This window comes from Pseudopipra pipra, chromosome 1 (assembly GCF_036250125.1).
Source record: "Pseudopipra pipra isolate bDixPip1 chromosome 1, bDixPip1.hap1, whole genome shotgun sequence".
In the NCBI taxonomy this organism is placed as follows: Eukaryota; Metazoa; Chordata; class Aves; order Passeriformes; family Pipridae; genus Pseudopipra; species Pseudopipra pipra.
The window spans coordinates 82277760-82421938 of NC_087549.1; the positions used below are offsets into that span (position 1 = coordinate 82277760).

The 144179-nt window shown below is 36.0% G+C and overlaps 1 long non-coding RNA gene across 4 annotated transcripts; it reads left to right on the top strand.

Annotated features, from left to right (window-relative positions):
* The first annotated feature begins 47935 nt into the window (after positions 1-47935).
* LOC135417764 (uncharacterized) lies at positions 47936-95501 on the top strand. 4 transcript variants are annotated; one of them, XR_010432203.1, is made up of 5 exons: positions 47936-48272; positions 84684-84750; positions 88817-88914; positions 89842-89999; positions 95303-95501. It is a non-coding gene; the product is annotated as an uncharacterized LOC135417764 (long non-coding RNA). The 4 variants fall into 4 exon arrangements; XR_010432201.1 differs by lacking the exons at positions 47936-48272; positions 88817-88914 and adding exons at positions 58490-58618; positions 60218-60375; XR_010432200.1 differs by lacking the exon at positions 88817-88914 and having other exon boundaries at positions 47940-48272.
* The last annotated feature ends 48678 nt before the right edge of the window (positions 95502-144179 follow it).

Genomic DNA, 144179 nt, shown 5'->3' on the forward strand with positions numbered 1-144179 from the left:
TAATGTGAGTGGTTCAGATACTGTCACGAGCAGAGCCTTAAATTCACAGAAAAGAACCTTAGTCAACCCTAATGTAAATATGACATATATATGTAAGTTATCTGATGTAACAAAGCATTCTGGCCAGTAGAACACTTTGGTTTTAGTGTAGAAGTTAAGCAAGTGACACATGAGAGCGAAAATGGCACATGACTCTGGCAACAACATGTGGAGAGTGGATTGAACATTTCAATGTCTTTCCAGGCTGAATGAATATACCAAACAAAAGTGAGAGATATGTTGTCTTTCTTTTCTCACGACATGCCCTCATTGAGTTGCGTAACAGGAGGGAGAATCTCCCATAGACAAATTTACTGTAAGACCTTTCTGGTTTTGCACTTTGTGACTAGTTGCCAGTAGCAGCAAAAAACTATCTCCTTGTCTCCCACATTGATGCATGTGTTGACTTTGTTTCTCAAGATACTAGAGTCTGCATTATCAACTAGATTGAGATAAACACACTGCTCTAGCATTACTTTAGCCTCATTCTTCTATTGTAATGTAAAGTACATTTCAAGCCTGCAATTATTAAAAAAATTAGGAACATCCCTTCAACATAATGATGTTAAGGATGTAGTCTTGAATCTCTGCAGAATTAGAGTGATGGTGTTTGATGTATATTTGCTTTTTTATTTGGAAGTTCTGTTTTTATTTGCTGTAGGAGATGGATGACTGGAGGTTACAAGTGGTGACTTTCCTTTTCCCTCCTCTGGATCCACCTTTGGGAAACACTAAATTTATATTTAGTGTGGTGACTGAGAGTTTTTGTTATTTAAGACTGGAAAAAAATTACTTATTTTTGTAGGTAAGATATTAAGACAAGAACGGACACAATTTCTATTTAATTTCTTTTTTGTTGTTGTTGTTATTGATGGTGGGATTTTTGTTTTGTTTTGTTTTGTGGGTTTTTTTATATTTTTGTGGGTTTAGGGGTCACAAATCTAGATAGGGCATCAAAAGAGATAAAGGAGTCTTTACTGTTGTCCTAATCTAATTATTTTTCTTTTCAGATAGAGCAATTTTCAGACCCCTTCTTTTAAGGACATTAAACGCAGGATGACTCTTTACATCCTAGATTTCTCCATTTTGTTTGAAATTAGGAAGTCATTACCTTTGAATGCTTTTGTTTGTCTTCAATGTGTGACATTTAAGCATCTGTATCTTACTATTTTAAAACCTTCAATATGTATAGCCTATTGCTGCCGCTAGTCCAGTTCTCTTTGTGTTTGGCTTATAGCCACTTTAAGTCCATTTCCTAGTTAGGCTCAGAGACTGGACTTTCAGTGACATCTAACTCAGCAGCATAAGTTCTGCTGAACAGCTCGAGAATTTCCTCCCCTAAATTCATTAGATATACCTACAAATAATATCTTATATACTAAGGAGGAGTTTGGGATTGTTGCTTTATTCCTTGGAGAAATCATAAAGGGAAATAGGGAGATTTTCATGTCTTTGTAAATGAAAAGAATATATGATACTGCTTTATCTTATAGAAATAAACTTTTCTGTCGCTGGTCTTGGAAATAAAGGACTCAAGTATACATCCCAAAGACACATTTTGTACACATTCTTTAATCCATATTTTATAAATTGTCTCACATTATCTATAGTAAATTGTTATTTAGATTTGTCAGTAAATAATAATTTTAATAATTAAAATAAAGCTTAAATGAGTGACTTACTCATCTTGCAGCAAATGAATCACCCTACCTTAACTCTTTTTTTATTTTCTCATAAGTCCATGCCCTGTTACTCAGAAACTTTCTTATGTTTGAAATTCCAAGTTACCTTCTGTATGAAGTTATCAAGTGTGCTTTTCAGCAGCAGATTTTAAGTCAGAGAAGACTTGAACCTCTATACTGTAAACATTTATAATTTGCAACAGTTTATAATCTATTGGTTGCAATAATTTATTCTGCATAATAAGGTAAATCTATGCACCTCATGACAGTCCATTTGGAATACAGATTCACCATTCAGTGCATTTATTTGAGTGTGCAGTTTATAGTCAAAGGTGATTTTGTGAATGTTCAGGGAAAAAACAAGGTAAAACAGTGAAATTTGGAACTTTTAGATAGTTCAAGGAACTGTTTGAGTGTTTATATCAACCCATATTGTAAAGAAGTCTAGACATACTAGATTTCTGCTTGAATCCATTCTAGATACCTCCATATATATGCATGACATTGTGAACTATAACTTACCACTTAGTTGAATGCTTGGTGATCAAAGAAAAATTTGTTCTCAATACAAGGGTGAAAGCTAAATTGAGCATTTTACTTCAATATGTTGAGTCAGAGATGATACTATATTTTCTGTACTGCGTATGACGCCAGTTTCTGCTTTCTGATCCTGCATTCTCACAGGGTGTTCTGTAACAGACTGACTAATCCTAATTGGGCTCACTGTCTTCTCAGTCTATCAGGAACCATAGGTTAGTTAGAGCCCATTCAGGAAAAGAGAAGCTTGAACACTGGATGATGAAACCTCCTTGGGGGACATGTCAAGCAGGAAAGACCAATAGGGGCACGTAAATGGGTCACATGCTTGTCTTTGTTCTTCTGTAATCCAAAGTGACTCTGTGGTTGTCAATAGATAATATTTTCTAAGAAAAAATTGTCTTAACTCCAATATGTGAGCTCTATAGAGATCATTAACCGTAACAGATCTTCATTATACATTACAGTAAGGTGCATTAGTGAGTAATATCAGAACTGATAATTCCTGTACTAATTAGTGATTTTGTATTAGTAAGTATTGAATTAAGTAACCATTGACTTGCTTCTATCCAAAAACTTTTGCTTTAATCATAAATCTCAATTTTGAGCTCTGCTTTTTCACAATAACCTAATTGTCTCTCCAGACTCTTCCTGAAAGATTTACATCAGTTATTGTCCTCTTTTGGGGCATGATGTGTTAAATCCCAGTATCTACAGGGTACTTGGAATATGTGATCACAGAAAGCATTTCAATACTTTGAAGATTCATAGCTAAGACTCTTTCCAAAAGGCGTATATTATATAAATAGTAAACATTAAGGAATGCATCCTAAAAAAAGCAACTTACTAAATTGAATCAATGCAGTGAAATTCTGCCCCTGGTAAAGTTATTATAAAATCTCAACTCTTCTCTCAATTAGGTTATGAATTTCTTTAGATTTTTTTTCTGCATCCTTTCTCCACTTGTAAGAATAATGACCACATCTACAGCCTAGTTTGCAGCATTGCTTTCTACCTGTCAATGTATAACCCTTTCTTTTTTGAGTTTAGTCATTGTAAATACATAAAAGGCTTTTAAAAAGTCTTAAATTTTCCATGTAACAAAGAAAAAAGACAGAAATATAAAAAGACACTACAATCAATTACTGAACACTGACACACTTTATTGATAATTACTATGGAATTTAAAATCACTTCTTAAGGGATGTATTCCATAGATATTTTCAGTTTGAATCCTGTTTAAGTGCTGCTTGACATTAAAAGTGTTATAGAAGCTGTGGATGATTCAGTAATTCTCTGAAAGAACACTAGACCTTCCAGTTCTGTACTGGTTTATTGACTACATTTCAATTTCCTTCTAAAAGGTTCTGAAAGTGCAGGAGTTATCTTGATTAACAGTTGTCAGCATGATAGGTTATGCAACTGACCCCACCTTATAAACATTTCTGCTTCTATGTGTCCATGAAATCAAAGGATAAGCTAAATATTTCATTATAAGCCCAATAGGCAGACAATGTCATATTTTCTAATAATCAAAAAATAATAACATAGTGAATCTCCTTATAATAGGTACTAATGTCTTTATTTTGAAACATTTTGTCTGTTCCAGTCATAATTAATATGCTGATTCATAATATTTGGATTCCTTTCTAAAAATGCACTGAAAAAGCTATTTCATTACACTAATGGTTTTCTCTTGATGAAAATAATTATCATAAGTTTAATTTAAAAAGATAAACTTAGTTACATTTAATGTAATTCATTGGGGTTTTTAATTAAAACAAATCTTCTTTTTTTTTGTTTTCTTTGCTGTTCCGTGTTCTGTATCTGCTTTTTGTTTAAAACCAGTTTTGCTAACTGCTACCACTTTTTGCTCTTCTGAAAACATGTACAGCAGCACAAACAGAAATTTTATTCGTAACAACTCTTTCACATCTAATTGATGAAAATTATAATTCCAAACTTTGTGGTCTTCCAAATTTTTGATTGTCTTTGGACTTTAAGATATGAGAAAGACAACATGTTCATTTAGAATAAAAAATAAAATAAAGAATAAATATCAAGTAACACTTGAGTTTTAAAATTCTCTGCTGAAAAGACTCTCCCTGTGAGAAATAATACCCCTCTCAGATGTAACTTATTAAAAGTTGCATATTGAAAGATTTCTAACTTTTATATAAGTGTGGGGTCAGCATTTGAGAAACAGCCACCTCCGGAAGAAGGTAACTCAACAGCAACCTAGCACAGAATAGGACAAAATGTAAAGAACAATTACAGCTACAAGAAGAAAGATTTATTGCAAGCATATATTTATGGAAAAACTCTTGTCTAAAAAGAGCAGAAAAGAGCTAAATCAGCAAGAAATACTTCATAATCCTGTATTTAAAAAATTCTAATCTGAAAGTTGACATGTCACACTGTAGGATAATGAAATTTGATAGGATTACAGCATAAAAAATGGAGGTGGTAGAGTGGTAGGGAAAGGATGAATACTTCAGAAGCTCAAGACACTGACAAGAAATCCATGAACTAATGAATAAGTATATGATTAGAAGTCACAAGCCCAGATTCTGTGACTGATTCATGTGATGTTACATGAGCTGCTTAATATGCTTGGTCTTTGCTTGCTTGTGTTCAAAATGGAAATAAATGCTTGCCTGTCTTTCTAAAGCACTTCCAGCCTCGAGATGACATTATTTGCATTTGCATACTGTTGCTAAAGCTGGAGTGTTTTATCAGCTATATTGCTATCAATGGGTGTAATGTACAAAACAGTAATAACTTTTCTTTTTCCTTTGGCACAGGAAATGAAGTGGTATATTAGAGTATGTTTTTATAGTTTATATGCCGAGTAGTGCTGCATTCCTCATTTCTCAGAGATGGCACATGAAATGCCAAATGGAAAGAATAGTAACAGACATATAATTGTTCACTCATAGTTGTACTTGAAGCAATATATTCACTTGGCTTTGCGGAGTCCTAAGTAGTAATTTTTTTTTGTGATTTCAAATTCAGTGCTTAACATCTAAAAGTTATTACGTTTTTATGCTTCTAAAATACATGAAGCAAGCAAGCAAACAACATTAAAACAGTAACTGTCTCTGTCCTCTCTCTCGGAGATGGGGTGAAAGGAAAACCCTCCCCCATCACTTCTGTAAACTTTTAGTTTGCAGAATTACCCAGCTACTAATGTAAAAGGAGGAAACTGGAAATACGTCTTCACTTTCACCAAGGGGAATCATCAAATTATTTGAATAATCCATATTAAAAAAAAATTACACTCATTTCTGTTGTCACTCACCCATCTATTTTCAATGTCCATAGGTTCTCCAAGTAAATGTATATATATATATACACTGCATAAAGACATGCAAACACATACTACCTAATACAAAACAGAAAATCAATCTTTACATTCAAAAGTCAGGAAGTGATTTGAAACAGCAACTCCTCTTATAAGTGAGATTAGAGCATTCTCTGTGCTGATAGATATAACTTTTCTTGAAAATATATTACTCTGGAGGTTTACATGGAAAAGTAGAACCTTGACCAATGCTAACTTCCACAGCCAATGGAGCTGTGAAAGTTTCAACCACACACACAAAAAAAATCTCCTAATGGACTCCCTTACAGAAAGGGAGCCTTTTTTTTTCTTTCTTTGTTTGTTTGTTTGTTTTCCTTCTTATTTCATATTAATGGTTTTCTTCCTTTTATTTTTGAAACAGGACCAGGTAAAAGTAGCAGAAGAACATTTGAGTTTCACTGTGGGAGAAGGTAAACCTCTGCACCATGGAGTAATTTTTAGATGTTATGACAGATTTCAAATCCAAAATAAAAGCAAGCCTTGACTTCTGGTGACTACAAATTAGGTAATTAAAGTAAAACATAGTCTTAACTACCTTCAGTCATCCTAAAATATCAAAAGTATGAAGACTTAGTAAAAATACATAAAAATATTTACTAGCGTTTAAAGGCCAAGGTTATAAATATAGAGTTCAATCCAGAGGTAGTAGTTAACCTACTTTTTAATACATTACTATGTTTTGCCCTACTCATGCCCTTTTTATCCCAATTTCCTAAAAAAATTATAAAGAAATTGTATGTAATTCTGTGTGTTCAGTTGGTTTGTTACATCTATACACACCTCTAACTTCTCGTTGATAAGAACTTGTATAGATAATTCCAGGTTCTGTAGTTGTGCCAGCAGCTGCCAGAAGGACAGTATTTTCAGTGATGTTGGTGAGATGTGACACATTCTCTGTTTTCCATCTGGAAAGGAGTTTATCCAATCAGTCATTTTTCATTCAGCTCTCTTTTTATGTTAAGTGTCTTTATCAGTGTGATCTTTGTCTGTCCACTGTCTTAAACTACTGTGCCTCTTCCTAACTAGCACTCCACTGTGACTACTTGGGACAACTGCCTTTCCCAGCAGAGATCCCTCATGTTAACTATGGCAGAGAATTGCGCTGTAACCTCTGTGGCCTTTGTAATGACAAGCTGATTAGCGCACAGCTTCTGTCAAGGAGCGAGTGTTCAGCCTGTTGGAAGACAGATTTCAACAGAAAGGGTAGACAGCTGATTTCTAGAGGTTTAGCAGAGCACAGCATGCAAGAGCTGAAATGTACATGAAGCATGTTGAATAATAAATATCCGTATTTCCATATGAATGTTGGTGAGCTGCAGATCAGATGAATTTACTCCATATTCACAGCCTCCAGAAAAGACTTGTAAAAATAATTATGTATACATAGTAATAATAACTCTGCAGTCCAGTAAATATTAAATCTTTCCTCTAAACATGAAAAGCTCATCTGCCTTTTAATGGACTTTTATTATAATAATAAAAAAATGTTCCTATTCCACTGTTGTGAAAATCAGGTAAAGATTATTTTTTTTACAGACATAGGGATTGAGACATGAATCTTATGATCTGCAAAATCTAGGGAAACAATTAATAGCATAATTTAATTTAATTGGCATCTATATACATAATATTGAGGCAATAAAAAAGAAATACAAGTTGATTTTCAGAGGGAATTAAAAAATAATATTTCACAATGTCAGTCACATTTTTAAGCATAGAGAACAAATTCAGTGTTTTGCTTCACTGAATTATAATTTTTTTTCTTCAGTTTTTCTGTTTACATGCACTTTTCTTGGCTTATGAAGTATTTAGTTAAGTACTATGTGGCATTCTGATTAAAAACAATGAACATAATCACCATAAAATGATATATATGCTTAATAGTTATTTTCTAATATAATAAATATATCTGAAAATAGAAACATGTTGGGAATCATCATTCAGCCAGAGCATCCTGGCAGGGTAATCAAAAATCCATTTTCAGCATGTTATTTTTGTTAATAGTTTAGAAGTACAAATAAATTATTGCCAGTAGAAGTTACAGATGACAAAAATTGGTAGGATTCTAAATCTGCACAGAAATCTTGCTTAAAAACCTTGCTCACTTTTAATCTTCATAAATTCCAGATTATTATTCAGAGTTTACTGAAAACCAGTGAAAATTCCTTACTGTTGCCTAGGAAAAGGACAGCGAGATAAAGGAGAGAAAAATGGTGGGTTTAAAAGGGCTGTGGTGTCCTTAATTGTATTGTACTAGATAACTTAGGAAATGAGTAAATGTGATCCTTGATGTGAAGACAAAGTAAAAGGTGACAATGGTATTGCAACTTCAGTGGCATTATTATTGCAATTTTAGTTCTGGTTGAATATGAACCAGCAATGTGCCCAGGTGGCCAAGAAGACCAATGGCATCCTGGCTTGTATCAGAAATAGTGTAACCAGCAGGACTTAGGCAGTAATTGTCCCCCTGTACTCGGCAGAGGTGAAGCTGCACCTCGAATTCTGTTTCCAGTTTTAGGCCTTTCACTGCAAGAAGGACATTGAGGTGGTGGAGCATGTCCAGAGAAGGGCAACAGGGCTAGTGAAGGGTCCGGAGCATAAGTCTGATGAGGAGAGGTTGAGGGAGCTGAAGTTGTTTAGCCTGGAGAAAAGGAGGCTCAGGGGGATCTTATACCTCTTTACAACTGCCTCAAGGAGATTGTAGCAAGGTGGAGATCAGTCTTTTTTCTGAGGTAACAAGTGACAGGACAAGAGAAAATGGACACAAGTCACACCAAGGGAGGTTTAGATTGGATATTAGGAAAAATTTCTTCACAGAAAGGGTTGTCAAGCATTGGAACAGGTTGCTCAGGGAAGTTGTGAAGTCACCATCCCTAGAGGTAAAAGATGTGTAGATGTGGCACTTAGGGACATAGCTTAGTGCTGGACTTGACAGTGCTGGGTTTATGTATGGACTCAATGATGTTCTTTTTGAACCCAAACAATTCTATGAATACAATGTAGGTTTCTGCACAGGAAGTTCAGTTTTATTGGCCACCTTCTAAAAAGGATACTTGACAAATAATCAGTGTTTTCAAGGTTAATAAATAAATAAATAAATTATCATATGGTTTTGTTTTTAAAATCGGATTTCTTACAGACTTTCTAGAATCACAAATAATGATTAGTCAGTAGTCAGAGAACTTGAAATGTGCTGATCTTCTTACACCTCATTTCAGATCTACCAACAGTCTAAATATTTGGTATAGGTAAAAAATAAGAAAAAAAACCCCACAACACCTAAGTTGGGAACTAGCATGTATTTAAGAGTTTTGTAAGTCAGCTCACTTTACATGGCAAACCAGGTTCTAAGAGCTACCTTATTTTGTGTACATTTTTCCTGGAAATTTCTTTGTTTGACTTCATAGCACAGAAATGGAATGAGGACCTCATCCTTCTAGGGCGTATAAACTCGACAAGCCTGTTTGAAAGATTGACGGTAATGCAAATATAGAATACTTACATCTGGGAAGAAAAACCCAGAAAATAATTTTGTAGTTGAAGGTTGGAAGTTCTTAAGCAACTTGGATTGATATGTCTTTGGGTGTCTGGCCATGGAAAGTTTTCTTAAATGAATGTGGCATCTTAATAGGACAGCATTACTGTCTGGTTTTTTTGTAACTTGTCAGTAAAGCATAAAATACCCAGTGCAGAATTAAGTATTATTCAGAACTAAAATTTTACATCTTGAAAAACTGAATGATAACAATGACACAATTCACAGGTAGCTGGAATCTTAAATCTGGATAATGTTGTTTGGTTATCATGGAGTGGGGTTCCATCCCATTACAACCCAACTATTGATATGAAAATAATGTTTTTTGTTATAAAATATGATTCTCAGAATGGCACATCCTATGCCAAATGGGTATCTGCTCATGATTTCTATGAACATGTGAATTATGTGTATGCTGACCTTCTGTTCTTTACTCTTAGTGGCAATTTAAAAACAAAATGTATTTTACATATTTAAGGTTTCACTTACCATCCTGCACCTCACCTACCTTCTCCATTAAACTCCTTCCTGTAACTATAAGAAGGAAGAGAGGTAAGACTGTTACTAGCACAGCAGAATTAAGATGCACAAAGGATAGTTGATTCCTTTAATTGCCCCATTATTCACTGTTTACTTCTTGAATCAATTTAAAAGGTCTTAGCTTGGGGAATCCTTGGGATGATAGACTTAATAAATACAGCAAAAAAACCCCTTGTCTTGTTTCAACCAGTCTACTGTTGACCCATATTTTCAGTCATAAAACTGCGAAACAGTATGAAAGTTTTCCCTGCACCAATTTTTACAGATTCAGAACAATAAACAGTTTTTCTGGAGTAAAATTGCTCCATGTACATGCTTAGTTCCCCTTTGTCAATGCTGTAATTGAAGTGAAGGATTTCTTATAGTTTCATAGGATTTATCTTTGCCACTGTTTCTCAGTGATCTCAGCTATTTTAAATAGCTAGTAATAATTTATATTTTCACTGTCTGAATGTGCGTAATATGCTGTACCAGATCAAAGGCTCATCCAGCTCTGTATCCTCTCTCCATCAGTTAGATGGAGTGCTTCTCTGCTCACTGGAAGATGATAGAGAAAAGAGCACAAGAAAGTGAACAAATAGAGCATTTTAGGAACTATTAATGTACAGACAGAAAACAAAACAGAACATAGTATTATTTGTTCATATCTTGAAAATTTTTGGTAATTCTGATTTCTTCCCTATCTGAAAAAAAAAAAAAAACCCTAAACAAACCCACTATCAAAAAAACTCAGGGGAAAAAAAGAAAAAGAAAGAAAATAACACAAAATCAAAGAAATAATAAAAAAAAACCCTAAACCAACCAACCAAATCAATTCAATGAAACCCCCAAAACTAAAACATTTCAAAAATGGAGGATTCAGGGCTCTGAGATAAGGAGATACTTGAAGATAATTACTATTTTCCTAATCAGTTAGGATAAAGTCGGTTAAGACACTCCAGTCTGAGTGTTCGTGGGGTTAGAAAGAAGCCATATGGTACACAACTATGAAAATAAGTGTTAGTGGGATGGTAAGCAAGGATTATGTTGGTTTAGTTGTTTTACTGTCTCTTTTAGTGCATGTAGGTTATATCAAATTAAGTGATCAAAGGAAGGTCAAAGGAAATATCTTCTTTTATATACATTCTCCCTCTCATTCATGACTTTGGAGACCTACGTCATTCCTTTTCCAATCCCTTTTCTAAAAAATTTCAAAGTTTATTTACTCTTTCCTTATATGGATTTATTCCACATTTCTCACTGTACTTTTTGTCTTTAGTTCTTTTTCTTCTGTTTGCTTCCTTTTCCTATAGAGGTCATAATTCTCATAGTATTCAAAACAAAGCGTTATTAGTGCTCTATGTGATGGTATCCCATATTTTCCTTATTTTTCCTGCCAAATCTTTACACCTCACTTAAATTTTTTAATTTCACAGAACTATAATACATGAACTTACACCTTCTCTAACAGTTGCATAATTTATTCAGCAGAGCAATGGAGCAGAGGGATGGAGTTTTTAATGATATAATTATGTATTTTTAACTGTGCAAGCTCGACTATATAGCAGTTGAAAGCAATCTTGAACAGTTACAAGATATTTACATACTCAATCACTTTAGAAAGCGTTCTGGTCCGTTGCCTTTTTTTCAATGAACAATTTCAGCAGTAATTTCATGCATATACTGTGCTGCTGTGTGTATCCATGTGTGCATCTTTATACTTGATTAATACATTAACAGGCAGAGATAAAGAGATAGAGAGATAGCTTGGCAACTACCTCTTTTAATATAAATATATATATAATAGAAATAATATGAAAGCATTATTGTGCCATAGATTTCTATGTTTCAAAATCTTAGTATATTTTTGTTGCTGTAGACAGTGCAGTAGCTTGAACTTATTGCTTGGCTATTGATATCTATCCCATAGCAGTGAAGTAGTTACTTTTTAAAACTTGGTAAATTGCAAGTAAACTGTTTGAGAGCACTGCAAGTGTAAAATAAAACCAACTGTGAGATTATGTTTTACACATGAATCAAAACAGAAGCTTATGGATGTTGTAAGCTGTGTCTAAGGTAATGATGTTGTGTAGCAGAAAAAAAAAATACAGATAAGACTATGTGGTATTTATAGAAAGTATACTGATGGTAAAGTTAATTAATTACCAAACTAACCAAGAATAACTTGGCTTCTAAATGAGTTGACCAATAAATAAATCAAACTGCATTGCATAAACAGCTTCTTGACAGTTTGTAATTAACTTTCCCTTAAGAAGTTTTGGAATGATCATGCCTATAATTCTTTTCAGATTTTAAACCCTCCATGACGTCAAAGGTTCCACTTGAACCTTTTTTATTAATAGGAACTTGTAATGACCAAAGAGAGTGATGATACGGTGTAGATGATATAGCTAGAAATTCAGTGTTATAGAAAAGAGATTTGTGACAATGAAAAAGAAAAAAAAGCAAATGGCAATTAAAATGTGTTTGTAAATATCTGTGTCATAATTGCTTCTTTGACTTCTACAAGTGCGAGATGGAAATCAAAAACTTTTGATTCATTACAAAAAAAATGATGGGTCAAAATGAATTATTTTTCTGAGGCAACATCTAAAATTGTTAATATTTTCTGTCAAAAAAAATTTGAAACAAAATTATTTCTTTATTATTTAGTATATTAATTTTGGGACCTTCGTTAAAGGATTTCGAAGAGATTTTTGACTGTTGAGTTTTTTATTCCCTCCATTATAATTTAGTTTACAATATTGCTTTGACTTTTAAAGTTTTGATTGATCTAGAGAAAAAAACAACTATGTTGTATTTCCAATATTAGAATTACAAAATTTCCTATGAAATTATTTTTTTTTTTGCTTCCGAACAGTGTTACAGATTATTCCTACAGCAAAGAGGTATATCAGATATATAGCTTAAACATTGAGAAGATCCCAAGGAAAGTATAGTGAAGAAAGAAATTATCATCTATTCTATGATTCTGTAGTCTATTACCACCATTTTTCATCTATCACCACTGTGAGAAAGGAATTAGGATTATGTAGGTGAGGTCAGCAAGAGCATAGGACTCACACTAGAGAAGAATCTTTCCAAGATGTATTTAATTTTGTTTTAAGATAAGGGGAATGGGTTGTTATTATTTTTATTCACAGGGACTCAAGCATTGCAAAAACAGGATGACATCCATGGCATCAGGTACCATGCAAGATGAGAATGCTCTGCTTCTTCACAAATTTATATGAGGGACAGTGAAGACTTTCATTCCCAACTCAATTAAAGAATAAGTGACATGGCCTGAGAGAGAGGTGTGCACAAAAACTGTCACGTTTCAGGCAGAAAGTCATGAAAAAAATAGAAACCTGAGGACCTGTTTGGCATCCTAAAGAAAGCTTTTCCTGCAAATCCATTTCCTCTGACTGCCACATTTATGGGAACTAGAAATGTTGTTTTGGCTTGGCCAGATATCTATTCATCATTAATAAAAATGTTGTATATATTTTTTAACATGAAATATTTGGTTAATTCCAGGTAGAATATTTTGCTACAGAAAAGCTTTTAAGGTTTTTTCCTCATTCCTCATTTCAGAACACCTCTTTTAAAAGGCTGGCTTCCATCTGCTCTGAACAGTTGGTTCCAAGTAGATAACAATTAGACTGGTTTTTAGTTTCTTTTCATTTTGGCGATGCAGTGTTTTTAATTTCATTTTCAAGTAAACAAGCATTAAAGTACAATTGTGTTTAGGAAAAAATTATTATTACGGGTAATTACTTCTAGCACCACATTCCAGATTTTAAAGCCATCTTTTTGCAAATGTCAGTCATAAATCTGACCTTTTGCAAATTTAGGTAGATCAAGATTGCTTCTCTTCACTTTCTTTGATAATAGTTTAATTCCCCAGTGCACAAGAATATTAAAATAATAATTCCAAACAATGAATGTCACCTTATTTTTTCTTACCTGCTGCTCTGGGGTTTGGTTTGGTTTGGTTTATTTTTTGTTTCAGCACCAGGAGATAATTATTCTCTATCACACAGCATGGATGTCACTCAATCAGACATCCTATCAAACCACAACTATCAAGTTGTGGTTTTACAGCTGTTTCTGGCAGCTCTGTCTTTCAACTATTTCGTAGGTCTAGTTTTGATCTTTTAAGTCCATCAAAACAGATATCTGAAAATTCTCGACTGCAAGTTTTCAAAAATCAACATCTTTGTTCTTCTGTTCTTTCCCCACGGTTTATTCACCTTTCTCATCCCTCTGCAAAGTTCTATCACATTTCTCTAAGAGGTTCTGGATACTAACAATTACCTCAAAAATCAGCCAAAAGGAGAAATAGAAGCCCCATCAACTCCAAAAGATACTGTTTGTTTGACAAGTTTTCAAAAAATAAAATAGATTATGGATTTTTCTCTATAGTGAAGCAGTGTTATTCACTGATTTTATGTCTGCCTAGAGGATTAATTATAGAGTAGTCAAGCCTCATATAGAGAAAAACCTCTGGAATTACAAGATTTTCCTCACACTCTTTGTATGCTCAAAACAAAGAGATATTATACACTACACAAGAAAACCCCCGTATGTATCTTGTTAACATAAATGAGACTGAGCAGCCTGGTCCAAATTCAGAAGTAGTACATAATAACATGAACTAAGCTCACATTTGCTAGTATTTCCTTCACAATTCTCTCTACTTCATAGCTTTGACTCTAAGTTCACTTAATATATGTGCTAAAAGCAACATGGTACTAAATCTGTCATAGCTTGACTGCTAGTGACTTTGGTATTGCATATTTACCTTCAGTTTTATAGGATGAGTGCAGTAGCATGTATGCAGCCAGGAAGCATGGGTCAGTGATTTGAATGCTGCAAATAGATCTAAAATTCAGGTTTTGCACAGTAGGAAAAAAATATTAGCAATAATTATCAACTATCTAATTCACTGTAGGAACAGAGGAGGGAATAGGCTATTCTATTTTCTTACTATGAGTTCATCTAGAACAAAAACCATCTTTTTAGTCATTGTTCTATTTGGTAGACAGTCTCTACTCGGACAGTTGCCAATATCTTAGCTCTTCTCTGAAGCAACTGAAGTATCAGTTGCTTTGCTTTCCACTTTTTCTATGGTAGGAATTAACAATAAGTTTAAATGCATTAGGAACATCAGTTGCATCTTAAAAAAAATGGATAGAAATAAGTATAAAAGCAATCACACTTCCACTAGGTTATAAAATAGTTTTTTCCTTCAATACCCAGATATTTGGAAAATAAATTCCTAAATTACAATTCCTAAATTACAAGACCTCCATTTCTATTAGACATCCTAGTATCATCAAGTGTGACTTTGGCATATCCAGAAATAGTTTCAGATCAGTTCTGACCAGTTAAAGGAAGAGACAGGTTATTCTGCTTAAGGTGAGCTTTAAAGTGTATGGGATTTCACCTAAGCTAGTTAAAATTCTCCTTGCTGGTGCAGGACTAGTACAGCATTGGGAATTTACTCTTCCTGGGACTCAGTAATGAAATGATACTTTTGAATTTCCTGGGAAACAAATTAGAAATTTAGATAGTGTGATTTATGGTGAACATGGAAAGGTCTATTGGGCTCAGAGCACTGAAGCAAGGGAGTGAAAATCTAGTGTTCTAAAGTCTGAGAGGGTAGAAACAGAGAAGAAAAAAGTAAAAATAATTCAAAAAAAGAAAGAAAGAAAATTAAATAAGATACAAAAATGTAATAGGGTTCTCATACAGGCTTCATGAGTTTTAAATAAATGTCATAACAACTTAAAAATTCATACAGCTCTAATCCAATGTAAGTTAGACTTGTGAAGCTGTGAACTGAATCAGACATAGACCATTAACAGGAACCCACAAAAAATGTTCTCTTCCTTATTCGCTAAGCTTCTGATATAAAAAACTGAACAAATTTCTTGAGAGACTATATGTCCAACTCAACAATCAAACACTGGATATGCCATGCTTTTGGTAAATACATTGTGTGTATTTACTGTGTCTTTTGCAAAGCATGTATTGAAAAAAAAAGGAGCAAACCAAGGAAACTGCCTTGTTTTTGCAACATGTTTATTGCCATGTTAATGTAAGATGATATTTTTTATTGCTTGCTTTTTTGAGAATATAGCTTATACTGCCTCTTGTTCTTGAAAACAGTATATTTGGATGAATATTTTATACAATGGTCCTGATCCAGTTTACAGCTACATCCATGTAGCACTTACTGCAGAATTATGAATCAAGTATTGTATGGAGGTCATAAAAATAATATTGTTATAATTTAGATAATTTCCTCTGTAAATATATAAATAAATGAAAGATACTGGTTTGAACACAGAAAATATTCTGAAGGACAGACTGTTGATTTCACTTGTAAAAAAAAAGGATTATGCATGTTAAAATATAAACTAGGGGACAACTTAAAAGCAAACTTTGTTTTGCAAACTGCAGGTTTTCAAGAAGAACTAGGGCATTACAACCACTTGGTTTTTTCCTTTATTTCCTCTTCTCCCTCCAAACGACCAAAACAATCTTGCTCGGAAAAAACAACAACAACAATAAGAAGCAGTCTCCCTCCCCCTTCTCCTGCAAACTCCCAACTTTGATTGATAAGCAGAGATGTTACAAGATATGGGGCCAGCATACATCTTCAGAAGAGTTTTGGTCAGTTATCCCGTAGCATTTTCCTTCTAGCTTTTGAACATAGGTTTGCTCATGAACCTGTTTTTGCACTGCCATAAAAATATATTGCTTTCTCAAAGGATAAAGTACTGTAGAAAAATGTGTATACAACAAAGAGCTTACATATTCAGTCACTCAGATCTCAAATTAACTCTTTGATTATTTTGCAGCATGAGAATTTTTTTCATGTTGCACATTGTGTAAAGTAGTCTTCAAAACGGTAGGAATTTCAGTTCAAATATCACTTTGAGAACAAGATGATTATCCAGACTAACTACACTTCTTGATGTGGAATTTAAATCTCGCAAGAACAGAGAGGTTAATGAAATTTCTGGGTCTTTTTTCTCAGAAGTCAGAGATACCACTGTAACACTCTATCATTATATTTGATATTTCTATTCCACTTGGATTGGAAATTACAGAGGAAAATACAAATTAAATCTTATGCAAAAGGAAAAAGCAAAAATGACCCTAGCTTTTTGTAGCATCAAAGAAATTCTGGTCAAGTTCAGGTAATTCTCATTTTTATTGGAGCTGTTTAATTATTTTTTCTCAAACAGAGCATTACAATTTCTTACACTCTGTAATAACTTATGACATGTTTTAGGAACTGTAAAACATTATATCAGAAACTTTGAAAAATGTTTGCAAAGAAGTTGCCTGACAAGTCGTTTCTTGAAATATCAGAAAATTTTCAGGTAATGAGATGCCTTGAAAAAGAAGAAATTATGTTACATCAAAATTTCTACAACTTACAGAAACTTACAAAAAAAAATCGACATGAAAAGAGAATGATGAAGCATCCTGAAAAATTGAATTTGGCACCTGTGAAAGGTAAATTTTATGAAAATTTAAATAAAGTATAAATTTTGGGATTTCAAAACTTGTCTTTGTTTTAAATAAGAACAGAAAACATTAATGTGTCTCTATTTCCTGTCATGTGGGAAAAAATGTAATATTAGATCAACCAAAATTTATTGTTTTTCTTATCTTAATCTTTTCATTACTCTTACTTTAAAATAGCTTGATACAAACTTACAGGAAAACGATAAAAAAGATAATTCTTCTAGCTCTGAAAATATAATTGATTCTATGTTTTCAGAATTTTCTTCATGTCCAAAAGACTCTTAGAGAAGCCAATTTATCAATATATTTTAATACTGATAGAATTAGAGTTTTGGATGAAAAATAGTTTAGTCATATCATTTCTGGTACAACTGCATATGACTCTTCTGATGTGTTAAACTTATTAATTCTAACAGAAAAAACTCAGTGTTGCAAATAGCTTTTGAATTATTTTTGAACTTTCAGATGAAGTCTGGTAGAAGTCATATCGAACCAAAATTTTGAAAGATTATATTGTTAACTTAAAATAGTATCCTTACTTCTATGGCATTTGGCTTTTCCTGATATTTTCCTTTAGTTAGTAAAACCCAAACTGATGTGTCCTATATTTTTTAAAGACACTTAAGTTATTTGGTGAAGCAGTCAGAAGCAGAAATGAATTGGCTTTATCTCTTTGAAAATTCTTGGTTTCATTTGTGACTCTTAGTTACTTACAACCTTCCAACTGCCACCTTGGCTGTACTGAGTTATTTAATCACATACTTGACTGACAAGCAGTGGGATGAGGGAAGGTGCCTGACTGTATGCTTAAGGACTTGGTGGATTGAGGTCTAGTTTACGTTGAAAATATACAATCAAATGTCATTGTTACACCCAGACTGTGTTCTTACAACAAAACAAAAATGTTTAGTCTACTAACCGCATTCTACATGGGAACAATCCTCTAGCTCCTCTTTTAAAAAGAAATGCTGATTGTCAAGTTAGAAACTGCAGTCAGATATCTCCAGTTGGAGTTTAATATAGTTTTGAAGGCAAGTCAGTGTAAGCTGAATTAAAGAGTAAAGAAAAAAGTGAGCATGAGAAATCGACAGGAAAAATCTAAGGGGCAATGACATACTTACACGGACAGTGTTTTGTTCCTTTTCTTGAAACATCTAGTCTTGCTTCAGGAAGGTGTGATTCATTAAAAGCGGAGAGTATTTCACTGAATATACGATAGCACTGTGTCTTTTAGGGTCTTTAAGAAACAGAAATCTGTTAGTGAGTTTCTTATTATCCTCTACTATGACAGACAAGTGCATCAGATCTAGTTCTGAAGATGGACAGAAAGTGAATAGAGATAATAAAAATAAGTAAGTTTTTTTTCCATTTTCATTAGACATAGAATGTAAGTAGCTGTACAGAGAATAAGACAAAATTAGATAGCTGTATTTGCATTCCAACTACTCCACAAATGTATCGTGTATCTTTCAAGGGAAAAAATAATCGCATGGAAATATAATGTGTTTATTTTTCAAAATGATTAATGATAAGCTTTAAACAGCTGAATCTACAGACAAAATTTATTTCTATTGTTTTAAATGTAAGTAAACATGTACTTTAAAATTGCACACATTATGAAATGCAGTATGTATATTCATTTATTATTTATTTAATTTACTTAAGAAAAAATATTTACTCTGAGCTCTAATCTTTAGATTAAAGATCAAAAATGTTGAAAGTGAGTATGTTGAGAAAGTACCTAGAAAAGTCAACCTTAAAAGGAAAACTGGCCATGTTAAGAGTTTCCTGTTAGTAGTGGGCATTTTATTAGTTCTTTCTCACTCCATTTTATACTCTCTCCCTTGCTATTTTCTAATTAATTATCTATAAATCATCCATTTGCCCTTTAAGAAAGAGACATTAATTTTCACATTCTTCCTAAAGCACAGCTGGTAGCTAGTTTTCTTTCACTTAACTTACATCCTAAATACCTCTGTTGTAATTGAGGATGGTGCTGTAACAGACATCTCATGATAATATTTACACAAAGAGAACAAATATATTTCAAGGCAAAAGACGTAATTATAATCATTTATTGAATATCTTACTTCCAGATTGATTGCCTTAGTAAACCACATAAAAGGCTTGTAGTAGTACATATGAAGGATAAAAATGTTTGATCAGTTAAAAATACTCTGTGGTGTCAAACTTTCAAGAAAATGATCGTCCACTTATAGAATAGAATCATAGACTATGCTGAGTTGGAAAGGACCCACCAGGATCATCGAGCCCAACTCCTGGCCCTACACAGGACACCTTGAGTCACATCATGTACCTTAGAGAGTTGTCCAAATGCTTCTTGAACTCTGTGAGGCTTGGTGTTGTGATCTCTTCCCTAGGGAGCCTGTTCCAGTGCTCAACCACCCTCTGGATGAAAAACCTTTTCCTAATATCCAACCTAAACCTCCCCTGACACAACTTGATGCCGCTTCCTTGAGTCCTGTCACTGGTCACAAGAATGAAGAGACCTGTAACTGCCCCTCTGCTTCTCCTCATTAGAATGCTGAAGATTAAACTCTAACAGTAATATATAGCTGGTAAAAAGAAAAAAAAAGGAATTGTTACATGACATTATGTTTAAGAAAACAGTGGTGTATTGCTGTGGTAATTGTTAACATTTTGAGGATTCAGTTGCTATTTAACATATCCATAAATTTCTGTAATCGTTAAGTTTTAGTCATTTATAAACTTGTGGTTCTGTTTATATTTTCCATTTCAGCTGGGCTACACTTCTTTGTACAGCTGTAGATCCAGGACGCTAACAGTGTTATGTTGTTTTATCTGGTGGATGATATAAGATGAAACGTTGTTTCTGTAATCTTGTGATTGTCAGGGCAAGGCCAAGCAGCTGCAGCTAGTAATAGAATCTGTCTGGTATGTAAATTAATGTTTTTGAAGATCTAGTTGACCATGCTATTTTAAATAAGATTCACTCTTTCACCTTGCCTTTATTTGTCATTTTCTGCTGAAATGGTCCAAATATATAGGAATTAATATAATTTTGTTCCTTTTAATATTAGTGAATAGGGTCTGCAGCTTGGGGGCAGAAGTATAACATGGATGGTCCAGACAGCCAGTCTGAACTATATCATTCTTTTAGGTTGAGCTAGTGAATTGACACAACCTCATACCTTTTTAGTGTTATATGACATGGGACCACCCACGGTACCTATGCTACATAAGGATTTACGGAGAAACCCTTCCAGCTGTATACACAATTCCTTTATCAGGGAGTCCTCCTTAACTTACAGCAGAAAACTGCATGTTGCTCTCGTCCTTTGGTCAAAGTTAACTGTTCTGGGGTTGAAGCCTCATCCCTCAGATTGAACACAGGTTTACAAATTCTTTACTGGAGAGATATTCTTTCCATTGTATTTTAGCCTCTACATACTGACATAGATATTAACTGAGCTTTTTTTCACAGCACATAATGTTAAACAAATGTATAAATGTTTTAAGATTCAGTGTTGAAAATATTTCAAAAGATAATAATAATACACCTATATAAAATACTGCAGAAGTTGGCAAACAGAATGTGAGATGGGGAAAGAAAAGGAGTTATTTGAATCCATTAGTCTTCTTTTTAAACAGCTGATGTCGCGCTTCCTGGGCTAATAGAGTTGGTGAATTTTTCCCCTAGTATATCTGATTGTTACATGATTACAAGCATACATTCACAAAATATAGTTATGCCTTGTATTTTCTTTGGTGATAAAATTGGATAAAAAAATTCTTTAAAGAAGAAGAGAATTCCTACCCTGACTGACTCAGGACTGCTCTTTCCTTCCACATTTACTGTTTGCCATCCCTCTGTTTTTTCACTCTGTAGCTGTTTGTGGGGCTGTGCTGCTAAGATCACTAAAATGAACCAAGTTAAAAGGAAATCCACAAGATGTTTTTGATAGTATGTTTGTGTTTGTGTGTGTATGTGTGTGTGCAAGCTGCACAAAATTATTTCAGTGACAGTGTTTGAAGAGTGCTCTACAAGCTGCTGTGTTGGGAAAACTGTGTGGGTGACATTCTGGAGTGCAGAGAGAAGTGACGGAGTGTTGGCAAAGACAGCTTAAGGAAGTTCCACTGAAGAAAATATATACCTGTTCCACTGGTTTTGGGCATGAAATGTGGACTTGCTGGTGTCTGTCTCTCATATTCTATTTGCACTTCTACTCATATTACAATTTTTCAAAATATATCTCCTAGAATTTACCCTTAGTTTGCAGCCACATTAACTGTATGTTTATCCATCTGACTGTCCAGCATTTTCAGTTTTATGATGCTCAGTTTAATAAAACATTTTTCTAGGCTCAGTCTAATTTGAACATATCATTAAAATAATGTATATGATCTTATAAATCTCCATATAAATGTGAATTACATGGGGGAAAAATAATTTACATTTGAATCAATCTGCTTTGATTCATCTGCAGAATGTCAATGGTTAAGATACTGAATTAACGTGGGTGCTCGTTGTTGTTTTGCTTTTCCATTCTTAAACATCATTAGGAGGATTTAATGGATAGTGCTTCATTCCTTAGTCATTTTAATTAATCCACTGTTCCTCAACTTAGCAAGTGCTGACAGTCAGTTCTTCCTGTCTTGTACGATGTCTGGGACCTTGTTACGGTGATGCTTCATCCTGTCTGATAATGATTGATGGGTTATTGCACCTGATTGCTACCAGTCTGGTATTGTATGACACTGTCCTTTGGATCCATGCTGCTGACTGTGACTTAGCCATCCTGATCCTCCTCAGATCCTGCACTTCTTGCCTCCTACACTTGTCACCCCACGTACAGGACAGATGAACTGTGATACACTTCCAGCATAGCGAGTCAGCACAATCACACATACAACGTACACCTGTGGTGTCGCTGCTGTGTCCTGATCTGGTCTGCTTCATTAGAAGTGAGTGCCTAATATTATTAGATAATATTTGCTCTCATTGGATAGCAGATATATGTGTATTAATATACATATCAATAGCATGTATGTGCACATTGTTTAATACTAGAAAAAGATAGAGCAAGGAGGTGTGGGGAACAGTACTGAGCCCTAACAGCAGTGACATGACTCTTTCAGTCTATTCCTCTTTAAGCTGAGAGTTGATTTGGTCCCAGATTCAACTACCTTTTTTATCTGATATAACTAATATACTTTCTCTAAAGATTTTCTGTCTTTGTAACATTCAGCATATTTCACTAAAAGCTATAATACCATACTGCACGAAAAAGGTAATCTAATTTTGTTGAAAAAACAGTTTTATAATCCTTTTAAAACCTGGCAAGACCCACAAACATACAGAATTATTTCAAAGATTGTAATAATCCATTCTATAGTATACTTTGGGGTATAGCAAAATATTTAATTTGCACAACACAGAAATGAGAGCTTATGTTGACATTTTATATGTTGCAGTCAGAATTTCTCCCCCCCAAATCTACACACAAATACGCTATATTTTTTTTTTCATTCCTACACAATTTGTACCTTTCATCACAAAATATCAACTTTAGCTTTCCATGGAGTCATTTCTCTGCTGTGACAGCACAGAGGAAAGAGCAAAGGGGTAGACAGCTAGGGAAATCTCTGACACCAGTCAACTGTCTCAATAGAGTTCTGCCTGCAGACTGCGCTGAAGGAGATGAATTGTTTGCACAGAAGGAATGGATAGAGAAGGTCAGAGAAGCTGCAGAAAAACTTACTACGCTTTATCCTCTCAAAACGAGGTGGAAAGTTGCTATGCAGATCTTTCAGGAAACAAATCTGTAGGGTACCACTGCAACAGCCTTCAGAAGCAGGCTAAGCCGTCATTTTTACAGGACCCCTTATCTATTTAATACTAGGGAAGGAAAAAAGCATGTGTGTGCTATGGAAGAAGTGTGTAAGGTCTGGTGCGTACTCTCAGAATTCTGATTTTTAAACTGCCCAAGAAAACACAGCACCTCTGGATATTTCTCTTTGCAAAGCGAAGTTCTACTCTATAGGACCAATAGTAATGTGCAACGCAAGTAAAATAATTTCATAGGATAAAAAGCTGGAATAGTATAGAGGGAGGTATCATTACCATTTCATAGGCAGCACTCCAGACGTTTTTGTGACTTCTTTTTGTTAAAAATGTTTTATCTAGAAAATGCTGCATCAAGTGAAAACTGGGCAGCATAATAGGGGGATAGGGGGTTGTTTTTAAATTCCATCTGAGGAAATTGAGATAAAAAAACAATTAAGTACATATTTCTGTTCGACAGAACAGATATAACTCAACTATCTGGGGGAAAAAAGAATTCAAGAAACCGTATGAAAATGTCTATTGTTGCAATTAGTATTGGATAAAATTTGCACATTTGATTGATTTGCACATCAATCAAAACTCTTTGATATTTTATTTTTTTCTTGTCCTCCTTACTTGGAGAAATCCTTAGAAATATTTTATCATAAAACAGAGCTTTGTCTAAAATAACTGTTGTATTTTCAAAACAGTTACTTGCCAGTGGAAGGGGTAGATATAAATACTCTTTAGGTTTCACGTACATTAGATCTCAAATATTCATTTTTGAGAAGCATGATAGGCAATTGAGGGGTTTTGATTGTTGAACTATTGGTGGAAAATGTCCATTGCAAACTTGAAACTTTTCTTGATGGATGTTCAGTTAAAAATTAAATCGTCTTGAAAAACTTTTTGCTCAGAATGACTAGTAATTTATAAAAGAAAATTTTGATGATACTATCTTAGCCAGCTCTCACTGTAACATATTACGGATTTTTTGGGTTTCTTCTTGGAAACTAAAAATTTCTGTTTAGTGCCTTGTCTTATGAATTTTTGATTTTTTTATTCTGCCTTTTTTTTTTTCCTGGTACTTTTTAACTAGATCTTGGTCTCTATACTGCACAGTAATATATAAGATTTTGAAACAGATGGAGTTTCTTAATATATATTCATTGCTGTAACCTTAGAAGCTTCATCAGCAACACTAGCTTTTATACAGAATTATGACTTTAAACTTGCAGATTTAATGTCTGATTTGCTGCTTTATTTTGATCTTTTAGTAGACTCATCTATTATATATCCTTCAGCAGTATTTTTTCATAATAAGATCTAAAAAGGGCAAAACAATTATTTTCTTATCTAAATAGTTCACAGATATTACATTAATTGTAAATGAAATTAAACTGATGAACATGAGGAATAACTTCAAAATGCCCTGAAACTGAATAGCATCCATCTTGCGAGTATCATAGCATTAATATCTCTTCAAGAAGTTTATAAATATACTCATTGAAATATAAGATCTTTCTTCTGCTCTTTTATCTATTGATATTATTAAATAAATTTAGATCATATAAAATAAGTGAGGATGGAGACAATGGGATAAAGATCTAGAGAGATATGCCTGCTTTTAATGAACATTCATATTTAATGAGTAGCTTTGTGTAGTTTCTTGCTGTAAACAACACTGTATAACACTTGGGTTACTAATCCTTTATTTCTAAGCAAACCAGAAAATAACCTTTCATTTTGGGTTGGGTGAGGAAGGCTCTCAGTGTTCCTAAGGGAATGCCTGTTCTGCTAGAAGCAAAGAAGGTTGTGTGTCTGTTTGAAGCAACATTTCAAGCAGCCAGGACACAAACTGGCAGGGTACCTAATATTGCTTGGCATAGCCTGAACATGGAGATCGCTCATCCTTTGCTATGTCTGTATGGGCAAATACACTCTGCAGATCTTGTACACCTGCTTGCTTCTTTGTTAGAAGTAACAGCTACCACCTCGAAGCTTCCTTAAGGTTAAAGATGCCAAAATAATCATTCTCAATAACTCAGACACCCTAAGTCAATAATAAGGAAGAGATTTAATCATTTGTTAAGCTAAGTACAATATTTAACAATATTAACTACCTTCATGTAGTATTTAAATAAACCTTTGTTTGTTTTACATTTGACTATATTATTCACCTCACTCTTCATTGCTTTTGAAACATTTTTTATTTCTTCTCTGTGGTTTCAGTAACAGTAATAGTAGTGACCTTGAATTGTATCTTCTTGGTTATTACAGAAAACTGCAAGTGCAAGCCAGTTAACAGGGATCGGTGCAGCCGCTGTCAGGGTGTTTCAGATGTCGGGTTACCATGATATGGATTAACCCAGCAATCAGCATTCAACAATGTGCAGTAAGTACCGTAACAATGCTGGCAAATTACCTTTGAAAACAAAATGTAGCACACTAATGTGATTATTAATCAGAAGTTTCTAGGCACATTTTGCGTGTTATAATTCCTGAAGGTCTTTTATGTGTGGCTGTTTCCATAAGGCAGTTTGTCATACTTCAACACATTCTAAGCGAATGCAGATCTGGTGCCAAATACTAGAAGAATAGAAAATTATGCTTCTCCCTTGCTTAAAAATGTATTTCCTGACTCTCAGAGCATATTCCCATTGAACTTTCCTTTGCTTTATATGCAGCATCTTATCACTCAATGACTGGCAGATGCTATTTACAATCCCTGCTAGTTTTGTATTTAAGAACCTGGTCATTAAAGAGACATGTACTGATAAGCTGGTTTGCTAAGGAAGTAGGTTGCCTTCAAAGGTATGCAAGAAAATTTCTGAGGCAAAAGCAGAACAGACCTGCAGCTGATATATCACAGTAAATAGGATAAAAGTGGGAAGTTTAGTGAATTTCAGTGGGTTCTAGTCTACACTTAGTGACTGCTACAGAAGTAGTGACCCTACTTATGTCTAAGCAACATTGTCTTGCAGTAAATTCTGTTTCAGTTTTTGGGTTCCAGTTTTAACACACAAACACTCCACGCTTGGGAAACAAAACCAGCATTTACCGCAGCCACATACAGATGTGCAACTATCATTCTGGGCCAACTGAGTGCCTTCCTCAGGCTCCAGTCCACATGTGTTCCCCCAAGATTCTGCAGGCTGAAATATTAATTTTTATTATATTTATTTTTAGTGTTAATGTTTTAGCATTTGCCTACTTTTTGATACCAGCAATTATTACTACATAGCTAATGATACTTGTAGGGATATGACATTTACCATCAACCACAGAGGCCTGTTAGTTACCATCACACTTTTAGGATTCTGTTTCCACATTTTTTTTCTCTGTATTCTGTACTGGTCTCATATCTTGGTATTCTAGCACTTGGTACTTTCCACACCCTCATGGTCCCCCCCTCAGCTTAATATTTCTTTGTATGTGCATCATCTTGGAACATTTGTTCCTATTTTGTGTCATTTAACTTGGGCATGTGTATTTCTTCTGCTGCTGCTTTAGAAATTAATTTTTAGATCAAACCTACACAGGTTATGTGGAGTTGCAACAGAAACCTTTGTTTAAAAGTAGACCTGTTCATTTTGACTCTTTAAAAACTGATTTTCCATATTAATTATGTAATTTAGGTTTTGATATAAGAATGTTTAATAAGTCTACAGTATAATGTAAGGTTTTCCAGCCTTGTTCCAGCTTCAGTTTCTCAGTTATTAATTAATCAGTAAATAACTCTATAAGAATGTATTATTTTTCCATAAGAGGGTCACAAATATTTCTGCATTTTTGTTTCTGGTAATAAAGTCTTATTCTTATTTACTATGGTTCTATTTTTTTTAACTTTTTTCCTTTTTTGTTTTTCATTTTTTAGTCTGCGTGATCTTCTAAGAACAGCATGACAGTTACAGCTCTCATGCTATTGAAGTGATTTTATTGGGTGCGTGCAGCATTTCCATTTTTTTTCCCTGCTGTTTGATCCATTTCTGTGTGTTGTTAGCCTTTCCTTAATCTTTGCTTTAATTTGAAAATGAGTGTTACAACAGTAGCAGACATAGCTTTTTCTCAAATGATTACCTCAAAGTGATAGGATTATAGCCTCAAAGGATTTTATAATGGGATTAGAGGGTATGTACCTGGACATTTACGATACAGCATCTGCTTTGTACTTGCTGTATTTGATGTGTGTCTTAGCCCTAGGCCTAGCCTTAAGTGAATAGTGAAGGGGACACTCCTGTGGGAGGTGAGAGGTATGAATTTCAGCTCATTTTCAATGAGGAGGGCATTGACTTTGGTTTCCTTAGAAACTGCTGTAATCTCTGGTCTATTTTAACACTCGTTTCTCCTCCTCCTCCTTTGACAGACACGTTTAAGTGAAAAGAGTGAACCAATTTTCAATAATCAAAGGAGTTTAAGTGCAGGTGGGATTCCAGGTTCTGAATCCCCCTTTCACATAAGCACATAATTTGAGCTGTAGTTAGGCACTTAAAAGAGGGAGGGAACATTGTGGATCATCATCCATGAATTTTTTGTGGCTTGTCTATGCATTTCACTGTTTAGGAAGCTAATTACTGTGAATTCTACTGCTGGGCACCCATATCTCTGTTCATATTACATTGTACTGTGGCATCCAGCTCTGGTTCATGAACTCCCTTCACAGGTCTGGAATAAAAAAATAATTTCCTTTAGAGGATCTGAAAGTTTTGCCTTGGCTTCTTAGAATTGCAGAGAGGACTTAATATGTTTATATTTAGGTTATAACTGTCCCTGATCAAATTAAGAATCATAGTACACTGAAAATCTCAGTTAGTGTCCAATCACTTTCTGCAGTCCATGCATTGGGAACTCTGTCCTTATTTAAAAGAGATTTTAGGCTTCTAGTTACCAACGCGGTAGTTGCTTAAAAAAGAGCATTGGCATTTTCAAAACACTTAAACACTTCCAGAATTAAATTAAAATTAGTTGCTTTAGAAAACATAAATTTTATTTTTCTCCAAAATTAACTTTTCCTTCTTCCTATTTTTAAAATTCTCTCTTTTTAGGAGCTGATAGGATACTTCCTCAAAAATGTTTCTTTTGACAACTGCTTCCAAGTAATGGCAGTATTTGTGGATAATTTCTAGATAATTTCTATTTGCTATCTGACTTGATGGAGCTCCTCTACATTACCTGTTATGCTGCATAATGATCTGTTGTGATAGAGGGTAAGTGAAGATTAATTTCATTCTCTTGACTTCTGAAATTTATCCAAGTTGGCTTTCTTAAAGACCTCTTTTATAGCTATACTTACCTATTATTAAATTACAATTTCCCTCAAATTTTGAAGTCTCCACGAAAGTCTTGTTGCAAACTTGCCTCCTGTTCACCTAGAGTTCTTGTCACACAAGGGTAATACCCTTATTTTAATTCCCCATACATAAGGATATTTTAAATCCGACCCCTTCTTCCTACTGTGACCCAGTTCACAATCAGCAGGGAAATACTTAGTAATCTTGCTCTCTGAAGTAAAATAGAAAAATCCAACCACCGTATTAATAAAATCTCAACATTTGGGAAACAAATCACAGTGAATAATTTTTCCCCTGTATTTTGCTGTTTCCTCATTTGCAACCGCAGGTAAATTTTTCTTAAGCACTTCAGTAATTTAGGCATCTAAATCACACTTTTCAGCATATAGTAAGCAGTTAACCTCTGCTCCTTCAATCCTTAAGCATATAAGAGAGAGCAGAATTCTTCCTCCATTTATCTACTTCTTTGATAGTCTTTGGATTCTGATTTTTGCCATGTATTTATAAGTATTTGGCATAACAGTGAATGGACTTTAGTTGGAGCCTGAGGTACTATTGTAGTATCGGTAATAAGCAAAAATTATAGTAACAGATGTTGCCAGCTTTTAATTCCATTCTCAGACATTCACACTCTTTTATCTGACAATGCAACTCTTCAGCAGGGGGTTTTATTTGCGTAACTCTAATAGGCATTTGGCTCCTTTTTAGAAGCAGATATTACCTGTCCTAGTTAGGACAGCTGAGACCAGTTCATCATGGTATGGGTGTAACCCAAAACTGTGTATTCTATAGCCTTCCATGCCATTTCCCAGAAACTGTTGTCAATAGACTATTTGCACCCTCTGCCCATAGAGCCTGGCTCCTCAGGCTATAAACTAGGTGTTAAGAGGCCTGTGAGATAGGAGGATGCTCTTGTCCTCACACCCTTTGTGGAACTCCCCGCCCTGAGGGAAGTACTGAGCATTCCTGCCTGAACTGGAGGATATATAATCTTGGAGTCTTGGAACATTTTTAACCACTCGTGGGATCCAGAGGAAGACTGCAGCTCATTGCTCTCAACCAGACTTAGACCACCCTCAACTGGACTGCGATCACCACTTTTGGCCAGACTGCAACAGCTCTCCCACCAGCAGGTTCTTCCCCTCTCCCTTTACTTTGGACTCAAGCGGGGCCCAAGGAACACCACTTTGTTCATGCCCCAGGGTACTGGGTTATACATTTGGGTTTTGTGGGTTAAGACCAATTGTTTGTTTGTATGATTGTACTCACTGTATTATTTTAATAAATTGTTATTCTGACTTATAATCTCTCCTTTGAGTTGAGTTCATTTCCCCTGCTGGTTAACTCTTAAACCAGCACATTACCCTACATGATTTGTATTCTCTTAATGTTCCAATCAGATTGCATTACCTTTTATGTCACTTTACATTTTTCACAAGTTTCTAAATATGTCTCCTTACAAGAAGTGCCACCCTCATTACCTTCACCCTAGCATGTTCTCAGAACTTTATTTTCTCCCTCTTGTGATCCTTCTATGTCTGAAAGATGTAGCAATACTAAATCCTTTGAAAATATCCACCAATTAACTGTACTTATCTATAAAATAGATTCAGTAATTTCATTGACTTCCTAAGACTTATTTTTCAAATTCTATTGAAATCATCTGGCTTCCTCTTTGAATTTTGCTAAACCAGTTCTTTAACGTTACACGAATTAATTTAATTTCTCATAATGCCCCACCTTTTTGGATACATATTCCATGCTGATATTAAAGCTTTGGCATTCTGGCCTGCCTTGTAAATGTGTTATTTCTCAGTTTAACTTCAACTTCTCATTGCATTTGCTTCTGTTTTTTCTTATATTTGATTCTTGACCCTCAATGGCTACTTGCAGCAGATGAGTAGGAGAGCGAAAAAAATCAAAAATCTTTTACTGTAGGTTGGATGTAGTTTCCTGTACTCCAAGTTTTCCCACAGATATACAACAGGATACTGCAACAGGAATTTCAAAACAGTTACTGAGGAGCAAATTTGGCAGTTATGGTGGATATGACATTTAACACCTGCTTCCGGAAATAGTTGTGCACAAGAGAATAAGCATTTAAATATTATCACATGTGGTCTCAAATAAGTTCATGGGGTTTTTTCTGCCTGCCTTTGCTTTTGTTTCAGAAAGAATGAGGAAATATTTAATTTTCCTCTCCAGTGGTTCATTTTTGCATGGGACATTATGTATATAGATTCCAGTTAGCTGAGAAAATAAATGGTGGTGTTAAAAATAATGTAAGGAAGACTGTTAGGACAGTTAACAGTAGAAAACTACAGAAGTCAAATGAATAGATATTCTTGTTAGCCTAAACTTTCAGATTTTTTTTTGTGGAGGTATGCAGTGTGTAAAATGTAACTCTTGGATCACTGCATTGTAATTTCAAAAACATTTATTTATTAAGATACTTCCAAGTACCTTGGAAGCTCTTGAACAAGTAATAAGTAGAGACAAGAAGTGTAGAAGTAGAAGTGTTGGGCAAGAAATAAGCTTGACTAAATTAAAAATTCTAATGAAGAAAAACAGAATTTTAGCTATATCTATGGAATTACAACTTCATATTCAACCCATTGGTCATGTGCATTTGTCTTTAAATAGAAGACTATAACTCTTTTTGCTAACTTAGGGAGAACAGTTTTAAAAGATACTCTATTATGTTTAGGTAGAATGTTGCACATCTAATGATTTGACCTAAAACAACTTTCAATCATAAGAATTCACCACAGAATCAGTGTTGGAGCAAAATAGATATCAGGCTTCAAAAAATATTACATCCTTTATAAAATACTAGAGCTAACATTTGTGGTTATTTTATTTTTGCTTTCAGTAATTCTGTGATTAATTGCTTTCTGATTTCTCAGTCTTTTTAGTAACTTCTTAGCGTTCTCTAACCAGCATATGCCACTCACTCAATTCATGGAAGAAGAACACCATTGGCTGGCAAGGCAGACGCAGAAGTTTAAATCTGAAAGTATACACTAGAACAGATTTTCTTAGCTTAAAAAGCATGATAGAATAGCACTAGCTAAAAAACGTATGCATCCAGCAAAAAAACCCCAAACACACAGCAACTAGATTCACAGATTTTGATCTTACTATATACAAAGAATGCATCTTCATTATTCTTTTTTTAGACTGTCATTCCAAGGAAAGATTTTTCTCATTAAAAAAATGAAAGTAGAAATCAAGAATTGGACATCAGGAAGAATTTCTTCACTGCCAAAGGACTGTCAAACACTGGAATAGACTGACAAGGGAAGTGGCGAAGTCACCATCTTTACTATTCACTAACTTCACATTAAGTGAAGTTAGTCCTTGACTAATACTATATTAAGTAAAAAGGGAATTCTAAATAGTTCTTCATTTCTGAAAACTTTCAGTTTCATAAAAATGCCACCTAACAGACTTCTGAGTTCTTTATCTCTCACGTGTACTTAGCTTCTCTTTTTGCTGCCATATACTTTCTTAACAAAAGTCACAAGAATTGCTTTCTTCCATGCTTACCTTCTATCCAACTTGGATGACAATTTGTTACTAACCCCTCTCCCTTTTTCTAGTACATCATGCTGTATCTCGTAAGCACACATTCTTTCTGGGACCTTCTGGAGTTTTGCAGATTCACAAAAAGGAGCAGGCTATGTGTAGTTTATCCCAGAGGACCAGCACATTCTGTTGTGAGGAGCTCAAGACAAAACTCTTAAATTGAATTGTCCAGATTTTTAAAAATCATCTTTCCCTACACTCCTATGCATTTTTTTGTTTTGTCTTGGTTTTTTTTGTTTGAGTTTTTGTTTGTTTGTTTTGTTTGTTTGTTTGTTTTTTAATATACTCAAACCTGATTACCACTAATAGTCAAAATCAAGTTTTCAAAACTGGAATTCCTCTGAATTTTGAAGCCTGAGAATTTCTTTGTATTATACCTTTCAATAAGTAAATCTTTACCTTCTAGGCATAGTTAATTCCTGTTTATTATAATGAGAAGGGTAGATACATGAGAAATTCATAAAGATCATGATGATCCAACTATACTAGTTTGAAAGCACTTACTTAAAAACAATAAGTAAATGGAAGAAGTAGAATTGGAAAATTATTTTAATCCAGTTATCTGTTCCTTTTCACATACTGGGTAAAATATGTAGCTAGTGTATATTGCAACCCAAGGTATTTATTCACATACAGCCTAGAGAGGCAGATGAAAATAAGTGTGGCAGAGCAGTTTTAACACACAGAGGAAAACTACTCTCCTCACAAAAGAGAGCTACAATGTGCTTTTGATTTGGCTGTGGTTCTTTCACTTCTATTTGTGGTTTATGCTTGCTTTGAATCTGACATGCAGTCTAATTCACTCAAGTCATTATGTTCATAAATAGCAAAAGTTATGAATCCATTCCTGTTCTAAATGAGTTAGATAAATTTATTCCCAATTGTACTTTGACTTACTGGCTATAGCAACCTGTAAAATTCTCAGAAGAGTGGGTGACATCATATGATGTATGTGTCATAGCAAACAACTCCAGGTTGAGTTTTTGAGTTTATTTCTTTTTTGCTTCTTGTACAGTGGTTGATAAAAATACTAAGATCCAGTATGTCACGGTAATTGACTGGGTTGAACTCTTGAGCTTGTCCAAGTTCAGGGATGTTTTTCATGTGTGCAGTATGAAATATAACTACGGAATTATTATAAATCTTTGAGCTTCCCATGAATCTCTAGGTGTTTTGTACTGTGTGTAATCCTTGGCTTACCAGAGGCGAGTCTGTTGGGCATAGCTATTCTTCATGTTTAAAGAATTTAATTCAGGATAGATGGAAGAAAGCACTTTGTGAATAATATATTGAGAAACTATAGTATGAAGTTCCTAGGTATCCTGAAGAACATAGAGATGACAGCACAGAGCTGTTTGCTTTGTAATTGACTCTGTTTACCAGAATGTTTACATTTATATCACTATATTAATGGAAAATTCCTGCACTTATTTTTCTAAGTTGAGGTTGAGAACAGGACATTGATACAGCTTTTTGAGTTTCCTATGAACTGGGTAATTTTGGGAACGCAAGAAAACTTCAGGAGAACCTCTGTTCTTGGTATCACCATTTGGAGAGAAGCGTAAGAAAAAGATTACCATTGCTCTCTGTCTAAGTGTTTCATTTACTAATTTAAGGCCCATTCTCCATGCTATCTTGACAGTGGTTCCCAGTTGGAAGCACTGAGGATCTCCTCCTCCTTCCCCCTCACCCCTGCCTTGATGTCAGCTTCTTTTTCAGGCTTCTTTGGTAAAAAGGATGTTCATTGATAAAAGAAAGTAAAGGTTGAGTGATTGGTGCTGCCTGATTTGCTTGTACCCTCCTTCCTTCCCTTCTTATTTTTCCACTAACTTAATACTGAATATTGATTCTTAGCAAAAGACAAAAGAGAAAATGCTCTCAATCCCAAGTTGTGAGAAAGATGGATGGTCTATATGGATGTTCTGAATACTGGAGCTAAGATGGAGTATCTATAAGAGCTAATTTACTTGAGAAAAGGTCACCTCTGAGTTCCTCTAGAAGAGGATAATATAAGACCTCTAAAACAGGGCTCTAGGATTTGTTATTTGTGGTAGGGATGGCATTTTAATGGATAAATACTACCTCTGTTTGACAAAATGAAATTACTCTAATGGTATAGAAACTTTCATTCTTCTTCTAGTAATTTCTTGCTCAATGCAGCCAAAAACACTGTTTGTATCATGTGCATCTTTAAGACAAAATCTCCACTACAGTTATATCACTGAAGATGAACAAGACTGGACACACACTGTCCTTGTCTTTCCCCATTCCTTGGCAGCCTTTATTAATTTAGAAAGTATTGGGTGGATAGATGATTAAAGTTAAAAATACTGTACAAACTATGAAATTGGAGGGAGACAAATAAAACCATCAGACTTCAAATGAAATATATGTTACCACGAGTAAAAACTCCTAGACTCCAGGCAGCTTGAAAGATGTTTATGTTCAGATTATAGATTTATGACTTACTCTTTCCAATATTCATGAATGCAGAAACTATTTGCCTTAGGCATGTTATAGTAGCAAAGTCTTGAAACTGGCAATAATTGCTTAACACTCTGAACAACATAATTATATGTTTTTGAGCATTTTAGCAATTGATTTAAGGGTATATATGTACATTTAAAAAAGTAAGTATGAACTTTTAGAGAAGTAAAACTGCTCTTTCGTCATTTTTCATTTGAAAGCTGGTTTGTCTCCAGACAAATCACATTGCTTTCATTTTACATGCACAGACATTTTACAAGCCTTATCATTAGTGAGCCCCACTCAGTATGGGCTTAAAAGTTTAATCAAACTAAAAACCATGATCCACCAATGTTGTATAGACCTGCTGGGTTTAGAACTGTTACAAGAAGAAATGTTCCCTTTGCATCTGCCGAAAGTCAAATGAATTACCACACAGTGATTCCTTCTGAAGAACAGAATTACTTGGGCAGAGTTTAAATATAAAATATTATATCTGCTTTGGAATGCAGATATAATATCTGCATTGGAAGATTTTTGTTTTGTTTTGGTTTGGTTTGGTTTTTTGTTTTGTTTTGTTAACTGTCATTGTTTGGTTTTCTTTATCAGGATTCTACAGAGAGTATTTAATTAAAAAAAATACTTAATTATTTCATTTAGTATTCAAAGATGGATATTTGTGTAAATTAAAAATACTTCAGATTTTGGTGTGAACACAACTTATATTTATATATTTTTAATTAATAGCAAATGTTCATGGAAAGATTTAAAAATATTTTACATTAATAGACCATGTTTAAGAATTTTTTTTAACTATTTGATCTATATTATTGATGATTCTGTTCTTGCTCACCAAAAAGGAGCATGAGATAAAACGTAGATATTAAGTGTGGTTCTCATAGTATCTAAATATTTGGGGTAGAATATTATGGTGCATGTTAACAAAAAAAAGGAAGAAAGGAGGACCCTACACCATACTAATGTATCTAATATAGGAATATTAAAAATACTTGTAACTATTTAATTTATATTTTTTCTTTATTTTTTTTAAAAAAATCAGAAATAAAATATTTAGGAATAATAGAAGAGGGTAATAGTTGTGTCTGTCATTTTCTGAGAGGGTTATTTACTGCTGTAAATAGGTGGGCATGAGCAAAAAGAATGAGACTTCACTTCTGGATTATGTAGGCAGGGAAGGGTTCACTTTTCTTTCTTGTAACTTATCAATATCTGTAACCTTAGCATCTCCAGAACTAGTGAATTGCTGTATGGGTTCCTGCTTAGTCTGACTGATATCCTCCAACCACTTACACACAGACACAGACACACACACATGTGCACACAGGCACATAATATCAGGGACTTCAAAAACCCTATCCCTGTCCTCCATCTTTTTAAAGATTTATGTGTGCATAATGAATGAATCCATTCATGTGGAGGGCATCCGTAAATACATAGGGGAAAAAAAACTGAAGCAGAAATAAATTACGTTTTTCAGTAATGAAAATATACTACTTTAAATAACTTGAAAGAATTACATGAAATGGGATATTTCCTTCAAACCCTCTGCAAGCTGATAGACGTGAAAATATCCCATTTTAAACTGGTTGCATCTTTAAAATGTTTATTAAACCTAAGTAGTATAGCTTATGTATCGCGTTGCCATCTTGACAAACTCTCAGTGCTAAAGGGTTTAATAATAATGTAGATTTTAACAGCTGCTACACTCAGTGGTCTTTCCAACTTCAGATGATTTATTTTTGAAGTTTTATTTCTAAAGGCTTCTAGTTAATTGCTATGTGCTTTAATTGGACTTCAGTACGCTCATCTTTTGATGCATATAGCAGTAATTCATATTTGGATAAATCATGAGGGTGTCTGTGACTCTGTCATTCCTCGATCACACAGGATGCAGATTCACTTGTTAGGACAGTGCAAACTGTAAGCAAATCACAGAACCTAACAGTGTTAGTAGTAAGTCTATGCTGTGTCATAGTATAAGCATGACTTTAAAGACATGGAAAGGAGTAATGACACCACTGCCCTGACAGTATTTAGTCATTAGTTCCCTAGGAAAAACTGCAGCTGAGAAGAAATGGTATTGAAGTTAATTTGCATTCTTGAGGTGTTTCATAAGAGGATTATATCCAGGCTTCAAAATTCAGATGGATCTCTGCTCATATGCCTGTTTCCGAACTCAGGTAAAAGTGGGAAATTGCTTGCATCTCCCAGCTTGCAATAATAATAAATCTTCACAGACTTGAGAGGTAGGCCCATGTGAGACTCATGAAGCTCAAGATGAAGTGCAATGTTCTGTACATGGGCTGGGGTGTTCCTGAGCACAAATAAAACCTGGTGGAAAATGGATTGAGAGCTGACCTGAGGAAAAGCACCTGGGGGTCTTACTGGACAGGAAGCTTGACACGACCAGCCAGCAATGTGCACTTGCAGCTCAGAAAGCCCACTGTATTGAAGGAACTGCACTGAAAGAACCATGCCATGGCCAACAGGTCAAGGGAGGTGATTCTCCTCTTCATATACTCAGTTCTCATGAGAGCTCACTTGGAGTACTGCATCCAGCCCTGGGGCCCCTAAACTTAAGAAGAACATGGACTAGTTGGATTGACTCTAGAGGAGGGCCAGGAAGATGATCAGAGGAGAGCTAGAGCATCTCTCTTGTGAAGACAAGCTGAAAGACATGAGGTTGTTCAGCCTGGAGAAAAGCTCCTTCCAGTACCTAAAGGGGGCCTACAAGAGAGCTGGACAGGAACTTTTTACGAAGGCATGTAGTGAAAGGACAAGGGGGAATGGCTGTAAACTGAAAGAGGGTAGGTATAGATTAGATAGGAAGAAATTGTTTACTGTGAGAGTGGTGAGACCCTGGAGCAGCTTGCCCGGAGAAGCTGTGGATACTCCACTCTTGGCAGTGTTCAAGGCCATGTTGGATAGGGCTTTGAGCACCTTGGTCTAGTGGAAGGTGTCCCTGACAATGGGGGGCATTGGAACTAGTTAGACTTTAAGGTCCCTTCCAACCAAAACACCCTTAGAGTTATACTTGTTCATTTTCTTATTATTATTCACTATATTAACATGTTAGTGTCCTTACCATTGAAATGAACTCCATGTAACTGAATGTGAGGGTTTTTTTCTGAAAAAAAAAAAAAAAAGTACAGCTTGCTATGTACTTTTGAAAATCAGAATCACCAAATATCACATTTTATAGAAGAGTTATAGAAAAGTTTGCCAGTAGAATACTGTTTTCTAAACTGTACGTATAGAAAACCTTCAGCAGAAAGACCAAGGAGGGAAAAGCTTCATGTCCACTCAAGGAAACTTTTGTTGCCAAGAAAAAGCTTTAACATGAGAAGAAATTCAACTCTCATGCAGAGTTCTGTGATGTTCTCTTTATCTGCTGCCCAGAGGTAACTCCCTTTACAAGTGATAAAATTCTCACAAACATGCCTAGAGGCCCCTACGAGGGGGCCAGGCAGGCCATAAAGTACAAGGGCAAGAACATGGCCTTTGGTTGTTTATTGCACAAGGAAAAGGTGTTGTTATAAAAGCACCAGTACAGGTTTCTGATTTTGCCTTATTGGACAGCTGTGTTGCTGTGTTCTTGACTGTTAAAATAAATTTTCTGTAAAGCTTTGGCCACAGCCTGTGGAGTTATCTGCGTGCATCTAACCCTTACATAAAAGCGTACAAGAGTCTTGCCCTGATGGTCTTCTTATATACCATAACTGTGATTATTTGGATCATATAAATATCTCGTCTTTTCTTATTTTTAATTTATTTCACCAATTAGTCAGTCTAAGTGTAACATATATGGCAAGGATTATTACTGTTTATTTGTGATATCAAAGAGATTTCTTTCGTTAGTTGTAAATCTGACTCTTTGGTTTTAGCTCCTTGTGCTGGAATTACAAGAAAAGGGAAGCACTGATCATTGTTGAGCTTTTACTCTCTTTTATTATGGTACACTCTCTTTTTTGTTACCTTCCATTTGTGTTCCTCCTACGATCTTACAGTCCTTCACTCCACTGGGATGACCTTATGTGTTTAATTATTTTTGTTACCACTACTTGAAGGTTCTATTTCTGTCACTTTTTTGACATTTTTTTTTTCTGTTTTGGCAAAAGTATTTTAGTTAAGTGTATATGCATGTATATCAAGACACATGTATATAAACAAAATATAAATAGCTATGATTATTTATAGAAATATTAAAAATTAGCATTAACATACTTATGTGCATATATAAAACATGTATATATTTATAGTTATATGTTTACACACACGTAGCTGTAAATGCATATATACAAATATAAATGTATATTATATATATTTAAAATAAATAAAAATATATGTGATTCTATGCATTGTAATACTGTAGACATTGGGGTTTTATCCTTTTTTCTTATACAGAAATGTTTTTCTCCCTTAACTTCTTTTTCTTGAAATGCCGCTCCTTCATAAGAAAAATCTAAGTATCACAGGAAATAACATATTCATACAATAGATAATATTTCTAGGATTTCTAGAGAATACATAGTTTAATCACATGCAGCTTATTTTATAGAATAACCAGGAGTTTATTTATCCTTTTCAGAAAATAAAGGTACTGATGAGTTTAATTAAATATTAAGTTTATGAAGATTAAGTATGACGTATACCAAAGACAAGTGCCAGATCCTGCATCTGGGATGGGACAAACCCGGATGTAAGTACAGACTGGGGAGTGAGAAGCTGGAGAGCAGCCCTGTGCAAACAGGCAGCTCAGTGAGTATTTGAAGCCATAGACACTTTTCCTGGAATCTTTATCTACTTTTGCTTTTTTCTGCTACTATGTTTGTGGTTTTTTTTTTTAATTCCTTGTTAGATATTTCAATGAAGAAAAGCTTCATATCCAAGTTTTCTTTTAAATCTCCAAATTCAGCCAAAATTCTGCTGCCTGTAGCTGCAGCCCCGTCACCTTCTCTTAACCTTGCCCACAGCTTTGGGTTTCTTCATTTCTGTCTTTGTGTAACCAGCATAAATAAATTCCATTTGGATAATAAGTTTAAAATTGGCATAAAGGATTAGTCTAATTTTTATTCCATTATTTAGCAGTTAAAAATACTTGCAAAATTACTTTAATGAATAAAGGTTCCTTTAGATTTGTTTGAACTAAAAGATTGTCCTTTATAAAATAGAAAGCCACATTGCTTTCCCATAGAAAGGAGTCTACCCTGAAATCAGTAGTACCAGTCACTTTATTGTTGGGACCTAAGGTTTTCATAGTTTGTAAAAAGATCCTAAATTGAGCATTAGATCTCAGTTTTATAATATCCTGTTCAGAAGAATATGCACCATACTTGTTTATACGTAAACCTTGGAATTTAATGCTAAACTCAGAACTGAGCTACATTTTGGCTTTAGTGGAGATAAAAGACACACTTGTCAAGACATAGATTTCTGGTTTGTTTATGAGCTAAATAACTTTCTTCTAAGAGTAACATTAGGGAAAAATACCTGTCAATGTACCAAAGAATGGATCTCCCATCATGTACCTTTATCTCAAAAGTGGTTAATTTTGTAAAGTAATTTCTTTGGTAAATTACAGATATGGTCAAGCCAAACACCAGCCTCATCTTATAATGCACAAAGAAGCAGACTGCACAGAGTGGAGTATTGTCAATATGCAATGGGAAGGAACGAGAGCCTTAGCCCTGTTCCGTTTGTTAAGAAATTGAAACAGCTGGAGCTCAGTCCAGACAAAGTTTTTGAACATCTGTTCACAACCTCCTCATGACTTACCAGTGTAATATTCAGAACAATTACAACGATTCATCTTCCTGCATATACATTCTGTATGGTCCATATGAAAGAGTCATTCGTTTTTTGTTGCTTGCCTCTTATCTGACATTACAAATATAAGAAAGTCAATTAGTACATGTCTTAGTGGTGGTTCTTGCCATTTTGATAAATGTCATTATAAATGAAAAATGACTAATTGTAACCTTACATGTAGCTTGCAAAATTAAACTCATGCCCCATATGAAATTGAGTAAAGAAAAGTTATATGAAAACATGCTGCTGGTAATTAATCTAGCATGTCAGTGGCTTGAACATCTCCTGTATGAGCGATGGGAAAAAGAGTCCAATACCTAAGCTGTTTCCATTTATTTCAGTTCCACCCAAGGAACAGCCTTACCTCTCTCTTTGGGACAGATGCCAGAAACTACCTTCTCACACTCAGATTGTGGTGTATATACAAAATGTGTTTATTTCAGCTCCTGCTTCTGTGTTGTTCTGCTCCCTTTTGTACTACAACACCTCCCTGGAAAATGGGACATTTTTGCTACACCATACGTCACTGGGCAAAATGTCTGCATGTCAAGCCTGGGGTATACAGAGGTTGATAGGAGAAATAATCTAGGATCATACTGACAGCATGAAAATTGCTGCAGGTTCACTGAGGAAATGAAGTTAGATTATACTAGAGCACAACCATCTACCTGGTACCAGATACATTGTCTCCCCTCTGAGACCGTCTCACTGGCATCAGGTCTTCTCTTCATTACCTCAAACTGAAGTGGCTTATGTTTCCTCAAGCTCTAATATTTTTTTTACCCTTAAAAAATACCTAAATTACTGTTCAGCATTTTTTCATCTGTCTTTTGCTCTTTCTATTTTTCCCCTCTTCCTTTTTTTTTCCTCCATTGGAAGAAATGGTTGCTAAAACTCCTTGTGGTGATTGATACAGTGTGTTTCCAAATGCTGGAAACATATCTAGTAATTACATTGTTCAGACATGAAGATTGTATTACCTCAAATTGCCTGGAATGATGTCAATTTATCAAACTTCCTGTGAGAAGTTCATCTCTGCTGTAAAGTGATCACTCCTCTCTCTGTTAGCTTGCTTTATCTAATACAGAGGGTCCAGAGGGGATTCATTCACTCTCTTTTTCAACCTCATCCTCTTTTGGATTCCACTAGACCAATGGGGAAAAAAATGAGAGTCTGTTTTGTGACTGCCTTGTTTATTTTATCGTCTTTCTGTGCAGTAGAGGGAGAGGATGCATAATTTGATTTGAAAGCCCAAGACAGTTAAGCAACAGGACTTCGACAGAGCAGCAGTAATCATGTCTGCTTACTGAGGTAAAACATGGCCTGTTTGTATTCCAGACAGAAGATTTCAATTAGGCTTGTTTAAGACTAACAGATTAAAAAGCATAAAGATTCATTTCCTATTAAGCGCTCTCTTCGTGAGTCCTTTAATGCAAGTATCAAAGTGCACTTCCTGGACATTTTACTATCTGTTTAATGCTGCCAGAAGGAAGACATCATGTTTGTAACATTTGTCTGCCCGTTAACAATCAAACAATGTCCTGTAAAATGATTTTTTCTGTTTAGACTCTCAGCAACAAAATAATTAACTTACATTTAGGGGTGCAAATGTAGTGTTCTTTGCTTTTTTTTTTTAAGGTATCATCCCAGTGCTTTCAGATTCGCTGACCTAAAAATAAAAGTAAGGTTAAAAGGAGATTTGTCTTATTTGGAGGACAGTTATTCAGTGGCAATCTGGACTATTACCACTCAAAGACTAAAATGAGTCCTGATTTCTTAATAATCTGAATTCATATTTTGTCACATGTTTGCTTTGAGTCCTCTGATAAGGACATAGATTTTTATATGATTCCCCTGCATGATTAAGATCTATGATCTATCTATTCTGAAATTGGTGATTTCCCAGTGTAGACTGTTTGTCATAGAAATGTGACCCAAAACCTGAACCTTTGGTTTTAATTTCTGTTTGTTCCCTAGTGCTGAATAAGTACTAAACAGTTCTATGAATGCCATGGTCACAGTGGCAGTAAGTGTTAACTAAAAACTACTTTTGGAATTTCTCATCTGTTTGCACTTGTTAGCCAAAAGAATACACAGATAGAAGTCACCACCTATAGTCCCTTAACACACCTTAACCTTCAAAGCAGCAGCATAAACAGGACTGCTTCAGTGGCTCCACAGCCCTCTATTTCCCCCTCTCATGAATAGAACCAAACTGTCTTTAATATTTGGAGCTTATCTAGACTCATTTGCTTCTAACGTTTCAGCTCAAGGAGAAACTTCCAGCTGGGAGACTAAAAAAGCCTTTTGTGACTTTATTAACTACTTAAAATAAAAGGAATGCTTCTTGTCGTTTAAAAAGACACCAAGGCACTTTAATCCTTGAGGTGGAACGTCCCCGTGATTCAACTAATTAGGCAACCCCAGTGATGTACCACTGAGTAAGTCTGGCAAAATCTCCTACCCTGGATGTGTAGTGCAGAGCACCAGTGAAATAACTCGGTAAGTACGTTCATCAAAGGTCCTGTTAACAAGGAAAAAAATAGGTACTAAATAAAATCCAAGCCAGGTTTAGCAACCTCTGATAATGCTTCATCTTGTACTTTTCATACTGCATTGCTGCTACTTTTATATCCTACACGCCCCACATTTTTGATACTGTCAGGCTTAATTTCTTGATATGAGTGATTTTTATATTCATACCATTTTTTCAAGGAGTAACTCAGGGGATAACTCAAGGTGTTACAGAATTATTTACAAAATTAAGATCCTTAATTCCAAGTTTGATTTAAGCACTCTGGTTAGCACATATGTTCTCAAAGCTGTTTCTCGGAAAGCACTATTATTGATGCAGACTACAATCTTAGAACTGCTTGCAACAATGAACAATCTTTTTATTATATTTACATGGGTAATTACAATGATTTCATGTCCATGGCTCTCAGGAATCTCTTTAATGATGCAAGTCTACAATGTTACCTGTTGCTTCCATTCTCACTAACCAGTTTAAAGACTATTCCATAATTTGATGTCTGGATTTTTTTAAATATGTTTTTACTCATTCTTTTTAATGACCTAATGGACTGGTTCAGACATCCCCACTACAAGCTGTCTTTTATTGTCTTATGCCAGAGAGAAAACCTGCTGTTACTGTGGCTGCTGTCGCTATTAGATTACATAGCATAAAAATCACTGTCCACTGAGGAAGATCATGTTGTCAGCACTGTCTGCCAAAGAGACATTGAACAATTTAGGTCCTATCTCCTACTGTGCTGTACTCTGGGAAGGCATTCAAGGAAAATAAACTGACCATAGCTTGCTGTCAGGCTTAAGAATGTGTTCTGTAAAATATGCCATGAATAATTCTCTTCTTCACCATTTCTTTACAATTCTAAGTCTCCCAGGGAAAGATGTGCATAATTTGACAGTATTTTGCTATTGCAAAGTAGGAATTTTAACTCTATTGTCAAATTGTGTGCATGAATATCTGTTAATGTATCCCTTTTTTTAAGTAAGTGTAGAAAAACTCTGAGTCCCTAGTGAAGGAAAAAAAATATTTAATACAGAACAAAGTCTTTCCTGTACATAACATCTGCCTATCCACTGCTATTTGCAACTTATATTGCTTTCTAACCTTGTACAATTAAGGAGTATAGACCTGTATTTGGACATGATAAAGATGCTAATCTTGCAAAAAAAGGAACATGGGCATTTCACTTTATTCATACAGCAGGAGTCAAGCCATTAGTGAGACTTCTGGTATCCTATTAAGTCATAATGTAATGAGAAATATATCCCAAACTATTTTTAAATATACACATCTCTAAGGAAGGTACAACTTTTAGTTTTCTTTTTATAGTTGCTGCTGATATTGTTTATTAAATTTTTACAGTGTGGATTGGTGGATTGGCTTTTAATGTACTTGGATTGAATCTTACAGTGCATTTCAGACTGAAGCTTTTTCAGTCTTTAGATTCCTAAGAGAGTTTTTTCAAGGGGCAAGTGTCATTGCAAGGTAGATTTGATGCAGCAGTTGGAAACATGACACTGCTGTCTTGTGGGAATTCTTTTTCTTCTTTATTCCATGTTGTGTCACTTCTCCACTTCCCAATTTCAGTTAGAATTCAGCTCAAAGAGGAAAAATCTCTCTGCATGTACAGATTCCTAACAGGCAAAGAACTTGGGGTGCATTCAGTTCCTTAATAGTACAAACAGATTTGCATGGAAGTGGTTTTGATTTTGATCAAATACTACTTATGGCTGTTTTCTTGCTTTTTCAGCATAGCATAATTCATACTCCTTTTAACACATACACAGAGATGTTTATACAACATTCCAGAATTCAGATTAGTGAGGCAAAATGCAAGCTCATAGCCTAGGGAGGGCAGGAAATGGGGAAAATAATAATAATATGATCCTTCTTGCACTGACAATATGTGATGGTAGCAGCAAAATTTTTCTACCTTAAACACAGGATTTAAAGTCCTCTCTCCATGGCAGATCCCTAAAGAGACAGCTCAAGTCATTCAGCAGTATGTATAAAATCAATTTAATAGCAGTGGTATAGAGTAGTAAGGAAGTGAGAGGAGATTTTCAGGCTAGTAGGTTAAGGGGATGAGTAGTTGAGAAAAATCAGGAGAAAACTTTTTTTTTTTGTTATTCCCTCACCCTCTGCTTCCTAGCCTCCTAATAGAGCTTGCAATTCCTTCACTGATCTGAATTTGAAGGGCTAATTCAAAGCTGTACCTCAGGGTTGTCCTCTTTTCCCTTCTGTTCCTGACTGCAGCTTGTTCAGGTATCTGAAGCTCCCATGCTGCTTCTGTGTGGGAGGGATGGAGGGAGGGGGTGGATGACAATGAAGACAAGAAAGAGGAAAGGGTTGTATGAGTGAGAATTCATAAATGTAAAAAGGTAGTGACTGCTGCTCTAGGAAAAGGTTTTCTTCTCTCATCACAATCCCAGCTATAGCATGGTCTAGGGCAGTAAATGTTTGAAACCTATGGACAAATGTAATGTGATTCTAACTTTCAAAACTCTTGACAAATTGGTAAACAGACAAGCAAACAAGAGGGAAATCTCCCTGTTGTGGCTTTCCCACCAAACATTTGCAGAATATATGCAGAAAAAAGGGAGGCACAAGAGGGAGAAGGATTTTTTTATTGTTGTCCTTTCTCTTCTTTAGCATAAAACTCAACATTGAAGAACTTGGAAAAGTCTTCGCAGCGTGTAAACATTTGACGAGGAGAGAAAAAATTATTTTTAACAGTAAGGTTCGACAGTTATAACCACCTGGCATCATCACTTGCTTAGTACATGACATACAGCAAGACCTGCTAACAGGTAAATAGCTCCTGGGAAAGGAGGGGGAAGCAAGAGCGAGCAGGAGGAAATCAATGAACAGACATCTTTGTGGTGACAATCTCATCGTATGAGCTGGAAAATGGAAGCTTGAAATGGTCTTTGCACCTTGAGTCATCAATAATTTTCAAGCATCATCCTTAATAAAAGATGTGGGCCTGATGGATGGTGATGGAGTGCTGATTTTAAGTCTCCTCTTGGCTAAATTGCTTGTTGGCGCTGGTATAAAAAAAAAAAAAAGAAATTAAATGTCCTCTGCACCCCTACCCCATTTTTTTTAACCAGCAAGTATTGCAGAATGAAGCTTTTAAATATTTTATATCTAAAGTGCCTTTTTCATTAAGAGTACACTTTTATTTCTTGACATTGAGAAAATGGATCAGGATCATCACTTTAAAAAATTTTGTTTAAATGCAGATTTTGAATGGCTGCCAGGACTGGATAAAGAATCCCTGCAGAACAAACACTATAAAAATCAATAGTGTTCTTTCCAGGGAGGTATATTTATCTGGTCATGTCTCCTTGCATTTCACTGTAGTACTTTTTGTGGTTTTAAGCCTTTTTTCTTTCATAAAAGCAATGCCTTGGACCTGGTTAAACTAAAAAGAGCTGTTACTCCATGGGTCTCAAATAAATAACTGATCATCATAATTAAACACAAAATTAAACAGACACTTCTTAAGGATTTTTCTTATTTCTCATTTTCACTATCGCAATGAGGAATTCCAAATTACCCTTAAATATGTTCTTTAACATATTATTGGTTTATATATATATATATATATATGTATATATGAATAGAACAACTTGTGCACAACCTCAGATTTCTCTATATTTCCTTGATTCTCCTGTTGGTTTTTTGAGTGACAGAGAACTAGCTAAAATAAAGAACTGATTTTGGACGAGAGGCTTGATGACGAGTTGTTTTCTAGCTGTGACTCCTGGACTGATTTCTGCATCCAACCAGACCTAATCTTATTCTGCTCCTTGTGACTGTCAGTTCAGTCCTTTCAGCTGAGATGCTGTTCTGAACACTTGTTAACTTGTTTAAGATGGAACGACCTACAGTTCAAGCATTTTAAACTAGCTCAACGCATTTTAAATGGGGTGGGTTAATAAACACGTATTCAAGTTCTCAGGAGGTAGCATCTAGCAGCAGGACAGCGAAGAGCAAGGGGCTGCATAGGAGTAACTACTCAACTTGGTATATCTGTAGTGAAAATACGTCAAAAAGTTCTTTAAAAGTTTATACGCATGGACTGTACACATTGATGTTTCCAAAATTTCAAACCTCATGTCCAAGGTATGTATAAATGTCAGAAATTAAAAAAAAAAAAAAAAAAGCAATGTAAATTCTATATGAAAAGGAAACAAGAAAAAAAAGCCTCATTCTGCATCGGTTCAGCAAATCCATAGTTAGATAAACAGACTTCACAACATATCAATAAGAGATTCCTTACATGCAAGTAAAGACTTTGCAACAGTAATCTCCTAGTCTTCTGACCACTGCAGAGTCTTTGCGGAGAGGAAAGGAGTGGTTTTGTGGCAGAGGATGTACTGGATTGAGAACACTGGGGTGTTCTTTAATTCCTGAGTAAGTGAAGAACAAAATACACAAGTTATAATTTCCATCATAGCAGTTTGTTGTCTAAATGAAAAAGTTGCAATGGCAGAGATAAATACAGTAGAATTCCTATCTACTACTAAGACATCCTGTCATGCAACTTACAGTGCTCTGTTGGGTTTTATAAATGATGTACCTTTGCCAGCTCAGATGCAGCCTGGGAGTTTTGCCTCTTATGAAATTTTGCCAAAACACTTTAAAGTGCTGCAAGTATTTTCTGTATCAAATGGTGACATATTTTAAAGTCAAGGACTGAATTCATCTGTCTTCTTTTTTTTTTTTTTTTTCAGTTCTTATCAAGTAAATGCAAACTGTTGGATGATTCTTAAGCATTACAAATTTGGGTTCAAAGTAATATTGCCAATATCAAATGTTAGAAAAGATGGTAGGCTTTATTATTTTTGTTATTAATCATATTTCCACTCCTATTTTGTCCTCTAGACTTAGTCAAATACTTTTATACGTGGGATCCAGATAGTAAAAGAAAAGCTTTGAATATATTTGAGCATTCTGATTGTGAATGTTATTTCAGTCAAATTAGATTGCCAGAGCATGACAGCAATGTCATTAGTTTATTATGTTTTGAAGTCCTTCCCAGACACATTTCAATTATTCTGTTTTGTTTGTTTTTCCTTTCCTCTTTTTTTTTTTTTTCTTTTCCAAATCTATGCTTCCTGGAAATATTCTTTGTTTTGAGTTGGATAAAATTCATGCTGCACTGTGACCAGTGTCCCTCTGAGGCTTTGTGCAAATGACCAAATGTTTACAGCCCCTAGACAAAACCAAAAATAAAGGGATGCAGAGCTATCACATAAAAGGGTAGCAAGTCAGAATTTGGAGGGCTCTATGACATTAGAGCAAATTCTGCTGCAGCATGTATCTTTCCTAATTCAACTGCAATCAACCCACAACCAGAGGTAGATACAGATTGTGGTCCATAACTTACAGCAAAATGCCCCTTTTGTACATTAAATTCTAAATTATCCTAATACATACTATAAAGTACATTAAAGTAAAATGGTGACAGACTGAATAGTGAATGCATCCTTCAGGCATGAGAGAAAGAAATGTCTCAGGGAAAAGGTAAGTTAAAGAGCTTCTGACACCTCTGCTATGTGAATGCTTATTGGATAGGCAGCAGACTGGAGCAATGAACCAACATTAAGAATAACCTAAGTTATTCTTAACAAAGAATAACTTATTTTGCAGATCCCCAAAGGTGTGGTGGCACATTCAAGGCAAAGTAATAAACAGATGCTCTGACTGAAGTGACTTAAAGAATTAGGGACCAAATAGAAACTAAAAAATGTCCAGTATGTAACAGGGTTTTTTTCCCACTGTTTAATGTCTCTGGCGGCAAGTAAAATCTTTTGCTAATGCTGAGCTGTGAGGCTACATTATCAAGGAAAATTAAAGTTTCTGACTTGCTCAGATGAACTGGAGTTGCATTCCAACTTGAACACACTACGCAGATGAATATTCAAGTCTAGTCAAAATAAATTGCAGAGATCTTTGTTGTTGAACCTTTCATATTTTTAGAGATGCTTAAACCTGAATATTCTAGTCATTTACATGTCAGTCTTTTGAAGAATAATTTTCACTAGCCAAGATAATATTTCTGCTTATAAAAGCACCTGCTTACATTTCAATGACTTCAGAGAGATGTAAGTATGTAAGAAAACAATACAGCTCATACTTAAATAGTTTTTTTTCTCAAGTGAGAAATTCAATTAATTAGTGTTAGATATGTTCAAGAATACAATTAGACATGTTTCTAAATTTTTAACAAACAAGTTAATTGTTCTTTGATATAGGAAAATGATGCATCACTGAAACTCATCCCTTGAGAACTTTGAAGATTTGTATTTTAGCGTTTCATAATACCAGAGCATTCTGAATACTGAATATGGTTTATTCAGCATTTTTCCTTTTATTACTAGAAAGTGTTTATGTTAATTTGAAAAAAAAATCCAATGCTCAAATGATCTTCCTATCAAATCATTCATAAACAAAAAGAATAAAATTATCTTTTCTTTTTTCAAAGGACAATGAAATTTAGGAAAAAAATCATACTTTCTGCTTTTGATAATACAGAACGTCTGAGCAAAAGCTGCTTTATGTTATACTCAAAGCCGTGAAGACGGCATACAAGGTAAACAATTGTCGCGATCCCAAACAGAAAAAGGGGTTCTCCACTCTCAGGATGTGTGTGGAAAATGGCACCTTATTAAGGGAGCTCTGGCTTTATATAGAGTAGTGATGGAAACTGCTAGAAGGGAAGGTGGGACTAGGGAGGAGCATGCAAATAACAACCAAAAAAGGAAGGTATGGGTTGGCATTACCCATAAATGGAATCATAACCATAAAAGGAATTGCTGCAATGCAGCAAGCAGGAGCCAATCAGGAACAGGGGTTATAAGGGATACAGAACTGAGGGATTTTTCATAAAAACCATTTTGGGGTACAGCAAAGGTAAATAACAATAAATCCCAAAGTGCAGGATGGTTGAACATCTCAGTAACTTCAAAAGGGGCTTTCATTATCAGGGGTGCCACAGGTCTCCTGGCAGATCTCCTGTTCTCTCTTCCATTTCTCATAGTTTTCTTCATCCACAACCCTGACAGACAATAATGCTTATTTGCCTTATTTTATATTCAGGCACACAGTATGGATTTCACCATTAAACCAAAAAACTGTATTGCTGATGTTTTATTGTGAAACTGTCTTTATAGCTGCATGAAGTTCAATGACATAATTTGAACTTCTCTGAATACTTGCTGTCTTGTAATTACTTATTCTTTTTCATCAAATAAAACAAAAATAATCCCTCTAAGTTCCAGTGCTTTTAAAATTATCAAATCAATGAAACATTTTTATTGAGATGCTTGTTCTTAGAGATTAAGATTTACGTGTTTCAGCACTAGCTCTAGAAAGAAAACCTACCCTGTAGTTCAGCATGTGTGTTTTTATGCTCATTTATAATCATGCAGAAACGTCAGCCTGCAAAACAGTTTTCTTTAAGGCTTTAGTCAAACAACCAAAACCCATGCTTTTTTCTGTGTGTTTTTCTCCAGAAAACACACTAAGCTAAAAATGAAAGAAAACACATGCAAGCAATCCATTGATTTTTGGAAACATTATTTTCTAGTAACAGAGAAACAAAAAGTGTGAAAGTAGTCCATCTTTTTTCTTTTGAGGAGACAGGAGGGAATTTTCAAAAACATTATTTCTTTTGGTAGGATACGTCGGCCATTCTAAAATGGCCATTTCTACGCATACATGTGGGTTTCAGATATGTATTGTTTTACTAATACTATCATACCTATTGTTAAGAAGGAACTTGACAGCTCAAAAGTGCTAAAGAAATAATTTTGAAGTGTATAAGACTTCAGTTAAATGTAATGAAAGAATAAACTAAAAATATCAAGACAGATCAATATAATTGAAAATACAAATGAGTAAGCAGTGAATCTGTCAACTTCTCTTTGTATACTATATGACTGCAGATGAACGAAAACACATTTAAATTAAGAGAATAGTAGCTGATTTACACCTGTGGCTGCACTTCACAATTCATAACAGTAAAGCTTACTGCTTCAGATAATAAATTAATTGGGATCTGGGATCAAGAGGAAATTACTGTCCATGAAACATCACATTTAAAAGCATTTTGTGGAGGTTATGCTTTATGGTGTTACATACTACAAGAAATACTGTACTTGATTAGGTAGCCCACTTTTTTGTTACAGTCTAGAAATCCCAATTGCCTTGGTAATGGTTACCACAGCCATGATGCTTAGCACCACTATTAGAAAAAGTGTGATAATGGCTTCTTTGCTCTCTTTTCTCTACTCTACCGCTCTGATATATAAACTGTGGAAAAGTGTGACTCTTGAAGAAACTTCTTAATGCAGTAATCAAACCAGTAGCTTTTTTGGCTCCCAGAATCACTTAATATTTTGTGTAGGCATCTATGACTCCTGGTTTTCTTTTTTTTTTTCTTTCACTGAAGTTGTTTCATGGCAAGTAAAGTGCCTTCTAAGGTCTCTACTGAAAGATATTCCTGCTTTAGAATACAACTTTCCTATCTTTCTCAAAAACAAAGGACAAAAAGTCTTTGAACTCTTAAGAGACCGATGTATATACTTACTCTGTAAGTAATGTGGATATTAATGAGGTGAAAAAATTTAAACCAATCATGTTCCAGTTGAAACAGGAACCTAAGTAATGAGAAATTAGGAGGCCATTGAAAAACAGGCTAATACATATAGCACTCAGAATCAACAAACAAGTAAGAGAAAAAAAATCTATAAAAAGAAAATCATAAATCCAAACTACAGTCTCCCAACAGCTGCATCTTGCTGCAGTCTCAGATATCAAAACTATCATCCTTTAAACAACTGCCACTCCTCAGTGTCCTTCAGTTTATACTAAAGATGCAAGCATTGAAGGCTGAAACTGGGAAAACAGAAAATAAGACCTTTAAATGTCAGACTATTGGGTTTGGAATACTTTACTCTTCTGGTCTCAGTTACTCTACAATTTTTTGTTAGTTTTTGTTAAGCTTCTACACCCTGGTATAATCCTGTTAGGCAGACCATGGTTATAAGGATACTCATATATCTGTCTGGGATACAAGTTTCTGGTCATTTCTAACACAGGATAAAGTTGATGAGAACCACAGTCCCAATCAAAATTTGAAATCACTACTAATTTGTCATTTGAATATAGATTTATTTAGACATTTCTATTGCAAAAAAAGGGCTTTTTGTAAAAAGAAAAAAAAAAAAGAGAAATAATAAAAAGAAGGGAGGACTCCCTTATGACAGGCTTTTTAAAGAAAGAACATCTTGAAAGCATCTCTGACAGCTCCAGTAATAATCCTAACTCTGCCAACATAGTAGAGATGAATCCTTGTGTTCTCACCAAGAGTTTCTTTTCAGACATGCTGTCATGGGAATTGGCATTGTTAAACTGCAGGTGTTGTGGTGGCACTTTTTCTCCTCTAACTGTCACACTTCATCCTTATATAAAAGCAAACTCAATGGTTCTGGACAATTACTAAAGCTGAAGAGATACTGATGGCTGTTAATCTATGCTTTCTGTGTGTGGGAGTCTAACCTGAGCTCAAGCCCGGTTATATACACTGGAAAAGCAGTGAATGTTTCTGAAACAAATGCTTTGTGAGTTTGTTTCCCGTTACCCTCTGAGGTCATGTTTGTGATTCATGATTTTGAAAGTGAAGGAAACCCAGGCTTGTTTGCATGCCATAAATTAAAGCCATCAGTATACAATCCATCACTCCAGTTTCACAGTGGAAAAAAAGGATGCTGTCATTGTTACTGTCCTTTGCAGACTAAGGTTGATGCGTAACAGCAGGTGCCTTTGAAAGAAATGTTGTTGGCGCTTGTAAAGGCAGACTGCCCAAAACTGCATCTTTTTTTATTTAGGGAAAGGCCATTGTTTCTTTTGTTGCCACTCTGTCAGGGGAAATCTTTGTAGAAGAGCTCAGGCAGATTAAATGGTACAAAAGGTTTAAGAAACATGACCATGCTTGAGTTCATGGACATTACAGGTCAGCGGTCATATTTAAATATACTCATACTTGAATACTGTCCCCATTATTATCTATATCTAGCAATCCTGAAACTGTAAGATAAGCTTCAGCTTTAATATTGTTTTAGTTGATGTTTGAGTTTTTGGGTTTTTTTTAAATTATTATTTCTTTCATGTTTCAATGCATAGGAGTATTAAAAACTTTTAATATTTTTTATGCAGTCTTAGTAACAGTTACTAGTCATGGTGAAGCAGATGAAAAAGAAGAAAGTAACCTGAAAGAGTTAGCTCTAGGAATCTCTAGTGCCAGATATTACAGAGGCTCTTTTTGGTTTTATCTTGAAATTTTGGAAACAAGGTAATGTACATGTCTAGTTACAGTATCTATGATTATGTAACACTGATAGTTCTCAAATTTTGGAAACAGATTAAAAACCTGTGACACTTCATATGAAGCTGAATTATATCCTCTCATACACTAGAATTTCAATGTACCATTTTGTGGAGATTTGGGGTTTACTCCTGTGTTGAAGCTGATGTCTCTAAGCAAGATTCATGGTAATTATTACTTCTTCATGCTAAATCTGCAAATAGCAGTATTCAGTCTTCTAAGTGGCATCAATTAGAATAAAGTCTGCATGTATTATTTGAAAACACTAATAGTAAGAAAATACTGTTGTTGGTATTTTTTACTTGTGTCACAGCACTTTGTCCCAATAAAATCCTTCTTCACAACCTTTCCAATATGCTAAAATATCACATTTAATTTAAATTATAATCAAATGTAAAACATCAAATTTATACAAGTACAATTAAATATTTCAGTCACATGAAAATGAAATGTTGTAATAGCTATATAAAATGAGAGATGTTAGATTTTTTTCATTGCTGGTTTTTTATCTAAAATTATCACATTTAATAGGGTCTTCCGGCAACACTGGAACACTAGAACACAGAAGAATTTTTATGTTTATAATTTGTAGCTTGTCATCTAGGTTATGTAAGTATCTTTGGTGCTAGGTTTTTCAAGTTAAGAGTCTCAGTTTTTATCCTTTTGACTGTACCTTCTGTCCACCATTCCTTTCTGATCTCTCTACATCTTAAATTGTGTTGAAGTAACACACCAAGTATGAATGACACTTCTGATAAACAAAATGTTTAAAGTCAAATCATGGCAGAGGACTGTCTCGTTATATTGGAAGGAGAGTGCAAAACTTAGACCAATTTTTTCTGGATTCTTCTGAATGGATTGGGAGACAGTTTTAGCACTCAGGCTTTGTGGAATGTTTTATTCCTTATGCACTGCTGCTGAGCTGCCTCTAACACAAAACTGAAAAAAGAATCCTCACGTTTTCCATAATTAGGAGGAAAGTCAAATGTTCAGGCAGAGGGTGAAATATTTACTGGAAATGAAATTGTCAAAATTTTTTGACATCTCTATTTGAACAACACTTAAGTGACTTGGGAGACCACTTCAGAAAGAAGAATACTTTGTTGAAGAAAAAAGAAAAAAAAAAGAAAAAAACCAAAAAGCTCTAATCTAAATTAAACCCTTCTTTGCCTCCCCCCTACATTTGAATATTGAAAGGAGGGATAATTGCAAGATATATTCAATTTGCATTTGATTTGTTTGACTGGCTCCAACCTGCACTATTAAGTGCTTTGTGCTTTCATTCAATATTTCAGCTGTCAGCAGATGTTCAAAGGGAACTGAAGTTCCCTGTACATTGTACTTGACATCAGGGAGTATGTTCATAGCTATGTATAATAATATCAAACGAGAAAGTGATATACAGTGATCGCAAGATGCCCATCATTGCATAACATCAGGCTTTGGGAGACACTGCATTTGCTTGCTGATATATTATACTTCTCTAAATAAGATGATAAACTGTGAGAATTAGGTTGCCTAGTATATGCTAGGGCAAAAAAAAATAGTGAGTGGGGAGGCATTCAGATATCCTTCTTTCTCTACTAGAGCTAGAAGGGCATTTAAGATTCTTTTTAACACAAGCCTTTTGTTAGTCAGAATAAAACATTTTCTAAAGCTAACTTTTTTCCTGAAAAGCACGTTCCTAGTTGGAATGCTGTTTTTCCTTGTGTAACAACTGCTCACATGTTGTGGCACTTTCCATAATCAGAACTGGACAACAGATTGCCATAATTTTAAACCAAATTCATGGAATAGCTGTACTTTATATCTGAAAGTGTAAAAGGAGCAGTGCAATGAGTCATTGGAACTGCAAAAGCATAGAGCAGTCTGTGAGGTTCTGTAATCCAGCTCAGACCACCCTGACCTCACATTTATACTGTGTTGTTTTGTGTTATATAACACATTATAATCAAACAGAAGATCCGATTTTGTACTTGATATTCCTGCAGTCAAGGAAGACATTCTGCTGAAACAAAAGTTGGAAGAAATTTTGATCTGATATTTTAAGGATATGGAAGTTGACAGCCCCCTGGAATCCACCCTGATGTGCTTAGCACAGGAGGAGTGCTCCTGCTGCATGCACCACTACCCAGCACCTTGACAGGGCAATGACTGAGGCAAACAAACATGGAGGAATTGGCTAAACAGTATTGCACATGTAGACACAGATAAATGAAAACATACAAAACGTTTTGACACATACTTCAGGATGATCTTAGGTCGCAGCAGCAGAGAGCCCAATCAAATTACTGAAATGAGGGACTGAGATGTTTAATCTGTTTCTGAGTTCAGTCTCAGCTTTGGTTACACGTCTTGTCTTCAGGTACTCAACAGGTTGTGGTGTAGCCCCCATCACACAGTGACTTTGCAGGCGAATATTGAAGAAAGTCCTGGCTTACAGTTAGGATAGAACCCTGTGCTGTAGAGATAGACACATTCTTTTTCCCCAGTAACCTCCCAGACTGGGTCTAGTCTTGACTCTGAGGACCTTTGTTGTCTGGCTATTTCAATTTAAAGAAAAGATGGTGAGAAATACAATTTCATGTGTAGCCAATTAATGAAATCCAAGGCTTTTTGTGAATAGTGCTAAACTGTGACAAACTTGAGTTAAAAAACTTACCCATATAAAACAAAGCTCTGTTTACCACTGTCACTACTGGAAAATTGGAGGTAGTGCCTGTTACATAGTTTTCACTTCCAGATCTAAATTATAAAATAACTTTTTATAGTATGTGAGGTAGTATGAAAATATGCATATTGGAAATGTATACATTCTTATGCCTTCTAATGGTTGATGAAGATAAGACACCTACAAAGTATATACCAGACCACTAAGAGATAAATGAAGAAAGAGGAAGGGTGAAGACAAAGTACTTCCATATGCATTGACTACTATAAATATATTCTCTCAGATTACTATTGTGTCACCTTGTTATGGCAAGTAAGTGTAACCCAATGTAAAAATTAAGTGGAAAAGTATAGTTTATTTATAAAATAAGTATATTTAAATATGGAAAATACTACAGAGACCTATACACAGAAATAAAGAGAGAGACTCTTGTCTTACTCCTTCTTAAAAACTAGGATGCTGTTCATTGTATGTACTATCCAAAAGACATTCCTTCTGTGGCTTTTAATATATCTACATTAGCGATTTAATTTTTACATATGCATCACAAATGTCAATGTTCTGGCATTGAAGGGATCACTGCTTTAGGCATACATATAATCACTTATACTGAATAGAAGGTGAGTTTTACTCAGATTAAAACAACAACTTCACCTAATTGTTAGAACACCTTTGTTATTCCTAATTTCATTGACTTCATAAAACCCATTCTCATATTAACTCTGTAGTATATTACTAATCTATTGGAACCTGATGAGCTATTTTGAGACAAATTAATACTTTTTTTTCCTGCATTGTACTGTGCTTTTGTACAGTTGTACTGAACCTTACACTTCTTTTGAAATGTAGCCTGATCAACCTTTATTCAGCCATGTAAATTGGATTCATACACACAGTTTATTAATTACATATCAGCCAAAACCAGAGGAATTAGATGTTGATCAGTTTGGACAGATGAGAAATTTAGGATAACTGCTTTGTAAAACAGCCATTGAGAGATGATATCATGACGATGTTGGTAATTTTTTTTTTACAAAAAAATTTTTTTCTGAATAATCAGATACAGTGGTGTTCTTAGTCCCACAAAAAGAAAGTAAAACCAAAGAATCTGTTCTCAAATGAAAATTCTGCAGTATGCTATTAAAGAACAACAACCTCAAATAAAAGGCCATGCTAAATTACCATATTTTATTAGAGAATGTAACAGTCACATTTTTTCAGAGTCAATTCAATATTTTTGTTCAAGTTTAAACTGATTACTCAGAAAATGAATGAAAAACGTTTTGTAAATTGAATTTCAAGACAGCTGGCTGCTTAACAGGAAAGCTGAGTATCAGACTAGTATTGCTTGAGAGGTTCTCCAGAATCTCGAAAGCATCCAAAAGTATGATGATTATAAATTTCTACAAGTTTTATGTAATTATGCATGACATTTAATAGAAATCTTCCAAAGTGGCTACATGAAGCTTATCTGAACTCAAGTGAAATTAACTGTTAAGAGTACACTTCAAAATTAAATCCTCCTTGTTTTGCACATTTGATATTACAACAGTAATTTTGACAAAGACAGTCAAACTGTAACTTAAACAAACTGTGCAATAGAAGCTATTTTTTAATTACTTATTTGGAAGTTTGGTTTAGTTGTATTTTTTTAATCCTCATTTTGTGTTGCTGGAATCTTAGTCTTTAATGTAGGTATGTGTTTCGATGACATTCTCTTGATGCTTTCCTTTCCAAGCCTTTGATAAAATAAAACACGTTGGTCTAATTGGATCATTTTTTTTAAAAAAGAGTTGTTTTATCAGTCTTTGTTTTTGTTGTCTGAATGACAATGGACAAGAACAAGAGTCTACAGAAATAAGTTTTACATTCAATATGATTAGATAACAGAACCAGAACTCTATTTTTTCATGCACATTTTGTTCCTGCCAAAATCCCACCCGGTGTTTTAAAACAGAACTTCCTCTATCATAAAAAGAAATCATTTAACCTCAGGCAGGGCCTACCATTTAATGACACATAGATGCTGCATAAATTTAGACAATGCTGAAAACACAAATAGATGAGAACTTCTCACTGACATCATTCTCTAATTAGATTGAAGCAGAGATTATGTACAAAAAACACTAGCCTGCATGGAGTACATTTGTGAAGATTCTGCATAATCTTCTGTTCTGTTACAATGGAACAAGCTAAACTATTGGAAGTGTTTCTATCCTCTTTTATCTAATATTTCCATAGCAAATTCTAAACCTAATTACACAATGTAACCTGCTTATTAACGCTATCGATATTTCTCGCATTTGAAAAGAAAAAAAATCAATGAGAAAGTTAAATAATCTGACTTCTCTCTTCTATTAGACAGTTTATTACCTTTGTCTCTTTAATATCAGCAGTAAAGCTAAAGTCAGCAGATGGAAAACAAAGGAGTATTAATACTGGAAGAGGTTTGAAGGTCCACAGATTGGTTTACTGAAGAAAATCAGAGGAGATTTTATTAAATTGTGACTAGGAATGGACTATGGAAAATATTACTGCTAAATGCTTTGACGTGAGTCATTAATAGAAGGGATTTTTGGTAATTATGTATCTGCACTACAGAGGAGCGCAACTGTGCAATTAGAACAGTTCTTACATGCATAATCATTTTTTTTCCTTAGCCCTACTAATAGTAATTCATTGACAGCTACCCAGCTAAATTTCCAAGTGTAGTGGTGAGGCAACCTCTGCTTGTGAGCGCACTTATGCCCTACACATATGTCCAACTTGAGGAATTGGAAGAATACACACCAAACGTCATAGGACTACAGGGTAAGACTGTTTGCAGAACCCTCCTGTTTCTCTTGTTTCTTTTTCACCCTATTCTTCCATAAACTTTGGTGGAGCTCTGTTATTCTGGATATTTTGTCCATCTAACATGAGAATATGTTGCAAATTACAGTTGTGATTCCTACATCTTAAGGCTCTTGTGCTGTAATTTGCTGTAGCAGCAACCACACCTAAGAACAGAAGTTTGTTTGGGGCCTGTAAAAGGGAGTGACTCACAGTTTCATCAAGAAGTCTAGAAGCCACATAGAAAACACTATTCATTTCCAATTCAGCATTATCTTGTCTTCTCAGTCCATTCTCATTGAAGTAAAGCATATTGGGAATAGGGCTATTTTCTTCTTTCAAAAAATTGTTCTTCTAGACTTTGAGGTGTTGAGCCATAAGGACCTGTGAGTGTCAGTTGTTACATTGACCTCCATCAGCATTATCTGCAAGCCTGAATAAGTTTCTTTCAAATTCCAGCTCAGGACTTTGGAGACAATAAAAAAGTGCTTCTGAAACAGTTCATCCAAGGTTCTTTAACACCTTGTGCAAATTCAAGAACAAAGTCTTGAGAGATTAATCAGTGCAACACATATACTAAAGCAGCACAATTCACAAGGATATCACTTGAAGATTTGTAACCTTAATTTAAGGTACCACAAATTATTCAAATTTATCAGCTGCTGTTAGTAAATACTATGCAATCTCACTTAAATTCTCCCTAAAATACATTGACACAACTCCCATCTATTTTATTTGAGCCAGGTCTATGTTGTGGTGAAGATTAGCCTTCTAGCTGAACATCCCGGATATCATCCACCTCTCCAGCTGGCAAATGTTTTGGTTGGTGTGTGTTTTTCCAGAAGTCAAACATTTTAAGTTAATGTAATGTTATACTTTCACACTGTAAATTCCTTCCTTGGGGAAACTATTATTCCTTTGAAATAATACATGCAAAGCTAAAATCTAAAATGAGTTTCATATTTTACAGTCACGTTTACTTACTTTATGTGGAGACTATACAGTCATGTTTACCTACTTTGTACTTTGTGTAGACTTAAGACTGGAGGAAGACACTGAATAAAGAAAACAGTGGTGACATTTTAATGCCAGCTGTTATGCTGTGTGGTAGTGCTAACTCCAGTTGGAAAATGCAGCACTTACCCTGTGTCGAGTCAAATGTAAAATTGAAAGCTTTATAAATGTCAAAATTTAAAATTTAAAACTACAAGGCAGCCTAGTGTCTGTCTGCACACTAATAGTGTGTGTATGACAGCGTGGGAGAGGGGGCAACATATGTGCAAAGAGGGGTTTGAAAACAGAAATCTCAAATTCTGTAAGGAAGACCACTTTCCTATTAAAAACATGCTTCCCTCCGTCCTCCTGTGTTACTGAAATGTATTCTATTTTCTGCCCTAAATATATTAATTTTGTTATTTTGAATGAATGAGTGAATGAATGAATGAACTGAATTAATATATCCCATCACAGTATGAGATTTTCTAGGTTAATTGACCCAGGATCTTTTAGGGTCCCCTTGCAAGAGAAGCTCTCTACTCTAGTGATCATCAGTGTGGCTCTTCTCTGCTCCCATTCCAGGTTGTGCTTATGCAGTGTTTTACAAACAGTGACTGCATTTAACAACACTTCAGTTAGATCATCTCCATAGAGGGAAAAGAGCAGGAGGAGAGTGGGAATAACTGATTCAACCTCATAGCTCATATCAGTGTCCTCTGACTGAAGACTTCCCAGTAGTGGTAAGTAGGCTTGCTAGCAGTGAGCTGAGGTTTAACATTCAGCAGAAATATACCTGACATTCAATACATCTTCCTCGAACATGATGGACCTGTATTATATGCAGCATTCCAGGTGATATATTAGGAGTGCCTGCTCCAATGACATTAATACTTCCATATTTCTTTGTGAAATACCTTGCCTGAAAAATCCTAGGATTGCTTTTGACATTTTCATGGCTACTTCACGGAGATGGTTCATAGTAATCTTATAATTGACTAATACACCTAGATCTTGCTCTTCCTCTGACATTTCCAACTAATGACTTTCCACGTAAAGGAGAAAATTCTTGTTATTAATCCTCAAATGCATGACCTTGCACTTTGCTATGAAATCTCATTCCATTTCCTTGTTTCAGTCCTCAAGGTCTTTTTTTTTTGGTCAGAGCAAGATTCTGATCTTTTCCTGCACTGACATTACATTTACATTACATAATCAACAGAATTATCAGGCTGAATTTAGTACCAAGGTCCTCAATGAGAATTTTTAAGTCAGACCTAAGACCAACCCTTCAGAAGGTTTGTTTGTAACTGTCTTTGAACCCATATACCACTTTTTAATGTCAGCTATTGTTGTCTTTAATTTATTTTGTTCCCTTCCTAAGTTAAATAGATTTTCCTAGTCTCACAAATCCTTATCAAAGAAATATCCTTGATTTTTTTCAAAGAAAGATGTCAGACAAATGTCACAACCTACATGTGCTCAAACCATGTTTGCTTTTTGTTCTACTTGTCATTTACTGATTCTTTCTTTCAACATTTGTTCTGTAGTTCTGGGTACTCAATAAAGAAGTTTTTAAAATCCAAGATCATTTCTCTAACCTTTCTAAAACATTCCCACAACATAAAATATCATCCACAGTGTATTTTTTTCTCTAAAAATAGTCTTAGTCAGTTTTGCACAATTGGGTGTTAAAAAACACGAGGACCCAAACCATCTTGCAGATTATTTGCAGCAAAGGCTACTTTTGTGCAAAAGTCAGGCTGGCCGACTACTAGTATCATCTTTTAAGGTAAAAACCCAACAACTTTGCTCAGGTAGTTGTGGCATCTTGTGAGCACTTGCAGGTGGGCTGAGCAAACTGCTTTGCTCCTGATCCCAGGGTGAGTAACTGAATAGTTCCCTTTACTTAAGATGTTTAGGACAAAAATCCCCATTTTTCAGATCTCACAACATGAAATCATATTAAAATTCAACAAGATTTTTGGTTCCTTTAAGAGTCTTGGATGTTCTTGTTAGCTCCATTTGTTATGCATACATTTCCTATGTATGCCCAAAGGGAACGTTTTTATGGCAATTAGATTCTTGACCACTCGCATCTTTATCTTACAGTCAAAGGAAAAGGAAACTCTGGCCTTAGTCTTATCACATAGAGGTAAATTTAATTGGTCCTTAGATGATACTGCACTAATCAAGATGAAGTGGAACTTGTTTGCACTGCAGTTCATCTGGAATCATGATATTTGTGTGAAGTGAACCTGAAAACCTAGGTAAAATGTACAGGTTGTGAACTCTAGCTAGCAAGCTCTGAATCATTAAAATAACATCATTTGAAGGCATATATCACATTAAGTTATACTATGCAGGGAACTAACCTACAGTACTGTTTCTTAGAAATGTCTGTATGCCGTATGTCCTTTGGTGGAAAAAAAAAATACTCAGTATTCTTTAACAAGCTATTTTTGTCATAAATAATACCATCAGTTTACAATAAAATTCTGAAGAAACAGCATTTGTAAAATGTAATTAGACAGTAACAGCTATTAAAAATATTCAGTCCAACGCATATATGACATCAGCCAGTGGGGAGAAAAAAAAACCACCCAAAAAACCCAAAAAACTATATTTCTTCGGAAATCAGGCAGCTATGCCTCTTTAGAACTTGAATAGGCTCTAGTAGAGACAGAGTTTCTGATCAGAATAAGAAAGACCCAAATTATCCCTAATTGTAGCTTGGTATGTAAGTCATTTAAATACCTAAGCCACTCTTATGGCGTAATATGCCTGTTTATGTAGATAATATATTCTTTCTCTAATAACTGCAGTGATATTTCTTAAACATAAGCTTTTTTAACAAGAAATACAATGGAAGAGAGCATATTTCATTACTGTTTTATTTTAAAATGTTAAGAAAAAATAAATAACTATATTCATGGAGCACTTGCGTTATATCAAAGTACATCCTGAACAGGCTTTCTATTGAATACATAATTTAAATATTTTGTTATTTATTTACTACTGTTGGCTATGAGGCTTTTGTTAAGCATCTCAGAAATAAAAACGTATGATTCCCCCTTGCTCCCCCTCCCCATCCGCCCCTAGGCATCTAGAGTTTTTTCCAGGCAGCTATTAGGATTATGAAGAATGACTAAGAAAATTAATTAAAAATTCAATATACACAAAGGGTTGTAATTTACAGCTCATCAGGTTAAAAGTATTTCTCTTAGTTCGTAACATGTTCCACATGTGTTAAAATTCAAGAAAATTAGTCTCAGTCCTATATATTATATTTCATTTTTTCATTAAAAAGTTACTTAAATGCTTTCATTAAGTGGAACATTTATTTAGATATTAAGGGAAATTATTTCTAATATGCAAATGATCTATTTGACACCAAAAGGGGAAAGAGGCAGTAACAATTTTAATTAAAAATTCAATCCTTACAGGATTTGCCCTCGTCAACTTAGAAATATTGCACAGACGCTTTATTAAATTGCAAAGTATCTGTTTAAAAGCTATTCACAATATTATGTGACAAATCATCCCTCTCCACACTAGATCCAGTTCCTACGAAAGTCAGTGGCAAAACTCTGACTCTAGAAGGTAATACATTTGATGTATGATATCACAATAGTTTCCTCAATAGCATGAAATGGTGTGTTCTGGGCTTGTTTTAGATATGTCTAGATGGACGTGCAAGGAAAGAAGAGGAATGTGACATACACAGATATATCTGTTGTCCTCTGTGCCAAACTCTCGCTGTCCCTACCAAGGGAGAGTATATATATGACACATATGCTTTTTTCCCCTCTCCAGAGCACAGAGATGGAGGTAGAATGTGGAGCAGCTGAAGCACTTGCATTATTTTCTTTTTATGTTGTAATGTGGTTGTTTTGCCTGTCTTGTCTTATGGAAAGGGTAATACTTTTTTACTGGGAAAATCCATCAGCAGCATAATGACTTGGAGTTAGGAGAGGAAGTGGACACAAACTGAAGAAGCTGTGGGGACATTTGGAAGCGTTTGAGTTTGCAGAGTCAGAATACAATTAATGGCTGAGGCAGGAAGGGATCTCTGTTCCCTCTTGTGTTCAAATATGGCAAAGACATTTCGGCTCAGGGTGAGTACCTCGTGGCTCAGACTTAAAAAAGCTGCTTCTCTCCCTTCTGTCATTGACCTTGGGGCATGGTCTTATGTAACTACTTTCATCTCTGAGTGTTGATTTTTTTCCTTTCTTTTTTTCTTATCCTTTATCTCCCTCTCCATTTGAACTGTAAGGTTTAGGAGAAGTAGTGTCTCATGACAGGTGTAGTTACACTGCACACTGAAACTCACTTATTATCTAGGACCTATATAAGGAGCTGTAATATCAATAATTAATAATCATGAACAGTGCCTGGTTACTGATTCATTAAAACTAAAATTTATCCTAATTTTAACTAGATCCTGAGATCCCTGTAGACAGGCCATACAAACCTACTTACAACCCTGCCAGCCATTTGACTAGTTCATATTATCATTGGACTTAATCTTTCCAGAACTAAATGACCTCGTGCACATCAGCAAAGGAAATAGATTGACATTAGCAAAAACTAGGGCAGTGTGAGCTGTACCTGAGCTGGTAAAATATCATCTTAGGAATTCTTAATTCCTATAGCAGTTTGTAATGTGGCATAAATTGCCTAAAATTTTGACAGAACATGGAAGCAATTCTCATTTTTGTACTTTGAAGGGATGAACCTTTTTTTCTGTACTCAAGCAGCCTACATATATAGTGTTAATGTTTCTTTTTGTCTAAACTTCTTAGGAGTAAACCTAAGAGCTAAGAAACAGTGGAACAGAGAAAGAATGTGGATATCTGAATCAGGCCATCTGACCAATCCTCCAGCTCTTGACTCGAGGAAAACTAATTTTTTGCCAATTCAAATAGTTTGAATAGTGAGAAACCTCTCCCCTCCCTCTTTTCCCAAGTTCCCAGCTCGCAGGGCTGTTTCTCACCGGGTTCCCCTCCCTCAGCCCTGGCTGCCGGGCAGCGTTTTGCCCTCCCTTGTCCAGGCTTTCCCCTGGGCTCTCTCCCGCCCGCCCGTGGCTGAGGGGCTCAGCCGTGCCCTGCACTGGGGCCTCTGGAGCCGCTGGAACTGGCGGTGTCCGGGTGGGGCAGCCCCGGCCGTCCCACACAGGGACACCCTGGCACAGCCCCCAGTGCTGCTGCCACCGCCGGGACACCTGCGCTCGATACAAAGTAAGACTCAGAAAAAGGTACAAATCAATTGTCTGACAGCGTACTTTGGATAAGAACCCCAAATTTCAGAAAATTATATTTAATGACAAAACTCGTTGAGGTTTTGGAGATACGAGCTTTGTCTTTTTTCCTTTCTTTTACTGGAGGTTGTTATTAAAATACAAGTCCCTTTCCTTTTGACTGCTTTTTGTTTGATCTTGCTCTGTGGATGATTTTAACATTGGGAAGGTCTTTTTATCTCAACCCAAGGAAAGGGCAACATGAAAAAGTATGTGTTTGTTCCTTTGAGCAAAGCCTGTGCTATCGGGAGCTCTGCCCTTTGGGAGATAACCCTGTCTTTGCTTCTTAAACTCCATCTGAAGGGACAATGTAGAAGCCTGTGGTTTTACATGAGCTCAGCTTGTGCAGGCAGGGAGTATTCCATCAGAGAGATGCATGTATGCCTCGTTGGTACTGAGGTAGCGGAGTTGGAGAGCCAGTAACTATCTGGAACAAATGTGTGTATTTTGTTTTAGCTATTAAACTTGTCCTGTCCTGTCAGAAGGAGTCCTGAAGTGGCTGGTATTGTTTTCCTCAAGAGTGTAGCATATAAGCAAAGCATAAAACACACACAGAAAATAAAAGTACAGAACAGAAAAAAAGAGAAAGAAAACATAACAAAAGTGCCAAACATAGAGCATGATTCCCCACTGTGCCATATTTTTGGGCAATAATTTACATTGATGCACTTTGGATTTAATTTTCAGGAGCTCAAAGCAACTGGTTCTCTAAGTAAATATCTGTAGATATCTTTTGTCTGAGAATTTTCGAAAACAGAGCCAAAAGAGAGCAAAACAATAAGCCTAAATACTGTACATTTACTTTGTAATACTTTTCTCTAGATTCAAGTGCTATATGCAATACAAATCAGAGATCATTAAGGCTTTTAATAATTTAGTGCTTTGGTGCTTAATATGTACTAATTGAGACTGAGGAAATGGTTGGCGTTACTTACCATTCTTTTTCTTTATAATTTTGTAAAATTACACTGTGTAGAAGGCTTCTAAATTTACTAAAAGTCCTGAGTTTCCTAAAATTCAGATCAGAAGTAAAAGAACACTGGTTTAGATAAAAATGACCTCCAGCAGTTAATAGAAATATGATCATTTTATATTCCAGTATCCAAACATATATCTTAGTATTTCTACTATTTTCCTATTTATAGTCTAACTGAAACAAACAAGCAGTACCAAAACTTCTGTTTACTCCTTTAATATTTCTTTGGATAAACTGGATCTCCTAAAAGAAAAAATAATATTTGTGGCTTTTGTTCCTCACATAAACACCACTGAAATTCTGAGCATTTAGAGATCTTTATGCTAGTGCTTATTAGAGCTGGTCAGGCATTTGATAAATGTTTAAGAAGAAAAACAGAAATAGTAAAAAGTAACTGTCAGTGCAGTACAGCCATTTAGCTGTTGTTGTTGTTATTCAGTCTTTTTGTAGCTTCAATTTCAGCGTTTCAAAATGCATTTTCATTATGAACTGGAATGAAAAGATAGGATTTGGAAAAATCTATTAAAAGTTCAGAGATACATTTGCTGAAGGCATGAAGAATTTTCATTTGTGTCAAGCTTAAACCTTATTTATTTATACAGCATTGTATATTAATGTAATAAACTTTTATTAGAATTAAAGTTAAATTGGAAGTAATTTAAACTGTAGATTTAACACATGCACTAATCAAATAAAAAAATCATAATTATTAATTTGGAGTTTTTCCTACAAAATATTTAATCAAGATGATGATCAAAAAAAATCACATCAATGTGATAAATCTTCGGTGTTCAACTCTTCCTTCAAGAATATCTCAAGCTGCAGAAGCACACAAGCAGCACTTGAGGATGAGAATGGCTTGGCCTGTGGGAAGCACCTTGCTTCATATTATTGAAGCAACAGTGGAAAATTAATGTCGTTCTCAGCAGTAGCCCAGTCAGCAACATGTGCTCTAAATGAAATAGAAGGAAGAAAGAAGTATATGCCATGTATCACGCTGATTGCACTTTTGTGTAATGACTCACTTTAACCTCTGTGCTGAAACCAACATACATGAAATCTATCACAACTGAAATGGACTTTTCTTTCTTTAATACTAAACTATAATTACACTATCTGAGCCTGATATTATAATTACAACAACTCAACTCCCTTAGGACAACCCATTCATTTTGACTTCAAAATGAAGTTCAATGGAGTTAACTTCAACAATGATCAAGAAGGGAATGAGAGAAAACTGAAAGGAAATGTTAATGTCACAGAGGTGTGTAGGGGAGGTTAATGTTTATTCTGCTGTCAAAAAATAGCTAACAATTTTGCGTGTTTAGGAGTACGTAACCAGTAAATTTGTTGGGTTTTAAGGCTTTTTTTCCAGTGTTGTATGGTTTCAAACATATCGTAGTCATTCCAGTCATGGATGATCGTTACAAGGCACCAAACAATGAGGAAGAAAGGTATATCTGTACAGTCCTTGCATGCTGATACATGTAGTCTGGGGCTTTCCAATGCAGATGAATGTGAGTCAGCTCAAAATCCAAAGTCATAAGACACTTTTAGAAAGATGCAGCTTGCTTAGCCAGGCTGCTTCTCCCCAAATACTGTGTGCTTTTGGAGTCTCTAGACAACTTGCTTACTCTGCCTTTTCTGAGAGCAGGACATTAGGGATGACTGGGGAAAAGGCAGGAGAAATCAGAGCACTCTAAACTTTCTTTGTTCTTTAGCATTTTTCTTAAGACTGTGCCTCTTAGGGGAATATGCAAGAAGAGGGAAATATTGTGCACTACTTTTCCTTTGCTTCCCATGTTCTTGGAACAGTCTGAAAGAAATTGTTCCTCCTTAATGGCTCCAGCAGAGGCAAGATGGCTATATCCTGCCCTTAGACAGATTGTGACTCTGAATCTAGCCCATACTGGACAGTTTTGGAGATTTTAACAGACAGATGCAGACTTTGAAGAAAATACTACCTGCAGGGGCCAAAACTCACAAGGTGTAACAGGTTTAAACTACTTAACTTTAAGGAACAGGGATAGTTTTCCACATTTGAGAAAAGACTTAGGATTTGTAGCTACCTTAGTAAAGCACATGAAATCAGTTTTCCTGAGTGATGTTAAGTGGATGCGAGCCGAGAAATGCAATGTTTATTTTCTTCCTAAATGATTGCAATATTAAGCACTAGGGATAGCTTCCTCACCTCCAATGGCTCCTAGCAGTTATACAGAGTCTGCATAGAGGTATTATGTTATGCTGTCTTTTCCAGCTCTAATGTCAAGCCCTTCCACCTACTCAAAGTTATCTATATATTGAACTCATGCCAGAAAAAAAAGAACACACAGAAAGGTAGTTGAAAGCCATGTTTGATTCCTCTTCCTCAGGCAGTGCTTCTGTCATGCCAAAAGAGGTACAATAGGATTAATGCTGTTACCACCACTGTAAGTGATCTTCAGCTGAGGTACCACAATGAAAAAAACAACTGTTCTGTCAAAAAAGTGAACACCTAAAATGATATTTCAGTTTTCCTCATTTCTGCTAATAGTCATGAATTTTGAGGCATGTTAATATTGTTTAATGTAATTTAAAATAATAAATCTGTAAAATCAAGCACCATATTTCCATGACATTAGATTGTCTGGTTATGCTTTTATCACTAGCAACAACATTTCACTCACATAGAGAATGTAAGTGAAAAGTTTGAAAGGTCGTGCCATTTTTATGTTATTTTTTAGATTATTTTGGAGCCAAACATAGGAACACATCTGTTTCTGGGTGATAAACATATTGACTTTCTTCCCTTCTGGCTATGCCAATTCTTTAATCAGGTGACTCTTTCACATCATGTTTCTTACTTCTTGTTAGTCTAATGGGGACAGAATTATTTTTTAATACAATTTTAATACAGTTAATTCTTTTAATAAAATACAATACAATATTTCTGTAATAGACAAGTTTATGATCATCTGTGCCTCAATATTTATTTCTCCCTCAAGTTTCTTTTCACAAAGAAATATAGTATCTTGTTGACCTTCACTATCATTCAGGTTTTTATTTTGTCTTCTGCACATTTACTTCTGACATTTGTTCTGCTTAGTACCTTTGCTGTTCTTTCTGTTTTCTTTGTTCTCTTTCTGCCCCCTCTATATGCTTATGGCTTTAGTGATCTGGAAAAATGCTTATCTGCAACATTCCTAAAGCTTATACTGACGCTACAATTCCTCTTACTTTCAGATTTTAGGAGTTTAAAAAATTTTAGGAGGGATTTGCATATACATTTTTAAAAAAAAATTTTCAGATCTCTCTTTGCCATGTTCCCATTGAAAGCCATTCTTCTATTTCTTGGATCACTACTAATTTTGGGTTTTTTTGGGGGGGGGGTTGACCTCGCTACATAGCTGCTTTCAGTTGCTTTCTGTATCTCACATAGCTATTCTCAATAATTCTAAACTTTCCTGCCATTATACTGAGTTCTAAAAATAGCATTCTGTAATTTCACTGCCTCGGACAAAAATATTAAATTATTTGAAATTATCATGTATTAAGGGCAAAGGATCATAAGCTGCTGTGCTAGTACCATGGTAAAATAATGTTTGACAATAGATGATGTGTTTGTTCATTTATAATGATCTTCCTATTACCTTCTTGTAGAGGTCTGGGAGACTAGGTAAGAACATTTGTGCTCATGCGTGTATATATAGAAGAGGTACACTGAGTATACCCATATATATAAAAAAAACCCAAAACCAAAAAACCTGTGAGGCACGGTAAGCAATGTCCCTAGGGTTTTTCCTGTCCCGGGGCCATGGAATATCAGTCTGATTAACTGCTGTGCCCTAATGAAGACACAGGCATCCTGCAATCCAAGAGAAGACTGTACCAACACTTTGTCTTGTTCAGCACAGTGCCTCCCTCTCTGTCGTGAAATGCTGCATGGCTTCAGTAAATCATGGACGTGGGTATATTTGCCGTGTGGAATGCAATCTTTTCTTTGATGTTACATACAAAATAAAGTGTGCCAACTACCTACATTAGGTAAGGACTATATACAGCTGTGTAAATTAAAACTGGTTGTGATGGAGAGGAAACTGTGTAGGAGCAAGAAGCTTTCCCTGTGCCTTTGCTGGGGATACAGATTGCCCTGCACTAGAATAAAGCAGTGTCTTTCAAATTCAGGAAGGCTTATTCCAGTTTAAGTAATGTTATTACACTATCAAAAGTATTTTTATCGCTTATGCAAAATTTTTGATTCCCTAGCATACTCCTTTTATTATCCCAAGGCCTTGCCGCGCATTTTCCAACATTATTTTAAAGTGGATTGACTCCTTCTTAAAGAATAGAGCAAAATTCTCGTTGTTATAAAAGCACTGGACATTGAAGTTTTATATTTATCCTTGGGCTTACTAGAGATGGCAGGGAGGTTGAGAACATCTCTATCCTACCCATGATTCAAACCTGATCTACAGGGATTGTCTTTTCTTTTGGAGAGAGAGATAATTCAGTCTGCAGAATTGAGCTTGACAGAAAATTTTTTGTCGATTATGTATGAAGCTTTGAGATATAGTATTCTATCAACTAGGGAGCATGGATAAAAACTGCAAAATTCAATTGCTTTAAGGATCTTTAATACCTCAAAATTAGACTGGATATTTTTCTATTGAAAGTCTAAAACTTCATCCAACAAGGCAGTTTGACTCACATCTGTATTACAAATGATTTACTATCATAAAAGTAAATAAGTTTATTTTCATGAAAGACCAGAGATCAAGCACTCTGCTTACTTCTGGAGTAATAAGTCACTTCTTCCAGCAGGACTCTGATTTTTTGGTGGAGTTTTTCAACTTGTTGATTTTAGTTATTGCAGAAGACCTCAGCAATCAGTCAAGTTTTTAGTTTACAGCCCTAGAGACATGTAGAATACAATCATATAATCATAGAATGTTAAGGGTTGGAAGGTACCTTAAAGATCATCTGGTCCCCACACCTGCCATGTGCAGGGACACTTCCTGCTAGACCAGGTTGCTCAAGGCCTTATCCAACTGGCCCTTAACAGTGCCAGGGTTGGGGTATCCCCCACCTCCCTGGGCAACCTGTTTCAGTATCTCACCACACTCACAATAAAGACTTTCTTCCTAATATCTAAGGTAAATTTTCCCTCTTTCAATTTGTATCCATAAATCTGTGTCCTTGATCCAGAGCTTCTGACAAAGACTTCCTCTCTGGCTTCTCTGTAGGCCCCCTTCAGATACTGGAATGTTGTTGCAGGCTGAACAGCGCCAACTTTTTCAGCCTGTCTTTGTAGGGGAGATGTTCCAGTCCTCTTATCAACTTTGTGGCCCTTCTCTGGACTTTCTCCAACAGTTCCATGTCCTTCTTATTTTGGGAGCACCAGAACTGTACACAGTACTCCAGGTGGGGTCTCACGAGAGCAGAGTAGAGGGGTAGAATCACCTTCTTGACCTGCTGGCCACATTCCTTTCAATGCAGTCCAGATCCCATTTAGCTTTCTGGGCTGTGAGCACATACTACTGGCTTATGTTGAGTTTTTTGTCAATCACCACCCTCAAGTCTTTCTCCACAGGGCTGGTCTCAGTCACTTCGCCACCCAACCTGTAGGTGGGCCTGAGATTGCCCTGATGCAGGTGTAAGACCTTGCATTTCTCTTTGTTGAACTTCATGAGGTTTGCACTGGCCCATCTCTCAAGACTGTCAAGGTCTCTCTGGATGGCAGTCACAGACATAGTGGAAATGGGAGCAAATACCGATTCTTTGATATGATTTTTTTGGAGCCCATGCATTCCTGTGTTCCTGCTGTAGCAACTGCACAGGGACTGCATTTTCCTACACTAACTTTTTTTGAAAAGTGGATGGTTCCTAATATTATTTTCCCCCTCAGTAATATTTTAAGATAAAGAGCAAACTGAATATGGATGTCTTTTCTGGGTAGGAAGTTATAGAAGAAACAACTTCTCTCTGTCTATGATCAAAGTACTGGGAAAAGTACAACAAAACAAAGGGCATGAAAGTCTCTGTATGTTTTGAGCTTCTAAATCAATCATGCACAGATAGTCATAAACAGCAGATTAAAGTAAATGACTAGCAAAAAGCAAGTTAAACTCTGACCTTTCATACAAAACTTTCCTAACATGCAAGGACTCAGACTGAGTCAGGAGCTAAACTGGTATAGTCCAAGGATATGCTTTGTAGTCCTGTCTTCTTTAATTACTGCAATGTCAGTTCAATGGTTCTGTGAATAAAGAAAGCTTTTTTTTTTTTCATTTTTTTCCCAAGTTAACTAGCATATCATCTTCCTTGGCCTGTTTACCCTCAGCAAAGAAAAACATGTTGGAGACTTCAGGCATGAAGTGCATGACATTTTGATGCTTTGATCTGACTGCTGTACACACAAGTGGTTAGGGCAGAAGTAAAACGTCTGGAGTATTCTAGCAAAACAATGTCTGTTGTGCCTGAAAATATGTGTGTTTCTGTGTAGATGATTATAGGCACGCATATGTGCATATTATCTTCAATATCTTTTATTTTTCTTTTATTTTTCACATCTTACATATCCTTTGGATCACTATCTGTGGAGTCACATCCCCTTATTTGATCCATTGCCCCTCTCAGATTATCATTGGCCTGAGTTTTAAAATATATATACGGACTTTTAAAGCAACTCAAGACTAGTTCATGAATTTTCTCCTTTTTATACAATTTCCATGGGTTTGTCTGCTGATGCATTGTTTAAACAGAATCCTGTATGAAAGCTTCTGTGTAGAAAGTTAACAATAAAGAGAGAAAGGATAATAAGCTTTCAGTCTATTGTACACTAAGGGTAAGAAAACAGTGAGTCATATTCACCCCTCCACAGCCATCCCTGGGCCTCTGCCTGCAACCGTGAACTAAGGAAGTTCACAGTTGAAAGTCTTCCTAAAAACTGTAAAAAAGTGTAGCATCTAGACAGGTTAAAGTCATGATATACCAGCAGTTTTTCAGCTGCACTGCCCAGCATTTGATAGGTGGTCAGTATGAAATTCACAAATAGACTTCAAACTGTATTATACATGTTTAAACTAAGATTAGAAAGGAGTCCAAGATAAAATATTAGATTAAATCCTACTGTGCAAATCAGGATAATCTAATTAATAGTTAATGATGATCTAAAGCCTTTAACACTGTCAGTTTATTTCTCTTTAGATAAAACACAGCTCTCATCTCTGAAATAAGTAGTAGGCTTTTATAACCTTATGCTTGGTTACTAAAGAGACACTGCAATGCATTAGTATCTATTAATAATATTGTCAGCATCATGAACAATAATCAAATAATTTATGTAGGTGACTATATTTGTGAAGAATTTAACACACAGTGTGCATCTACACCCACACAGGTTATCGCAATGTGATACTTTTTATTAGAATATATTTTGGGTTGAATTGAGACTTTTATACTCAAATAACATCAGAGTGGATGCCCTAAGTCTTTATATATGTGTTAAACTTAAATATAAAAGTGAAGTAAAATGAAAACGTTATAGCCCTGGAAAAAGTAAGATAGAATTGGAATTGTATGAATAAAGAATAAGAACAGTTCTTTATCTGTTTACAGGCATATTCTAAAATTCATAGAGCAAAATATTGTGTTCCATCTGAAATATGATGATCATGTGCAAAATTGAAGAACAAAATCAATTACCATGCTGATTTGCACAAATTAACAGAGTTGCCAGTTTAAGGAACTTGCCATTATTAATGCATCTTTCTAATTGCCTCCTTTAAATTTGACAGTCGGACAGCAGTTACCTCAGAAGAGCCTTTTGCACTTGGTTGCTGTTTTCCACTTAGTAAACATTTACCTATTGATTATGTTTACTTTCTCCTGTTCCTAAGATGGTAAGTCTAATACCCTAAAATGGACAGGCATGTTTCTCACAGTCAGCATTATTATTTACAAGATTTTGTGAAAGTATAAACAGTGATGTTGTGATTCCTTTAGTAACAAATGACTTATGGTGGGACATTTTAATAGCTTTGTATTACTTTCTGACATGAGATCCATTAAGATGTCACAGCTGCAACTGAGTGCTTATAATCTCTTTCACCTCAATTTGTATTTTGGGGAGGGGAAGGATATTGGATCAGGCGTGCTCCCAGGGTATGGGATGAATTTGTTATTATTGGCACATACATGGAAGACATTTCATTCACTGCTTGATCTTCAGCCTATTGAGGTCACTAGAAGAACTTCTATTGACTCAAGTGGTGCTGGATCAACCTCTCAGAGAGCTGATAAATGTTATCTAGTTCTTGTCAACAGTAAGAAAAGGGAAGTCAGTGTGAGCTACAAAAGCTGCACTACTTTTGTCTGAAAATATCTCCTTCCAACTTGTTTTAAACAGGGAAAGTTTCAGCAACCAACAATAATTAGAAAATAATGACAAAGAAATCCTTTTTCTTAACTGCATTTTTGTCCTAGTTTCTCCTCTTGCGGTTTCTTATTGAATATTTTTTGCTGCCTCTTTTCTTTGTCACATGCCAGGCTCTTCAGCTAACTTTCAGGCTCCTAAACATGCCATTCAGTATTTTTTCACCCTTCACAAAAGAGTTTACTCACCTCCCACCTCGCCACCTCTTCACAGAGTTTTTGGTTTTGTTTTTTTGCTATGACCTCTGTCCCATCTGCTTCTACTGCTAGTTTTGTGTTAAATTGTCTGTCCTTTCTTTGTCAGTGGTCGCATCAGGTCTCAGGAGTGAAATGTCTTTGGAATACTGAATTTTTCAAATAATTTTGTAAGTAACTTAAAAACCCTGCAACTTCCACTCCCTGCTAAATCATTTCCCCAAACTATTACCAGACAGTAACAGGCAGCACCCTTTTTTAGAAATCTGATGTAAAGGAGCTTTCAAGAAACTAAAAATATTAAGAACAAATTCCTCCTTGTCTCTACCAAAATAAATAGGCTTTTGGTTCTGTGATTATGTATCAGATTTAGCACTGTAAATATTAGCTATGAAAGTGAATTAGCTTGTCTACTCCTATTACACTTTAGTTTACAGTAAAACATTCTTATGTCTTCTGTTTAGTCTAATCTAATTTCCCATGAAAACTTGCGTTGTATCCTTAACCTGAGGGAATTTTTTCCAGTCTGCAAGACTTGCTTTGTCTTTCAGTATCTACTGAAAACTTTTAATGAATGTTAGAGACCCGTAACTTGAGGTTACTATGCATAACAAGTGAATCCGCAGTATTTATTGGTGATGTCCTAGGAATTAATTTGATATGCACAGATAACTGTCCCAAAGTTAACTTGGAGGGTGACCAAGAGATAACCCAGTGCCATTAGTTTTGGGTTCTTGAAGCCATGGCCCATTTGCTTGCAAATAAAAACATCAAGACTTAAAAGCATACAATTACAAGATCAGCATGCAAATTCTGTTAAATCTCACAGCATGTAAAGGTTACCAAGGTGCGTATTACAGTGTTCTATGAACATGCACACACACAAACATAGGGGCAGAGGCAGATATATATGTTCATTTTAAAGGACTTTCCTGTACACTAGCAAAAAGGGGAGAAGAGGTAAATCTCCTTCTGTATCACAGCCTGTAATGTTCTGCACTGCTTGTCATCACAAAATGGCAACTGGACTGCATGCTGAGCTGGTTTACGTACCTTTGGATGCTCCATTAACAAACAGAAGTGTGTAACAGTAAGAGTCCGATTGCTCAAATATTGTGCTGTTGTGATGCTGGAACACTTCATGGTCATTGATTTTTCTGTCTTCAGCAAGTATTAATATCTGAAGAGGGTTGCCTAGCTACAGAAAAATTAAGTTGACGCTCAGTACCAGCTGTGTACCTTGGCCCATGCAAGAACCTTGGTTCCCACAGGATTAATACTGGGAAGCTGTCAGAGTACATTGCTGTTTCCTTCCAGTCTTGACAGGCAGGCTTTCCTTTCCACTTTCAAAACCAAGGTACAGGGATACAGAGGTAGAGATATGGGGAATTGCATGTGTGGGCTCCCACTTCAGATACAAATTTACATATAATTCTTGGGGATTCAAACCAGATGACACAAGGTATGTTGAGTATGGTGGGAAATTGGATGGGTCTCAATTACACAGCTAACCTTCCTACTTCACTGGTAGTCATTGCCTGTAACGTTCTAATAACAGAAAATAGTTTAATGTTAAGACACATTCACAATGGAGAAGACTTAAGTTTTCTGTTACATTATCATTTTAAGTTAAAGTGCAGAGAAATTCCTACAGAAGAAATGACAGGCTTATCAACTTATCAGTTTGTCATGAGAATAGGAATGTGGAGCTGCCTGCAGATGCAGGAGCAAGAAATTTTTTTCTTTTCTGAGATTTGAATCTTTGTTTGAGATTTTAAGATATCTTTACATGGGTTTAGTGTTCATGAAATAGAAGAAATGGCAATGTTCAAAAGTTTCTTGCACAGCTCTGCATGCATATCTCCATCCTGATCTTCAAAAGATGCTCTTGGTCATTTATTAAAGGGAGTCAGCCAACAGCATCAATATTTTGTGACTACTGCAACTAATAGTAAATTGAAACCATCAAACTGATTTTCACTAGCAGAAACTGAATATAGATATCCAGAATGTAACAGCTAATGTGTTTGTCTTCTGTTTGACATCTTTCAGAGTGTATGTGAACTCTTGTACTTATGCATCTTTCTTTTTGTGTATCAGCATTCATAAACTTCTTTGGAAAGCAGATAAGAAGCAAGATCATGGTAAGCCCTGCTTTGGGTATTGGTGATAGAAACTGATCATGCTGCTAATATGAAGGTATTTAGAGCCTGTGCACCACTGCAGTGCTTATGTTTTCTTCCTCCAGAAACAGTTGCATGTAGCCTTAGATTATTGGGAATATGAAAATAGCAACCTTAATTTTATGCAGCTAATATTTCAGAAAATATCAAAGCAATTGATATGGTATCGAATGAACTACAGAGTACAGTCTGAGTTACTTTTATCTTTCTATGCACATGAGAAATTACCAAAACTATCCCACTACTTTAAGATAAGTCTCCTAAAATGATTCAACAGTACACGTAACCATCTTATGAAACTCATTTAACACTGTTGTCCCTGGACAGGAAATGAATTTCAATAAGGTAGATAGAATGAATTAATTTTTAACTGTTGCCATGATACAGGTCTAGCTGCACAGCTGTTGTCCTTTTGTTCTCTGTAAGCACATCTACTGAGGCATCAATTTTCAGGCTTTTGCCAGTCCTAAACCAGAAATTATCTCAAACACGGTGCATGGATATCTACTGTACTTACTCATATGCAGAGTCCTGTGGGCATCAATGAGTGTAGTGATTAGTAAACTTTTTCTAACCAGACAGTATTTAAGTGAAGAAAGCATAAAGACAAAAGTGATTTCAAAGAAAGAGACAGCACACAAGACTCTTTAAATTGATGAATCTTTTACAGTGACCTGAAGTGGACCATAATTTTCCAAAAACATTTAAAAACCTTTGTGATAAAGTCCCCAAGCTTCTGTCTGTTACTCATCTACTTGAGAAAAAAGGAAATGACACTAAATTTCAACAGTACTTTTGTTTCCCTTGTTCTGGGACAGCAAGTGGGACAATAGGTGGGTGTATGAATGGATGGGTGGACAGATAGATGGATGGATGGATGGATGGATGAATTGCCAGATACAACCTAGAATTCTGAACACTAAGAAACCAGCTTTGTCTGAGTAAGTCAATTTGCTTGAAGACTGGCTTTACCTCATCACCAGTCAGGCATTAGCTTCTGTTTTCTTCTATACTTCTCAAACTAAGCCCCACCCCCCCAATAATTTAACCAGCATCTGGTTTTCATAAAAGTTTTAAGTGTACACTTAATTCCATGACAGCTATATTCTTGATGATAGGTTATTTTCCTCAATATATTTTAACTAGATCCCAGTGTTGGTTTTTTTTCAGTATAGGTTATAACCACTGAAATTTTAATAGTATGCAGTACATTATTTGTCTAAAAATCTTATCACTCTTTGAGAATATCTTCATGGCATGTTCTATATAATATGGATAAAGTTGATACCAGTGCACTCACTTCAAAGTGCCATTGATTTTTTTTTTTTTTTTTTTAAGATTCCCTGACCCTCAAAGGACTTAGGTATGTGCTTAGCTTTCTCCTTTACGACCATGGACTTTCAAGTATGTGGAACTACAACACAGCTACATTTAAGCATGGGAATTTCTGTCTTTGTAGTTGGGCCTGGTTTTTAATCTCATCCAGGGCAGAAACTTTGGTCTATTATTCTATAACCTTATGAAAAAACTGATCAGAAGCACGCAAAAAATGATCTAATATTTAGTTAAGTCAATTTCCATGTGTCTCTTGATTTTTGTGACATTTGGAAATTAGGTTATAAAAGCTATTTACTTGTCATCAAAGATTTGTTTCTTCATGACCTGTCTTATTCTGTTCTATAACTTGAAAAGGAATGTGTAACACTGAATTATTTTAGACTGTGATGTTCAAAAGAGCAGGATGAAGGTTTGAATACAAGACTGAGCTGGAAGAGAAGCTGGGCTGAGAAATATAGTGTATTACATGAAAATATTAACACTGCAAAAGCAGAGCAGAGGATTGTAGAATCACAGAACCATTCAGATTGGAAAAAAACTTTAAGGTCATCAATTCCAACCACTAATGCAACACTGTGTAGTCCATCACTAAACCAAGTCCCCAAGAGCCACATCTACATGTGTTTTAATTACCTCCAGGGATGGCGACTCCACCACTTCCCTGGGCAGCCTGTTCCAGTGCTAGACAATCGTTTCAGTGAAGGAATGCTTCCTAACTTAAAATCTAAATGTCCCACGGTTCAACTTGAGGCCTTTTCCTCTCTTCCTATCGCTTATTACCTGGGAGAAGAGACTGATCCTCACCTCGCTACAGCCTCCTTTCAGGTAGTTGTAGAGAGCGATAAGGTCTCTCCTCAGCCTTCTTTTCTCCAGGCTAAACAACCCCAGCTCCCTCAGCCTCTCCTCATCAGACTTGTGCTCCAGATGTTTCACCAGCTCCATTGCCCTTCTCTGGACAGGCTGCAGCACCTCAATGTTTCTCTTGCAGCAAGGGGCTCAAAATTGAACACAGGATTTGAGGTGCAGCCTCATCAACGCTGAGTACAGGAGGACTCTAGAACTTCCCTAATCCTGCTGACCCCACTATTTCTGGTACAAACCAGGATGCCACTGGCTTTTATAACCACCCTGGCATGATGACAACTCATAATCAGCTGATTGTCAACCAGCACCCCCAGGTCCTTTTCCTCCGTTCAGCTCTCCAGCCACTCTTCCCCCAGCCTGTAGCACTGCATGGAATTGTTGTGACCCAAGTGGAGGACTCAATATTTCACCTTATTGAATTTCATACAATTGCCCTCAGCCCATCAATTCAGCCTGCTCAGACCCCTGTGTAGCCTTCCCACTCTCCAACAGATCAACACTTTCACCCAGCTTGGTTTTGTCTGTGAACTGACACTGTGCACTCGATCCCCTCATCCAGATCATTAGTAAAAATATTAAACAGAACTGGCCCCAGTAATGAGCCCTGGGGAACCCCACTTATGACCAGCCATCAGCTGGATTTAACTCCATTTACCACCACTCCCTGGCACAGACATCATTTTTTTTTATCCATTGAAGAGGAGATGAATCCACCATGTGTGGAGCTGAATATAAGGGAAAATATATTTTGTGGGTTCGAATTTTCTGAAAAACATCCACAGAAATCAGGAAGCAGTTGCATAATCCATCAGTCTGTGTTATCTGCCACCACTGTGCCCATCAGAGATTGTGACTTTTATTGTAATTTTAACAGAGACCCTGGATTTTCAGCTTTAATCTCATAGTGTAATCCCTTGAAGTCTTCCACTGTTAAGCATTGGTATCAATCATCAATCTTGTTGATAGCTACTAAAACCATAGTACCTTAAAGATTATGACATAGTAGATGCTTCTTTCTAAAACATGCTCTGAATTCTTTTGTTGAGAAGACACAGGGAGTGTGTGGTATGTGTATATATGCACAGAGAAGTTAAAAAGGACTGAGTCTCTAACTGCTCTTTATGTAGGAGAGACAGAAAAGCAGAAGAGGAGATATTAACAGAGCAGTAGTGTGAGGAAAAAATCTCAGCCCTACTCAGTATTCAGCACTTTGAGGAAAGAGTCTGCACTAGAATTCAGTGGACAATTAGATACAAGTTAATGGAAGGAGTTACTGACTCACATTTGTGGTAATTAAATGACATGAATCTGACAGACTGGCTATTGTGGATGGGAAAAGTTTCTTCTGTGATTCTATGATTTACTCTTTTAGCATATTTGCAGACTGGTGACTGACAGATTTGCTCATTCTTATGCCCACAGAATTTCTATTCAACATTTTAATAATTAGGCTGTGGGTAAAAGGTGAGTGAACGTCATCATTACTGAAAATAGGCAGACACAAGGGACAGGACTAAAGGCAAAGTTACAACTGTAGTACAAGAAGCTTGGACTGAACTCTCAAATTTGTAGCTACTTGGGATGATGCTAATCTTGATTTTTGTAATTAAAACAAAACAAAAATACACGAGCTTATAAACATGTTTTGTACAGTTTAGCTGCTATGCAAGTACACATAGCCACGAACTGCCTAAGCTTGTGGAAAAGATTTAAATCAAAAGTCATACCAAAAGCAGAGAGGAGCAAGATGAGATTTAGTCCATCTGACTTTGCTCTTCCTCTTATTAGTTCTAGCCAAACTCACATCCATTCCTGAGTCATAGATAGTTGTAGAGCCTGGCTTCATTCAGTCATCCACTCTGGCAGTGCAGGCATCTTTTAATTGTGATCATAAGAAAATTAATTCTTCCTGACTAACCTTTAAGCTATGTGCTCTGCTGAACGCAATAAAACAAAGGGCAGTACTTTTTTGTGAATATGGGTGGCTCTATGCTTTGACAATTGCTACTAATAGCTTTATCATTCTATAGGATATTTTAAGACCCTAAATTTCTGTTTGCTGATAAAAACCTTCATATATAATATATACTTTTTTTTTGTAATTGTGAAATATTCCAGAAGGAGGTTCTGAGCACTTGCTGTGCTTAGATTTTTTCTTCAGATTTCTTACAAAGTGTAATGCTGAGGCCTGAAGAACTGACCCTGAGCCAAAGTTGACCTATAGGTAGACCCTCCAACCTAATATTATATTTAGCCTAGTATTGCATTTAGCCATATATGTGCTTATTAACCAAGATGCTGCATAATCCTTAATAATGCTTTAAGAATACACATCCACACATCCATGTTTGTTAGCACAGCATATTATTAATAATTAGTAACGTTTCTATGTGTTATAAATATGACTTTTCAACCAAGGCCGTGAAAACAGTAGGCCTCATATGGTTGCAGCTGGTTCATATTTGAGATATCAATGTAGCCATAATTCTGTATTTAGAGACTAGTCAAGGCCATGGGGCGTTTGATAATAGTCAGTCCAAACTGACTCCCTTGGTCTCCCTCTGGGCATTGGCCAGGCCTCAGGGGACAACCAAGGAGAAAAATAAAGACAGATCGTTTTTCCACACCAATTGAGTGATGTAAGCTGGTAGGTTTAACACTATATAAGCTGGAGCCTCTCTCAGTAAAGATGAAGGCTTCCCCTATGGGTGGACACACTGCGTAGGATTTCCCAGTTACCGGGAAGAGGTTCTACAGTCCTTCAGTGTGATAGGGGCCTTCCCAGCTGAAGTGCTGTATGAATGATGATAATTACTTAGGATAGCTGATGGTGTAGCTCTTTCTTAATCACTATAAGACTTTCTTTGTAGTAATGATAGATGCATGACTAAGTGTATCCTTTCATAAGCCACTGCTTCTTTTGTAATTCTTTACTGGTTTGCACTATAATAAACTTATACACTTAACCTTTAAAGTTGGTGACTGTGTTCCTTAAACCCATCCTCATCGCCCAAGGGGCGAGGACAAAACAGATTGGCAAAACACAAGTATCTGATCAAAATGTCTAAATTTTTCTGGAATTTTCACATCATGTAACTACTCCAAAAATTTTTAGATGCTAGGAGTATTTGCAAAAATTCTGTTTCAGAGAATAGGACTAGCATCAGTCAATGTCTACAGAACCCAAATACATTCATTTAAAAACCACTGCCGATTTATTTGTGCGATAGAAATGTACAATAGTTATTGAATTTTTAAGCTAACCTGTAGATCTTAAAGGATTAATAAAATTTGTCTATAGATTTCAACAGATTTGAAGTATTTATCCTGTCAACATTTTCTGTAGTAACATTTTCTGTAAGGGAAGCATTTTGCAGACCCTAAATTTTAAAATATTAAAGTTCAAAGTTATCCTACTATTTAAAGTATTACTGTGTATTTTTGTGGGGTTTTTTTTGGGGGGATGAGTGGGTGATGGTTTTATTTTATTGCTTCCTGGACTGGATTCAATCAGTTTTAAATGTGATTTACATGGGAATTTTTTTGTTTTGGTTTGATTTTTTTTCCTACTTAGTGCTACTTTTGGGATTGATACTGACTGCTTAGATGACTCTGAAGCTAGTTAGAAAATACCTAAATATTAAATAGATGCATGAGTGCATCTTGGGAAGGTGGTATTATGGATGGAGAGCTGTCATCATATCCTTTACAATTACTTAACCATGTGCTCCTGTGGTGTACACCTGTGGCTTGTTGGCAAGGCATTTAATTCAAAGGACTATTGAACACCATGCATTTTCATACAGAATCAGTGCAGAGTTATTTAACACAGGTGTTTCTGTAAAATTGTGATACATTGGAAGATTCACAGTGTTCAGTAGCCTTCAAAATTACACCCACCACCTGTGTGGTGAAGTAGTTTAGAAATAATACCTCACTGATGTCAGTAATAACCTCTGTTGTGTTACAGTTAGGCATCTGCATGCATTTATGTTGAACCATGGTTCAAGCATATGACAATGAAATTTCTCAGGTATTTAAATGTTACCGATATTTCCAAATATTCATTCTCTTAAAGCCACAGTACCTAGATGAGTCTTTCTTTTTTAAACAGGATGTTACCAATCCTCCTGGCTGTGAACTTTGAGAAGTCAAACAAATTTTACCACATTCTAGAAATATTGTATTGTGAAACATTGGGATGACTTTAATTATCCATAAGAATAAACATTTTGACATGTATATAATTTTAGATTATAAATGTACCAGCAGTGCTGAGACTGAAGGTGCTCATGTCACTTTTTTTTAATGTTTTGGGGGGGGTTGTTTTGTTTTTTTAACACAAAGGTGAGACTCTTTCTATTTCCGTGAAATGTTTATATTTGAAATGCCAACAAGGGTTCTAACCAGACTGCCAGTTTCACAAAGGGGAAAACAAGTGCTTCCCCTGAGTTCCACCCAGCACTGCAGAGTGACCAGTTGAACTGGCAGGCAGAATCTGTGAGAAACAGGATCCTGATGTATCATTGCTAGAGTTGGTAGCTCACATCTCACCTGCAGGGCAGTTAGCCACAGGGAACTATGTACTTTTGTAGACCCTTTGTGGGATGACAGATAGAGTTAAAGCCAGAGGCGATTCAGAATTTTAAAGTAAAAAGTAGCTGCAACTCCCAGGTTGGACTGAAGTCAACATGCTCCCCAGTACAATGATAAACATCTGCTCAGAGAAACAGAATGGACTGTGGAATGAAGTGAAGATTACGTGCCCCCCTCCATTCTAATCCCAGCAGAATGGGAGAATATTGTGGTCCTGAGACCATACAGTACCTCTCTGACAAGAGAGAATCAAGTTGTTCTCCTGCTGAAGCCAACAACCATGTCGAACCCCCTCCTCAGGTGCCAAACCACAACCACCACCACCCCCCATTAAATGCACCAATCATAAATAAAAGATATTTATGACTAGAGCCACTCAAACTTCATCCAAACATAAAGAAAATAGAATAAAAGTAAATTGGGAATAGGGGGAAAGTGGGAGAAGACCTCCACCGGAACTACTAGGATCAGTTGACAGGCTGAGTCCATCTTTTCCCCTCCCAGAGGGATGCCTTGGGTGAGAAATATACTCTCCACATGTTCAATGCTGGTTTTAGAACTAGAGCTATTGCTTGTGCTTACCCCATAGCATATTAGTAGATTGCTTCATATAAGAGCTTAATATATGTATCAGTAGAATGCTTTAAAACATATTTTTGCAGCGGACACTATCGCCAACAACCTTCGAACCTTATTAATCTGTCATAAATTGTATTAATAAAAAGTGTTATTCTGTAAACTGTTCAGTGAGTCCTTGCAATCATTGGCAGCGCATAACACCAGGTGCAGGACCCGCTGAGAGGTCTTGGCTCTGTTGAGCTCCCCCTAACGAGGAAGGTCGAGGTACCCTGCAATCTTGTAAATCAGTTGATGAAGGGTCTCACTGGGAGACTGTTGGGCACCAGGGTCTTGACTCTCCTGGGGATGCCAACAGACAAAATCTAAATTCCCACCTTTCACATGACACCACTGCTCTGTAGAAGGTGTTCCTGAGAAGCTATACCTTGCTTCTGAGTAATGTGATAGATTCCAGTACCCAAGTGTTTGGAAACACATTTAACTTGAGTTTTTCCTTGTCTCAGTTATGTAGCTTTTGCTAGGTGTTAACAATGGAAGGGACAGTCTGAATTATGAGTTCCAGTACATACCACTTAGTTACTGGGAATTGTTTTTTGTCACTTTTCACAGTATCTGAATGGATTTTGGAGGGAGCAGTAAAACTGACAGCTGATAAACCACATATATTACCACAGTGGTGGTAAGTCATTCAAAGGGAAGTATGCAGGTATATCCTTTTTAGGAAAGGTTGGGGGTTTTTTGTTGTGATTTTTTTTTTTACTTTTTCTTTTTTACACTTTTTTTTAACCTTAGCCTTATTTTTAGAAATAGCTAAAGTATCCCCAAAACTTTCACCAAAGGTTGAAAGGTTGGAGGTTTGGCAAATTTTATTTTGCTAAGCAACAAGCCATGAGAAATGTCAGGCAATCATAAGAGGTGGTGCTAGCTGACTTGTTCCAGTTTTACTTCTGTTTCATAATTGTGTAACTATTGATTTCTCTGTAGCTAACCCAGTAGCCAAATTAAATTAGCTGCAATTAAAATGAAAGTAAAATTTAAAAAAAAAAAAAAAGATGAAAAAAGGAAATCAAATGACTGTGAAGAGGTAAAATTTAAAAGAGTTGCAGAGAATCTGGTCCAATGTGAGAGCTGATATTTCAAGGACTATCATAGCAAGGATGGCAGAGGGCCAACATGGATCAGCAAGTAACTTCTGATTGAGCCTAACTCAATCATAGATAAAGGAAGAACACAAAAGCTGGAAGTAGGGATATAGTAGCTGGTAGGAATACAGAAGCATTGCCTAAGCATGCAGAGATGGAGCTAGGAAAGCCAAAGCTCAGCTAGCTGGAATTGGAACTTGTGAGGGATGTGAAGGACAGCCAGGAAGGCTTCTATATGCACACTGGCATAAAAGGAAAGTGAAAGAAATGTGGGACAACTTCTTGGTGGGGCCGGAAAGATAGTGACAGATGTTTTGGAGAAAGTCAAGGTACCAAATACTATTTTACCTCATTTTTTTCACTGTTTAGATTTGCCCACATGTCTTCTAGGTCCTCAGGCCTGTTAGCAAAGTCTGTGGGAGAACAGTATTACCAGCAATAGAGGTAAGATCAAGGGAAGATGTACTTAAGCCATACAGACAAACACAGGGTCAAGGGGACACAAGGGTGCTGGGGGACTTAGCTGCTGTTGTTGTGAGGCTGCTAATAATTTGAAAAAGAGAAAATGATACTCCATCTTGAAGATAAGGAGGAAGGAGGATCCACAAAACTACAGGCCTGTCAGCCTCACCTCATGTCCTACAAAGTCTTCACTAACAAACTGGATGCTTATGCACAGTACACTTCCCATACATTTCTGGACAACAGTGGTCTGAAAAAAGGCTGGAAGATGGTTGTGCTGTTCAAGGGACAACACAATCCAGAGAAAAGGAATGAAAAGAACTGAACGATGTTCAGCTTTGGTAAATATAAATTTCTGCACCTGGGATGGACTAAGCTCATGCAAGACTGCGGTCTTAGTGTCATCTGGCTAGAATGCAGCTTCACAGAATGCAGGACCCGGGTTTCTAGGCAAAAAACCAGATGAACTGGAGGAGTCAGCAGTGCACCATTGCATCAATGAAGGCCACCCTCACATTTGACTAGACTAGAAATAGGGCAGCCAACAGTTCAAGCAGTAAATTTTGTGTCCCATTCAACTCTTATGTGATCAAAGTATTGTATTCAGCTTGGGGCTCTTTGATAGAAAACATTGACCTAGCACTGGAACAACATAGAAAGATGGACCCAGGCTGTTCTCAAAGGTGCACAGTGGAAGAAGAAGCAATGGACACAAACAGGATAATTCTAACTAGATACAAGGGAAACATTTTCATCATAAAAGTGGTGGTCATTCAGGTAGAGCAGATGCCTGAAGAATCTGTGGGATTTCTTCTCTTGGAGGTATTTTAAACTCGGCTGGACACTATCACGAGTAACCTGATCATAGTGTGATAGGGTAAGAAGTTGGGTTAAATGGTCTTTGGAAGTCCCTCCCAACCTATGTTTTCCTGTGATCATATAGAAGTGTTTAAGACAAACTTTATATTCTAAGGAAAACAGTCATGGTGGTAATTGTGCTGTAGGGTGTAGATTTACTTTAATTCTGTTGTAAAATTTATCTATATTTTACATATAGATATATTATATATATATTATTATATATCATAATTCTCTTGAGCAGAATGCATCTCTTTAACTCCTAGATACCTAGATAGCATGAAGCCGTTATGACATTAAGGTCTGCTAAACTCTTCCAGAATGCTGACCATCTAGAAGCTAGTGTCTGTATAGAATATATTTGTTCAAATACCCTGTGGAGACAATATATCTATGATGTTTTACAAAAAAAAATTTACAAGCAGCAGGCATAACAAGAAAGTAGGGTGATAAAAAAATCTAAAACACAGAGCCATAGATGAAAGTGTTAAACTAAAAACGAAAAAAAAACCCACCTGCAACATTGCAATAAAACAGAAACAGAAACAAAACCAAAACCAAACAATAAAAATAACACAGAAAAAAACTAAGCCAATGCCAAACACCTTCCTAGGCCTTTTGCAGCAGAAAGAGAAAAAGCCAAGGAGCATATTTTTCATGGAAATGAAAATTATTGCAGAATATTTATTCACAAATTTGAGCATAGTCCTCTAAGATCAGAATTAATCTTGATGTAGTTCAGCTGAAGGCCCTAAAGTTACATCAAGGAACAATAGGTACATTCTTCCAGCACACCATCCAGTTGTTACTTTATTAATTTGTTCAATCTGTTAAAAAAAGAAACAATCCTGACTCCTGAGCCTCCTCTAGTGTCCTAAAAATGAAAGCTAGTCATGTATACTCAAATCAAAGCAAAGTAAAGCAAAGTACAGAATCACTGATGAATCTTGGCAAGGAGGTATTCTTAAGCCTACACCTTTTACTTCCTTCTTAATTTTCATGGTGCAAAATAAAAATTTCCAATTGCTTTCACATACCCATGTGTTTTCTTGTGGTTTTGACGGGTAAAAGATGTAATAGCTCAGCCCTGCTTTTTCACAAATACTAGCAACAGTGTTTGAAAATACAAGAAGCAAACAAGAAGATGCCCCACTCCAATTTTCTGTCTCTTAACAATTAGCTAGTTACGTTTATCTTGTTCATGTCCATGCATCAAAATTGAAGAAGCGAATTATTAAGACAGTCAATAGTTATACCCAAGCCCATTTGGAAAGCTGATACTGCAGCATTTTGATGACACCCTATGTTTTTAGGCAATTATTTTAATGAATATTTTGTCTGATTTTGCTAAATACCATGCTCCAATATTTCCTTCATTTTTCATTACATACCTCATCAGTGTTTTGAATATTTCTTTTCCAGTAAGTTGTGTGTGCAATGCCAGCAGTATTGAATCAATACATCATTTTATGACCATACACTCTTTACTACCAACTGTAAATCTCCTTTTTTTAAAAAAAATGTATGACTTCAGTTGAAAAGCACTCAAATTTTCTTAGGTCAGCATTAAGTTATATATATATATATGTAATTCATAAGGAATCAACATGAAAATTATGTTCCTTGCATACTCATTTTTAGTCCTTGTAACAAAATACAGAAAATATGAGAGACTCTGTTTCTTGGAAAATAAGGAGGGTTCACAGACTGCTATTCATTCTATGCAGTTTTGATTAATTCATTTGAATGAAGACTTATTTAAAAGCCATCGAAATTGATAAAAATACTTTTTTTTACATTCTTTAATTTCAGTTTTATACACAACAGATGTCGATTTGGACTCTTATATGACTTATTTAAATATAACATTTTACTCATCTAGGAATTATAATTCTGCATTAATTTGAATTGAGAAGAAATTAACCCCTTCCCCAAACCCCAAATCCAGCTAAGAAATAACATAATTATAGAGGTATTCTCCCTTGCTGTACAGTGGGGAAATCAATACAAATACTGCTGAAGTATTTTCAGCTAAACTAAAGCAGGAGTAACACCACGTAACACATGTAATCAAACAATCATAGTTGCATATTTCTTATGGCAAAGCTACAACTTTCCAAAGGAAGAATTTGAAGAGGTTTAAATAATTTTCCTTCACCCTATATGCTGATAATAATGAAACTAAATGTTTACTTTTAATCTACTTCCATGTAAAAACTGATTCCCTAAAGTCAGAGTTCCTAAGAAATAACAGCTGTATCTTGTTTTTTTTCCCCCCAGGGAAAAGAAAGGAGGAAGAACAATATTCAACTGCAGCTTTAATATTGAAAGTCATGTGAACTGAAAATATTTCATGGTTAATGAAATGTGTAGTCAAGGTCAGAGTAATGATGTCTTTAGAGTTTTAACTATGATGAATTTACTCTTCTTTGCCATCTCCTCCCAAAATTCAGAAACAGTCTAACATTACCTTGAAGTAGCAATGGTGTTACCCTTAAAACGAGAAACTCAAATGTTGTCTGTTCTGAATTTTAGGCCAGGTGGCCAAAAAGATAATGTGACAACTTTAGGAAAGTCATGTTTTCTGAGCTGATTCATTGACTCTTCCTTAAAAGCTGACAATGAACAATACCAAAAAAAAGAAAGTAGAGACAATATTTTTATGCTACACGGTGTCATATCAGAAAGAAGGTTCAGGTTCACAATTTTAAATCCTGATATGTCTGAGGAAGGGTGAGGTTTTAAACTTTAGGAAAGATTCTCAGACCCATGACAGAGTCATGATAACTTGCACCTCCCTCAGAGAGAAGTTGGGGTGACTAAGAAATGTCAAGCAGCTTCATATTCATAGTCTGTCTCGTTTATAAATTCTAAATCAGATGTTCTCTTTGAATATCTAATGCTTTCCAAAATCTGCTGGATTTTTTAAGAATACTTTATAAATTTTTAAGCACTTTATAAAACTTTCCATGACAGCTGGAAAATAAAGAATCAGCCTTTGCTTATGATATTAAGGTAGCAATTTTCCATCAGAACAAATTCATCAGAATTTATATGAGGCAAGGAAATAAGTCTTCTCTGATACCTCTCAGCAAATTCAGATACAAAATTGATATTTGTATAAGTATGGCTATTGATTAAAATCATGTTTTCATATTTTGTTTCTCTTTTATCTCAAAAATGGCTTGCAAAAAGATCATCAGATTTTCTCTCCGGGATAAAGTCTATTATTTGTTGCATTGTGTACTATCATGCCATTCATTTCAATGAGTAATTTTTGGCCAAGTTTTGATGTTTTATTGCAGAATTAAATCTTTAATAGTGGAATAAGGAAAAGAAATAATGCGTAGCAAACTGTGTATTTCCAACGTGGAATTTATGAAAGTTTGGAGACCTGATAGTAACATTCAACTTGAGAACACTAGGTGATCAAAGGTGGATCCAAACAAATGCATTAGCCAAGGTATGCAAATCAAGAGAAATGGATCTGAGCAAATTGTTCTTCCATTTCTGTTGTTTACCAGTTATAAAATAAACAGAATAATGACCTAATATATGTGGTAAGCACGTCTCTTATTGTACCTGAGAACTGAAAATGAAAAAAATGCCACAACTCTTATCAGAGTCGATATGAAAAAGACTGGTTGATCTATTATATCTTGGTAGATAATGATAAATTCAGTGACCACTGTGAACTTTCTTCTGCAAACTTGTCATCACCCACATTGCTCCTACTTTGTAACAGTGTAAAGCCAGTCCATTTGTTTCCACAGCTTTTTCCCCAGCCTATTGCAATGAACACAAATCATTAAAGTCAAGTTTTTCTGAGAACTTTCAATGTCTTTATTCCATTTTCCCCTCTCTCTCCCTTGCTTTTCTTTTGTTATTTGATGGGAAATTACACATTTACTGAGGTTGTATTCCTAGAATTTCTGTGTTTAGGAGAGCAAAAATGGTAGCAATATACACTGGAGTAATGAAGCCCATATTTATTGCTAGGGAGGTAAAAGAGAGGAAGGGCATGAGCATGAAATGTTCTGATATGTTTGTGGCAACTACAATCTACTCTACAGTGTGGTCATCTACCCCACTAAAAGAGCTCATGGAAATATAGTCAGACAGATACTGGATTGGAAGGAAGGGGTAAGGAATAAGCTACCCCAGGCAAAATATTTTCACTTAAATATCAACACAAAATTTAAAATAGAATAGACTATTTCAGTTGAAAAGGACCTACACTGGACATCTAGTCTTTTGCATATGCAGCAAATGCAACCTCTCCACTCAAAAGGAGATCAAGTCACTTTAAAGCGAGCATGTAATTAAAAACGGTACATTTTCCTTTGTTTAGCTCTCAACAGAAAATGAATTTGGTTTCTGGCTGGGCGATCAGTAGTAGACATCCACCACACCTCCTTTGTTTTCCATCCCCCTAATCCTCACCCAGAGGATCTCAACCCCATCATCACTAACTGTAAAGGCTGTGTAATCAAACCTCTCCCTTAACTATGGTGTGATACCTCCACCTCACCTGCCCTGCCCTCCTGAACAGCCTGTAGCTCTCCATCTCAGCATTCCAACTGTGGGACTCATTCCATCAAGTCTCGCTAATGCCAATGATATTATAGCTCTGGAAGCTCACCAATGCTTACAATTCATCCTGTATGTTTCTCATGGTGCATATGTTGGTGTACAAGTATTTCAGATATGCTCCTGAGCCCTCCGTGCTCCCAGAAGCAGTGTGAATGTTCCCAGTGGCATTGACACCCCCTGGCAATGCAATGGCAGCCCTTGGCCTACCTACTGTAATCCTCAGTATCTAGCTTAAAGCCCACTTGATCAGCCCTGACAGCTTATGCCGAAAGATCCATTTTACTCACCAGGACAGGTGGATCCTGCCAAACTCCAGGCATAACTTATCCTTTGAAGTCTCTTCACTGTTTTAAAAATCCAATGTTTTGGTGGAGATAAATATAACATCAGCCACCATAGTAATGGATGATGATGACTTCGGCTTCCTCATACAAAGGTAATACTTCAGCAGATAGGACTATTATAGCTGGAAAAGATAGGCAATGATGCTTTTCATTTCAGATGATATGCTGGGCTGAGACAGTGTTAACAGCCTTTTGCATTTGACAAAGTAAGGAAATTACGCTACATTATCTAAGTAAAACTACATTTTCTGTAGTTATGAAATCCTGTCACCTGCAGAGATATATGCTATTTGCACTGTCTTAAAGTGCTGTCCAAACTTTGGGCTTTTCATGGTGGAGAGGACAGATTATTAAATAATTAGATTTTGCAAATATTCTTGTATGTGAACTGAAAGAAAGGAACCATCCTCACATTGCCCATTTACAGGAAAGGTCAGCTGAAGTTTGCATCTGGTGTTTGAGTAGTGCTTGGCATTCTTTTCTTACCCTCTCTCTGCTCCATAAATCATCACACACAGAAAGGTCAGGAACAGAGAGAAGGTAAGATACCAGCTAAACAAGGAGTAAAAAGTTCCTCTCCTACTGGAAATCATCAGAGCTGAAAGGGAATTTCTAGAATCCTTTTGGGATAGGAAAGAAGACCTGAGTAGTTGAAATGTTTGGATTACACACTGTACAATTCAACTGCTTGGATTCAGCTCATACCCTTGAATAAATAAAGGAATTAACTTTGTGTAAATCTGTCCAAAGCCAGAGAATAGTTGAAGCTAGCGTTTTTTTCTTTTAATCTGCGCTTATTTCTACTTACAGTGTGTGGTTTTTCCATTCCCACACTCTTTTCCTTTGTCCAATCTAACTTTTACTTGTGTTCTTGAATATGGGAAAGGACAGAGGAGAACTAAAAAGAGGACAGTTTTTTCCATTTTCTTCACCTGTCACAATTTTAAATCTTATAGTTTTAGACTTGCACTTTCTTCAAAAAGATTGAGACAAAATTAACCTCTAAATTTTATATCACATAGCAACAGGTTACCTTCAGAAAAAAAAAATGGTAAAGAAAAAGAGATTTTCTTTGTTTGTCTCCCTACTTGTTTTGGTTGGATATTTCAGATTACTGAAAATTTTACTAAATAATGTTTTGGACAGTTTGAAGCTGAAGCTGATACCAAACTCAGGATAATTTCACTGAAGCTATGAGCCTGAAACATTTTGCTCGTACAAACTGGTTGGCTTCCAATATATTTTTGTAGTGTTGTGTGAAATTTGGCTGATTTCCTGACCTTTTACAGACATTTGTACAGTTCTATGAATAATACCAAAGTTGTCAAACAAGAGCAACTTTAAAGAAATTATTATGTCTAATTCATACTTGTTTGAAAAAAAAAAGGATAAGCTGTCTTACACCCACAGCCTTTTCACAGTGACTTTTATGGGCAATCTAGCTCATATCCAGCAAATACCAGTGTAACCTTGACTAGATCTTCATAATCTTAAGTACAGGGACTTGTAATTCTTGATCATTCCATTCATGGTTTTATACCTTTTTGTCATGAAATATCCTTAACCCTGCTCAAGGTATTTATGTGGTAAAGGAAGAAAACATTTTTAACATGGCTAGACTGTGTCTGATGGTAAGGTTGGGAGTAATGAAAGACATCTCTCTGTTCATATCACTATGACAAATGCCCTACCTTATTGTTTTGGATAAAATCTGAAACACTTGTGAGAGGTGTGGACCTGGTGAGAAGCCCAGGATGACTTTTATTTTCAAATATGGCAGAAAATTGTTTTTTCTTCCATACAACTTACAACAATTATAAAATAATATGAATGTTTATTAACATCGTCCCTTTTTTTTTGACTTTAACAAGATACTTATTGTTGCTTCAGAATATAAATAGCCTATAAGAGTCCAAATTTGGAACCTGTTACATTGAGTGTTGAACAAATATGCAATGTGAAGGGAACACTGAAAATACAGAAAACAAATGTTTCTAATATAAAATTTTAAGACCTTCTTTCCAGAATGAGACCTGCAGAGTTATTCACACAGAACTTGTCCAATTGTGTATGTTCTTACAGAGACAACGCATGCAAATTAAGTACTTGGAATGTATACATGCCCAGATTGGTAAAATATGTTAAGACATGTTCTAGATAAGTTTAAAATTGGTACTGATGAATGCAGATTTTTTCAGAAGATTTAATTGACTTTGTAAGTTATGTTCCCTGACCTTCTCTCTAGAAGGACTTCCTTAAAGAACAGCAGAGGCTTGTGAAGAAACAAGGTTTAATTAGAACATAACCCAGAATACTTAAATTCTTACATTGAGAGAACTCATAAAGAGTAGCTGAGGCAGGGCAAAAAGTCTGAACAGGAAAACTTACAAACCACTCTTTTCCTTCCTGCTTTCTTCTTCAAAGTCAGGTTCTTACTTTCAGACTTAATAACGAGCATTTCCAGATTACAACAAACTTTCTCAGTACTCTATACTCCTGGAAAAAAGCATTTTCATACCCTCCAAGCTGCAGCTGTGATCCCCTTGTCAAGGTTCTTGTCTGTAAGAACCAGGTTCCTAGGTCCTAGATGAGATTATTTCTTCTTAACACTCCTCGAAGCTGGAACATCCTATCCCAGAGGGGCATTTGCCTTCCCTCTCATTGTCCGCAGCACCTCTTCTTCCCTCCTCTCAATACTCTGTTGGGAACAAATTGAGAATAAAGAAATAAATCCACTAACACCTTCCACTGTAGACACGAACATATTAAGAAAAGTATTTCCTTACTTCCTTCTGGAACATAAACTCAGGAGAGTGATTTAATGTGTGCAGTTTAACTTTTCTTAGACAAGCAACCCTTTTTTAAAGGCATGTGAAACCCAAACTCAAATGAACTTTCCCTTGTGAGCAGTCTTCTTTAACAGGCTGACAAAAAGTTGACATACTTAGCGAATATCATGACAAAATTATGTTTGACACTGTTATTTATACTACGTTTTAAGTGAGGAAGAATTCTGGTTCTGTAACAACATTCAGCCAGAGGAGCAAATCTACTAATACTTTGTTTCAAGCACCTTCTTCTTCCTCTCAAGTAAAAAAGTTGAAGAGGCACTGCAGTAGTCACAATGCTGGTCTGGGGATTTTGTTTGTTGGTTGGTTTGTTCGCTTCACTGGCAAGAAATTATTTATCTGCTAAGTTATACTGCAGAATATAAAGCAGTTCAAAAATTTTAGAGAAGCACAGATGCCAGTGCTGTGGGGCAAGTATAGTGATTATCAGATACTCAGTTACATGATTGAGGGTATATTAAACAGCCATTCAGCTAAAAAAAAAAAATCCAAATTATAGTCTTTATATTTTGCTGGAGAAATTAGAAGCAGCTAAGGATAAAAGTTGGAAAGAAGACTTGCAGTTCCTACGTTCAACACTGTTTTTAAATTTTCCCCTCTTAAAGCTGTAAAATATGAGAAAATGATAAACCTAATCCCTTCAATCAGTAAAGTGTGTGTGATTGAATTTCTTGGGGGGGGGAAAGAAGATGTAACAATTAGGCAACTCATTGTAACCTCTTAAGCTAAGATCATTTATGCAAAGCCATTGCCTGAAATGAATTTTAAAGGCTGACTATTTGAAGATTAGCAGTAGTTTAAAAATGACAGAGCCTTTGCTGCACAGAGCACGAGTGATGGTACAAATAAAGGCAGAAAAAACTCAGAGCATTCAAAGACATTTTAAACCAAAACAGAGGAAACAACAGCTTGAAAGGATGGAAGTGCATTTTAATGAGTATTACTTAACGTTTGTACTTTTTCTTTTTTTTCTTTTACAGTTCAGTGTCTTACTCTTCCCGTGCTGTTGATGACAGACCATAAAGCCATCTCAGAAGTATGGCACAGCTCACAGTAGCCTGATTTGAAACCCTAAGCTTCATAAGGGCTAAGACTGAATCAATAAATCGATCACCCCCTTCTGGTTTCTTTGTACACTCACATACCTTGCTACAAATAAAGATCTAGTATGGGAGAAAATGTTCTCTTTTCCATTTCATTACCTCATTTGTTCCAGGTGGTACAGGTAAACTATTACAGAATTGACAATCTCCTACACTTTTGCATGGTAAAAAGGATACTATGTTAATTCACACATACTTGTACAGACCAGATTTCATCTCTGTGACTTTGTCATGGCAGGACTCCTCCAAGATCAGCTTTGTCAAATGAAGGGATAATTAGGAAATAACAGTGGCATTGTTTATATAGATCAGTGGTATTTTCTTATATATTTTAGAGGGGAATTCAACCAAGTTCCCCTTCAGAACAATATGAAAATTTTTGGGTTTATAGTAGGCTCCCTTCAAACACAGTAGAATTACAGTTAAAGAAATTTTGAATGCTAAATTTCATTTTTTTAATTAATTTTATTTACTTACTTTAAAATATATTCTTGAAAATATAAGAAAATATTATTGTTTGGTTTAGGTTTGGTTTTTGCATTTTAAAATAGAGAAGATAAATTAATGACTGTTCTATTCATGCTGTTTCTCTTTGATCTTCTACTTTAACTTCTTGTAGCAAAAAAAAAAAAAACAGAAAAAAACCCCACTAGGATGTTCCCAAGGGGTACAAAAGCTTGAAAAGAAGCAACAACACCTTGGTAATAAAAAAATTTCAAAGGACCATATTTCAAGTTGTGGGAGTGCAAGGAACATCATTTCTTATATAAAATGCACATCACCTCTTGTGAACAGCAGCTCAGGAGACTGCGTATGTCCTTCCTAGGAATTATCTAGCAGATACAAATGAAGGCAGTTTTGATAACTAACCTAATAAATTCCAAAGAGTAAGGGTGGGCAGTTCAAGCTGACATTTTAAGATTTCTTGACAAAGGGTAATGAGTAAAAGAAGGAGGAATGTCAGTTTTGCTACAGAAAGAAACTTCATTTCCTTAGTTTGGATGAATTCCAAGCAAAGCTAAAGCATTTTTACAATCCTTCTATTTCTTACACAAAGCAAACAGTTTTCTTCTGTTTACTTAGTCACATTGAGATGAGAAAAAATCCAGAGGCTTACAAGACAACAGCTGTCTGCTTTTCAAATACTGGTTCAACTCTTTGATGAAGGGTAGTATTGTTTTCTTTCTGTGCATTGCAGGTTAAAATGAATCAGGCTGTTAACAGGACATAATTTTTCTAGGAATGGTGCTTTCAGTTTGAATTAAAAGGTACATAAAAATGCATAGTTAATTTAATTTATTTTTACCATTTCCCAAATACTTTGCTATTTAGTCTAAATCAGGGCATTAGTCCAGAGAGTCAATATGATTCTTCAAAATTATAAGTAATTAAGAGTCAGTTTATGTCAGGTTAAGGTCTCTTTTAATTTCCCATCTTCATATATTTTAAAGACCTGATGCTCTGAATCATTACTTTCATCACTTGTCATATACACCCAAGTGTGTAGTCCTGATACAGATGATCTTAATTCATGCCAGAATTTCCAGTTACTTCATTAAGATTACGTGATCAATTAAGAGCTGCTTACATAAATAGGGCTTGTAAGACCAGCTTGTGTCACTGTCATTCCCCTCCCTGTTTCTTCCTTCTACACTCTTTGTCTTCCTTATCCACAAGAAATTCTGTCTCAGTCAGCATAGAAATGTTCTTTGCAGCACTGTTTACTCATCTCTACAGCCTAGGTGTAAGGAAGAGCTATGAGGGTGATAGAACACTAGCACAGCTTACCTGGAAAAGTTGTGGATGCCCCATCCGTGGAAGTGTTCAAGGCCAGGTTGTATGGGGCTTTGAGCAAGCTGGTCTAGTGAGAGGTGTCCCTGTACTCAGAGGAGGGGTTGGAACTAGATGATGTTTAAGGTCCCTTCCAAGCAAAACCATTCTGATTCTGTGATTCTGATTTGTGCAGCTCAGGACCTGTGCAACAGTAAGCTTAAATGAGACTATCCTGTCATTTGCATAGAATATAGTACTTAATCCCTGCAAAAATTAGGCGAAGAGAGACCAACCAACCTGTCCAAACTAGACCAGGCCTGTGACCTTACAGAAAATCTTATGTATCACCATTCAAATGATAGCTTGAAGTATGGAAGTAACTATGCAGCTCTAACAAATCTTACTGCCAAAGAGACTAGGCACCCAACATACAGACCTACTTCTTTACGATTTCTCTGGGGTTTTCTGGAAGAACAATGTCAATAGGGCAGTGCATATCCCATACTTACCCCCTCCTCTGCTGCAATGAAAGACTATCCTCAGCTGACTATCATTCTGTATTGACCTGTATAACAGATGCACCTTTCATCTGTAAGAAATGCCAGTATCAAATATATATACTTACATATACACTAACCTACATAGATATTGGCATGTATATTGATGGTATAAATTCAAGGAAGGTGCTTGTATGTACTACACAAAATCCCATAAATGAGAAGTTAGGTTAAAAATACTGCATTTAGTTCTTTGTACGATTCATCAACAACTGATTTTTTGTTGGGGAATGGTGAATCTGAGCCAGTCATTTGTACACTTAGGAAGGCTATATGAATTTGAGCTGGTGCTAGGAATTGTATTTTTGGAGAATATGGACACTGAAGTTCAGCAACCATGATTTTTTTCACATTAAATGAAGAGAAAAAGTAAATCACAGTACAGATTCAGCAGTCTCCTCAGGAAGTCTGTTGATGACATCCTCAGAACACATACACCCCTTTTTTGTAGACCAGCAGGTGTGAAGGACATGTTGTGGAGCTCACTTATACAACAGTATTTATACCTAAAACTGCTGGGTAGACTGGATTGATGTGAAGAAAAAGACTTTCTGTGCTCTTGTAATATCATTATCTTTTCTGATTAGGTTATCATGCAAATATTATCAAAGACTCACAGCTTATCTGTAGTATTGACATTCCCAACACTGACATTCTCAGGTCAATATACTAAAATTATAAAACACTTCCTGTGACTTAAGAATAAAATTAGCATACTTTTTATACATAAACCCTCAAAAACAACAACAAAAAAAGATATAAAACCTAACCTTCAAAAAAGCACTACGTGAAAGCAAGTCCTTGGATAACAGGTATCTTTACACACCTGCAAATAATTGGAGATACCAAGTCTCTTGCAATAGAGGGAGAAGTCTTTGGATATGTATGAGACTATTGGAAGGCAGGAAGAATGCAAGGGGAAAACAAGCATTATTTGATGAGGGGAAGCTTTTAGGCATATTGCTTCTGAAGAAGTTCTTTTTCAATATATGAGATGACTGACTGTGTACACAAGGAAAGCAGTGGATACTGTTTGTCTTGTGTTAGGGCATCTAGTCTGTCCCTTTTGGCACTGCACTGGGTCCAACCACCAGGGAAGCAAATTGCACACATGGGGTACAGTCAGCATAGGTTTGCTGCCCTACTGCTGGCCACACCGATAAGGTGCAGGGCTCTTCAATGGTTCATCAGGGTCTTGAGTGCACCAATGGGATCTGCAATGTTTTCCTTCATCTCTCCTCTCAAGGCTTTGGCTGCCAGTGCTCAAGGCCAACTCTGATTTAATGCAGCTGAGGTATCTTGGATCAGATTGCTGGGAAAGATCTGGATGACAATTTTGAAAGAAGCAAGGTTTTTGCCTCCCATTGTTTGGAGCAGCACTGAGGGTTTCTTGCCCAAGCTCTATTGTCAATATATCTGTGCCTGATCATGTACCCTTGTTCATCTTGATCCTGACCCACAGTCCTGACTTTCCAGCTTGATCTCAGATCTGGCTTGTCACCATGGACATATCTGCACACTTGGCTGGTTATCATCCCTAGTTCTGCTTTGCTATTCCTGTTGAGGTTCTGTGGGACTGCCTTTGTCAGTGAGGGCATAGCCCCGCCAGCTTTGTCTCAACTCCCAGTTCTCCTTCCTATCTGCAACAGAACTATCCTTGCTTCTCTTTAACATCACTCTAAGACAGTTTTTTCTACCTCAGATTCTCGTCATGTGTCATGTGCTTCAGCCTGTCTCCTGACTGTCTTTGTGGTCATTGTCTAGTTATGTCCATATCTCTTTTCTACTGGGTAGCCAAGAAATGGACGTAACACTCCAGAAGTGTCTCACCAGAGCTGAGCAGAGGGGAAGGATAAGCTCCCTCAACCTGCTGGAAACACTCTCCCTGATGCAGATCAGAACGCTGTTGGTCTGCTTTGCTGCAACTGTCTATTGATGGCTCATAGACAATGTAGGTTTATGGAACCCCAGGACATTTTCTACAAAGCTTCTTTTCCAGCTGCTTGGTCCATAGTCTCTGCTGGTACACAGGGTTGTTCCTTCCCAAGTGGAGATCTTGGCAATTCCATTTGAAATTCCTCAGGTTCCTATCAGGCTATTTTTCCACCTTACTTACATGCTCATTCCAGCTCTGCCCTCTGATGATTAGACAGTTTGGTATTGGCTGGAAATGTGTGGAGTGTAATGTATTCCATCATCCAGTCATTAACTAAAAAACCATTAAACAGAAGTGCCCTCAGTATCTACTGGAGAGAGCAAAAATAAATAACTAGATGTCTGTCAAATTTTCCATGGTTGATCACCGCAGTTTGAGCACAGGGATACCGTGAATTTTCAACCCATCTTATACCTCACAAACTTGACTCTAAGTACAAGGTGAAAGGCTATGTTAAAACCATTTCTTAAGCAAGTTATTGAATTATACAGGCAGGGAGCCAGCTCCAGCCCCAAATCCAATGAGTGAGATAGAAATGTGAGAAACTGTTGGGCACTGCAAACCCAAAAAAATGGGAAAGAGGTTTGTGTACCGCAACTTGAAGCTAAACAAATAAGAATGAATGTGAGAAATTACAATACATTGTGAATGGTGAAAAAGAATATCAAGTTTAGATTAAATATTATTGCTGTCTTCTACTACATAGGGGAGAGTGTAGATGAAACCAAGATGGAATCTTCTCAGAGGTACACAATAGAAGGATGAGAGGCAACAGGCACAGGCTGAGACATGGTAAATTTTGAATAAGTGCAAGAAAAGACTGTGATAGTGGTTAGACACTGCAAGAGGTGCCCAGAGAGGCAGTGGTATTGCTATATTTGGAGATAATAAAACTTCACTGAACATGACTCCTCTGACTGGATCTAATCTGAATAGTGGGGATTGGACCAGAAAATCTCTAGTCATTCTTCCAACCTGTATGTTTGCATATGTTTGTATGTCTAACTAAAGGCTATAGACAGATGTATGTTTTTGAGTAACTGGTATCTCACCCAAGCGAGCCAGAATCTTAGGTTTCTTTGATACATTTTTTTTGATTATAATAATGTGTACATGGATGTAAACATCTGGTATATTCCATTGTAACATAGAGTATTATATCTTAATCATTAAGTACTAAAACTTGAGCCTGCAAATATTTATGCACTTGTGTAATTTGTAGTCTTCCAGTTTACCACTTTAATAATAACCTTACAAAAAATATGCTTCTTTTTTTTTTCAGTCTGAAGTTAAGAGTTTCTTAATTGCTGAGTATTTTCAGCAGGACAGTACTTAAGCAGAATGATGGCAGTGCATACATTGGCTTATGTGTAGTTCAATACCATTGCTTAACAGATGTCTGATTTAATTATAGGTACCTCATACACATTTTCATTGGTATCATGAACCTACCTCTATGTATCAGGATTTCTAAGCAACATTGCAGCCAACTAATACAGTAGAATCACACAAAAGACCTGTTTTTTCCTGCACTCTCCTTTCCTTTCCCCTTACAGCTCTGAAAAGCAGTAACACAATAACATGCCTTTCCCTGTCAGCTACTAATATGTCCATCCTTGCTAAATAATAAGTTATACTTCAGTAGCTATTCTACTACTTCTGATCAGGTAATATTTGATATTCTGAGACACTTCAGGAAAATAACAGAGGAATGTGTTTCTGTAGGCATAGAGTTTAATCAAGAGAGAACTACTAAGAGAGTTTTCACTACCAGAGAAAAAGAAACTACTCATTACTCAGGAAAAAAACCACACTGATACTGAGAAGATGGTGAAGGCTGAGAGGTGGAAAGCAAATAATTTAAAGTCCATTTTATTCAGTTCTCCTGTATAAGCAGATTGAGAGCCTGAGCATCATGTAAATCACAGTGTTTTAATGAAACTGTAGAAAGGAAAAAATAAACCAGAATAAAAATCAGCAAATGTTTATCTAATAAGAGAACTAGAATTTGTTATATTTATAGTATTTGGGAGCAAGAATCGTGAAGCCCAGAATTCAGGTGGCATGAGAATATGGCTGGTTCTTTTCCCTCCTATCCTGTATCCTCTTATTTAATTTTTCTTGTACCCATAGAATCATAGAATATCCTGAGTTGGAAGGGACCCACAGGGATCATCAAGTAGTCTGCAAAGAAGAGGGATGTTAATTGGATAAAGTGACTGCAGCACGAGATAATAAAAGGTTGAAATGCAGCATGGTGCCTTGTATGAGGATTTCAAAGGGACTGCCACTATCTAAAATGAGTATGTGAGACTATGGTTCACAAGTATTGGAAAATAAAATGCTAATGCTGCAGTCTACAGCTCTACAGTGACAACCTCATTTTTGGGGGTGTTGGATTCTCAGAAGACATTGCCACTTCAACTAATTTCAGGTACAATGAGTGGAAACTACACGTAGCTGAAAAAACAAATGACACAAAACCATGTAATTTAACAATAAAAGGACAGACAGTCAAGTATAGGTGTTTACTGTGTAATATCTGCTACAAACTCTCTATGTGAGTCATGCAATTTAACACAGATTCCCTGTTAAAAGAAACAAAGAAACAAACAACCCCCCCAAAAAACAAACCAAACCAAACCAAACAAACAAAAAACCACACACACAAATACTTTCCTCTGCTGTGTCTGTTCCACTATTTGTCCACATGAATGTGAGCTCTGCCAATCCAAGACTATTTTATGTGTTCATTCAAAGTGCTATAAATGAGTTCTTGATTTTATTTTAAAAGACCTTTGCACATCAGTCAAGGAAGACCACAACTCATTATTTGCTTTACCAGCACTTATAACACAGTAGTGACGATAAGTGTTGTATACTTCATAATTCTAAGGGAAGTTGCACCAAAATGAAGCATTTATTAGAAGTCAGACAAGGATATACATTTAGCCAGAAGTATCAGGAAAGGTAAAAGTTTGCTTATACCTTATCCCTAAATTACAAATGGATGTACAGATTTAGTCCTCTTTTACTTTAGTGCTTCAAGGTTGTAGAAATGTGTTTACATGTTCACTTAGACCACTGGCTTAAAATAAAACAACATAAAAAATGGTGTCTTGCATGCGATACCAATCAACCAGGAATTTGCTTAATTGAATTTGTAGGTCAGACCCTTCTTCCACTCAAGTCAATTCCCAATTGATCACACTAAAGTGGGGAAGGGAGCAGAGGGAAACTTTCACATTCAGAGTTATGTGGAGACGTTTTCACTCAGATTAAACTGGGACTCAAAAGTGGCTATTTATATGCATGAGACCAACACAAAGTGCATATTCTGCCTCAGGATTAAAGCATTTAGTTTTTCAAGAGGGAACAGTTCATTGATCAATGCTTTATGACCACATTTCTCATTTTGATAGAGCTTTGCCCATGAACTCTCATTAGATGTCCTGATTCCAGTTTAAAACTTCAATTTGATTTCAACTCCAGCAGTAAGATGTCTTGAAGGAAACAGATTGTTCCACATATTCACGTAAATACAGGTCAAAGCTAGGTATATATCAACAGCATTTCATCATCAATAATATGTGCCACCAAAATGAATTGATGCTGAGGGCTGCAATTTCTAATCTCTTGGTATGTTTGCAATTAATTGCATGTACAGCTAAGTGTATCTTAGTTTATTTACTAAGGCAACTTTGCTAAACCAAGTAATTTTACTGCTAAACAGAAAAGTTGTACCCATTAACATGACTAGTTTCACATGTCTAATATATGACCTCATAGTTAACCAGTCTGCAAATTTAATGTCATGGTACAACTGCTTCACACTGAATATTTGATATAAGCCAGATTAAAAGGTTGACTTCAGAAGATTCCCTCCCAACGTATGTCATTTTCCTTATCATCTTCTGCCATAGCAATACAAAATGGCATTTCCAGTAATTTTTTTCTTCAAAACCAAATAAACGAACAAAAGGAAACATAGAACTCATTGGCTGCAAAGTTCCAAAACAGCTAAAAGGTTTTTCATCAGACGACACTTGATTTAGTGGCAATTCTTACATAGATCTGAATTAACTCCTTTCATTATATGCACTTTTAACAAGTTCCTGCCAAATCCGATGTGGATAAGTTGTAGAGTTGTGGTTCAGGAACTAATTCACACTCATTATTTTCATGAGTTACAGTACATGTCATTTCACCCTTCAGAAGATGTGTATTTAGACTACTTTCAGAGCACATTCTAGTCTAAATCCCAAATCTTTCACTAATAAACACTAAAATATTCCTAATGTACCCAATATGTATCTTTCTGCAGTTAGAGGCTCCCTGCCATATTCTAAAAGTACTGAACCTGTTTCTAAGTAATACTTTCAATTCTGCAGTGAATCACCATCATATTCTGCAGCTAATCCCTGAGGTGCTTTCGACTTTGGTACCTGAGAGCCACAACATTTCCCAGACACCAGCTCTGAAATCACTCTGACTTAAGGTATTAATCTTGATTTGTTTTATTATAAAGCACAATGTTAGAAGTAAGCTACCTTTGAAGAGTTTTACAGAAGGTTAAATAGTGTAAATAGATCTGTATTTTTAGGACAACAGCACTACATCATCAGAAACAATTCTGACAAATAAAAAGCTATTAGTCTACCAAAACTGTAATGAGATCATGATTAATAAACCCCTCTGAAAGGTCTGCATCAAAGTCAAGGCTTTTCTGTGATAAATGTAAACATTCAGACCTTACTTTGCCAAAAGCTGTGTGTTCCAGTTATCCAGCTCTACTGATTGATTTGTTCATTAGACTAATACATAATTTATCACCTTGAAAAGGACAATTCATTATACAGATAGCATGAACAAGTAACTTTAAACAGCCAAATCTTTAGAAGAATTAGCAGTGCTAACAGTGCCATGAAGCCTGTTTTTGATGCAGAATTCAGACCAGTATAAAAACAATTAAATTGCTATAAAAGATTATTTCAGATAACTTCTAAGCAATGTGAATTCACAATGGAGATCTATCAGAATTCTCATGTTACCAAATCTCCTTAGGTCCTTTTAACTACACTCGGCTAGATATTATGATAAGCTTACAAGCAGCTTTCTTAAAAAGAGGCATAGAAATACAGTACAGTTTGTAATATACTCCATTTTCTAAATTAGGGAAGAAGTCTGTAAGATTTGCAGTGCTGGTTATTTTATTCTATGATTTGCTCTCCAAAGTGCCTATGGGATTTTGCCTAGTAACAAGTGATAGAAAAGAATCATATAGAAATCAGGCAGGGTGAGTCATTTCTCCAAATAGGAAATATCATTGCAGGAACTAAACTGTAACTCATTCCAGAGAATTGCTTATGCATTGAAAGTTAAAATACGTGAGATAAGGACAGTTGTATCATGGCAACACATCAGGACATAAAGTAGACACCATTATTCATCATACTTTCCCCTAATAGGAACACAAAGAATTATTATTATATCAATTTTATGGCTTTTTTATTTTATTTTAAACCTTTAAATGGATGTAATACTCTCTTTTTTGAAGAAGAAAAAACACATACAAATGAATATCTTTGTAATTAAATGTGTTACATATGTTTATGAAAAAGGATTGTTCAACTTCATTCATAAAATTGATGGCAACACAATCTAAAGTCATTTAGCCAAGTTTTCTCCCTCAACAATGCACAAGGAGAGATGTTTTGTGTTTCCTTTCTTTTTTCTACATGATTTTATTTTTTTTCTACATTATTTTATTTTATTTTCCCAGGCAACAAAAGTGCACTAAATCTTATACACTCTACTGCAAGAGAGGGAACTGGGAGCATTTAGGGAATGATCTGCTGTGTTTCATCCACTGTGACAGTCCATGTTTATTTGGGAATTGGTATATACAACAGCAAGCATATCACCAGTCTTGGAATACCATCCTGTTCCTTGAAGTCTAGTTCAAAATAACAAACAAGACACGTTTTCTGTCATCACTTAGACACTACTTCATGAGTCTAACAGGTATTTCCTTGAAGAAATTTCTCTATACAGCATTATATTGCATTCCACATCGCAACACCTGTGACTGTGATAATCAAAGATTATATCAGGTTCTTTGAGCCCCCTGATTTGTTTTTTTTTTTCTTCCTTTTTTTCCCCCAGAATCATGGATCTGGCTTGGGGAAGCAGGGCATGATGAATACTGCTTTTTCTACCTTGTCTGTCATTATCCTAGAATTTGATCTGAAGTTTCAAGTGCAGTGTATTCCTTTCCTTTGCTGTAGTAGAAGCTGATGAGCTAGTTGTTGCATACTCAAAGCTGTGGCGGGATGACTCAAAAGTAGGATATTTCATACAGAGTCGATACTGCCAATTATATGACTTTTACCTTCATTCAGGAAGACTCATAAACAAAATGCCTCAAAAGAAGATGCTGCAGCAGCATGATTTGCACAGTAGCCAGAAAAACACTGTCAGGAGAGAGCTAGAGAAGCCAGGTGATAGCAGAGAAGCTGATAGTCTTCAGATCCAATGGAAACTTCAACTTCACAGAAGTGAATCCCTGTCTTTTAGTACAGGGCTAGGTAGCTTATATCTGGTGGAATTATTCTAGAAACTTTATAACACAGAGAACCAATTTTTTCCAAAACCAAAGCTAAGACACTTCCTCCTCTTAAGTATCCTTATGGAAAATGTGGCCTCCAGGAATAATGCATCTCATTTGCTTATGAGGGTCTTCATTGACTTTATGAATGTCAATAGGTAGATATCATGCGCTAGGCAGGATCTTATAAGAAAAAGACAAACATATTTAGTGGCAATACTGAAAAAAAGAACCAAAACAAACAACTGTTGTATGACATTAGGTTGAATTTCCTCTGATGTGCTTTAACTAACTAAACAGAAGAATTAACATTTTTCCCATTATAACAAAACACTTCATGAAGCTGTTTGCTAGGTGGATGTACTACATCAACAAATGTCTTTCATAGTGTTTTATTTCCATATACTACTTCTTAGTTATTAAATATATATAGAGAACCTTATATCCGAGGGATGTGACTACGGAATGAGCAGAATGAATTAAACTCCAAACAAAGGTTTCCTCCAAATAATCTACAGAGCAAGCGATAACCAACAAGAAATAGGATACGAGTTGATAAGAAGAAAGCTTGCTTATTGATTTTTTTCCTCTACCCCAATTAGGTTAGGTAGATTCTATTCTTCTGCTCACTTAAATAGATATGAATGTGAACTCTCTGAGGTATTCCTGAGAAGTTTTTAGTAAAAATGTTTCCATATCATTGCACTAAGAGGGTTTGGAGGTAGCTGTCAGCTGTGGGTATATAAATTAAATGGAAGATTATTGATGTATTTGAAAAAAACAACAGCAACAACAACAAAAAAAAACCCCAAACACATTTTTTCCTCAAACTTTAGCTTTCCAAAATAGTTCAGTGATGTAAAAACAACACTCTATTTCATATTGTATAGCCCCATATCTATGACAGCATGACTGTAACTCTAAAAAGTAAAAGTTATTTGGCTTTAGAGTGATCCACATATTATGTTCACAGTATCTTATCAGCACAACAAGTATCTGAAAATTTGTCTGTCTCTCCGTGAGAGATCGGGTTTTCTTGATGAATTTGTGAACTTGTCCCTGAACCCAAGCGGGCAGCTATCCATGACAAAATTATTATGACCACATCTGGAAACAGGAAAACCTGATCAATGAGGCCCTGATCCTAGAGGGAATGGTGGAGGAGCATGAAGTACTTTTAACTGTTTGGAAAGTTTCTACAGAATGGAATTTTAATTTCCTTCTGTGGTGAGGAAGCTCAACAAAAGCTAGATTTCTTGGTGAAAATAGCACAAACTGATGCCCCAAGAAGTACCCCGATATCAAATTACTTCATAGTGAGAAAAGATGAGTCACTGTTTCTGCGTGCAATATGATAGGCACTTCAGATGCCCCTGAACAGCAGAAAGAGGCAAAATGCTCCTCTTAGCCATGCCAATGTGTGTGTGAAGGCAGCTCTGAGACCTCTCTTGGGCTGGCTTGGCTGTAAATGAGGGAAGATGGCGAGGTGGGGAAGGCAGATCAGTGAGAGCCCATCATGGTCTAAAAGATAAAGGTTACCGGGTCAGCAGGGATTGCTTTGTGCAATGAGGTAGACAGTGGAGGTGGCAGAGTGTTCTCCAGAGTCCCTCAGAGTCATGGTATTAGGAATATAACTAAATTAGGGAGGAAGAAAAAGGTCTGAACACTGTCCTTGGTTGGGATTGAAAGGAAAATACCACAGTGAAAGGCAGTAAGGGCCCTTGAAAAATGAAAGGGCAACATTTTAGAAGTGTGCTCATGGGAACTTTGCCACTAGAATGTAAGAGAAACTTCACTAGATCAAATTAACCCCTTGAGTTCCACAGGGAAGAGGGCAGGCTGGGTGGGAACAGCTAATAATCTGCTGAATTGCTCTGAGAAAGCACTGCAACTGGTAGTTTCATAGAAATTTTATGAAGTATAAAGGGAAAGGGAGGATAAGAAGAATCAGTTTAGGGAACACCTGCCCTGACCACTAATCTACCAGTTTCCTCAATTTTACATTACTGCATTGCCTCCTCTGAGGTGCCCCTCCACTCTTCTGTGGTCAGGCTGCAGGGGTGGCCGAAACACCATCGTAGCATACACTGGCATTTGCTTTTCTGTGCGATGAGTATTGAACCAAAAGAATGTCTCTTCAGTTCCACTCTGTAATATCTTTTAATAACCTAATAATAACAACAATGTGACAGCAATAGTTGTAGTGTTTATTACTTTCATGGACAGAACAGCTAACTACAGTTATGATGGTCATTACAAACTGTCTGTTTGTACAGTTTGCAACAGCCAGCTGTCATGTCATCATTTCACTGGTGCCAGCTGTGCAACTCTCATATCTTAAAATACTTACATACTTGCATACTTAACATCCACTTACACAGGCCAATGCATGCTCTATGTTTTTTATTTAGCAGGAATTTTTAACATCAAGGAAAAAGGGAATTATTTTCCCTTGGTTTGGGTCAGACTTTGGGTCTTGAAAAAAGGCTGTATGTTAATTCTGCATGCTCGCTAAATTAATTCTGAAAGCGAGAATATAGTATTATTACAGCAAGTTTGCTGGTGAAATGTGATAAGGGAAATGCTGCTCTTCCAGTTATCTGTCAAGGACTCTGGACAGTAAGAACATGCCCAATGTGCTGTTGCAGAGGCTTACCAAAAAAAAATAAAATTTTGCTTTTACTCAGTGGTTTACACAGCTTGTGGGAATGAAAGCACAAAGATTATATTCCTTGGTGTTCTTCCATTTCTTAAACATGCTCAAAGCTCTTTCACTGTTCTCTTCTGAGGAGGCATTAATAGTAGACACCCAGAGAGTGTCTATAATAACCAGAAAACAATACATTTAATTTAAAATATTTAGTTTTGTAAGGGCTTTTATTTGCTATATTGCAATCATGTCTACTATAAATGGATTACACTGTAATTATGTTTAGATTTATCAACCACTTTCATTGAATGGGAGATCACGGACGTCACTGCATTGCAACCTGTGGGTATTGCAAAAGTTTTAAACATCTGTCGTTGCATTATTAGAACTGTCACAGAGAACTAGAGAGCTTTGAGAATCTATTATTATTCATGCAGGTTACAACTGATGAGACGAGACATGAGTGGGTTAAAGAGATTATTCTTTTTTTTCCTGAAAGAATATAGCACTATAAACATTTTGTACCTTTGCTGTCATTAAAAGTTTGAAATTAAACAAGCTTAGAACATAAGATTTTTGATACCTAACTATAATATATATGCATTATCTGCTGGGCTTTTTTAGGCTGGTTCAATAAATATGAAAACTGCATAAAGCATGTAGATTATAATCTTTCTTTTCTTGGTTGCACAGAATTTCATACCCTCAAATGACTCCTCTCCTATAGGGATAATAGAAGATTTTACATGCGTGTATACCTTTTTTTTTTTTTTCCTTCTATTTATGGTTTCTTCTTCATATTATATATGGTTTTTCTTTTTCTGTTACATGTATTTTTTCATTAACTTCATGGAGTTCATAGTGTTAAATTACTGTTGACTTGAAAACTGTTTCCAGCTTCAGGATTTTTGGCTCTGTTTCAGGGAAGTTCTTAAATATGTGCTTAATTTTATACCAGATTGTAGAAACTAAGCCTGCTAATATAGTTCAGAGGACCTGTAGATAGTCTCTTGAGTTGAGGTTTTTAAGGTCAGCTAGAAAGAACAAAACTAAAAAGTGTTTATGGCAAATGTGAAGATCATAGGTTTCTATAAGTAAGAGAAATAAATGGATGAAAAATTATTGAATATTAATACAATTTAATTAACACAGTTTTCATCTAGCTTACTCATGTTCTTCCATTATGCATATTTTAGGGTCGATTGTAATTCTGAAACAAATTGCACTTACTTACTCTAGTTCTAGGAAAACCTCAACTTACCTTTGGCCACAGGTTCCAGCTTTTATTTCAGGATCCAGTTTTCCCTGGGAGGATGTGTGCAGCGTGGAGGTAATGGACATTGTATAACATTCTGCACAGAACAGAGTTTGCCTCAGAATTTCTGTGCTCTGCCAGAGCAAAAAGGGGAGATAATACACATGTGGAAATACAGATCAGAGAAAATAAAAGAAAGGAGAAGAGATTAAAATGGTTGAAAGAATCATATCATAGAATTATAGAATGATTTGGGTTGAAAGGAACCTTAAAGAGCATCTAGCTCCAACCCACCTGCCGTGGGCAGGGACACCTCCCATTAGACCAGGTTGCCCAAAGCCCCATCCAACCCGGCCTTATATATCCGTATTCAAAGAAAAGCATATCCTTCTATTTCTCTATGTTTAGAGGTTTATGAAATCTTTTGTAAAAAAAAAACCCTTTTCATTGACACTTCTAGTTAGTTTGAACACTTACTATGAAACTAAATGGTTTAGATACACACCACTGAAGGAGAGGAAGAGAGTTCAGTATAAGCCACTGAATTTTTATGTCCTATCTTCACACATTGAAATATTTCTCTATATTTATTATAATCAACATGAAATATGTCATAAAATGTCTGTAGGGGGTTTTTTGGGGGGTAAGGAGAGGTTAAGAAAAAGAAAGCAAACAAAACCCCTTGTCTAGCTCAAGCCATTTTTTCCTATTCGTTCAAGAATACAATACAGAAGTGCCCAACCTTTTCTACATCGAGAAAAAAAAACCAACAAAACAAAACCAAAAAAAGCAACCCAGGTTAGGTTATCTATGAGTTACAGATATTACAGGGCTACCTACCAGACCATAGTCTGGATATACAGATATTGTGTGTAGCTGGCACAGACTTGTGACAGATAAAGGACCGCAAGATCAAGGGCCAGGAATTTTTTGCCAAATCCAGAAGAGAAATACAGAGAACGGGGATACTTGAAAAACATTTCATTGTGTTATATCCACAACAAATTATTTGCCTTTGGGTCTTATTCCACAGCTCAGTAAAATCACTTGCACAGGGCTTGAAGTCAGCACTGGTCTCTTCATGTAGTTTTCAGATTATACTGTATCAAGAGATGGAAGGCAGTTCACTGAATGCAGTACAAGACTGAGAGGCCAGGAAAGGATCTTTTTTTTTATTTATGTAAGATTTAAAAAGTCTATTTTCTGTTAGAAATACCTCTGATGAGATTTCAAAAACCAGAACTCACAGGCTCACTGATTTCTTATGGATCAAATGGGATCATGAAAAGAATAAACATAGTCAAAAATGAACAGCCTACTCCTTGCACAGCTGTCCAAGGTGACTGGGGAGTGCAGGGGCAGACAGGACAGGACAGATGGGTGCAGCATCCTGATGAAGAAAAAAAACTCATCATTAGGCATAGGTTATGCGCTGACTTCTTGATTCACAAAGCAGGGAGAAATTGCTAGGTAGCACATCTCTCTTGAGTGCTGTTAGCAAACAAAGTCTGTTATGTTGCGGTATTAAGCCCATGTGAGGTGGTGTGTGGGTGCTCCTGGGGTTTTAAACTGCAAATTACAGGGTCATACTAAACTGGTGTGTGTCTACACAGGTAGTTTCACTTAATTTAACTGTCAATCTAAATCATTTTAACATCATCCCTTAAGTTAAGCTGTTCATTCTTGGCAGCCTGCCTTTAAGATCTAGTCTTGCAATGAGTCCCTGGTTGAAGCTAATGGGGTTGTATGTGGTTCTTGGATACCAATTGCACAAAATTCATTAAAGGGCTGGGACTTATTTGGGTAAGACCAGCTCTGATACTTATGCTTACTGGGAGTTCTTTACACGATAATTATTCCTCTTCACTTCAGTGGGACTATTTATGGGTTAAAGTATAGCTCAGCAAGAATCTGGTTGCAGCCAGGTGCAGGTGAAGAGGTTTTTTTACCTTGCTGATGTTCATCATCCCATCGAAATCAAGGTGACCATTAATATCTGTGGATTATTTGAATGATGAAGGGTTTGCAGGAGTGGGATGCTCTTTTGCCATGTGAACATGAGACATTTGTTTTCAGAATCCCAGAATTTCAACCATAGGAAAATAAAAAACCAGCTTATAGAGAAAATTAAAAAAAAAAAAAAAATCTATCGTACTATGGTAATATTCCTAGAAGAACTGAGAGTAGCTCATTTACGATCTTTATTTCTGGGTTAGAGAAAACAGTTATTTCTCTGCAGATGAACCAGGCTACAAGTAAGATCCTATCCTAGTCATATACACTTGCATTTTGGAGAGGAAAGTGCCCCTGTCAGAAATATGCACACTTTATGACATAAATGCTATACAATCTTCATAAAAATTGGATCTGGGCTTTTCTGTCCAGATACAAAGCAAAACAGCTGACCTGATTAATGGCAATACCCAACCTACCTATTTTAAGAAGCTGACATATTATGCACAGCAGCACAGTGAAATAAATGGAATTACTTCTGTAAGTGCTCTCCCACATAAAGGTTGCAAAACTCAATCTTGCTGTGATTTCTTTCCTAGCCCTGCTTTGCAATATCAACTGGTGAGTCATGTCTATCCCTAAGATGTACTAACATAATCCAGTGTGGAAAAACAGTGGACTTCTCTTTCTGGAGCAAAAGAGTGCTCTGCTTCAAATAATTTTGTTGTCACTCAGATTTCAGCTCAGCTGCTTTTGAGTGAGTTAAATCATAATGAGTGATAGAAATTTAAAAAGAAAAAAAAAAGCATAAGATGAATACACATAACTATGAGAACATGCACTCACAGCACATTTGTAGTACAGACCATTAGACATGGATTCATTAGGTGTCTCGCCTTTAAATTTTGCATTTCATCTCCTCTTAGACTTAAAATGCAGGGATATCAGAATTTTCTTAACTGAGATATATACTGTTCTCATTCATATTGGAAAAAAAAATAATCAGAGAAATCACATTGGTTTCAGTGGAATTATTCTAGATTTGCCCTAAATAAGCTAATTCTTTTCATGCTCTACAAAGCAACCTGGATATAAGTGGACCATCTTCATGACAGATGATCTAATCCTGGTATCTGTGGAGGGTGTACAGGGAAAGTTGATCCAGGGGATGAATAGCTCCAGGACTACAGATCTTCTGCCTTTGAGAAAGAGGAAAATCCATGTACTTTAATCTCATTGAACTTTATTCTTTGATTTTCCATCAGTGCATAAAGGTAATGAAAAGCATCAGAGTATCTGTTCTGCATATTACTGAAAAAGTTTGTATCTCACAAATACTTTTACTTATCATTGCACAAAGCCTGCTTAATAACATGTATGGCTATAAGAATTCAAATCTTCATGTTTCTATGAGCTTTTATGTATATTAAACAAATCTGTCAAAGGAGGATGTGCTTTCATAACACAGTAAAAGATTTATGGTATCTGGCCCTCAGTAAGGAGTCACTTAACATTTTAGAAAACTTACCTCTTCATCATGCAATGAAAATTAATCACAGCATCAATGTTCAAATGCTATCCTGAAGTTTATTGATAACACAAAGGTGAAGAAAAAACAAAGGGGTGATCTTTGATTCCTGAACACATTTCATCTTACACAAGAAAATAAGATGAGATTTCACAAAAACTTTCAGTAAGTAAAACACACATAGAGTAAAAATGATTAAACTGAAGTTGTATCAAACCTTGAGTAGGAGTATCAACATAGAAATTCATCATGGGAATCAATTGTATTGTATGAAGAAACAGAAGGATGAAACATCAAATTGGATCGCCTACTCCTTTTTCTGTGAGAGCAGAGGAAAATAGCAATGCATTAACTTCTGGGATTCAAAGTATCTCAGTTCTTTGCCTTATCTTTGCTGCAGAGTTTCAGAAAAATCAAGGGATTTTGTCACTGAACTTCAGTTTTGCATCTGTAAAATGAGAATAATTACCCATTTCTTGTCTAATTGGGCTACACAGATAAAAAAGGAAACATGGTATAGTTCTCATTTCACTCAGAGCCTTTTAGTATTCCTGTAATAAACATGAAAAAATATTGTCATGCTCCTATTTTATCTGTGGAGAGGAAAAGAATTTCCAAACAGCTGAGCTGGCATTGTTTGTGCTGTTCTGATTACCTATCTTTGCTAGACAGTGCAATTACTATTGGCTCTGTACAAACCTTCTGGTGCCTCTTTTGCCCATTTGGACACATGATCACCTCTTCTGTGTTTGATGTTAGTATTTTAACTTAATTCTATGTTAAGCCTGTTTATTCATTTTATATATTCAGTAACAAAAAGCCAAAAAGTTAAGCAGATGGATGGTTTTCTGGTGTATTTTCTGACTTTTCAGGGTGCTGATTTCTGAAAGCCAGGAAATACACAATTTCTGCCTTTCCTGGAGCATTCCATAGCCAATGGGAATTATCTGCAAATGCTCCAGAGGTAAACACCTTGTTAGATACAGCTGTATTGAACTAATCCGGGGATTAGTTGCAACAGATTGACAGAGCTGTGCTTATGATAGGAAAAAAAAAGAATCTGGGAGGACTGCAGGAGGGAAGGTGAAGAGAAAAGTGAAAGAAAGGAGCATGTACACTCTGAAATACCTGATACCCCTTATTTCCTGCTCTGTTGAGTCAGTTGTGGCAGTAAAGAGGTAAGAAAGTTTTCTTGTGTGGGGAAACTGTCTGCCTTTTTTACCCATAATTCACAGGATGACAAACACCTTAAGTCTGCATTTCCTCTTTTCAGAGATATTTAGGTTACTTTCTGGAAATTCCAGAGTCTGATTTATACAGAAAGTGAGGAGTATTCTGTATAACTTTCCATGTAAAATATGAAATACACGCCCTCCAAATCTTATCACATATCCAGGGATTTGAAAGGGCACTCGGATCCCACTAACAGAACAGTTACCTTGTCCTTGCCATATACTGGATCACAAACTTGAAATAGAGTTTATAGTCTTTCTTAGATGTATTCCATCATATGGGTCCTGGTACTCACAAGGTAGCATGCATAACTCTGTACACGCATAGGAGGAAGGGCAAATACAAGGTAATACCTACTTTTCTACTATAATCTAATAACTATTGGTTCAGTCTAGGTCCTCCCAATGCTTTGTCTTTCCTATACTGCTGACTTCCTTCTCAGCCTGCTTATCCACAAGTAATTTATTTTCTTTACAAAATTCATTGGTCTTTTTAATTTCTGAATTTTACCCATATTTAGTCAGATGATACTTTCTTTTCTTCCTGTAACTGCTGTAGGAAGTGGCACAATCCACTTCTTTTCTCCTTAGTGAATACAGGTGAGCCACGACTTCCATGTGTCACTGACGAGACACAGGCATAGTTTCCCTTAAACTACCCAGGTGATATGAAATATGCCATAGAAGTCCCTCCAATCTGAACATGAACAATGCAATTAATTTGATATGTAAGATTAAAATCTTGTGGTGTATCAAGAATGGTCAACAGTAGCACTCTTGTCAGTATTCATTAATACAGTTTTCAACTGTAGAACAGTCTTCCATATATATTTCATCTCAGAGTAAAAAAGAAATCTGCTTAAATTATAATAGAATATATATGAGCTGTAACTGTCTAGGGAATGTGGGACTTATGTATTGTTTCAGATTATAAGGTTGCTGACTACTACTGTGTTAATTGTTGCATATAGAAATTGATTTTTAATATTTACTTTGTTGGAAATGTTTTGGGCTTTTTATTTGTTCAGTAAGTGCAGATTAACTCTCTTGTCTGTGCAACTGAAAGATTTCTCATACTGTAAGTTAGCTTAAGTAAGTGTTGCATATTTTGTATCTATTTTCCCCTTTCTGATTTTCTCCTCTAATGAGACCTAGTGAGAGATCACAAGAAAGAACAGGAGGAGTAGGAGTATAAAAGAGAGAGAATGCTGATCCCAAGCAGTATAATTACAAATGTCTTCTTGTAGGAGGAACCTGTCTTCCCTTTGATTTCACGGGTGGTTGAGATTTTCCATTTGAGGTGATGGGAACAAATGCACTGGCTTGTCCAAAAATGTCTATTCCTCTTGACAAGGGCTTTGTCCTAAAATGTGCTAAAAGGACTTGAAAAAACATCCTAAGATTCTATTTTTGGCTTCTGTTTTAAGCCATTAAAGATGATCTATCTTGCACCTTTGATGCAGTGTGGCTATTATTTATACATGAAAGAAAATTGTACAGGGCTTGCATGGAGAGGGGGGATCTTTAACTTTCTCTGCTCTTGTGCTTTAGGTCAGCACTCTCAGCCTTTTCTCTAAAGTTCTTTGCTCATGTTGTGAAATCTTACGTCCTGACCCAGAGCCCACTGAAGTAGAGAAATCCATGCTATCAATACTTTGTACCTAAGGATGTGTCAGTTTAGGATCATCCTGTCTTTTCTCCAAATTCTTAGTACTGTGCTCTACAGAGAAGAAATGTGCCAACCCTTTCTCTGATGGGGCAACAGTGTATTCATTAAAAACTTTCTCTCTCTTTCCTGTATCTAATTAATTGCTTTTACTTAGAACGTGGGTGGCTTAAATTGATATTTGAGAGCAAGTTTACCAGAATTTCCAGAGATGTTTAAATAACAGCCAGATCATTTCTAGGGGGAAGCTGCTTGGTAAAAATTAAATATGAGAACACAGCCAAAATAGTTCTTTCCTTCTTCCTCTGTTAGACTTGCTTTCTATAACTTTAAAAATTGCAACCATATTAGACAAAATGGAACTGATAGCCCTTCTGGAAATGACTAGAGACTAATTAGCGTCAACACTAGATGGTTTCTCATATGCAAAAATTCTCAGCACTAGGGTTCAAGCACTTAAATATTGGCATTTACCATCTCCCCTTGCTTGTAAATGAAAGGAGGCTGGAAGCTGACTGCAGAGTGTAAAGCATGTTCTATTTCGTTACAGCCATCTCCTGGCTAGTGTCACATAGGGAAGTTTTCATTGAATATACAAATACCACTATACAGAAATTCCCATTTAGTGATTGGCTCCCTAGCTTATGTTTCTGTTATTTCCAAAGGGTCCCTTTGGCTTACCTTCCATTATGATTTTCATTGCTGACTGTAAGAACAGCATTTAGCACTGAGAAGCTGCTGGCTCTGCAGCTGAACATCTTTACACAAAAATACTGATAGTCATCCTATGTTGAGTCACACAGAGCAAGATTCAGTTCATTAAGTGCTTTTAGATTCCTCTTTCATCCACACAAACAACACTTTCTTTAGACATCACTGTTAATGCCGTGTTGCAGTCACTGCTATCACTTCTTGTTTCATATCAAAATCAAAAGTTTTGTTAGAACACTGCAGGTAACAATTCCAGTTGCTTCAAAGTGCCCAGCCTCTTTCTAGACATCCAAATGTTTTTAGACAGTATAATATCAAACCAACAAGTCCTTAAAATAAATTTAAGACCAAAATAAAATACAAAAACAAACAAAACCAAACAAAAACAAACAAAAAATTAAAAAACCAAACCAAACCAAAAAAACCAAAACAAAACAACAACAAAAAACAAAACAAAACAAAAAACCAAACCAAACCAAACAAAAAAAAACAAAACAAAACAAAACAAAAACACAAAACAAAAACTAAACAAAAAAAAAAAACAACAACAACAACAAAAAAAAAACACAAATGGAAAACGGGCAACCAACTCAAAACAGAAACCCAAACCAGCAAATTCAGAAAAAAACCAAACACAGAAACAAAAAACTAAACCCCTAAAACTACAGCCATTTCTTTAGATAGGTATTACCTGTTCTTATCTGGTCAAAACCAGGCAAGAACTAATTATAAAGAAACCTGAGAGAATCAGAAAGTCAGAGAGGAAATAAAGAGAAAGTTAAATACTTGTCCAAGATCATATAGTGGATTAGTAGCAGAACTGGCAACAACATATAGTTTCACACTTCCAACCAGTCTGACATCTAGACCAGCATAGCCAAATATATATCAAGAGTTGGAGTTAAAAAAAATGTAATATAAGTTAGGGAATCATGTCTTTCCTAACTAAAAATACCAGCAGTAGGTCCAGTGTTCTGCTACTTTTCACTTTCCACTGTTCTTTTTAATTCTGTGATAACACGACTAGAAGTTATCCATTTGATAATGGTGGAAGTACAGTTTGTGGCTTTAGTTATTCTTTTTTTATCAGAACAGCTGTTCAAAAAATCATAGTAAGTCTGAATCAGGAAAACAGTGTCACACACTTCTGCCATATCAACTTCAAAGAGTTATTAATTTCTAATTGCTCACATCGGTTAATTGGATGTGCAGTCTCTTGACAATTTAATCTGCATTTTTTCAATAATACCACAGAAGCATGATTCTCAATATTGTCACATTACTGTATTTCAATTGCAACCAGAAAGGACTAGGACTATTTCTTTCAGTTTGATCTTCAACTGGGCTTTAACCTGAATATATCACAACACTGTCAGATGTGGCAACAGATTCCACTGTGCAAACAGCATAAGGAATAGTATTTAAGCAAAGTACATATTTCCTAAGAACTGCACTCTTCACAGAAGGTGATGGATATATACTATATGTATTGTTCTCTGGTGAGTCAACTAATTTTTTAGTCCTTTTTTTCCAGAGTTTCTTGTTATGATATAAGCAATTTCATCTTTCTGCTATCCATAGCTTCTATTGCAGTGTGCATGTATAGGTAACATACATGGCTTTATTCATATTTCTCTAAAGTGACAGTTATTTCTATCTCATATGTTCAACGTAATTCAGAGTGATCAAACAGGTTTAATTTGCTCTTTAAAAAGAAAAAAAAAAAAAACCACAACAAAAAAGGTGCTTCTGCTTGTGCTACTTCAAACTGTCTAAAATGGTGCCCTGGATTTTTACCATTATTCCCCTTGCCATGTCTTCTTGCTGTTGTTCTATCTCAATAGTTCTGAATGAAGGCAAAGGAGTCTCAATTATTTTGTAGACAACTAGTATGCCTGTATCTTCCATGCTTGTGTTAGGCACTAGCTATAGGTCCTATCTATCCCCAGCTCAGAACGAATATTCACATGATTAGCCTTAAGACTTTTCAACCAGTCTGAGCTGAATGAGGTTACCAGGGTACAGAATGAAATTACGTAGCTTTCTTCAGCTTTGCACAGAAGGAATAGGGCACACAGCATTTAGCATGTATAAATCAGCAAGAATGATGCACCTGAAATGTGGTTTGAAAAGGGCAGCAGGCTCTTAAAAAGCTTTGGAAGCTAACTTTTAGCTTTGAAGACAGGCTTAGAAGTTGAAATTCAGATTGTGGTATTACTAGAATGACTATTGTGCCCATTATCTTCCTTTTTTTCTTCCTCCCTTATGTATAAAAGGCACAATAACTCACCAACGTGGCCAATGTTAAGAATATTCTCCAGAGCTGAAGAAATGTGCACATTCTTTACTATTAAGAGATTTTGTTTTTTTCTTGAAGAGCCATTTCTTGGTATTACATGTCCACAGATTTTACTTGAATTGGCATAGACCTTGAAAAATGATCCTGTTTATAAAGTCATACAATAAACCTGTAGTACTACTTAAATTGCAACTGCAGTACTACATAGCACTGTTTTTTCCTCTTGTGAAAGCAGCTGGTTTCCAAAAAGCAAATAGGAAACATTTCTATGCAGTATCACAGCAGTCACTTAATGAAAATATAATCACAAACAATATTACAAGGTGATTATTTAATGAGTTGGATATGAGAAAGCACATACTGTTTTGCAATATAAAAACCTAGAGGCGTTGGCAGCCAGAAGCCAGTTGGATTGTTAAATCCGTGTAAAATGTATAAAGGAAAATGAAAATTTGTATTATGCATTTATTTTTAAAGGAATTTATTTTCATTTAAAACCCCCCAAATTGTATGAAGTTCTTTGAGATCTACTTATTGATTTCAAACTGTACTAGACTTTTTCATTTAATTTAAAACAATACAAGTACAGACCCTAAAAGCTGGCCAAATGTGGTGACTTTAATGGAAGAACTTTTTTTTTTTTTTTTTAATATTTTGGCCACACACTTAAGATAATTTTTCTGCCAATTTCTTATTTCAACTACAATCTGTTCAGTTTTAATTTATCTACCTATCTAATCTACTGCTAGCAAGAGAATCTTTAAATTTCTTGAAATGTGATAAGATCTCTGTAGCCCTGATGGACTCTGAAGTCTGAAGTACATTTCTTTTACACTGGAAATCAACTAATATGTAAGAATGGCCTGTGAAGCTTGAATATTTTTCCCTGAATATAGAATTATAAAAAAAGGAAGATAGTACAACTATAGAGAATTGCTTAATTTATTAACATGAAAAAATGCATCCCTGGACTGATTTGCATCTTGAAGACAATCAAGTTATTGCATTAATTTTAGCTATTATTAATTCTATTATTTCCTTACTACTTTTCTCAGAATGCTATAGATAAAGAATTTTTAAATCAATAAAGGCATATGCAATGTAGGCATATGTGCTACACACACAAATTTTCTAGCCATCATCTAGTTGTAATTGTTTACATCCTTATATAAACACCACTCACTGACTGGTTGTACTAGTGCACAGTAAACGAATGCAGAAACAGAACATTGCATTGTTACCCAAAGCTAAAGGACAAGAGTTTTGAAAACTGAACATGGTTACTAACTTTTCTTGTCAAATCCTGGCCTCATCTTGCATTAAGCAAAGTGCTTCCTGATGAGTTCAACTTTTAAACATTAGCCTGAGCCCCTCCCTTATGGAAAAGTAATTAAATAGGACTCTCAGGTCCACAGAAATCTGTGATATTTAGTTATGCACAGAGGGTTAAGCATTTACTTGAATGGTTGTCATGGTTTGAGATAGCCCCAAAATCTAGTTCCCTAGTCTAAGCCCCCTCCCACATCTCAACCTAATGTGAGATGGGTTTTCCAGACAAAACACAGCAGACTCAAAGTGGGGGAAAGGGAATATATTACAATGACTGTACAAATAAATACTATAAAACATTATACACACGATCACAACTATCTCTACCATGACATATAGTATTTACAATGGATCAGATCTCTTCTTCCCTCCAAATAAAAGTCCAGGAGGGAAAAAAGGATAGATCCCTTCTAGTCTCTGAACAGCAGGATCTTCTACAGCAGCAGTTATCTGTCCTCTCCACATGCATGCAGCAGCTGATAGCTGGATTTCTGCCAGCACTCACGAGGGAGGTATCCAAGCTCCCTCGGCCCCTTGATACAGGCAAAGGGGTCTTCCGTGGGCTACGTTCACCCCACACAAGGTTGTTTCACCACGTCATATCACAAGACGCAGGGGGTCTTCGTGACGGTCTGGTATCTTCAGGAGATTCAAGCTCCTTGCAGGGCCTCCGTGCCACTGCCTCAGGCTGCCACCTTGGCAGCAGTGCGAGGGGGAGGGAAAGCCAAGGTTACCCCCTCTGCATTCCTCTCGGATCTCTCTAGCTCCTTTCTGCAGTGCATGTCACACTTCAAGGCTCTTTCAAGCAAGAGTCCATCATCTTCCTCCTTCCAGGAGGTCTCAAAGGAGTTTTGGGGGGTGTGGTACAGTTCTTACCCCAAACTCTGTCTCTCTGCTGCTAGCTTTCTTTCTTCGGACAACACTGTGTCTCTCCTGCTTGGCTGTAATGCCTCTGCCGCGTCTTTTCTTTTCTGGCTCTCTGCCACCTTCTCCGTCCAGTGTTGCTTCTGCCGCCGCTGCTGCTGCTCTGCTCACAGTGAAGAACCATCCCCCAGTTCATAGCTACAGATACATAGTCCATCTTAACACTGTTCCACGTCCCTGTAGCCCCCAACTGGGGCTGGAAGGCCCCCAGAGGCCCCAAGGGGCTCAGAGCCCCTTCCTCGTGGCTCTACAACATGGCCACCACTCCCACCAACAACCAACTGCAACTCATCTCTTCTGGTCTGGTTGTGGTATGTTTACATCTCGCAGGAGCACCCACTGGACAAAGCTTCAAACTTCCAGGGGTTTCCAGCCCTTGGGGTTTACCACTTTTCTTAGCCTCTGGGGGAAAACAAGATTCAAACCGCTACAATGGTCCTACTTGAAACCCATTTCAAAAGATGGGTTTTTGAAAGGCTGCACAAAAAACCTGTAGGTAGTCTGTTAGCTTGACTCCTTAGTGAAAGCATCCAATCAGTTAATCCAAGAAGATTCATTTTACTTTCCTCTTAGAATGCAAGATTCATTAATGACATAGAAACTTTTGTTTAATTAGCTGAATGATGGTCATCCATATCTATCGCCAGTGGCAGACAGCTGGAGTAGTTAAGTCTCGGAAAATAAATTCACTCTCAACACCAAAGTATCAATCAGCTCAGGAAGGCTTGTCGAGGTCACATCACATGGGTGGGAAATAAAACATCCTAGAGTTGGTCTATTTGATGGCCAGATTTACAGAGTAGAATTCATAGCTTTAATGATGGGCAGTAATCTCATGTGACAATGTTATTTCTGGTTTTCTGCAGCATCTACTTACTTATTTCACAGTAAAGAAAACAAGGCCTTGCATGCTGATACCTTTACACTGTCTGTTGCCCAGAGACAGTCACTTTTCAGAAGAATGAACACTGTCTTTGGATGAAAGCTCCCTATAGTAGTACACACACAGTGGAGATTTAGGCACAGAAATGTTACTAAGAACAGCAGGGAAATTGCATGCAGAAACTTCGCAAAATGTACTTATTTGAAAAATTTTCTTCTTATATGCCAATTTCTTATTTATTAATTTTGTTTATTCCAAAGGCTTTCAAGAGCTGCAGACTCCTCAGTCTAGTATTTGACAGACTGATATAAAACATTGTTAATTAAAAATTTTGCTGAGATATCAAAGCTTGTAAGATTTAAGGATGATCAGAATGACTTTGTTTTAATAACTTTTACATTTTAAGCAAATCTACTGATTCTTTTCACAGGTCTCCACAATAGCTTGATTGTGAGCAGAAACTTATCAATGTGCAAATTAAATTACATTTCTTGATATGTATATGATGATACAACTACTTTCACAAATACTTCAGTGACCATGAATTTAACATAATCTATAAAGTTATCTTAATCTCCAATTGTAAACTAAGTTTACCTGAGAAAAGACATGTGGGTAAATTACTTTGTAAAATTAGTGACTCCGATTCTTGTGAAGTGAAGCAAAAAAGAAACAGATATCTTCAGAGAATAATTATACCTAAGAGTATATCTTAAGTCTACTTATTTGAACAAATTAAAATGATTGAAACATGAAATCTATTTTTCTTCTGGCATACTTACTAGGGTAAGGAAACTACAATAAATTCCTAACCAGGTTCTGGTTCTTAATGCCCCCTACTAAGCTCCACTGTGATCTCTATAAGCCATTTTTTATTGGAAATTGAAAAAATAATGCCAAATATTTGTTAGCATGACAAAAAAATAAGATTAGATTTTTTTTGTTTCTACCATGCAGTATTTAACAGTCCACCCAAATAGTTAAGTGGTCTGGCTATCAAACGTATCAAACAGTGTGAATACTCTTATTAAAATCAAGTTTTCCAGTTTGTCAGCTGAAAAGAACACTTTTACCCAACAAGGATTCATAAGAACACAAGAATAAGGTATACTTTTACCACTTCAGAATAGGAGGAAGAAATAAAATGACATATACTGCTTACCATCTCCCCAGGAAATTAATCCGATATCAACACTGTTTTCAACACAAATCCAAAACACAGCCCCATACCAGCCACTGTTAAGAAAATTAACTCTACCCCAGTAAAAACCAGCACAACAATATTCTTCATAGTCTCATCCAAAGCCTAGAAGGCTCTATTATCTTCAGTGGGCTTTGGTCAGGCTTGTTTTTGAAAGTAAAAAGTTATTCCAAGTAAGAGAGAAAAAGCCACAGCTTTTTTGCCACTGAATTCCAAATCTGTCTGCACTTATTTTTTTGAATGGCTTTCTGAGAACACAGTATTCCTTCTGTCATCACGTACTAAATATGGATTGTCAACATTTTCCTTGCAATTTTATATATTATCACAATCTTTGTTTGTTGTAGGTAATCTTTTGGGCGTATAATTTATCATTTAGAAAACCTAAAATGTTCATCTTTTTGTGATCATAATTATTTAAGCTATCTTGCCAAAAATAAAGAAAATTCAATATATATGTATGTAGTTTCAATTGATGGATTCCCCAGTGATGATAGATTTATTCAGTTACTAATGGGTTTCCACTAGATGACTTAGTAATATAATTAGTTTTTTCTCATAATCAAATAACTGATTATTCATTACATTTTTTTCCCAGGATAATAACTTGTTATAGATTTATTTTTTATGTATTCTTCAAAATAATTGCTTTTTCTATACTATTTCACCAAGAAGTTCCATAAAGATGATGATATTTCTATGTATCATTTACTAACTTTATTGAAAACAGAGTTTGTGACAGGTATTCAAAGCAGGCAAATAATTTGCTGACTTTAAAGTTATTCCATACGCATTACAATAATATTGAATAGATAATAATTCAATTCACAGACAGTGGGAGTATTTGACTCCTGTAGAGGTTCTAAAGGAATGGTATAATTACTTCCACTTGTGTCATAAGAAACAAGGTGGTGTATGTAAGCCTTTTATCACTTTTTTCAACTTTATCAGAGCAATTAACTGTATGCTTTAACCCTTTACTTTGGTGGTTTGTTTTTAAAGAATAAATATGTCAATATTTTAGTGCCTTAAAATGAATGGGACTGAGTTTGTTGTGTCCTTTACCTAAGTAAATATCATGTATAAGAGGTAGAATGTGTGCAGTACACATGTACATACACACTTATGTATTAAGTCCATGTAGCATTTATGTTCCATTTTCATCTCTGTTCTGAAAGCAATCAAGTCAAGCCATAATTCAGTTCATTTAGACATAGTCAGTGGTTGAATTGACCTGGGGTACTGTGGTGTGCCATAATGATACCTAACCTGAATACTTTGTAATTTCCTCCAGCAAAGGATACAAGTGAGTGGAATATACCCTGGAAATTCTGATTTTCTTTTAACAAGTATGTAAGCATGTTTCTTTTTTTTTCAGTGGTTACTTGTCTTAATGTGAGAAAGTAAAAGTTTTTTGTATGTAATTATTTACAACTATACTTGATCTCTAATTATGCATTCGTGTATGTACAAATGATACATAAAATGAAAAGATGGATGGAGAGGTAAGGGAATAGAATAATTTAAGTGATATTTCACTATGTTGGCTCTATGTGCCTTCCTTGGAGTAAGAAAAAGGTTTTAAAACAATTTGCACTTTTGTGATTGCAACAAGCAGTAGACTGTGCTAGGATTTGATCTTAATGCTTTATATCCATGTCTTAAAGCAGTATAATCCTTGCCTCTGTATAATTCCTGCCTTCCTTTCTGACTCCTGCCTTCTCTATCTGTCAGTCTGTGGCCTCCTAAAACGAAGTAAATGGAATCCTAAAATGAAGTAAATGATGCAAATAAGGGTTCTTTGGATGATACTTTGTCTGTGATGTTTGGGGGATATGAGAAAAGAGCCCTTAACGCAGGAGTTTGTTTCAGAGAGTGTAGAATCAAATTCCAATTTCTAGAGAAGTTGAAATGACTAGCTAATAATAGAAATTAATTATAAATTAGGAAGACTCCCAAGGCTGATTTCAGACATACTGAATGAACAAAAGAAAAAGGGCAAACGGGAAAATGAAACAAAAGTATGAAAATAATAACCTGCATCTCTCTCTGTAACTTTAAATCCTAGATTGAGGGTTTGCACTTCCTAGATATCTGATAAAATCTTGCTCTAGCAAAGCACTTATGATTTCCCTTGAATTAAAATATGATTTTGAAAGGAATTACTTAAGAGTAAAATGTCTTCCATTTTCTTGAATTAGTGTGTAATCATACACCCAAACTCTGAGTTCTATTTAATTTAGTAATTGTGCTGAACATATTTAAATTGTCTAGGCTGACAGAAAAGATTTCCTTAACTTTACGGTTTTTTGTCGTCTTACCAAAACAAAGTTATTTTTTAAGGACCACAAATATACGACACATTATTGATGCCTTACTGTATAATGGATTATAAAATTTTGTTTTTATTCCTCACAGAACCCAATCAGTTCTGTAAGGAGTTGAACATCAGTTCAATTCCATTAAACAGGTGTTTCTTATAAAACAGTGACAGTGAAAAAATGTTTTCATGTTTAAAAATAGCAATATTTTCAAATTTTATCTGACAAACATAGACTGTGATGCCATATATTGTAGCATATTTACATTAAATACCAAGGAAACTTGAATTTAGAATTCCTATTTGGTCTTCATTAGAGAAAACAAGATATTCTTTCTAGAGAAGACTCCACTCAGAGACCTTTTAAGCTGAAAAAGTCTTAGAATCAACATTAAAAAAACCCACAACAAACAAACCAAACCACAAAATCCAAACCATAGACAAGTACATATTTATGTTTTTGTTAAAACATTAATGTGTTAAAACATTAATAACTCAGCAAACTTTCGTCATATTACTGATGTACCTGTTCATTATTTTGAGCCATATTTTTTTTTGCAACAGGGTAATGGAATTGAAACAAGTAAATGCAATTGTTACTATAAATCTTAATAATTATTTATAGTAATATTGAAACTAAGCAAAAAGAGTTTTTCTTGATTAATTTTCATAAATTATTTTAAAAATCATGACACAAGATTACTACAGAATTCTAAATATGTGTAATCTAGACTTAATACACTATATTTATTAGTGATAATGTCAACCTAGAAAGAAAGATTTAAAAATTGAAATGTTTTAATGAAAAACATTTATTAAAATTTTCTTGTTAGAAAAACCAGATGAAATGTATTGAGCATAAAACACAATTATGGGCTTAAAAATATGTTTTCCTTGCCTTTCTTTTTTCTTTGTTAGGATATTTCACTTCACCACACTTAGTTTAAATAGGGTTAATTGCACTGTTCGACTTCGTAGAAGGCTTTGCAGTCTACCAAGAATTTTTTGTGCTCTGAGATTGTCTATGCAGGTGCAACATTTCACTTGAGCTGTAAGCCAGGCTCTTCTATCTGCTCCCATTCTCTTGATGAAATTTCTTAATAGAGTCCAGTATCGTGGTGAGTGCAGGAATTATTATACTGTACTGTTGTAGTTCAAAATTAATTTTATGAAATATTTTATTCCATGATATTTTCTATTCTAGAGTTTGTTTCTGTTTTGGACACACATGAAACATCATTTATAAAACCATGTAAAATTCCAGTCACTCATATTTGAGAAAAAGAGTGAGTGCAGAGGATAAGAAGTGAAGAGAAGTATTATTGTACACACAGGGAAATAACCAATAAGATCAAAGATGAATCTTCCGGATGAAATTAGGAGAATGGGTTTCTTTATTTAAACCTAACAAAATAAATTCTGAAAGAAAAATTACTGCTATTTTGAAATGCATCAGGTGTATGATCATCAAAGAATAAGAATAGCTATTTGAGTAAAATACTGAATTAACAGAAGAGAAATGTGTTTGCATATTGAACCTGTGGAAAAGTATTAGTGAGGAAATTGTAGTATGGAAAGTAATGTAGCTGGTGTTTAAGAAGGTACTAGGTTAGTTATGAAAGAGATAATATGGTAAGCCTCAATATCAGAGGAAAGATTCAAAGACCTAGGAGGCTCCTTCCACTTGCATACTGCTGGAATTTTAAACCATAAGACTTTACCGCTAAATGGAAGCTATGCTTTTCAAGAAATTCTAGTGGAAACTGTTTCAAGATAGGGAGGTTTTGAATTGTTTACTCTTTAACTGCAGAAAAAATTTTTCAAACAGGTGTCTTTGTATGGAGAAAAACCTGAAATTTCAAAGCTTCAGAATCTTCTTTCAAATCCCTAATGTAAAATTTCAGTGAATAACTATGTAAACAATCAGTATTATTTCAGTAGTAAGTTTGAAATATTTTGCAAAAAGTTGCAAAAGGACCACAGATGAATGAAGTAGTAAATGAGTAACTTAATGCTTAAGAAAAAATAGTATACCTGATTGTGTTTTGGCACATAAAAATAGGTTAATTTCATCAGGCAAGTTATTGCTTGTGAATTATTCACTATGTTCTACTGGCTGTAATTCTCTTTGCTTTTAATTACAAGGGGCTACAGATTACTTAGAGGTCTTGTAATGCATGTGCATGACTGCCAAGACCACTAATGGAATTTGCATACCATTGCTGAGAGAAAAGTATACATTTCAGTAATTACATGTGGTACTCTAAATGCAGATGCAAAAGTAATTATCATAAACTGGTCCTCTGCATATTGGAATGCTGTATTGGCTCAATACATTAGCTTTCACTTCCGAAGATCATCAGGACTCAATATGTAGTTAGCTCTCTCACGAAATAAAATTAAAAGTCTCCAAGTAGCTTCTTTTTGTTCTTGGACTCTAAGAGTAGTTCCATAGGGAGCGCTACAGACATTGTTATACTAGAGAAGAGAGTTTTATTTTCCAGTACTTAAGTATTCTTGTAGAATTTTAAAGGAAAAATCATATAACACTTGGGTTCAGCAACTCTTGTCACATTTTAATGACCACTAGAATTTATATGGCAGAGCAAGAAAACTTAAATTTTCAAGAGGTTTGTTCACTAACCTCACTAAATTTAAGTAATGGTGAAATCTTGAAACTGTGACCTTGTGAAGAGATGAGCAAACAAAAACTATAAAAAGGGGAAAAAATATATGTCAGAGATAGGATTGGATATCCAGCATGGTTATGAGCTTCAGAACTGAATGACTCCTTCCTGTAAAATAGTTTTATTTTATGGCCTTTTGTCGTGGTTTGGACCTTGTTTTCCCCCAGAAGCTGAGAAAAGTGGTAGACCCCAAGGGGTGGAAACCCCTAGAAGTTTTGAAATTCTGCCCAATGGGCGCTCCTGCAGAAATGTAAACATATCACGACCAGACCGGAAGAGAAGAGTTGTAGTTTGGTTGTAGAAGAGGTGGCCATGTTGTGAGCCACGAGGTAGGGGCTCTAAGCCCCTTGGGCCTCTGGCCCCCTCCCAGTCCCCGGCTGGGGGGGCTGCAGGGACCTGGAACAGCATAAAGCTGGGCTAGGTGCCTGCAGTTAAGACGGGAGATGTTCTCTCCATGGGCGCAGAGCAGCAGCCGACACTGGTCGGAGAAGGTGGCAGAGAGCCAGGAGATAAGACCTGAACTGAAGAAGCAGCAGAAACAACATGCAGCACCGGAGAGAAGACTCCTGGAAAGGGAGGAGAAGAAGAGAGCAGCAGAGAGACAGAGTTTGGGGTAAGAGACTGTACCAGATCCCCCAAAACTCCCTTGGAGACCCTCTTGGAGAAGAGGGACATGGACTCCTATTTTAGAGGAGCCTTGGAGTATGCAGCACTAGAGAGAGAGAAGCTGAGAAGCTCAGAGCGTCCCGGAGCTGGACCGGGACGGCCAGATGGAATGCAGGGGGAGTTGACCTTGGCTTCCCCCCCCTTGCACTGCTGCCACGGTGGCAGCCTGAGAGGCAGTGGCACAAAGGCCCTGCAAGAAGGAGCTGAGTCTCCTGGGATACCAGACCGTCACGAAGACTCCCCTGTGTCTTTGTGATATGACGTGGTGATACGACCTTGTCTGGGGTTACGAAGCCCACGGAAGACCCCTCGGTTGAGGCGATGGGGCCGAGGGAATTTGATATCTCCCTCGTTGAATGCTGGAAGAAAGCCAGCTATCAGCTGCTGCATGTGGAGAAGACAGACAGACTGCTGCCTCAGAAGATGCTGCTGCTGCTTAAGGACTGGAAGGGATCTGTCCTTCTTTCCCTCCTGGACTTTTATTTGGAGGGGAGAAGAGATCTGGTCCATTGTAAATACTATATGTCATGGTAGAGATAGCTGTGATCATGTGTATAATGTGATATGGTATTTATTTGTACAGTCATTGTAATATATTCCCTTTCCCCCACTTTGAGTCTGGTGTGTTTTGTCTGGAAAAGCCCATCTCACATTGGGTTGAGATGTGGGAGGGGGGATGGAACTAGGGAATTGGATTTCGGGACTATCTCAAACCATGACACCTTTAATAGTGGTAATGCTCCAAACATGGCTGAAAAATAGAACTTCAACATTTCTCCAAAATATATTATGAAAGTGAATATGTTCAAAGGTATTTGGTCCTTCTGTTTAGTTACACATGGTTAGTGCATGTCCTTGTTATACATTGGCTAGCACATTTAGACCATTACTGCTGCATAGAGCTAGTCTGCCTTTTTTCCATTCATTTGGGTCTTTCTATACCGTCTTGAATTTTATATTAACCCTTGGCTTGCCTCAATTCTTTACATCCTTAAAAAACTTCAAAGAGATATTTCAAACCTATGAAATAATGGTTGGCACTAATGTCTGACATCATTCTTTTAAATTAATGAGGTATGCAGTACAGAGTATGTCTTATGAGTGTGGATATTTCCAGTCTCTGGACTTTGCCTGGGTCTGTGTAAGTTGCCACAGTTTATGGACTTTCTTTTCTCTACATTCTCTTGCAGTTTTTCCGGAAGAGTCTCCTAAGTATTGACTATCTACCAGTTTCTTCTGCTGATCTGCATCTTACATATAGCTACCTCTAATTTTCCTTCTCAGCTTTCTGTCCTGATTATTTTTATAACTTGGTGTATCCTGATGATACTGAAAAGTGGCAGAAACAAACTCCTTAACACAAATTTGTAGATGTTAAAAAGGACATTCTTTATTCAGTACACTGGACACTTTGATAACTCCTCTAATCAAACATGCTAAATGACAGATAGACAGGGTTTTTTATTACACATGCTGTTTACATATTCATTAGATATTCTTACCTACTTAATACATATTCCTTATTTTGTTTTACACAGTCACAACTCTACCAGAAGTCCTTATTTGGTCCTTCCTGGTAATCACCATCTTCTTGACACTTGAAGCTCTTGAGCAGGCACAGAGTCATTGTGTTTCACTGCAAAAACTGTGACATTTGCTTCCTATCTTGTCTGGGTACACAGAGCTCAGCTTACATCCTGTTTGTTTGAGTTACATCCCTTATCTAATTCTCTAGGACTTCTCTAAGATTATATTGTTCCTTGTTTGGGCATACCGGAATGCTGTGAGCAAGGTTCTATTTCTCCTGTCGCTGATAGTTCTAAGTTTAAGAAGTCAAGTTCTGTGTTTCATCAGTCTCCTCCATCGTCATGAATTCTTGAATCATCATCTGGTCTCTGATGTCAAAATACTACAGTTATATTTCTGACTTCTGAATTTCAAGACAGTGACAAAAAAAAAGGTTAAAGGTTTCTATTTTTGTAGCCCCATCTAAAACTCCTACAAGTTCCACTCTTCATGAGATTACAGCGTTCCTCAAACTCTTTTACTACTTTTACATAGGTCATCTTCTCATCCTTACTTATTTGCATGCTATTAAAAAGTGATATCTTGACACATTGCAATAATTGTGAAAATAACATATTTGTCACTCTTTCCTTGTTAAATTGAATTAGTTTCTCTATATATATCTCACATTTTGTCTTAATTTTCTTCTGAATGCAACCACTGCCCAAGGACCAAGGTCATGAAGGTATATTTATTGCTCCATCTGTTAATTCTTCTGTCATTCCCAAATGTCCTTACTCTTTGTCTTTATTTCACTCTAAGATTTTTCCATCTCAAGTTCCATTTCTAGTACTGAGTGGTCTTTTATAGTGCTTCACATACATTCTAACTTTTATATTTAAACTTTTTGAAGAGCTCTAAATATTTGATATCCGGAGGGAAAAATGCTTAAGCTTCCTTATGTCTCTGATATGATATAACCAACTCAGACTGATTCACCATGCTTTTAGCTTTGCTGTTAACAAAGGGTGAAAAGGGGTATTCTGTATGCTGCAGGTTGCTAAGAAGCTACTTATATGTAGTTAGACAGAAGTTCTACTAAACTGAAATCAGTTGCAATGTACTTTATCTGACCAAAACACATAGGACTTCTTATAGCAAGGTCTTCATAAAATTCCAGAGCCACATGTGAGAAGGAAATGTTCATTAAAAAAAGAATTAATGAGAGGGCCCAGAGAGAGGAATCTTGGCTCTGAACAAACTACCACATAGGAAAATGCAAGGCAGCAGTTATCCTTGTGCATCAGCTGTCAAGCCACAGAGGGGTTGGTGTGTATGTGTGTTTTTGTATAAAGCATCACTTACCAGCATCAGGAACTGTTTAAATATCCTATTCATGTCAAATATTAAAATAAAGGTGTTTCTGTAATGGTTATCATGATTATTTACCATCTGCTCACAAGCAATTTCATTACCACGAAGATTTAAACAAGTAAGTTAACTGGTTACAAGTGATGAAATACTGTAATTAGTTGTGTCTGAAATACAAAATTAGAGACAACATTTTATTTACCTAATAGCTGTTTAACTGACTGCAAGTGATTCTTTTGCATGGGGCCTGTAACTAAGAGAAATTTCATCAAGCTGATTCACAGATTGTGTAGGCTGAGGGAATGGATGTGTACAGCGTGTGTTTCAGTTCAGGCACTTTCATGCAGGTAGTGCAAAACCATAGACCACATAGATATGTGTCTGTTATATAAATGTACTAGATATTTTCCACTCCTAGCAATATGAATTTTGATTAACCATATAAAATAAGTTCAGTTATGAAATATATTTACAGAAGTGAGAGAATGAAATAAACACTTTATGAAAAGAAGATCTTGCTGAAAATTGACAGGCTGTGAATGTAAAAAGGAAATATACATTTGTTTATACAGCAAATTAACAATGAAAATTCACTGCTGTTAACTCTATTAATGAAATATTTTATATGATTATGGATAGCATCTGCTTTTACATAAGAAAACAGTAACAGCAAGCGTTAGTTCATGGTTTTAACCACATGAACAGCCTGCCATCTACACAGTTTATAACTAATAATTTTGGGACAAAGAGTTTCTTCACAATTACTTCATCATTTTCCTTGGTTTTCAATGATATAGAATTAATCCTTAATGAAATTATTTTTAAAAGGATAAGAAGTTTTGTCAGTGAAGAGGACACAAAATGAAAACATCTCTTCAGAGCTATACATGTGGAAAACAATAAATGTATTAGCAATGCAGATATATAAGAAGAAGGGTCTTAACAATAGGGACAGGGTAGACAGAGTTAAAGGATTGATGGCTAAAGGATCCTGAAGGTCTTTTCCAACCCAATCTATTCTATGATTCTATGATTCTATGATTCTATGATTCTATGAAAGTGACAGCAAACATATACTTTTATGTAAGCATTTTCTGAAGCAACAGATATACATTGTTGCTGGAACACCAGACTGAAATTTATAAGCCCTTATGGAAAATCTTTGCGCACCTGAAGTTGAACAGAAAATGAAAAAAGCTCAGATCATTAAAATGGGAGAAGTTGAAGAGGAGGACTCATAGTCTCATCTTTTACACATCTATATATTAGATATACTTTGCAAAAATATTAAATCTTTGTTCTTTATATATATATATATATATATAAAGAAGAAAGTATCATTCATTCTTGAGCACAACCATTAAAATTAAGAGTTTTCTTTCATTAAAGCTAGAAGCTTTGGTGACTATCTAGTTCTGCCTTTTCTCCTTCCAAGAAATATCATATGGAGGGGAAGCTAATTGTGCTATACTGATTTCCACTGAAAGTTCAATGATGCCCACATAAACATTAAAGCTCTTGGTGTTGCCTTAGGACTTTTGTTTCAGTCTTTAGGACAACTGTCCGTATTTTGAGACTACTTCAAATCAGTGCTGTTAGGATGAAATGTGAAATGATTTACAAAGGAGAATATTAATATTTTTTTCTATTCTATCAAGTCTTTCACTGAGCTTTCTCCTCCCCCCCAGCCCCCCCTTAGCCTTTGGCCATAAATGACAATGTCACTTGCAGTTATAACAGAGCACTTTGACATAGCTGGCATCAAATTTCCTTATGACATAGCTGACATCAAATTTCCTTAATACTTGAACAGCCTGGAAAGCGTACAAAGGCTGGTACATCTGGAAAAGAAAGCATGTATATGTCTTCTCAGGAATATTATCCTATTCCCAGGACACTTGTTACAGAGTGCTAATGTTAGAATGTCACAAAAGGAGCTTTTAAACATCAGAATTACACAAAAATATAACAAATTATTTCTAAGGATAGATAGCAGAGATAGATTATCCCTTAATCTCCCACTGATGTTTCTTTTCCCCTTTCTTTTCCTTAGGCTTATTAGTTCCCTCAAAATTATAATTGGTTTAGATTTCAGATAAATTAAGCCAATTTACTGTACATAGCTTTAGTAGAATAATTTATTTTAAAAAACACAGGAAGGTATTTATTTATTTAAATTTTTCCATTGTGTAGCTTAATTTGGCTAAATCAGCTGAGAGTTCAGTCAATATATTCCAGATAGGAACACTGTTTCTATTAACAGACGTTATTATTAAATGGTAGTATAAAGATAGGAATGTGAAATTATGTACTTGAGGCATTCCATGTGCAGCAACATTTTAAATATTGTTTGAAAAAAAACAATGCATAGATTATGTCAATGTGATAAAATATTCTTTTTAAGTATGATTAAATAAATTTTTATATTCACTCAAGTATCTTCTCATATGTACAGGTTAATAAATATAGAATCTGCCTGAGCATGCATGAAAACAACAGTAAATGAGTTTTCAGATCTGTCAAACACTTTTTGTCTTGTTATTGCTTCAGGCTTCTTTTCCTGTGTTACCCTTTGTATCTTGAGATAAGCTGACTGGGTATGCCTGTTTTTCTGGGGGTGTTGGGGGAGCAGAATATACATCAGAATAGCTACTAATTTTTCTGAAATTTTTCTTGAAGTGGGAATTATTACCAATAAATTATTTTATACAATCAGATTTTGTTTCCTAATAACAGTGTCTTTTCTTTTGTCAGAGTATTACAAGAAATGAACCTAACCTTTAACAAACATTTAATTTGAATGAATTAAATAAAAAATAAGCCACTTTAGTTTTTTCCTTGAAACATAGATCAATTGTCAGTATATTTTTTTTAATTTTCTTTTCCAAATAAACTTTTCCTCAGCTCACAGTTATGTGATTTTGATTGATTTTCTTCTTCTAGAGTGTTTGTATGTAGATGTTTATTTTTATCTTACTCGATGGCATCCTCCTCACCTACTTTTAGACAACTTCTACCTGTCATGACAAAAATTTTATTTTTTTTTTCTGAAGTTCGCTAATTGCTTACTACCAATGGTATTTGTACTATAATACTAGTATTTGTACTATATTCTTATACATATTATATTAGCATATTATATGTAAATTAGAGATTATATATATATATTAGTATATTTTTACTGTACACTAGACGAGATGTCATGGCTGGGCTTCGCGAACAAAGATTTGGGAAAGGCTCTATCCACATTTGTTACAAGCAAGCTGGTGGCTAATGAGGCCAATACAAGATAGACATATCCAGTTGCAAAAGGCACAGCAGAAAGACTCCTTAGGTGGTATATTCTGCAAGACACGATTCTTTCTGCGTTGCCTTTTCTCCTTGAGAGTGATCCTGCGTGTGTTCTCAAAGGAAGCAGCAGCGTTATAGATGGTGTGTCTCCAGGCCTCCCGATTGGAGGCCAGAGTAGACCAGTTATGGCGATCAATATGGCCAAGACTGAGATGTTGTTTCAGGGAGTCCTTGTATCTTCTCTTCGGGGCTCCTCTCTTGCGGCAGCCAGTGGCAAGTTCACCATAAAGCAAGATCTTAGGGAGGCGGTGGTCCTTCATCCTGGAGACGTGTCCTGCCCAACACAGCTGTGTTCTCAGCAACATGGCCTCAATACTCGTAACTGCTGCCTGTTCTAGAACAGATGTATTGGTCACATAATCTGACCAGTGGATGTTTAGGATTGTACGGAGACAGCGTTGATGCAAGTGTTCTAGGAGTCGCAGGTGGTGGCTGTAAATGACTCCATGATTCAGATCCATATAAGAGAGTAGACAGCACAATGGCTCGGTAAACATTGATCTTTGTACTTTTCTTCAAGTGTTTATTTTGCCAAACTCTTTTATGGAGTTTTCCGAAAGCTCTGTATGCCTTTGCTAACCTGTTGTCTATCTCCCTCTCAATCTTACTGTCTGAGGAGATGGTGCTACCTAGGTAATTAAACTGCTGGACTGATTTGAGCTCTGATTGGCCAATGGTGATATGGGGATTATGGAAGACTTCCTGAGGTGCTGGTTGATAGAGAACTTCTGTCTTCTTTAAGCTGACTTCCAGCCCAAAAAGCTCAGCAGCCTCAGCAAAGCAGGATGTTAAACGCTGCAGGGCTGTTTCTGTGTGGGTAACAAGGGCGGCAGCATCAGCATAAAGCGGCTCCTGGACAGGATGATTTAAGGTCTTGGTGTGGGCCTTCAGTTGCCTTAGGTTGAATATCAGTATCCATCAGTACGATATCGAATGTAGATACCATCTTCATCATCGAGGTCTGCTGTGGCCCTTTGGAGCATCATGCTGGAAAAGATTGTGAACAGGGTTGTTGCAAGAACGCAGCTTTGTTTCACACTATTGGTTACTAGAAAGGGCTCAGAAAGTGCATTGTCATATCTGACTTGGCCGTGCTGATCCTCATGGAGTGAGATGATCATTTTAAGGAACTTCGGAGGACATCCTAATGTTCCAAAATCTGCCATAGACATTTTCTACTCACAGTATTGAAAGTCTTGGTGATATCAAAAAAGGTTACATAGAGACCTTTATTCTCTTCCCTGCACTTCTCTTGCAGCTGTCTGAGAACAAATACCATGTCTGTGATACTCCTGTTGGCTCTGAAACCACATTGGCTTTCACGTAGAATTCCTTCTGCTACAGCGGGTATTAGTCCGTTCAAAAGTATTCTTAGCAGGATTTTGCCAGCAACAGAGACCAGAGTAATACCTTGGTAATTTGAACAGTCTGATTTATCTCCCTTCTTCTTGTACAAAGTGATGATGACTGCATCACGGAGGTCTGATGGTAGTTTGCCTAGTTCCCAACAGCGTACCACAAACTCATGAAATTTAGCATGGAATGCTTGGCCCCCATGCTTCCAGACTTCAGGTGGAATTCCATTAACCCTAGCTGCCTTGCCAGTTTTCACCTGCTGTATGGTCTTAAGAGTTTCTCCCATAGTAGGGACAACATCCAATTCATTCTTCATTGGTTGTTGCGTGATGTACTGAATTGCTGAGTCTTGAACTACACGGCTAGTACTGAAAAGAGTCTGAAAGTGTTCAGACCATCAATTCAGAGTGGAGGTTTTATCTGTCAGAAGCATTTGACCATCTGTGCTGAGTAGAGGGCTTTGGACCTGGTATGTAGGCCCGTATGCTGTTTTCAAGGCCTCACAGAATCTCTGTAATCACCCATATCTGCACATAATTGAGTTTTTTCTGCTAGATTAATCCACCACTTGTTCTGGATGTCACGAAGTTTCTGTTGGAGCTTGCTGCATGCAAGACAAAAGGCTTCTTTTCTTACATGACATGTAAGAAAATAGATGTAATAATCATGTAATAGATGAGAAGTAAACTTCAAAAAAATGCAGTTATTCTCTTACTTGTGAGCATATATGCCCCGTGAACTAGTCTAGCTAAAAGATTATCTCTATAATCTGAATTGGAATGAACTTTTGCTTTCCTAATGTTCCTCTACAATACAAATGCAGAGTGATGAAGCTTACACTCCAATTATGTTTTACAATGTTGACCATGAAAACTTCATTGTAATTGTAATGTCAGATAATTTCCAAGAACATGGTGCTGCCTCAGAACAATGTGACCAGCTGCAGAAAGGCAGAACTGCCAAAACCTGTCACTTTTCATTTGTTCACTACTTCCAACAGAGTTGTTCCTCATTATATGTCTGTTTAGTCTTTTATGAAATTTGGCATCTTGCAGTGTGATAGCTCCATACAGTATCTGCACATGTCAGCAGGCCCAGCACGGGATTGTGCCTTTTCACATTCTCTCTTATCAAATTGGTGTGAGGACATCAAATATGTTTTTCTGGAGAGGTTAAAACAACACTACATAAGAATGGGAGGTTATTCCCCACAACTGAAGGTTAAGACAACTTCATTTCAGCTGGTTCATGTGGCAACTTATAGGTGGCTACAGACCAAATTGGTTGGCTGTGCACTGACTGGGAAAGGACCTGCTCCTGTGTTCCAGGCCTAATGCTCTCTATTGTCGTAAGTAAATTCCCACAGAAATCAGTAACAAACAGTGTTAAAAAGGAGCATCAGAAATAATTTTAGCCATTTGCTAAATAAACTTATATCTGAACTGCTGGAAATTTTTTCTTAAACTCAAAAATGAAACATATAGCTCACTTTTCTTTTGCCAATCTTTTTTTTTTTACTTTTGAATTTCTCTTTGCTGCTTGCAGGAGTAAAACCCCAAAGCAGGTTAGTCTGAATTTCTTCAGTTTCATTAAAAAAGTTTTGTGCAGATCTAGCTAAAATCTTTGGTTTAAAACTATAATGATTAATGTCCTGAGCCACAGAGAGAGGAGATCTGAGCCAGAAACAGAAGAGAATAGAAACCTCAGAAACAAATGGGACACACAAAATTGAATACAATTCCTGACCCCAAACCTGCTGAAAGAGTCTTTTCACAATTTGATATTTCATATTCCTTCTCCATTTCTTTAAACTTTAGAAACTGATAGTACTTCATTTTCCTGTCAATGGCAAACTCTTCCTTCATCTCATACAATCTCATATATTTATGAGTGAAGGAGGGTTGGATTGTTTGGGGTTTTTTTCTCTGTATTGTTTTTCTCACACTCTGCCTTACAGTTATAACAGATTGCCAACTATCATAGAATCCTTTAGTGTGCTAAATTAGAGTTAGGAGTGGAGCATCTTATTTTTGAATTAAAATTCTAATTTTAGAATGAATCCTGTCATCATATCTTGTCATATATTAATAGGGGTGTGGGGGAAAAAAAGGACTTAGAATTTTGTTGTCTGTACTGAAAGAGAAGTGCAAAAAAGCTTATATTGGTTGATATATTGCTTGTTTAACAATCAATATGTTTACTGACTGATAAAATGATCTCAAGAAACAAGAAAAACTCCAGGATATCAGATATATTGGATCTAATACGATCCAAGCAAAACTCTCTGGTCTGAACATCTGAGTCATCAGTCAGATTAGACTGAATGCCAAAGAAAAAGATATAGCAGCTATAGGTTGCTTTCAGTTTTGAGAAAGAAATTAGCTGTGTCACATCTGGAATGAAATCAAAAGAAAGAATTACTGAAAGAACTAATGACCACCATTTGCTCGAGGTATAAGTCATGCACAGATCTGCAATGAGTTCGTAGGTACGTACTGAAGCTGATTGTGAAAAGATTGTACTTGTCTGTAGGTACTATCAGCTGTTTGGATACTGTGGGTATTTGCTAAACAGGTGCGGGAAATACAGCAGGAAGGACTGATTAATATTTTTATTCAATACCCATTATATTCATAAAAATCAGTTCAAATAAAATTAAAATGTATTCTTTTATTTCAGTGATGTTTGAAAAAAACCACAATTTTTTCTCAGGCAAATGACATTTTTAAATGCTGAAACAGGAAAATTGGCCACTTGTCATAAAGGCCAAGGAAACAAAGAGCACTATTTCAGGAAGAGGAGGAATCTTTCCATAAGCTGGAAAGATTCCAAAGCCATCCTCCAAGATGTAACAGAGTCAGTGAGGGCTTTCTCTTCTTCTTGAGAATTCCCAAACTCACCACACTCATTTTAACCTTTCCACTCCTCCTACCCGAATTGCCAGGCTATTAGCTGAGCTGAGCAGAGGTTGGTCTCAGTTCTGCCAATGCACCTCTATTCGATTAAGAGTATTCAAAAGCTGAACAGCTTATTTAAAAGAGACTGGCTTCTGCAGTTGCATGCAGATAGTACTATTCTGGAAGGTTAGAGCTTTAGTTTCCTATGACTGCTCCAAATCAAGCTGAAAGTGTATCTGATCAGTTTTCTCCTACCTCTGAGGAGAGTGCTCGCTCATCCACCAGGCAACACAGGAAGCAAACAGCAAAGGAATAAACATCACACAGGAAAGGATTTAGCAGAAGATGCCTCTGTGAAAATATCCTATTGATATTAAAGTTAATAGGATTAAAGAAATACTAATCCTCCTATCTGGCATGAGGGATGACCCATGGATGATGTTTCAAAGAAAGAAGGGATTGTAGGAGAACACTGGTCAGAAGGAAGAACAAGACTGCAATCTACTGAAGCATTACTGTGGAGGAAAATGCCCGGGGTGAATAGAAAAGGTTATAGGAAACAGAAATCTTTGTGTCCATGGCCAGAAAGGAGTACTGCAGCAATTTCTATTTTGCAGTTTTATTTTTGCCTACATTTGCTAAGTAGACGTAAGTAAGTTTTGACAGGCTAGGTGAAGGGAGATCAGACTGGCCATAGTAATAAAGTTATACACATTGCATGTGAACTACTGCATAAAGAAAAAGAGACTGAAGAAGGAGAATGGAAATAAACTCTACATAATCTTTGATATATGTTGTAAATAAAAATTGTAAATATTCTTAGCAACGTATTTACAATGCTTTCTGTGGCCCCAAGACTGTAAAAATAAAAAGGCTGTAGACAGCAGGATAGAATAAATCTAATCTTTAAGCTACTTATGTGATCAATTACAACACAACCTGCTCAGTTAGCTATTCAGTTACCAAGAGGACTGTTTTCCCTAGCTTGCCATGTTGCTTGAATGATTTATTTCCAATACACTTCATTGATTTCCAATTAATTTTCCCTTTGAATTAATTGGAAACACGAAATAATGACAATAGTATTTGGTTCCTTAGGTGTTTTGCTGCCTTACTTGTGCATAACTAGATTGTATTTATATATTAAGAAAGGGAAATATCAGAAAGAGGAAGATGATTGTGGATAAAATTAAGTAGAGAGATAGAGAAATGAAGGAAGAGGGTCAAGGTCTTATGGATGGGAAGACAGAAAGAAAAGGAAATATATTAGTGTTGTGACGTGGTGATTGTATATATAAGGCAAGGTCTACCAGGGCTGAGTGTACATGGCTCTGAACCAGCATTTTTCAGAGCATGAGCCCAGCTGGCCTCTGCCTCCTGTTTGAAAATTTTTCTGCACAACTGCCTTGCCGCTTTCTGGGGGACTGCCTGCACACTGCACACAGACAGGCAGCCCTGACTCTGCCACAGCATGTAAGTCCACCTGGCACCCACAGACACTGAACTTTGAATGCTCTAGAGAGGGAGCCAGCCATAACTGAGCACCTGTCTGCAACCTCGCGCTGTGCACAGTGAATAAAGCCATCTTCAGCAGGTCCTGGGAGCACCAGAGAGTTCCTTCCTGCAACCTGGTTTGTAATGATATTGCAAACCTGCGACATCCTTGGACTGCTGCTTACAGCTCGCGCCTGGTGTGCAAAAGGTAGTTTCTTACCTAGAGTTATTCTTGGAGAGAGCACGTATGGGTAACATTTCTGCTTTTTTTCTTGTCTTTCTAACATCTACAGTAATAAACCTTGATGCTGCAGTGTCTCAGCACTAGCTTGCTAAGAGGATTGAACTTGCCACTTACAGTTTATTCCCTCTTCAGGAAGTAGAGTTCCTTCTAAGTAGACCATGATAGTAGTGTTCCTTCTTCTGCTCTACATTTTTTTCTTGCAATCAAACTAAACACTGATAAGTGGTTATTGCAGAGCTGAGATATGCAGGAAGATTCCAGTTAGTTTTTTTTTTTTGTGCAGAAAAGTACAACAAATACACTTCTATTGACTAAATCGATATTATTTTTAAAGAGTATTTTGTAGAACATTCTGAAGTAGATAAATTGGTTGTACATTTATTATTCACACAAATTTATTCATAAAGTGAGGGATATTGGACTTAACATTTCTGCAATGTAGAAAAGAGGCAAAGATTATTATGTATTGCAACCCAGTAAGATGAATGCAGTTGTTAATGGTATTTCTTTTTTCTCTGTCTTTCTTTTACTCCTCCCAATACCTGTCTACTGTACCTAGGACCACAACCTAACTGAATTTTACTTGAGTGTATTTTTACTCTATTTGTGATCTATTCTTATATAAATGTCTACACTGTTTATGTAAACACCAATTCTGTTCTTAAAAGCTGCAGAATGTGCTCTCATTTGAGAAAGGATTACATGTCAGGATCAAATATGTTACATAGGTGCTCTCCACAAGGAAGATTTCTGAAACTCCTCATCTCTAATTCTACTGTTTCCTTATATTGATAATGACATATAGACCTCATTTTTCAAAATTAATTTGAAAATCAGAATTCTATAATTATGAAATTTGTCACTTTGTCTCCATTTGTTCAATTCTCTCACTGAAGTATTATGTCCTGTGGAAACAAAAACATGTAGTTAGAAATTGCCATGTGGAGTATAGAAAACGTCAAAATTGCGCGGATCACTTTGCTGTTGTCATTTCCTGCAATCTGAGCACTTCATAACTTTAGAATTTTTAAAGTAGATTTTTAATACATTTTTCCTTGATGAAAATGAGCCTTTTACTAAGATCCAGGGGGAAAACTTGGCCTATATAACATAGGTCATCAGATCCTGTATAAGAAACTACCTTTTGTGTCCATTGCCTGAGAGGCACGATGCCTCTGCTTCTTATTGTAAATTGACCTTTGTAGTACTTTAATTTTCCTGGCATACATGCCTCCAAAACAAACACAACTTCATAAAGAATACACTGTGTAACCCTAGCATGAAAATAAAGAGCTCTTAGTGTTACCTCTATCACTATATGAGCTGGGAAAGACAACATCTGCTTCTAAACTCTCATTAACTGCATTTGCACTTGCACTTAGTATTTTTGTGTTCAGAAAAATGATAGGTGGCCTGTAATTGCAAGCTGCTCAGAACAAGCAAGTCAAACGGTAAGCTCAAAGTCCTCATTTTTCTTTTGTGGAGGATACCCTCAGGGTAAACAACAGAGAGGATTCCTGTCACTTTTTTCAGTTTTCTTGCTGCCTGCCAGCCCAACAACTGCTGTAACAATGCAGAGACCAGTGAATACTTCATAGGAAACAAGCAATAAACTGAACTATTTCACAGTTCATTCACCACTCACTACTTACTAGAAGAATACAATGATGACAGTGAATTTAAAAGCCCTGATATTCAGTGTATTTCATATTTATTCTTTTGTATAAGTACAGGTCTCCTCTCCTCATGAGCCAGCAAACAGGACGTGAGTACAAAACATATAAAATGCAAATAGCCGTGTCTCAAGTGGTGTCTATTAACCATCGCTCAGGTAGGGTTGAACAACTGATATCTCTTTCTGATGTTCTGGTCTTGGTTCAACACAATCTCCAAGCGCTGGTTTTGGGGAGGCATGGCAGGAGGAATTTGATGAAGTTCCAATTTTATGCTCCGCCATTTTCCCCCACCCTCATTTTGGTTGGTTTGTTTGTTTGTTTGGGGGTTTTTGAGGCATTACTATTACCTCTGCTAGTCTCATATACCACCACATATCTGTAGCAGGAGGCTCTGTGGAGGTGGAAAGGGACTTTTGTAACTACAGGTTTAACAGCAATACCAGTTCTTTAATGGAACCCTGTTGTAAATACTGAGAAGTAGGGTGTACTGAGTGAAGAAAAAGGTGCCACATGAAAAAAGATGCTACTTCATTTACAGACAAATGGCTCTTTATCTCTGACCACTTTTGGTATAGTATTGTTCTTTCAGGCATCTGTTTTGTAATGATCATATGCAAGATATTGTTTATTAACTGTCTCTTCTGCACAGTTTTTAATATTTAATATAATGAGCTTCTGTCCA